The 140,051-nt window shown below is 53.8% G+C and overlaps 2 protein-coding genes, 1 long non-coding RNA gene and 1 pseudogene across 12 annotated transcripts; 2 read left to right on the top strand and 2 right to left on the bottom strand.

Annotated features, from left to right (window-relative positions):
• Window positions 1-7,853: 7,853 nt before the first annotated feature.
• On the bottom strand, window positions 7,854-8,340 carry LOC307111606 (ribonuclease H2 subunit C-like; annotated as a pseudogene). The gene has a single exon. The product of its transcript is annotated as a ribonuclease H2 subunit C-like (transcript).
• Window positions 8,341-20,498: 12,158 nt separating this feature from the next.
• PSD4 (pleckstrin and Sec7 domain containing 4) lies at window positions 20,499-53,514 on the top strand. 2 transcript variants are annotated; one of them, XM_079792210.1, is made up of 17 exons: window positions 20,499-20,673; window positions 39,556-40,572; window positions 41,601-41,711; window positions 41,965-42,043; window positions 42,474-42,861; window positions 45,248-45,424; window positions 45,889-45,969; window positions 46,077-46,189; window positions 46,379-46,437; window positions 46,587-46,676; window positions 47,712-47,755; window positions 47,992-48,152; window positions 49,149-49,219; window positions 49,337-49,500; window positions 49,987-50,131; window positions 50,390-50,533; window positions 52,006-53,514. In XM_079792210.1, the coding sequence occupies exons 2-17, from the start codon at window positions 39,664-39,666 to the stop codon at window positions 52,261-52,263; spliced, it is 2,994 nt and encodes a 997-aa protein (XP_079648336.1). In that variant the 5' UTR covers window positions 20,499-20,673; window positions 39,556-39,663; the 3' UTR covers window positions 52,264-53,514. The 2 variants fall into 2 exon arrangements, with proteins under 2 accessions (XP_079648336.1, XP_079648335.1); XM_079792209.1 differs by having other exon boundaries at window positions 41,601-41,723.
• Window positions 53,515-64,246: 10,732 nt separating this feature from the next.
• Window positions 64,247-113,912, bottom strand: PAX8 (paired box 8). 8 transcript variants are annotated; one of them, XM_079791736.1, is made up of 13 exons: window positions 113,782-113,806; window positions 113,346-113,448; window positions 91,582-91,844; window positions 86,381-86,546; window positions 84,933-85,133; window positions 83,565-83,653; window positions 83,202-83,327; window positions 82,758-82,933; window positions 79,077-79,197; window positions 78,494-78,700; window positions 72,058-72,159; window positions 66,907-66,993; window positions 64,249-65,375 (listed from the first exon to the last, which is right to left on the bottom strand). In XM_079791736.1, exons 3-13 carry the CDS (start codon window positions 91,811-91,813, stop codon window positions 65,299-65,301), a joined length of 1,584 nt encoding a protein of 527 aa, XP_079647862.1. In that variant the 5' UTR covers window positions 91,814-91,844; window positions 113,346-113,448; window positions 113,782-113,806; the 3' UTR covers window positions 64,249-65,298. The 8 variants fall into 8 exon arrangements, with proteins under 8 accessions (XP_079647867.1, XP_079647866.1, XP_079647862.1 ...); XM_079791737.1 differs by having other exon boundaries at window positions 64,250-65,375; window positions 84,933-85,130; XM_079791740.1 differs by lacking the exon at window positions 78,494-78,700 and having other exon boundaries at window positions 64,248-65,375.
• A 12,653-nt stretch (window positions 113,913-126,565) lies between these two features.
• On the top strand, window positions 126,566-137,703 carry LOC307112082. Its single transcript, XR_013814672.1, has 3 exons — window positions 126,566-126,815; window positions 127,465-127,541; window positions 137,617-137,703. It is a non-coding gene; the product is annotated as an uncharacterized lncRNA (long non-coding RNA).
• Window positions 137,704-140,051: the final 2,348 nt, after the last annotated feature.

Here is a 140,051-nt window from a genome sequence, read left to right as displayed (position 1 = left end):
GAAAACTGAAATCATTTCATGAATCTTCTCTAACCACAATGGTATGAAACTAGAAATCAATCACAAGAAAAAAAACCTGAAAAACACACAAACACATGCAAGCTAAATCACATGTTACTAAATAATCAATGGATTAACAATGAGATCAAAGAAGAAATCAAAGGCTACCTTGAGACAAATGAAAATGAAAACACAACAACCCCAAATCTATGGAACACAGCAAAAGCAGACCTACAAGGGAAATTCATAGCAATATAGGCCTACCTCAAGAAATTAAAAAAAGTCAAATTAACAATCTATCTTAAAGGAACTAGAAAAACAAACAAACAAACAAAACAAACAAAGCCCAAAGTGAATTGAAGGAAGGAAATAAGATCAGAGCAGAAAGAAAAGAAAGTGAATCTAATAAAACAAAACAAAACAAAAGAAATGAAACCAAGAGCTGGTTCTTTCAAAACAAAACAAAACAAAAAACAAAGCAAAAGATTGATAAACTTTTAATCAGACTAATCAAAAAAAGAGAGGACCAAATAAAATTAGAAGTGAAAGAGAAATAACCGACACCAAAGAAATACAAAGAATTATAAGAAAATTCAAGATGTCCAAGGAAGAGGTAAAACTGTCATTATTTGCTAATGACATGATCCTACATATAGGGAATCCTGAAGATTCCACCAAAAAACCACAACTAGAACTGACATCTGAATTCAGTAAAGTAGCAGGATACAAGATAAATATTCAGAAATCAGTTGGATTTTTATACACCAATAATGAACTATTGGAAAGAGAAACAATCCCATTTTCAATTACATAAAAAAACCTAGAAATAAATTTAATCAAGGAGGTAAAAGACCTGTACTCAAAAAATTACAACACATTGAAGAAAGAAATCAAAGAAGATACTAATAATTGGAAGCATTACTGTGCTCATAGATAGAAAGCATGAGAAAATGTCCATACTACTCAAAGCAATCTATAGATTTAACACAATTCCTATCAAAATACCAATAGAATTTTACATAGAACTAGACAAATAGTCCAAAAATTTATATCGAAACACAAAAGACCCAATAGCGACAGCAATCTTTAAAAAGAAGAAAGCAGGAGGTATCACACTACATGATAATAAACTATACTATAAGGCTACAGTAATCAAAACTGGTACTGGCATAAAAACAGACACATAGATCAATAGAACAGAATAGAAAGCCCAGCCTTAGCAGGTTTTGCTCAGTGGATAGAGCATTGGCCTGTGGACTGAAGGGTCCTGGGTTTGATTCCAGTCAAGGGCATATGTCTGGGGTTGCAGGCTCGATCCCCATTAGGGGGCATGTAGGAGACAGCCGATTAATGATTCTCTCTCATCATTGTTTTTATCTCTCTCTCCCTTTCCCTTCCTATTTAATATCAATGCAAATATATTTTTTAAAAAAGAATAGAAAGCTCTGTGAACGAAAGAAGCCACCTGCTAACCTGACAAGCTCAGGGGAGGCCTGTGTGGCGGTCTTGAAAACTCAGAGACCTAGGATAACCACAAAAGATGGTCTGAAAATTAAATATTTAACTACAAACAGGTTATGGTGGGCAGTCATTCCTAGGCTGCTATCTTCCCTGACAAAGATCAACTTGGATCTTCTTTACTGAGCCCATTTGCCTTTTTGCCTCTAAGATAACATATCTGTGAGATGTCTGGGTAACTTGTAACTTCCTTCTTTTGCTGGAGCCCCTGGGGCACAACCAAATGTGGTAGGCGCCAGGACAGATGCCTCAAATTCCTTCATTATCATGTTAATTGTTCCTGTACCCACCTAAGTATGTGTCCATCATTTTACTTTTTATCCAATCCCAGGGGTTTCCCACCGTTTGACTTTATCCCACCTCCTTAATCCGTCACCAATGAATTTCATGTAGCCCACCTATGTCCCTCCTTTGATGGCAATGTATAAATACAGATATAGCCCACCATTCTTCGGAGCATTATCTCAATTCATTGAGGTTCTGCTTCCCGGCATATGTCGACAGTTTGGCTCAAATAAACTCACTAAAATTCTTTACAGGTTTCAATGGTTTTTTTCGTTAACAGCTCAGAAGTAAACACACACCTATATGGTCAATTAAGCTATGACAAAGGAGGCAAGAACATACAATGGGGTTAAGATAGTCTATTCAAGAAATGGTGTCGGGAAAATTGGACAGATACATGCAAAGAAATGAAACTAGAACACCTTCTTACACCTTCTGCAAGAATAAACTCAAAATGGATTAAAGACTTAAATGTAAGAACCGAAACCATAAAACTTCTAGAAGAAAATATAGTCAGTAAAATCTCAGACATTTCTCATAGCAATATTTTTTCTAACATATCTCCTCAGTCAAGGAAAACAAAAGAAAAAATAAACTAATGGACTACATCAAATGAAAAAGTTTTTGCACAGCAAGGAAAACCATCAACAAAAGGAAAAGACAGCCTACTAAATGGGAGAACATATTCACCTATGATACATTGGATAGGGGATTAATATCTAAAATTGATAAAGAAATCTGAAAACTCAGCACCAGAGAAACAAATAATCCAATTAAAAAGTGGACAGAAGACCTGAATTGACACTTCTCCAAAGAGGACATACAGCTTGCCAGTGGACATATGAGAAGATTCTCACTAAGAGAAATGCTCACTAATCATAAGAGAAATGCTAATCAAAGTCACCATGAGATACCACCTCACACCTGTCAGAAAAACTATCACTAATAAATCAACACACAACAAGTATTGGTGAGGATGTGGAGAAAAGGGAATCCTGGTGCATTGTTGGTGGGAATGGTGACTGGTGCGGCCACTATGGAATAAAGTGTGGAGGTTCCTTAAAAAATTAAAAATAGAACTACCATAGAAATTTCTACTTCTGGGTATATATCTGAAAAAAACCTAAAACAGTAATTCAAAAGTATATATATATATATATCCCTCCGTGTTCATTTTAACCTTATTTACAATAGCCAAGACGTGGAGAGAGGAAGGGAGAGAGAAACATCAATAAGAGAGCAAAATACCAATTGGTTGCTCCAGCATGCCCCCACAGGGAATCAAGCCCACAACTCAGGCATGTGCCCCGAATGGGAATCGAACCAGCAACCTTTTGATGACCCAACCAACTGAGCCAAGATATGGAAGCAACCCAAGTGCCCATCAATAGAGGAGTGGATAAAGAAGATGTGGTACATATATACAATGGAATATTATTCATCATAAAAAAAAGAATGAAATCTTACCATTTGCAGCAGCATGAATGGCTAAGTGAAATAAGCCAGAGAAAGACAAATACAATATTATTTCACTTATATGTGGAATACAAAGAACAAAATAAATGGACAAACAAAATAGAAACAGACTTATAGATATAGAGAATAAACTGATAGGGCCAGAGGGGAGGCGCTTGGGGAAACAGGATAAAAAAACCCAAAACGGTGATAAGATTAAGAAGTACTAATTGGGATTGTAAATTAAAGCATAGGGAATACAGTTAACAATATTATAATAGCTATGTATGGTGCCAGGTGGGTACTTGAATTATCTGAGGAAACACTTTGTAACCTACACGATTGTTTACCTGCTGTATTGTACACCTCAAACTAATTCAAAAAAGTGTTGAATGCAAACCATAATCCAAACATAAAATTAAAAAATAATGTCCACCAGGGGTCAGCATTTTCTTTATGATAATCCACTTGCAGGCCTTTCCTCTCCTCTCCATGGAACCTCCTGCCTGGATGATTGAAATGTGGAATTACCACACACACACACCTGGGAGAATACATGCCCACCTCTCCCGAACTCAGCACAGGAACCCTGGGACCACGCCTGCACAGGAAACATGCACTTTGTCCTGCTGGCTGTTGGTGGATGGAGCTCACAAAAGACAAACAGATTCATTGGTTGATCTCTTCACACCCACCCTCCCCTGCCTTCCCTCTGAGGTTCAACAGTCTGTTCCACGCTTCTGTGTCTCTGGATCTATTTTGTTCGTCAGTTTATTTTGTTCATTAGATTCCACATATGAGTTAGATCATGTGATACTTGTCTTTCTCTGACTGGTTATATGCATAACCCATGGACGCAGACAATGGGATGGAGAGGTCCTGGGGTGGGGGCGGGCTGGAAGAAGTCAAAGGGGGGAAGGGGGATTTATGTAATACTTTCAACAGTAAAGATTAAAAAAAAAAAAAGTCAAATAAAAAGGCCAAGACACTCAACGCAGTGAGTACTGGATCTAAGGGAACAACCATGCCCGGCCTTTCCCGTGGAGTCGGAGCAGAGGACGACCTGGATGGCAGTGACCTCAAGCTGCCCCCGCCCCACTGCGGAGTGCGTGCTCTCCTCGGCACCACCTTTCCCTACTCAACCTTCAAACTCAGGCTCTTGGGAATCCTTTCCCTTGGAGACTCTGAGAAGGTCCCATCCCAGCCCTTAGCGCCCCCACCTGGAAACCTCCACCAGTACCGTAGCCCAGGCCCTGGTTTGCATGACACAGTGAGGCCTTACCAGGGCTTCATATTTGAACCCTTAAGGTAGGAACTAAGCCTTTTGCATTTTGCAATCTCCAGAGCAGCTGGCCACTTACATGAACCTGATTAAAACTCATTCCTGCACATTCTGAAGTATGTTAACTTCGTGTACATTTCCCATTCTCTTCCCTCTGCTTAGAATTCTCCACCTCCGGAGACCCGGGGGACTCACTTCCTCCCCTTCACGGAGTTGCTGCACATACGGGGCCTCATCAGGGATGCATCTTTTGACCACACCATCTAAGATAGCATCTACCCCCAAAGCCACCCGCACCTCCTTTACATGCTGTCTCTTTATCTTGCTTTATTTTTATCCCTCGCAATACTACCTCTGATATGTTATGTATTTGCTTGTTTGCTTATTGACGTCTATTACGGCAGGAACGCTCCCCCACATCAGTGCCCATCACTAATTCAGCAGCCTTCCTCATGGAGCACCAGCCCTGTGTCAGGTCCAGCAGTGGAGACAATACACAGAGAGCCCCTGAGCAGCTTAGCCAGGAGTGGAACCGGTTCAAATTCACAGCGTACTTTCTGTTTGTTTGTTTGTTTGTTTGTTTTTGGTCTTCTTTTGTGTGTGTTGTGGGTTGAATTGGGAAAACAATGATTTCTTCTCCAGGGGTGAACATGGGGGCCCAAGGGAACTAATGGAGTGTTTCTGTCTCCTTGTCCTGAAAGCCACACACATCTCGTAGAGGGGGTGTGGAGGACTGAGTGAAAAGGAAAGGAAAGGTTGGTCATGGCAAAAAACACCACGAGCTCCAATTAGAATGGAGTAGGAGACTCCATTGCCCTAAACATCGGCAGCCTTGCCACCCACAGGGCTGAGTCCCAAGGCCTGGCCTAGTTCCTCGTTCTCAGCCCCTGTTTCCCTGAAGACCAGCCGCTGCTCTCCAGCTGCCAGCCCCCAAAGCCCACATTTCTGTTGTGTCTCCAGGAAGGAGCTCCCTTCTCCGACTTTCCCCACCGGGCAGGTCCAGGCCCACCTCTGCAAATGCGAAGGGACAAGGGCCTGTGAGCTTCTGGAGGGAAGAGTTCTCAAGTTCACGGTCGTCCTTAACATCACATTCTTGGGCTCCCCCTGCAAACCAGACCAAACCCCCTGGAAAAAGTACATTTTTACCCCCATCAGAGGTGTGTGCTGCCCGAAGCAGGGATGACAGGAGTCAGCAGCAGAGAGCTGCTATCCAGATGGGCCAGCTTCAGGTAGAGGGGATGGCATAAAAAAACAAAACAAAAAACAAGTCTCTGGCCCTGACCAGTGTTGTACAGTGGTTAGAGCACTGGCCCACCCACCAAAGGGTCACGGGTTTGACTCCCAGCCAAAGGCAGGTACCTGGATTGCAGGTTCAATCCCTGTCCCCAGTTGGGGCACATGCGGGAGGCAACCAATCGATGTGTCTCTCTCACAGTGATGTTTCTCTCTCTCTCTCTCTCTCTCTCTCTCTCTCTCTCTCTCTCTTGCTTGTTCCCACCCTCCCTTCCACTCTCTCTAAAATCAATGGGAAAAATATCCTCAGATGAGGATTAACAACAACAAAAAAACCAAGTCTCTGATTTGAAATCAGAAAGGCCAGAAATAAGGGCCAGCTCCACCATTAGTAGTTGGATAATTTTGAATGAGGTGCTCAAACTTCCTGAAGCTCATTTGGAAAATCAAGATCATTGTACTTGTGGGTTGTTTTGACAGCTAACACATGAACGTGCTCTGTACACAAGCACTCTATAAAACTGTCTCCGCAATGTTTCCCCCAGCTGTCTTCAGGTGCCTCCGCCTTTGAAGCAAAGCTGATCACACCATTCCAGCGAGCCTCCTGGTCCTGACACGATGCCATCCCTACCTGGTATTTGGGGTGACCCGGTGACAGGCCCTTACTCATGTCTGTCAGAACCTTCACCCCAGACCTTCCACCACTTCCCTCCTTTCTTCATTGATCAGTATCTGTATCAAGGATGATCTCTTCAGATAATCCAGAGCCTCCAGTTCTCAAGGTGCCCAAGTGGGTTCCAAGAAAGGGGAAAATATCTCTCCAGCTCTGTACCACTAGGTGGCACTAGTATCCCCAAATAGCACTCCATGCTGCCCCCAGACCCTGATTTAGAGAAGAAGCTGTGTGTGGAGATCTGGCCCCTCGCCTCCTGTCCACACTGTCCAAACTGCACAGAGAACTACTCTCTGAAGCCTATTGTTTGGGATGATGGTTTTTGTTTTGCAAATGCATAATCAAAGGTCCCCATTCTGTGCCCAGAACTAGGGACCCACCTTCTTCAGATGCCTTTCCACACAGTATAACTTGCTGCTTTGAATTTTCCACTCAACCATCCACACAAGTTTATGATGAGATTAGGACCCAGGGTTAGTCCAGGCTCTGACTTCTAGCCTTGGAGCAGGGCCTTGTCCTCCCGGCCATCTCTGTGAGAAGGGAAGTTTCCCAGGTCCTTCCTAGCTGTCCAGGCTGAGGAGCTGTTTCACCTCCTCCATCCCCATCACACTTCTCAACCCTCTTTCCCCAGTTAACTCAGGAGCAAGAGAATAAAATTATATTTATGACCTTCCTGCTGTATGGTTTCAGATGCAGCCTGCAGCATTAAAATCAGGCGTAGTTCTTTTTTATTTCTTTTAACATAAACTCATTTAGTTATCACCATCAAGTTATCACCATCAAATCATGAATGGCCTCATCAGTATCAGAGGGAGTTAGGTTCTGAACCATCAAAAGCCTTTAAAGGATTTTAAGCTAAAAGATTTGATTAGCACTTTCAATTGAGGTATACACTGAGTGGCCAGATTATTATGATCTCTGAACGAATAATAATCTGGCCACTCAGTGTATATCCTATATAATAAAAGGCTAATATGCAAATTGTCCCCTCGACCAGGAGTTTGACCAGCAGGCAGGCTGGCCACCATCCATGTCCCCTTCCCCTGGCCAGGCTGGCCGGACCCCACCCATACACGAACTCATGCACCGGGCCTCTAATATATATATACTAGAGGCCCAGTGCATGATTGAATCATGCATGTGTAGGGTCCCCTACACGCTTTCACTTTTCACGGTGGAGCTGGGTGCCTGTCCGCTGGTGCACCAGGCCTTTCAGAAGCCTCCGGCTCGGCAGAGGCTTCTGAAAGGCCTGGTGCCGAGCAGACAGGCACCCAGGTCCCCCACTTTTGTTTTTTTTGTTTTTGTTTTTGCTGTGAAAGAGCTCATTTATTGGGGTGGTGGACTCAGTGGATCCAAAGTGGAGAGCTGGTGAAGGGATCGGTGGCTTTCAGTTTCAAGCGCTGGGTCTCAGTCCTGCGGCACCTGTTTATGGATCGCTTCGGCGAGGCTGGGCCAGGTCAGGGCCGCACGCACTTTGGCATCCGGGCCAGGGATGCTCTCCAGGCCCCACAGGGTGAAGCGGCTGAAACTGGCAGAGGCACGAATAAAGCGGTCGAAGTCCCACTCCAGCGCCTCCGGGGGTTCCACCAGCTCCTGCTCCTCCTTGTCGGATCCCGCTGAAAAGTCCTGCTTCCCCACCGACTGCTCTTCCATCACCATCACGTATCCCAGCAGGCCAGGCGGCACCTCCACCTCCTCGCCCCTCAGACTGCGGCCCCGAAACGACACTTGGAGTCCATCGGGACCCTGACGGATGGCCGGGGTGAAAAAGCGCCCCACAGGGGCGGGCGGTTAACCCGGACTTCACAGGGCAGGAGGTGCAGCGTGTGCGAAGAGTGACTGGGCGTAGGTGGATGCGGTGCTTCTCCATGTCTTCCTCGTGGCTGCTCTCCATCCTCTGCAGGGTTTCCATGGCTCGCTGACTGAGGCCAGAGCTCACTCCCCCACTTTTGATGGTCCGCGGCCACTGAGGGGGTCTCCCCTGCTGTTGAGAGGCGCAGAGGGTGGGACCCCTCAGCGGCCCGGATCTGGCCGTTGAGAGGCACAGGGGGCGGGAGTCCAGCCCCCTGTACCTCTCAACCGCAGGATAGCCCCGCTCAGTGGCAGCGGATCCGTGCCTCTCAATGGCCGGATAGGCCACCCTGAGTCCCGCCCCCCCAGCCTCCGCCGCCCAATCGTGGGCATAGCGGAGTGATGGTAATTTACATGGTACGCTATTATTAGATAGGATATATATATATATCTTACCTTATAATAGAGAAACATGCAAATTGACCGCACCTCCGTTATGCCCACGATTGGGCCGGCAGGAGGCTGGGGGCGGGACTCCGGGTGGCATATCCGCCCTTGAGAAGATCAAGATGGCGGTGCCCAGTGGCCGGGCCCATGCCGCCGCTCCCGGGGGTGCCTAGGGCGATCGGCACCCCGGGGGGGCGTGGCCGCTCCCTGGGGGTGCCTGGGGCGATTGGCACCCTGGGGGGCGTGGCCGGGCCCATGCCAACGCTCCCCGGGGTGCCTGGGGCGATCGGCACCCCGGGGGGCGTGGCCAGACCCATGCCGCTGCTCCGGGGGTGCCTGGGCCCATCGGCACACCAGGGGGCGTGGCCGCTCCGGGGGTGCCTGGGGCCATCGGCACCCCGGGGGGCGTGGCCGGGCCCATGCCGCCGCTCCCCGGGGTGCCTGGGGCGATCGGCACCCCGGGGGCGTGGCCGGGCCCATGCCGCTGCTCCCCCGGGTGCCTGGGGCGTGGCCGGCCCCTCCCGCCCCTCCCAGGGGTCCCGGGGGGCGTTCGGCCACCTGGGGGGGCGTGGCCGTGCCCATCCCGCCCCTCCCGCCGCTCCCCGGTGTCCCAGGGGCCGAGGCTTTCCGGGCCTTGGGCACCAGCGGGGAGCCTGCACTGATCGCAGGAAACCACTGGGGGTCGGCTCCTGCGATCCTTAGCAAGGATGTTGGGTGCCGCCACCGCCCGGGGCCAAGCCCCGACCCTGAAAAAGGCAGAAGGCGGTGGCCACAGCCAAGGCCTGGGTCCCTGGTGCCGGCAGAAAACTGGTGCAGGCAGCCAGGTGAATGAAGGTCTATTGCACGAATCTTCGTGCAAACGGGCTACTAGTATATATATATATATATACACTGAGTGGCCAGATTATTATGCATTCAGAGATCATAATAATCTGACCACTCAGTGTAATTCACAAAGAATACCATACATGACTTAAATATTCAGCCCATGAGTTTTGGCAAATACAGACATTTGTGTAGCTACTACCTCACCAAAAATTCGGAATGTTTCCATAACTCCCGAAAATCTGTTATGTCTCTTTCTAATCACGCCCCCTCCCCAGAGGTAACCACTGCTCTGATTTCTATCCCCACAGCTTGGCTGTGCCCACTCTACAACTTCCTGTAGGAGGACTCATTGAGCACATGCTCCTTTCATTTGGCTTCTTCCTCTCAATATAATGTTGGTGGGAGTCACGCATGTTGTTGTGGGAAGTCAGATTGCTTCTTTCTCTTGCTGAGCAGTGTTCCCGTTTCTGAATGCATCATAATCGTATCCGTGGACGTGCATGTTCTTTCCAGTTTTCGTACGTGATAAATAAAGCAGCTCTGAATACATATCCCTTAGGGCAGGCCTGCTCAGGGACATTTATTTCCAATTCTCCTGAGTAAATAGCAAGGAAAGGGACGTCTGAGCTAAATGGTAGATGTATGGTTAATGTTACAAGAAAGTGCCAAATTACTTTCCCAAGTGGTCACACAGCTTTACATCAGCAAAGTGTGAGAGTTACGGTTGTTCCATTTCCTTGTCAATGTTGGGTCTCCTCAGTGTTTGAATTTTAGCCTTCCTGTGGCATTGCACTGCTGTTTTATTTTGCACTGGTGACATTGAGCATCTGTCACATGCTTACCGGCCATTTGTTTATACGTTTTTGTAAAGGGTCTGTTCAGATCTTGGGGCCATTATTTTAACTGAATGATTTGTTCTTTATTTTGATTTCTAGTGGTTGCATACAATTCTGTCAGATACGTGTGCTGTGACTATTTTCTCCGGATCTGGGCTTGCCTATTCATTTCCTAATGGGATATTTTGATGGACATAATTAAAAGTTTTAAATAAAACCCAGTTTATCAGTTGTTTTTATCAAGTTGTATGAAATCTTTGCCTCCCTCAAAGCTGTAAAGATTTCGTTCTGTTTTCTTTTAGTTATTTTATAGTTTTCATTTATATTTAGGTCAATTTTTAAGTGTGACACAAGGCTTATTTTCTTTTGTAACAGCTTTGTTGAGATACCAGTGGCCTGGTGCACAAAATTCGTGCATATAAAAAGGGAATTAATTAGAGGAAATATTTTAATATTGCTATTTGCCATTTCTCCATAATAGAAGTGTCAGAGATGAAAGAAAATTAGTAAAATGTATATGAAAATCTTCCTCCTGTCAGAGTCTGGGGTGTACTGTGGGACTCAGAGTCAAGTCCCCACCCACTTGCACACTCCTCGAAATTGCACAAGACCCAGACCTGGCTGGCCCCACCCCCGTCAAGCCCCCCCAGGCTGGGTGGGGGCGGGAGGGAGGCACAGCTTCAGGTCTCCTGGCCCAGCGCCAGGCAGGCAGTGCAGCCTCAGGTCCCCTGGCCTGGCGCAGGGCTGGGGGCACAGCCTCAGGGCTGCCATTAAGCCCTGCTGGGTGGGGGCATGGCCTGAGGTTCCCTGGCCCAGTGCTGGGGTCCAGGGAGCTCCTTGAGGTCCCCTGTCAAGCTCCGCTGGGTGGGGGACATGGCTTGAGATTCCCTGTCAAGCCCCGCCTAGTGGGGGGCCCAGCCTCAGGTCCCTGCTGATTGCTCCTTAAGTCTCATTATGGGAACTCAGCCTCTGCTTGGGTGCAGCCATCTTGTGTTATGAAAACCCCGCCTCTGCTGTGGACGTCGCCATCTTTATGATGATCAATTTGCATATTCTCTCTTTATTAAATAAGATTAGTCTCATGCCACACAGATCACCCATTTAAAGTGTACCAGCACATGACTTTAGTATTGTGATGGTTAATTTCAAGTGTTAATCAACTGGGCTAAGGGACACCCAGAGAGCTGACAAACACTATTCTGGGTGTGTCTATGAGGGTGTTTCTGGAAGAGCTTACACTTGAGTCAGTGATTGAATAAAGCAAACCCCCTCCCCCAACGCAGGTGGGCATCATCCAATCCACAGAGGCTGGAATGGAACTAAAGGGGGAAGAAGGGTACATTTGCTTCTTTGCTGGAGTCATCAAAAGCCATGAAACATTCCCCTGCTGTTGGCCATCAGCTTCTCTGGTTCTCAGGCCTTTGGACTCCGTCTGGGACTTACACCACCAGCCCTTCTGGTTCTCCAGCATGAAGACAGCATATCGTGAACCTGTGCCTATAATAAATCTCCTTTTGTATATTTCTCCATATATCCTCTTGGTTCTAATCCTCTGGAGAACCCTGACCAACACAAGCATATTCATAGAGTTGTGCAACACTAACCACAATCAATTTCATAATTTTTATCACCCAAAAAAGAAACCCCATATCTTTTAGCCATCACTCTGTTTCCCCTTTGCCCCAGCCCTAGGCAACCATTTATCTACTTTCTGTCTCTATAGATTTGCCTATTCCAGACAGCCTATATAATAGAAGCCTAATATGCAAATTGTCCCCTTGACCAGGAGTTTGATCACTCACTATGATGTGCGCTGATCACCAGGGGCGGCGCGGAATCAGTGACCAGGCGCTGGCAGCGGGCGGCAGTGGAGGTGCTGCCAGCCCCAATGGGCTTCCAGGTGAGCCGGGCCACAGCCTTCAGAACCAAAGGGGCTGGTTGGGGTCCCCATGAGTTTGCACAGGAGCCAGTCTACAAGGCCAGCTGGGAGAGAGCGTGCTGCCCGCCGGCTTCAGTGTGGCGCTGCTGGGTGGCCCAGATGCCCACACTGCTCCCCGGCCTGTGGCTACATTCACCGCATCTCCGCATGGGGACTTGAGCACCATGACTCAGGAGGAGGGGTGTGCACGGGGGCTTGCGGTCCCAGGTGCTGCCCAGGGCCCAGAGGTCAGCTGGGACCTGCCCTTTCATGCCAGATGCTCGTGCTTCGGTCACCTGCCAGGCCTAGGGCCCGCACTTGTGCACAAATTTCGTGCACCCATCCTCTAGTTTTATATAAATGGACGCATACAATATGCGATCTTTTGTGACTGAGTCCTTTCTCTTAGCATAATGTTTTTGAAGTTAATCCATATTGTAATATCATCTTGGTATGGTGGAGTAACATTCCATTGTATGGATGTGCCACATGTTTATTCATTCACCAAGTAATGAACATTTGGGTTGTATCCATTTTGGACTATTATGAATAACGTTATGAAAATTCATGTACAAATTTTATGTGGATATGTATTTCTTAAAATATATTTTATTAATTATTTACAGAGAGGAATAGAGAGTTAGAAACATCGATGAGAGAGAAACATCGATTAGGTGCCTCCTGCACACTCCCTACTGGGTATGTGCCCGCAACCAAGGTATATACCCTTGACTGGAATCAAACCTGGGAACCTTGATTTCACAGGCCAATGCTCTATCCACTGAGCCAAACTGGCTAGGGCTGGGTATGTATTTTTATTTCTCTTAGGTACACATCAAAAAGTGGACTGCTGGGTCATATACTTTTATGCTTAACCCTTGAAGAACTGCCAAACTGTATTCCAAAGCTGCTAGATAATTTTATAATCCCACTGGCAATGTATGAGGGTTTCAATTTCTCCATACTCTTCCCAACACTTGCTATTAGCTTTTTATTATGGCCAGGCTAAGGCATTTCTCTGATGGCTAATGATGTTGAATATCTTTTCATATGTTTATTGGTCATTTGTGTCTCTTGTTTGGAGAAATATCTATTAAGATCCTTTGCCCATTTTTACTTGGGTTATCTTTTGTTATTGCATTGAAACATTTCTTTATATATCTAGATAAAAGTCCCAGATTCATTTTTTTACCATACAACTTTCTAGATGTTCCAGAACCATTCATGGAAAAACTTCCTTTTCTCCACTGAATTACCTTGACACCTTTATCAAAAGACACCAATTGACCATAGATATGTGACTCTACACTTGGACACTAATTCTGTTACATTGATCTGTTTACCTATCAGATTGAAATATTTCCTAATTTTCCCTGTGATTTTTTTTGACCCATGGGTTATTTAGAAATGTATTGCTTAATTTCCAAATATCTGTCATTTCTAGATAATATTCTATTGTTGACTTCTAATTTAATTTCATTATGTCAAGAAGATATGATCTACATGATTTCAACACTAACATTTACTGATTGTTTTCAGTCAGTCTGTATGGATGGTCTTGGTTAATGTTCCATGTGCACTTGAAAAGAATATATATTCTGATAATGAAAGAAGAGGGAGTACTTTCAGCTCATTCTATAAGATCAGCATTACCTTACTTGAAACCAGAAAAAAATGTTACAAAATAATTAAAAGTATAGATCCATCATAAATATAAATGCAAAAATTATAAACAAAATTTAACAACTTGAATCCAAAAACATATTGAAAGTATATTGTGTCATGACCAACTTGGTGGTGTTTATTCCAAAATGCAGTGTTGGCTTAATATTTGAATGTCAATCAATATAATTATTTATATTAACAAAGTAAATTATCTCAATAGGGGGAAATCATTTAACAAAATTCTAACATCCATTACTGATAAAAGCTCTCAACAAACTAAGAAAAGAAAGGAGATTTTTCAACCTTGTAATGGACATCTATGAAAAACCCCACAGGTAACATACTTGATGGTGAATGACACATTTCACTAAGAGCAGGAACAAGACAAGACAGAGATCTGCTCTCATTACTTATTAAACACTAGAGGCCCAGTGCATGACATTTGTGCACTGGTGGGGGATTGGCGGGGGGGGGGGGGGGGGTGGACGTCCCTCAGCCCGGCCTGCACCCTCTCGCAGTCTGGGACCCCTCAGGGGATGTCGCCTGCTGGCTGAGGCCTGGGAAGTGGGCCTAAGCCAGCAGGCAGACATCCCCTGAGGGGTCCTTAGCGCTGCCTCGGAGGCGGGAGAGGCTCCCGCCACTGCTGCTGTGTTCACAAGCTGTGAACCCACCAGCTGTGGTGAGGGCATGGGCGGTGGCGGGAGCCTCTCCTGCTTCTGAGGCAGTGCTAAAGAGCAGCAAGCCCAGCTTCTGGCTGAGTGTTGCTCCCCCTGTGGGAGTGCACAGACCACCAGGGGACAACTCCTGTGTTGAGCGTCTGCCCCCTGGTGGTAAGTGCATGTCATAGTGACTGGTCATTCCAATGTTCGGTCGATTTGCACATTACCCTTTTATTATATAGGATAGCACAGTACTTGAAACTCTGGTCATTGCACTTAGGCAAGAAAAAGCATTAGAAGGCAATCAGATTGAAAAAGAAGTGATGTATAGATGACACAATTGTCTATGTGGAAAATCCAATGGAACTCACTGAAAAAATACTAGAATTAGGGAATTTAGCAAGGTTAAAAGACACAATATCAATATGCAAATGGCATTTGTATGTCTATATGCTAGCAACTAACAATTGAAAATTTAAACTTAAGCCTGGCCTGAGTGGCTCAGTATTTGAGAGTTGACGTATGAACCAGGAGGTCATGGTTTGATTCCTGGTCAAGGCAAATGCCTGGGTTGCAGGCTCAGTCCCCAATGTGGGGTGTGCAGGAGGCAGCCGATCAATGATTCTCTCTCATCATTGATGTTTCTATCTCACTCTCCCTTTCTCTCTGAGATAAATAAAAATATATTTTTTTAAAAAATTAAACTTAAAAACAGTGCCATTGACAATTGCATAAAAATTTGACTGAAATATGTGAAAAACTCAAACATGATAGCAATAAACACTGTAAAGAGAGATTAAAGAATAAATGAGAGATATACCTTGTTTATGTTTTAAAAGACATAATATTGTCAAAATGTTATTTTTCTCTAAATTAATAAATTTAATCTATCTAAATCCCAGTACACTTTCTATAGAAACTGGAAAGTTGACTTTAAAATTCACATGGAAATTTGAAATACCTAGTATAGTCAAAACAACTTAGAAATATTCTAAAATTAGTATAAAACCAAACAAATAAATATAGTATGGTGTTGGTAAATTTATCAGTAGAACAGAATAAAGACTTAAGAAATAAACCCACACCTATATAAACCACTGATTTTTGACAGAGCTGTAAAGGCAAGAATAGCTTTCTCAACAAATGATGCTGAAAAAATTGGAGATATATAAATATATATCTGAAATTTGAGATGTTCTCCTTAATATATAAAAAGGAATGAGTTCTTTTCACTCACTAGGAAAGAAAGGTGTGGCCAGTGAAAGTATAAATTTTAATAAATACATAGATATGCAAATCTACTCTATAACTACTCTATAAAAGGTATTTATTGTTATTTTTTAACATGTCTTAATAAAATTATATATATATATATATATATATATATATATATATATATATATATTTGCTACTGGTGATGTAGTATTCTTTTTGGTAAAGATGAGTGACAATGTTTAAATCTTCTACACCCTTATTGATTTTGTATGCACTTGTCATTAATTATGGAGAGAAAGGTGTTAAAATATTCAGCTAAGATTGTGAATTTTAATTTCTCCCTTTGGTGCTTTTAATTTCTGCTTGATGTATTTGGAAGTTCTATTGTTAGATTTATACATATTTAGAAATTTTGTGTCTCTTTAAAAATTGATTTGAGAGAGAGAGAGAGAAAAATATATATAGAGAAACATTCACTTGTTGTTCCACTTATTTATGCATTTATTGGTTGATTCTTCTAAGTGATCCCTGACCAGGGATCAAACCCATAACCTTAATTTGCATACATACCTGGGTCCGGGGAACCTCCTCGGCACCCAGGTCACTCCCAACCAGCCATCAGGCAGAGGCTTTAGGCTTGGGAAGGGGCCGAGCCTGCGATTGGAGGTTCCAGGGGGGCGGGGAACCCCTTCCCAAGCCTAAAGCCTGGGGCGGTGGCTTTAGGCTTGGGAAGGGGCCTAGCCTGGGACCTGAGGTTCCGGGTGGGGTGGGGGGCGGGGACCCCTTCCCAAGCCTAAAGCCTGGGGCGGAGGCTTTTGGCTTGGGAAGGGGCTGAGCTTGGGACCGGAGGGAAGGGGAAAATATCAATGGAAACATATCCTCAGGTGAGAATAAAAAGAAAAATAAAGAAATGTCATATCCTATGAAAGACACATCTTGAAAATGCTTAAAGAAAGTTGTCATTTTTTTCATGGTGAAGAGACTGGAGTCCGTGTTGATGAAAATACCTTGGTGGCTGCAGTGACTGGCAGTGGCTGCAGCAGTGGGGTGATGGGGCTGGTGCCTTCCCCTAATCAGCCCGGTCGCCTCAAGCAAAGGGAGGCCAGACTTCGGCTTAGGTCTGCTCCCAATGGAGAGCGGGCTTAAGCCATCCATAGGACATCCCCTGAGGGCTCCCAGTATGTGAGAGGGGCAGGCTGGGCTGAGGGACCCCTCCCCAGTGCATGAATTTCGTTCACTGGATGGACCCCTGTTTATTTTATATAATGAAGCTTTTTATTTTGGGGAATACTTCTCATAATGAAGTCTACTTTGTCCAAAATTAATGTAACCACAAACAGGCTCACTGTTTACATGGTATATTTTTTCATCATTTTCATCCTGTCTGTCTTTTTATGTTTAAAGTGTATCTCTTCAAAACATATGGCTGGGTCTTCTTTTATTAGCCATTTTGAAAAGCTTTGCCTTCTAATTGGCATGTTAATTACTTACAATTTTTCAATTTTCCTATTTGTTCTAAATGTCTGCTTTTTTCTTACTTTCCTGATCTCCCCCCCCCCCACACACACACCCAGTAATTATTTTTATATCTCCCATTGGACAGTACTCTGAGCCTCACAGCAATGTGCTTTCATTTCCCTTCTCTTCCTGTGCTGTGTGCTTTTCTTATCATATACCTTCCTTACACATGTTATAAACCCCAGTACATTACTGTTTTTTATTTAAATTGTCAGTTGACTTTTAAATCATTTAACACAAGAATGAAGATAGTCCTTTGTTGAAAGTTATACAGATGTACCCTTCTCCCCCCCCCCCCCCACAATCTACCCTTTCTAGCCCGCCCCCTCCCTCTACCCCAGGCCTTCACCACACTATTGTCTGTGTCCATGGGTTATGCATATAAGTTCTTTGGTTAGTCTCTTCCCACCCACTCACCGCTGCCTTCCCTCAGAGATTCAACAGTCTGTTCCATGTTTCTATGCCTCTGGATCTATTTTTTCATCTGTTTATTTTGTTCTTTAGATTCCACATTTGAGTGAGATCATATGATACTTGTCTTTCTCTGACTGGCTTATTTTGCTTAGCATAATACTCTGTAGGTCCCTCCATGCTGTCTCAAAGGCTAAGAGATTCTTCTTTTTTACTGCTGCATAGTATTCCATGTTGTAATACTATGCAGCAGCCCCTTCCCAAGCCAAAAACTGTTGTACCACAGTTTTTTTATCCACTCATTTACCGATAAGCACTTGGGTTGTTTCCAGATCTTAGCTATTGTAAATAACACTGCTATGAACATAGGGGTGCATGCATTCTTTCTGATTGGTGCTCTGGATTTCTTAGGATATATTCCTAGAAGTGAGATCCCTGGGTCAAATGGCAGTTCCATATATAATTTTTTAAGGAAACTCCCTACTGTTGTCCACAGTGGCTGTACCACTCTGCATTCCCACCAGCAGTGCACTAGAATTCCCTTTTCTCCACATCCTCGCCAGCACTTGTCATTTGTTGATTTGTTGATGGTAGCCATTCTGACAAGTGTAAGGTGATTCAAGACAGTCTTTTATATCAACCCCTATAGTTATTATTTCCAGTTTTCTTTGTTCCTTTCTGTAGATTCTAATTTTTATCTTGTATTTTCCCTTCACTCTGAGACATTTCTTCACTTTTCTTGTAGTCTGGGTCTGCTGGTGGCAAAACTCAGGTTTTGTTTATTTGAAAATGTTCACATTTGGCTTTTCATTTAAAATATGTTTAAAACTGGATACAGAACTATATATAAATTGGTAGCTTTTTTTTCTTCCTGTCAGCACTTCACGTAGATGTTGCATTGTCCTCTGGCCTGTGTTGTTTGTGATGAGAAGTTAGCCATCATTCTTATCACTGGGTCCCTGTATGCAGTGTGCACTTTCTCCTCTGTTTTCTTGTAAGAGTTTTCTCTTTATCTCTGTTAAGTCAGGAACTGTGAAAGGACCTGAGATTTGATTTTCCTCTGCTAGGAAGTCAGCGAGTTGGCATGTCACTGTTTTTTGTTACTTGCAGAAGATGAGATAGTTTATGACTAATGGCAAAGCCGAGTAACATGCACATGGGTTCCTGACTCCAATCCCCACAGGGTAATATGACTGGGGCCAGATGATACCTGCACAGATAGTGAGCCATGTTACAACAGAGGAACCCCAATATTGGGAGGCCCTGATCTTACATAGGAAAATTTAAGAAACTCACCCATCTCCTGTCTGGCAGGAAAAGATTGAGGTATCTCTTCATAACAGAGTTGGGGATGGGGGAAGAGACAGGTGTGGGCTAGAAGGGGTCAATGGGGGAAAAAAGGGACATATGTAATACTTTCAACAATAAAGATTTAAAAATATATAAAAAATGAAGACAGATATTCGCCTCCCTGGAGCAAATTTGTCTATATTCCACTTGTTTGTTTATTTTTAAAATAATGGCAATCATATTTCTGCTGACATCCCCTATCTCTTCACCCCATTATGTTCATCTTTTGCTGTAGATTTTTTAACATCCTTATACCTTTCATTTTTAGTTCTTTATCCTCTGATTCCAATGTCTTGTCTACAGGTGTGATATTGTGATATAAGAAATATATATTTGGTATTTGCCCCGGGTCCTGACACAGAGCTCCTAAAAACCCTTGTAAGTTCCTGAGTGATGGGGTGATAGGAACATCTTTTGTCCTAATGTTTGGGTTTGGCCGTATAGTGGACGTAGTGAATAAATACACTGTAGATCTGCTGGGTTTTGTTATTTTCCTCTGGGGAGTGTCAATGTGTTCCAGCAGGAAGTTGAATGACTGGGAGCCCGACCTTGGCTTTGCAGAGGTATCGTTTTAGGTTTGGGATAGACTTCTTTTGGTTTTGTCCCTAAGTCTAGGGACAGCGCTTGTTCCTGAGATGTAGTCTTTACTCTTTAAGTGTGGCCATTCTGAAGTTTCAGCGGACAACCCAAAGAGTTTACCAAGCTCCTCTAAAACGACAGAATTTGAACCCCAATCTCCCCAGCAGGAGGCAATTCACTGCTCAAATGCCTGCTCAGCTACTGTTTTCCTTTGGGTTGTTTAGACTCTCATGGCTGTGTGTTCACTCAGGAAGGAGGTGAGGATCCGAGGTCAGTGTGGGTGCGGATGGAGGGCTCCCTCCGCCTGTGGCTCCCTCCTTCCCAGGGTTTTCCCTCAGGGAACCCCTTCACCCTTGGCATCCCACTGCTGCTCACCTCCCTGCCAGGATGCAATCTTTTGGAATATTTGACTCATCCTACCCCACAATGTCCCCTCAGTGCCTCACATGCATACAGTAGGTGCACAATCAATGCTTGTAGCGTGAACAAATGAATTGCTAATAAGGGTTTCTGACCTAGCATCTGGGCCCCATCTAACAAAGGTAGAGCAGCAGAGCTTCACGGTGACAGAGCAAGGCCTCTGAGTACTGACTGTCCGACTGCGCGCTTTGGGGGCCGCATGGTGGGGCGCGGGAGGTGTTAGGGAGCACGCAGGGCGGGGACAGGAGCCCGCCAGGACCAGCCCAGCCCAAGCCAGCCCCGTGCCGCTGCAGTCAGACCAGTCCGACGGCTACACCCCTGGCTGCCCTCCCCGCCCCGCGCCCCGCCCTATCTCAAGTCCTGCCTACCCCTCCGCTCCCCTCCCCGCCCCCGGCCACCCCCGCCGCCGCGCCGGGAACCAGTCCCTCCCTCGAGTGCACCCTTGGAGCTGGACCGCCCAGCCCACGAGGCCTCCGCCCGCAGCCCTCGCTGCCTCCGTACTTGGACACCTGGGCACCTGGGCACCTGGGCACCTAGCCATGGGACGCCCGGGCCGGCGGGCGGACGGAGCAGGAGCCCGGCGGGAGATGGTAAGGGCCTTGGGGAGGCAGGCTGGGGGTCCCGCCGTCCCCGATGTGGACTGTGTGCGCTGCGCAGAGCGCCAGTCGGGGGCATCTGTTGGGCGGGGCAGGACGCTGAGGGAGGGCATGGGGCCAGAGCAGGAAGAGCCGGAAGAGGCTACAGGAGTGTGAAAAGCGAGTGGGCACCTTCAGAATCTAACCTGGTCGAGTGGCAGGGACAGCAAGGGGACACGGCAGAGCGCCACTGGGAAAGCCTGCGGGCCTGGGTGCGGCCACCGGCTCCTCCAGCTGGGCCGGGTAGATCAGGCTGAGCAGCAGTCACCCTGGGCTGCTGTTAGAACTAGGAAACCCTGAGGGCTTTCCTCCATCTCCGTTTCCTCTATTGCCTCTATTCTGCTGTCCGGTGCCTCCATGGCCCCTGGCGCCCATGACCAGGCCAGCCCTCCCCTCTGAGGCCCCTGCCTGGTGGGGGCCTGTCCCTGCAGGCAGCTCCCAGGAGAGCGCTGGGTGGAGGATAAGCCAACTCTCCATTAGCCCTTCTGGGTGCTTCTGGCCAGAGACACTGGAGAGATTCCTGGGAAGGTAAACAGCATCTGCTTTGCTGATAAACTCACAACCCCTCCAGGGGCCCTTCCTGGCCCTAGAGCTGAGTCTAGCTGGTCTTTGCAGGAGGACCGCATGGCAGCGACTTGAGTTCCCTGCTGTTTCTCCAGGTGCAAGATGGATTTTGCTGCTCTAGTCAGTGAACTTACCCAGACCCCTGTGCCAGGACCTGCATGTCTAGGTCAAGAGGCTAGTGTCAGCTGCCCTTGAACCTCATTAGCCTGGCTCTTCCCCAGGCCCATAGCTGATTGAATGTAATTAGCAACTAATTGGGTGTCTGTTAGCCCCTCTACATAAGAAACACCAAGATCAAGTGTAGGCAGTGGAGGTGTTGATTCATTCTTTTCTTCCAGACATGGCATTTCTTCTGTGTGGAGGGTATGAAGAATAGCCATTCATTCATTCATTCATTCAACAAATATTGACTGCAAAAATGCAGCTGACCCATGATTTCAGAGTGATAAGTGCTGTAAAAACAAAACAGGGTGGTGGTGGGCAGAAAACTTGGCTCTCAGCTGGAAAAGGCAGCAGGCAGACCTGAGCGAGGAGGGAAAACGGCACCGTTTCAGGCCCAAAGCTCTGGGCACAGGGTGAGATGTCCTGGTTACTGTGAGCAGGACTTAGGGCAGTGATGGACAACCTTTTGAGCTTGGTGTGTCAAACTTCGCCAAAAAACTGAGCATAACTCGGGTGGTGTGTCACTTTGAGGAAAAAACATTATTTTGCAAATGTTTCATCCTCAGTAGCAGCAAATGTTTCATCCTCGGCATGTGGCCACCTCAGAATTGAACCTGGGACCTTTCAGTGCTGAAACGCGTGTCATAGGTTCGCCATCACTGACTTAGGGGCTTCGTAACGGGTCAGTGAGCGGTGGAAAGTAGATGAGTGGGGAGTTTTCCCTCTCTGAGCCCTGAGAGTGCATTTCTTGTTGGGAGGTTTAGTCTGAGATTTAAGCTTCCCCAGAAAACATGTCCTGTATCTCCTCATTCATTTGTTCATTCATTCATTCAACAAGTACTCCTGAAGGCCATATGTTCTAGGCACTGTTCCAGGTGTTAAGGATGCAGCAGTGAACCGCACAGTACTTTCCCTCACAGAGCTTATTTTCTGGTGGGAAAAATGGCAATAAATAAGAACAGCAATTTTAATGTCAACTCAGATGAATCCTATGAAGAAAAGCAGAGCAGCTTAAGGGTGGCGGGGCTGCTGTGTTTAGTAGAGACGCCAGGACAGGCAGTGCCGAGGGGATGAAATTTGAATGGAGACCTGAATGTAGACAAGACACAGTCATGTGATTCTCTGGGGGAAGAACATTCCAGGCAGAGAGAACGGCACATGCTAAGGCCCCTGAGGTGTGAAGGAGGTGTGAGCCTGCTGGCATGCTGACCGTGCTGAGGAACAGGACCGAGGCCAGCAGGCCTCTCAGAGCCTTTCCTTCAAGGTTGGGGTGTGGAGGGGTCAGCCTGATGACCAGAGGCGCCCAAGGAAGCAGATGTTGTTCCCAAACAAAACCAGGGTGAGGCTTGGGACAGGAGGTCACCGGCGATGGAGAGTGTGTATCTGGGCAGGAGGCCGATCACTTGCTTTTCCCACCCCCAGCTTTCACCCAAACATCACAGGCCACACGGATAGGTAAACTGGGGAGCAGACTGAGTTATTTAAATCAGTAAAGACTCTGGAAACTGGAAATTGGGGGTGGGGGTGGGAGTAGAGGTAGGGGTGAGGGTGGAGAACTGTTGCCTTCTAGGAAAATTCCAATAACCTTTCATTGTTGAACTAACTAGGTGATCTCAGTTGGCTTAAAAGGCAAACAGGAGAGTATATAACAATGGACATTATTGAGCATGCACTGTGTGCTAGGCTCTCCTCTGAGCGCCTTGCGTGTAGACACGCATCACCCTCACAGCGAGTCTGTGCAGGGTGTACTCCCACTGCCCTTGTTTCACAGATGAGAAAACTGAGGCCCAGAGAGTAAGACAGCTGCCCGTCTTGACACAGCTGGTGAGTGTGGAAGTCTGGGTTACAGTCGAGTGGTGCAGTTTTAGAGCCCCGTGCTTTGAGAGAGATGTTTGGCTGACCAGATGCTTGTCATAGTGGAGATGCTTGTCTTACCAGCAGGGTGGTTAGAGCAAGCATGTCAAACTCGTGGCCCAAGGTTCCGCATATGGGCCACACGAATATTTTTGTGGCCCAGCCAATATAACGGTGTGAGTCGTTACTTACAATTATGAAAGGAAATAAGTCTCTTGTCAGATCCAGAATTACTGACAGTCACCTTGGGTCAGTTTTGAAAGGAATCAGTGCGAACAGGAGTTCCCCTGAAGTAGGAAAGATAGTAGCAGAGAAGAGATGCCAAGTGTCGGGAAGAAAACTTAATTTTATCATTGCTCTTGTTCATTCTTTTTATACTATACTTTTCAAAATAAACCTACATTTCTATGAAAATTGAAGCTTTTGTTTTTTGTGGCCCACATAAACTTGAACCTTGTTTATTTGGGCCATGTTAGCCTTTGAGTTTGACATGCTTGGGTTACAGAGACAATATGGGCTATGAGCCCGCTCCACCTCTTTCCTTCTTTTTAAGGCAATGTTTGCATGGGTTAAATTTTCTTTAAAAAATATTTTTAAAGGTAATACTTGCATGTGTTGAAAATATTTTTACAAATGTTAATCCAAACAGCCCTTCAGGTAGCAGTGAAAGGCCTCCCTCCCTCCCTCTCCTGCCCTGATGCTGGTTCTCTTCAGTTTCTTGAGGATACGTCTGGAGAGAGATGTTCTGCTCATGAACAAGCATACGCAGTGTGTGCATACCTCCTCTTTGTCTTTTTTTTTACACAAATTGTAATAATCTCAGGTCTGTACTTTTTAAAACTTTAATATACTTACTATTCTGTGGCAGGACATACAAAGATCCTCCATTCTTGTTGACTATCTCTCGGAGGGGAGGTCCCACGTCTTTTCTGGGTTGTTTTACCTGTTTTTGTTTGTTAGTTTGCAGTGACAGACAGTCATGTATGAACATACTTGTGCCTACATATTTACTCACTTCTGTGTCCATTTCAGTAGAAGAAATTCCTAAACGTGGGCTCACTGGTTGAAAAGCCTGTGTGTTTAGATTTCAGCTGATGCTGCCAGCCTGTGAGGCTTAGCTCTGAGACTCTTTCTTCGCAGCTCCTTCAGTCGGTGTGTTAGCAACTTTCTATTCTTGCTAATTTTACAGGGGAAAAAAATGGCATCACATTGTGGTTTAATGGGGGTTTCCTTGTGAGTTGTGTTGTGTGTCTCTCATATGTTTTACGCTATTTGTCTTTCTCTTTCTGTGGGCTGTTCATGTCCTTGGCCTGTGGTCTAACTTGGATTGTTGTCTTGTTTTTTGTTATTGAGTTATAATTTCTCATCTCTAGTTCCACTGGCTGCCCTCACCACCTTCCCCTACCCTCGAGAGCAGCAGCCCCTGTGATGTATTTATGTTATGTTTATCCTTAGATCTGGGGTATTTTAGAGAAAAATACGATGTACATGTATTTTAAACTACATTTATTGCATTGTGCCACAAATCATGATCTTTTTACTTCTTAAACCTGATACTGTATTTTTAGAAAGATCTCTGACCACCATGTGAGTTTCATGATTGGAATTATTGTGGAATCATCATAAGCGCTGATTCTTCTTGGCTGCGTGTAGGAAGGTTGTTTGGAGAAATGGCATTTTGGGCGTGTGCCTTGGAGGATAAAGAGGAGTTGATAGATGAGCAGGAGGATGGGGAAGGAACAGAACTGAGCGAGAGGCAGCATAGGACACGCTGACATGTGAAAGTACTGGGAACATTCAGGGAAGCCCCAAAGGCTACTGGCGTGGAGTTCAGGGTGTGGGTGTGTGGCCCCAGGAGAGGCTGGGGGTTTCAAATGCCAGGGCTGGGCTTTCCCTAAAGGCTACAGGGTGAGGCAGTGGGGGTGGGAGTCAGTTGGTAAGATTTTCAAGAGCAGAAGTGATCTCTGGAACCAGAGTGGGCTGTGGACGTGGATGTGAGGGGCAGGAGGCTGCAGACAGGAGAGGATCGGGCTCTGTGTGAGGGTGGGGTAGCTGCGGAGGGAGAACCAGAAGCCTGGGCACCGGAGGACTGCTCACTTGGGAAGCCAGGAGGACATGGTGTCACAGGCAGGACCCAGGAGGCGTAGGCTGGGCCCAGGGTTCACTTCCGGGCACATGACCTTTTTGACAGCTGTCAGCCACACTGTCAAACTTAAAGGCCTGCTCACCCTGCCGGAGCCTCCCCGTTGGCAGTGAGAGCTCCTCCAAGCTGGGGAGGGGTTTGTGACAGCTCAGTGAGTAGGTGGGAGGTGAAGGTGTGGGAGTGGGTGAAGTTGCCAGGGAGAGTGAGAAAGGCAGGAGAGAGCCCGGGGCAGGCAGGAAGGCAGGGAGAAGCATGCAGGGAGAAGTGGACAGACAGGCCCAGCCAGCCAGGGAGCTGGGTGCACTTTCGAACTCTGTCCTTTGCTGGCCAGACAAGCTTGGGACAGTATCCTCTCAGGAGGGAGGGTGGGCAGGGGTTGGGGGTCGGGGAAGGTTATAAACAAGGAGCCCGAGAAAGGGGTCCCTGCTCTCCTGGCATCTCTCAGTGGGGCTTTGGAGGGTGCATAGGCGTGCGGAGGCATACAGGAGGGACTGGGCCCCCAAAGCACAGGTAAGTGTAAGAAGCTTTCTTCCCCGGGAGCTGGGCCTCCCCACCTGTTCAGCCTGTGGGTGACTATAGAGTATAGATATGGATGGGCTCCTGTGGCACAGAAGGACCCTGGGCCCAGGGCTTTGCTGCTACAGGCAGGGTACGGGTGGGCACCCCCCTCCCCCCAGGGGAATACACAACCCTTCAGGTGACCCAGGAAATGCCCTGCTCTGAGCCCTGTCTTCCTCCTGCACTGTCGCTGTGTTGGGCAGTGTCCCCGCTCTGTTTCCATAGCACCTGAGCCTCCCTCACCTGTGTAGTGTGAGCCTGACGTTCCCGCTCTGCACCTCCCAGCAGGTCACGGCTCATGAGCATTATTAGGAAGGCTCCGTTCATCCTCCAAAGGAACAAATGCTTGTCACTGATTTTGAATACTTTCTCACCCATACTACTTTATGTATTTATTTTTAGAAAAGCAAGCAAGAATTTATTGACCGCAGCAAAAATATACTTAGGAGAGTGACACAAGGAAGGGCATAGGAGAAGCAGCAGGAGAGCCCAGGCTGGGCTGCTTTGGCTCACTGGGAAGTCAGAGAAAAGGGGGCCTTGGAGACAGGTTCAGAGGGTTAGCCTGGGGTGAGCTGCCACTACCCACTGCTCCCTGGCTGTAACTCTCCTGGGGTCCCTTAGAGGTTAGGGGAGAGATGCCAAGGAGTGGGAGAGGGAATGGCACGGGTGTGCTCCTGGGAGGGAGAGCACCTATATTATTTGATTTAATATTTTTCCTTGAAGAGACAATGTAAAGTAGGTATTACCTACTTTAGACCTACTTTAGCATGATTCTAAGCAATAACATCTGTGAAATCATAGGTTTGCTGTATCAATTGTTTTGAATGCAATTCAGCTAAATGTTTAATGATTTAAAACGTTCATTCTATGTCCCGCTTATCCACCTATGCAAACCTCGTCTCAGATCTGAGGAGGCGGGAGGAGGTCCTCTGTACTATGTAGGAGAGGGAAAATACTTCCTCTGCCCTGTTTGATTCAGTGACGGGCCTGACAAGGACAGATGAACAGTAGAAAAGGTTTACTGGCATGCGTACGGGACCAATCAAAGACACAGCTGGCTTGTTAAAGTGAAAGGCTTCTACAAACCCTCATTTTGGAGATGATGATTTGATGGACTTCAGATTTAATGGACAGAATTCCCCGTCCATATATCATATGTGAAAATTAACACCCTGTTAATTTTAAATGCTTTTAACCAAGATTTGCTTATAATTCAATTAACAAGTTATTTTTGTTATTAATTCACTATTATTTTAAACTAATTTTAGAGAATAGGCCATATGTTGGAAAAGATACTGCAGTAATTTCACTGACATAAGTAATTATTACATATCCACAACTATAGCTACATATTTAAATCCCAGAGTCACTGCTCCTAAATAGTGTTTGGCGAATGATCAGCACGTGATCCCACTGAGTGTGTGTGACCTGCTGCAGCGGTTTCAACTGCGCAGGATGTTCCCACGTGCACTGAGCCACGCCCCAGCGCCCCAGTCGCCTGCGCGTGTGTATTCCGGGTGACCAGTGAATGCACGCATTTACTAGACCTGTTCAGTATAAATTTAAAACGACAATAATACATATAGAAAACTTCTCTGTGAAATTAAACTTTTCATTCATACTGAATTTTAACCACACAAACGTGTCTATGTAAGTAAAACACAGGCAAACTAATTTGATGACTTTTTAGCCTATGCCTTTGGCAAACCTACTTTATTGGGCTTTCGGCTTTAAGGGACACCCGTTGGCTGAATTAACCCATTACAATGAGGTTTTACTGTTTACTTAGTAGGGGAAATGGAGGGGAGAGAAGGCTCCTTTGGGAAGGCAAATAGGTTTCTGTAGGACACACAACTGGGTGTTAGAACAAATGAAAGGTGAGAAAGTCTGTGGTAAAGTTTGGGTTGAGGAGCTGAGTGGTCTGGCTGTCCTGGGGGCCGAGCTCCTGAAGGAGGAATTACGAAGCCACCGTTTCCATAGATAAGGGAAACTCTGAGAAGGCTGCTTGCTGCATCTGTCAACTCTCAGATGTCTTTACCTTAAACAATAATCTTCATACCAACTGTGGAGGCCCAGCGGGTCCCACACCAGCATGAAGGAGGCCCCATGGCAGCCACCTGAGAGGTGGTCAGCACAGGTGCAGGCCCTCCCCTGCCCCCGCCCCACGGAGCTCAGCCTTGTCACAGGCAAGGATAGAGGTCAGCAAAGAACCTTCCAGCCATTAAAGTTAACAGAAATATTCAATCGTTATGTCACTCAACAAATTTAATTTTCTAATACCTTTATTATTTCTGCTGATGATCAACAGGATACATATTTATTTTAAAAAATTAGATACACACCAAAAAGCATAAAGAACTTAACCATGTGCACCATACCACACACGGGCAGATAGCCACCATCAACCGATGTGTTGGCATTTTATTGTCTAAATACACGAACACGTTTTTAAATATTGAGATTATACTGAGTATATAAACAGTTTTCTTACTTGATGATATACTGTGAACATCTTTCCACTTCATTAAATACTCTACAGAAACGAGATAGTCACAGGCTGCTGAGGTTCACCATCTGGCCCGATGGCTTTGCCACCATCTACTTATCCAGGCCCCGATTGGGGATGTTGACGGGGGAGCGTTCTTGCCGTATAAGTAACTGCATGCACATGTGCTCCAGCAGATGTTTTGCAAGTGTCTTCTGGGTGCCCAGGGGGCTTGGGGACAGAGGTGAGTGACTGTAGAGTCCTAGTCACTGCTACATGAGGGTAGATCCATGACAAGTGGCCTGGGAGTGAGGCCGGGCCAGGGAGCCCTGGCCTGGGCGTCTGTCCGCGGCAGAGGAGGGATCGGTTACTGTGCCCACCAGGGATTGGGCAACCAGAAATCCAAGAAATTCAAGTGTGCCAGTCACTTCCACAATCACTCTTTGCCTGCTCCAGGAAACCCAGGCAACACCAGTGCCCGGCGTGTACTGGGAGGTGGGCGGTGGTGTTCCCGCTGGGTTAGCGCCCTTGCCTGACACGTCTCCCTCCCACTTGAAGACCACAGGCATCAGGGGTGCCTGTGACCCAGGCCATGGGCTCAGTCACTGACACCCTCACTTGGCCCTGCCTCCCAGCTCTGCTCCATCCCCAGGGAGCCCACAGTCCATCTGGGCAGTGGGACTGTCACCTCTGACCTGGTAGAGGAATGTTGGGAGGCAGGTGTCTGCCTGTCTGTTCTCCCCGAGGCCAGAGAGCTGGAAGGGATGGGCTTTTTCTGGAGGAAGCAGCGTGTGTCTGCCCTACTCCAAGGCCTCCCGCACATTCAGGGACACGGGAAGCCATCGAGGTGCTGCTGGCCTGGCTGTCACCCTGCCCGGGAGCAGGTGCCCTTGGAAGGATCGAAGTAATCGCTGTCAGCTTCGAGTGGGGAGAAGGGAGTTCAGGCTCCGCGGTCAGCAGCTCTGTTGGCTTGGCAAGGCCTGCTCCTCCTCACCTGTAGGCTCAGAGGGGAACTGAGTAGCAGAACATGTATCTGCTGGGTTCGGCAGCCCTGGGTTCCAGTCCAGCCTGCGTAACTGCTCAGACCTCATCTGTCTGTGGCATGGGGGTAGTGACACCCACCCCCACCCGGACTCACAGGGGTTGGAGATGCTGCCTGTAAAGGGTGTGGTGTGGGCCACTCAGCACCTAGGGCCCTCGGTGAAGGGCAGGTATAAGCCAGGTGCCCGTTCCTTTCCTTTGCTGCCTCTGGGAGGGCAGAGCTGGTGCTGAAATCCCCAGAGCTGCTCTCCTGGGGTAGGCTCTGCTCCCTGTGCTCTCACTTCAGAGTGCCACCTCCCCACCTGTGCTGAGTGGCTTCCTCTGTGGGCAAACAGGAAGTCGCTTACCTCGAGGGAGGCAGGAAGGGCTGGCGGGCAGGGCTGCCTGCCCACAGCTGTGGTCATGTCCGGAGATGGTGTGTCCTCTGGGCCCTGGGGGGCGAGAGGACGGGTAGGGAACCCAGGAGTGAGGGGATTGCAGGGGATGGAAGCTCCATGTTGGCAGGGGCTCTGGGGCACACGCCAGTTTCCCCTGCCATGCCCTCACTGGGGCCACACACCCTCCGTCCTTGCTGGCACCAGGGGTCCCCGCCCGAGTTGCCCCTTGCAGTCTTGGAAGGAGATAGAAGTCCTGGGACACGGAGCGGAGCTGGTGGCCAGGAGTCTGGGAGTCTCTTCTCGAAGTCTGCTGCACGCAGGAGCACCCGCCAGTCGTGCCCCAAGGCCCCAAACACACACCCTCACATATGAGACATGCAGCCTGGAGGAGAGGGAGAGCAAGGAGGAGGAGAGGAGAGTGGACTCACCGTGGGCTTGAGGCCCTACATAGCCGGGGTGAGCCAGTCAGCCCTCGCGCCTGGATGTTCACAGTGAAGGGGAGGAGCTGACCACTGGCCCCTCCTGCTCAGCCCCATTCCAGCTGCAGGGAGCTGAGGGCCACCAAGTTGGTGGAGAGGCTGGGGCTGGGGTGGGAGACTGGCCCTGTCCTCCCCTCATGGTCACCTGGCTCCTGTCTCATTGCCTGTACCCTCCTTCCCCACTGGTCTGTACCCTCCCTGTGGCCCCGTCCGGTGGTCACTTGACTGCATATCTCCCTAGACTTTGCAGCGGCATTCGCGAGAGCCGACCACTTCCTTTCCTAAAGTCCTCTCCTCCCTCGTCTTCTGTGACAGCACTCTCAAGCTTTCTCACCTCCTTAACAGTGCAGCCTTCCCGCGCGGCCCCGGCCCCCAGCACGGACCCACGTCCTGCTGGTCATACACGCTGCTCTCTCCACTCCTGTGTGTTTTTCGGTTGCCTGCTTGAGTTTCTAATAGATCCACAAACCTAATATTTAAAAAAGTCAAATTCTTGGTTTTCTCCCCTCAGCCTCACCATCCTGATTCTGTGCCTTTTCAGCAGATGCTATTACCACCCATCGAGTCGCTCTCGCTAGAAATTCGGGTTACCCTCGACTCCCCTGTCCTCTACGCCTCTCATCTGCTTAAGTGGCACGTCCTGCCAATCATCCAGGACATACCCCCAGGCCTCTGTGTCCCTTCCTCCTCCATAGCCTTGCCTTCCAAGCCACGGCCCCACCTCCCCTGGACGGCCACAGAGCCCCCACGGGCCCCTGGTTCTCATGGAGCCTCTGACTGTCTTTCCCATTCAGCCACCGCTGATCTTAAACACTGCACTGAAATGCTCCCTGCCCCGTCATTTCCCCGCTGACCCTGTGTCCTGCTTACCACTGGGGACCCTCAGGACCTGGCCCTGCCACTCTAGCCCCATCTCCCCCTCATCCCTGGCCAAACTGGCCTCTCTCTGGTCCCTTAACTCAGGGAGGCCTTTCTGGCTTCAGGTGAGGCAGTGGATGTGCAGTTCTCTTGGCCTAAAACTCTCTGCCTCACGCTCTTCACATGCCGGCTGCTCCCGGGATTTCCTGTCTCCCATCCCGGTGAGCCCACCGCTGCTCTCTCATTCCTCCCTGCTTCTTCCCTCCCTGGTTCTGGCATTGATTTATTCCTCCGCTGGTTTATTTTATTTTATTTTTCCCTTTATTGATTAAGGTATTACAAATGTGTCCTTATCCCCCCATTGTGCCCTCACCGCTCCCCCCTCCCCCAGTGTCTGTATCCATTGGTTATGCTTATATGCATGCATACAAGTCCTTTGGTTGATCTCTCCTCCTTAGCCCCGCCCTCCCCTGCCTTCCCTCTAATGTTTGAGCATCTGATCGACGCTTCTCTGTCTCTAGATCTATTTTTGTTCATCGGTTTATTTTGTCTCTGGCCTGGAAGCTCCCTGAGGGCAGGGATTGTGCTTGCTTCCTGGTGGGTCAGCAGCATCTCCTGGGTGAGCATGTGGAGGAGGTGCTGGCTGAGCAGTGGCCACAGTGCAGAGGCCCTGGAGGCTGCGGGCCGAGGGCAGGCCTGCATTCGGCCTGGGCCACGAGGCTTCTGGCTTCCACGTGCGCAGTGCTGTAAGAGCACAGGTGCAGGACGGGGAGCAGCTGGGGCGGGGTGGTCAGGAGCCAGGTTTGTGCCACTGAAGTTGAGGTGCCCCTAACATTTCCTTCCCAGAAAGAACCGTGGGGGCCCCACCTGACACAGGGATATGTCTGGGTTATAACTGCAGCTGACAAACTATCACCCAGTGCGTCCTGTCCTACTTCCCACCTTAACCATGGGTTAGGTCCTCAGCCTCCTGGGAATGTGGCTGCAGAAAGAGAGCCCCACCCATCTTTCGGCCCGCCACAGCCCCCTTCCCTTCCTGGCTCCCTCCTTGCCCACGGGCCCAGGTCCTGTCTGCGCCCCTCAGGTGCAGGGCTGCGTGGAGCAGCGAGGCAGTGCCCCACGGGAGGAAGAGGCCAGGCAGGCCTGGGAGGCGGAGAATCCGGGTCCTGGTGCCTGGAGTGTGCTGGAGAAGGTATGGGAGGCTCTCCCTGTGGACCCTCGCTGGGAGGTGGGGGGCGTGCAGAGGAGGAGGGCTGGAGCTGCCGCCCTGCCCCTGGCCTGTGGGCTGTGTGGCCTGGGCTGTGCGGCCTGCTGGTCTGAGGCAATATGCGAGTGGAGGAGTCTCCTGTGCAGTGAGATTTACAGGGACTAGATGGGGTGGCTCCGGTCTCAGGACCCTCCATTGACAAGTCGGTGGTGGTTGAGGCCGGAGAGGTAGACTGTGCAGGGAGAGACAGGAGCCGTACAGCAGTGCCCTCCCCACCCCCACCTGGCTCACTCGTGGACACCTGTGGCCTGTGTTCCACGAAAGGATGTCAGGAATCCAGGGTGGGAATGGACAAGAGCTGGTTCATGTGGTCGGAGGCTGTGAGCTCCCAGCCCAGCTATGTGATTTCCCAGCTGTGAAGCCTGGGCCGAGGCCTTGCCTCTCTGGGCCTGCCTCCCCATCTGTATAATGGGGGTAGTGAGTAGGTGAGCGGGGTGGCTGAGGCACTCATGGGGAACACTGACCATGAGACAATTATTATCAGGTGACAAAAATAGAAATGCCAATTGTTACAAGCAGAAACGAACAGTTGCCCAACCTGGGCCTCCTGTGTCGCCCCCCCCCCCCCCCAGGTGCCCTGCAGGTCACTGAGCTGGACAAGATGAGAAGCTGTGACAGAACCACTGGCAGGAAGGGGTGGGGCCTTTCACAGTGCAGGGCCTGCACCTTCCCCTTTCTCTCTCCCAAGCCTGGGGGCGGGTAAAGGGCGTGATTCTCTCTGGACTGAGGGCGGGCGGGGGGTGGGGGGGGGGGACGTGGGTAAGGGGCCGTGAGGCACTGGGCCTGTGAGTGAAGGCTCCTGTCTTGTGGGCAGGAAGTGAGAGGTGCAGAGCAGCTGGGGAGCCCTGGGGAGACTGGGGGTGGGGGGGGGGAGGCAGAGCGGGAGGGGTGAGAGTGTCTGGGGGTGAGGGGAGCGGAAGTCGGAAGCTCCAGCCACCACATTCGCCACTCGCAGGGCAGACACACGGCAGCGGGAACCGCTCGTTTGGAGGTGAGCGAGGTGGCCTGCTTGGGGTGGGCCTGGGCCGGAGCAGGCCATGGGTGCCCTGGGGCAGTGGCTGGGGCAGGTGGTCAGAAGGAGGGCCCTGTGGTCTCTACCGGGCACCTGCTGTGAGCCTGGCCCAGGCTGTACCCCCACCTTTCACTTCCTTCTCTCCATCCCCCTCCTCTCTCACCCTTCCCCTGCTCATTGGGCCCTTTCTCTGCTTCCTGCCCCAGCCCCGCCAGAGCCCTTTGGGGTCTGCAGCAGTGAATGTGGGGTCCGAGAAAGCCGCTGGGGCGTGGTGACTGCTGTGGCTGGGTGCCCAGTGGGTGCTCTTGGGGCCTGAGGCCTCAAGGAAGCCTGACCCTCGATCTTTGAGGGAGAAAGGCCAGATGGGCTGGGAGTAGTTTGGGGTGTGGTCATTGCAACTCAGACTCCGCTCTAAGGGGGCTCCCAACCCCATCCGGAGGAGCTGGTTACAGGCAGGGCCCCGACTTGCTGGTTTGCCAGGTCCCCTGATGGGCGGTAGAAGCCATGCCACTCAGTGTCCCTGTGCAGGCGCTCAGGCCTTCCAGGTGTGGCTGTGTCTTCACTGTGAAGCCAGCCACGGAGGGCCCGCCCCTCACAGGGCCTGGTTCTAGAGCCTGAGATGCTGAAAGCTGGGCAGGGCCACCTGCCATGGGCCAGGATTAGTCCCCTCAGGGCCTTGGCCAGGTTCGAAGGACGGGCCTGTTGCCCCAACCTCCTGGACATCTGTAAATAAGGAACCGCCCAGCCCAGGGCTCAGAGCCTGCTGAGTTGTTTGTGGAGTGAGGGGGTGAGTCCCAGAAGGGGTGAGGAGAGCAGCCTGGCCCGAGCCCTCCTGGTGCGCCTAGCCCTTCCCAGGCAGCAGCTGCTCTGGGATCTGTTGGTACTCTGCTCCATCATCCCTCCTCTCTACCTGAGACCTGGCTGACCCTGACCCTGACCCCAATACTGGGTCCTCAGCGCCCCCAGAGCCTCCCTCCTTCCCTCTCCCTCCCTCCTTCCCTCCCTGCACATTTGCATGAGGGCTCCTGGTGTGGCAGGAAGTGGGGCCTGCCCTGAACTTGGCATGCTCAGTCCCCAGGTTCAGGCAGGGACATCAGTCCTGCAGCTCCTGACAGAGGGCTCACCCTCGGCTCCCGCCATTTGGGACGACATTTCTGACCCGGCTCCTGCACAGGAACAGCACCCAGCACTTCCTCAATCCCTGGACAGGCCAGGAGCCTTTGCTTTTTCCATAGGAAGGAAAAAATTTCCACAGTAAAAAGAAGGCATGTTTGCTGAGTGGAAGCTTAAAAGGAGAGACACACAGAGTCCAAGGGGAGATGCGGGGCTGGCTGGCGCTGGAGGCCTTTGAGAGCGAGGTGCCCACCATGCTGCTGTGCTGGAAGGGAGGCTGTTTTTTGTTTCACTTCTCTGAGCGGACCCTCAAAGCAGCAGCGTTTAAGGGGCAGGCAGGGCACGGCGCTTTTGAGCACCATCAAGGCCCGGGCCCAGCACAGGCGCAGACCCGTGGAGCAGCTTACTCCTTCTCATCTGTGAGAATGGACAAGAGTTGGTTCATGTGGTCGGAGGCTGTGAGCTCCCAGTAGACCAGGAAGCAGGTGGAGTTTCTGACCAGAGTCGGTGGCTGGTCAGCTGCAGTTAGGATGTGAGTCCAGTCTGTAGGTGTGGGTGCGCAGGATGCCCAGGCTGTCACCTGTCCCAGGGCAGGCTGTCTGCAGCCTCTTGCAGGCAGAGCGTCGGCTGTGTGCCCAGCCAGGGGGAGAAAAGCAGACGCACTATCAGAAGCACAGTTCAGCTCCCAGACGGGGTTCCCTCCTGTCCCCTTGTCACAAAGGAGCCGCCCTGAAGCCAGGTGGAGTGGAACTGGCGGTAGACGCACTGTGTCCTGGTCCCCAGCTCAGCCCACCAGCTGGCACAGGCGCAGCCCCTGCGGACGTCTCCTCCAGAGACCCCTCGAGACGAGGATTGCCTGATGTGAATTTAGCTGATGAAGCCGGGGCCACCGTGGACCCGTGCCCTCCCCGCTGGTTGTCTTCTGGAGCATCAGCATTTTCTGGATACTTCTCCCAGAACTTCTCCTCAAATGTCTGAGCCCTCACGGAGCTTAGGAAATGAGGGGCCACTTTATCTTAGGGGTGGCAAACCCCCCTTGTGAGACGAGTGGCAGACTGTCTCCCTCCTTTGTTCTGAGGATACCTGAGAGGAGCTATTTCAAGAGAGCTCACTAAACGCCAAGAGCAGAGAAAAAAGTAAATCAAGAAGATTCTAGATGCAGGAGACCAGGCCCACCTCTGCCTGAGAGGTGCCATCCCTGCCCCCAGAACAGGCTGGTCGCCCCCCTTGACCCTTGCTCTTTAACCCTTGCTGGGTCAGGACGGGTGGGACTGCCTTGGTGGCCGTAAGTCACCTCTCTCCTTAGGTCCTTTCACCCCTCCAGGGGGGAGAAATTGAAAAAAGAAAAAAAAAAGGTGGGGTGGGAGGGAGATAGAGACTCAAACAGATAGAAAGATGATAGATAAGATGATAGATAGATAGATAGATAGATAGATAGATAGATAGATAGATAGATAATAGAGAGGTAGATAATAGAGAGATAGATAATAGGTAGATAGATTGATAGATAGATGATAAATAATAGAGAGATAATAGATAGATAGATAGATAGATAGATAGATAGATAGATAAGAGATAGATAATAGGTAGATGGATCGATAGTAATAGATAATAGGTAGATATTTCTTAACCCTCAATTGCCTGAATGGGTCCTCCAGTCTCCTCTCCATTTAGCTGCTCCTGGGAAAAAGGGACACACATGAGTGTTTTGGCTGCTGGCCCCGCAGTGACGCCCAGGGACAGCTCTGCCTCCTGGGCTTCCTGGGAGGAAGGTGTAGTTGGCTCAAGGGCAGCCTGGCCCTCAGGTCAGAAGGTCACGTGATGCTGAATCTCCTCTCAGCCCAGGCTCCCAGGGCCCCAGTGAGTTTAAGCATCTGTCATCCCTCCCTCCCCATTCTCACAAACACCGCCAAGTGGCACCTCAGCCCACAGCCTTGCTCTGGCAGTGGGAGCAGAGCATGAGTGACTGCTCACAGGGCTTGCGCCTGCAGGGTTTTGAAGAGAGCGATGGCAAGAGAGCCGCAGACCTGGGTTCAGAGCCCAGCCCCCTTCCCCGCTGAGCTCCCTGCACGTTTCTGGAACTCGGCAACTTAGCGTCTCCATTAGCAGAAGGAGACAGATATGGCTGCTGTCCAGTTCCTGTAGCTGCCAGGTGCTCGTGGTGAAGCAGGTGCGGTGGGTCCTGTTGTGGGGTCCACGCATTCCTTGCACCTCCCGGGGCGGGGGGGGGGGGGCGGGGGGAAGGGTTGCCGGATGAAACCCAGGATGCCCAGTTATGTTTGTGCTTCAGAGAAACAATGAATACTTTTTTGGTACAAGTATGTCCCAAATATTGGGAATGGGGGGGATGGGTGTCCTATATATTTATTTGCTAAATGTGGCAACCCTGCCACACACAGCTGTGGCCCCCAAGTGGAATTGCCAACTGGAGCCAAGACCCCTCCCACCAGGCTCTGTAACCCCAAGTCTCACAGGAGGTCCTGGACTTCTTAGTCAGCACTAAGGTTGTGTTTCTAACCTGCTTGAACTGAAGCACAACCACACCCTACACCCCGAGCTTTATAGGTGGGAGAGAGCCTAACATCAGCGATCACCGAAGTGATTCGGTCACCCAGCTCATCCCTAGTGGGACAGCCCTGGACCGGACCTGCCTTCATGGCACTTAGTCTGGGAAAGGGAGGAAACTAGACATTGCACGCTGGGGTAAGGGGGCTGGGAGGGGTCGGGCACAGCTGGCTGAGTTTCACTGGCTCAGAGTCATGGCCCCACCAAACTGCATACTTGTCCCCAGCCAACTGCTGTCAGTCTGTCTGTCGGTCTGTCTGTTTCTATGTCCCCCTCCCATGGTCGTGGGCTCCCCCATCCCCAGGCTCCTTCCACCCTCCCCCCCGCCCCCGGCCCTTCGGACGCCTCAGGCCCGAGCTCTCTCTTCCTTTTGGTTCGGGGAAAGTTGCCACAGCTTCTCAGACCTTTCCCCTTTGGCTCTCGGGGACACCTGGCTTCTTCGGGGGGGCCGAGCCAGCATCCAAGCGTAGAATTAACATTGACCTATGTGGCTGCTCTGTGTACACACGCATATTTACTTATAAGTACACAAGCTTTTCCATGTGGGCTCCAGAGTGGGGTGGCCAGGGTGTAAATCCTGGGGCTAACATAATTAATTTTGTGACCCTGAATAAGTTACTTAACCTCTCTAAGCCTCAAGTCTCCCTCTGCCAACTTTAGATAATAGCAGCATCTACCTCCAAGGATTGCTTTAACAATCAACTGAGATAATGCAAATCCCCTTGCACAGTGCCTGGCATGAAAAACTCAGAAAATGTTAGCTATTATAAATAGTACTAGTAGCCCGTTTGCACGAAGATTCGTGCAATAGACCTTCATTCACCTGGCTGCCTGCACCAGTTTTCTGCCGGCACCAGGGACCCAGGCCTTGGCTGTGGCCACCGCCTTCTGCCTTTTTCAGGGTCGGGGCTTGGCCCCGGGCGGTGGCCTTGGGCTCGGCGGCACCCAACATCCTTGCCGACCCCCAGTGGTTTCCTGCGATCTGTGCAGGCTGCCCACTGGTGCCCAAGGCCCGGAAAGCCTCGGCCCCTGGGACCCCCGGGAGGGGCGGGAGGGGCCGGGCCACGCCCCCCCCAGGTGGCCGATCAACCCCCGGACCCCCGGGAGGGGCGGGAGGGGCGGGAGGGGCCCGGACACGCCCTCCTAGGTGGCCGATCGCCCCAGGCACCCCCCGGGAGCGGCATGGGCCCGGCCACGCCCTCCCGGGGTGCCGATCGCCCCAGGCACCCCCGGGGAGCGGCGGCATGGGCCCGGCCACTTGGCACCGCCATCTTGAACTTCTCAACGGCGGATATGCCACCCGGAGTCCCGCCCCCAGCCTCCTGCCGGCCCAATCGTGGGCATAGCGGAGGTGCGGTCAATTTGCATGTTTCTCTATTATAAGGTAAGATGTTTGCAAAGGTGGCTGTGGGACTCCTTCTTGTAAAAACTTGCTGGACAGACATGCTTTCCCTCACCCTGCCTGCCATCTCTGTTCCATTGCTGGCATTTGAACTTTTCCTGTCAAGCGGGTTCTCTCGTGACAGCGGAGGTGTGGCGTCACTGGTGCCTCAGGAAGGCCCCTGAGGCTGGTCACATGCAGATGCAGGTGTGGGGTTTGGAGGAATGAGGACCTGCCCGAGAAGGGTCTGAGGCAAAGGAAAAATAAGAGATGCGATGGGGCCAGGGGTGCCTTTCATCCCGGAACGGCGTGTCATGGGGCCTGTGTTTGACCTCGCACTGCCTGAGAGCCAGTACGAGGCGGAGACAGTCCAGTGACGAGTTTCACAGTGGCCAGGGCATCCCCTGGCCAAGCTGTACGGCTGTAAACCAGGACCCGCTGGCCAGTCTTGCAAAGGACCAGGCTCCAGAGACAGGAGCCTCAGAGAGTGGGAGTAAGGCCGTGGCCTTCTTTCCTAGGCTCCTGCTTCTCCCACGAAGAGTTTTGTTCCATTTTCGTCGACTCTGGTCTGTGTCTCTCTGGCTGCCACCTGCTTTGGCTTACATGCTGTTTTGGCTCACATGCTGTTTTTGGCTCGCCACTGATTTCACATTGTTCTGAGGCACTTCCATCTCCTGCTGCTGGCTGCCTCTCCATTCTCCAGTTGAGATCCCTGAGAGGAGGATCTGATTCAGCCAGTCCATCTTTTTTCAGCTAAGCCCCCCAGGCCACTTCACCCACAGATGGGTGTCTTTGGAGCAGGCGGTTGAGATGGTGAGGTTAGAGGGCATGCATGGAGTACTGCTCCCCCACAGGGCTGTGGAGGACAGTGTACCCCAGCCGGGGCCATGCGCATGGCAAGGACCCCCAAGTACATCTGACACACTAGACAGGAGCTGGCAGCCCTTTGCTGACCTGCTGTGCTTTGGGCATTTCCAGGGCAGAGTGGATCTCCGTTGCCCCCCTGGCCAGCAGTCCCCCTAATCCACACAATGGGACTGTGACGGTGGACACTGCTGTGGATCCCTGCACACTTGCTCCCTGTGGATGATGGATGACAACACACTCTCTGAACACCCGGAACCCGTGGAATTCCTCAACATCTATTTGAGAGACAACCTGCAGCCCCATCCAGGAGTACAGCCGAGGGAAACGAGCAGCCGTCCTGACCCGCCCGGACCTTTGCAGGAACTGACCTGGGCGTCTGACCCTTCTGAGTCCCCAGGGAGGCGAGATGCTCCTGCCGGTGGCTCTAGGGCCGAGCCCGAGGGCCTGGGGAGCGGGTCTTCCCAGGGGGGCCCACGGCAGAACCCCAGCTCATCCACGCAGGTGGTGTTCTGGGCGGGCATCCTGCAGGCCCAGATGTGCGTCCTGGACCTGGAGGAGGAGCTGGAGAAGACTGAGGGACTGCGGGCCGAGCTGAGGTCCTGCATCCCTACGGCTCCTGTGGACCTCCCCCCGTTCCCCTCCAGCCCGGCGGGCCCCCTGGGCCCAGGCCCCCCTGCCAGCTCTCCCTCGGGAGAGGACAGCAGCAGGTCCAAGGGAGAGAGCCAGACCCAGGTGTCCCCCGGGGAGGGGACGCCAGACTCCTCCCCAGAGTGGGGTGCCGAGGAGGAGAGCCTGTTCTTTGACAACCCCCTCTTCCTGGAGAGCCCTTGCTCAGAGACCAGCACTCCGAGAGAGCGCTTCTCCTGGGGGCACTCCAACTCCTGTGCTGACAAGGACGACAATGGGAGGCCTGAGAGCCCGCAGACCCTGGAGCCTCCTCTCCTGCTGGGCAGGGTGCCATGGGGGCTGGGCGATGAGCCAGACTCGGGGGACAGCGTGGCTGATTCCAGCGGGCACACCACCCCTCCGTTCCCTGTGCCCACCTACAAACCACACTCCTTCTCCTGGGCCGAACCTGACACCGCCCAACAGGCTCCCGCAGCACCTCCCAGCTGGGTGGGGAGCAAGGTAAGCCGGGCCTTGGGAACCCACCCAGAGGGACAGGCCTTGCTCTGTGGTCGCCCAGCCCAGACACTCTTCAAATGCCAGGGCCTTTGGGGACCCTGGAGAAATACAACAGGAAGGCAGGACCAGTGAGGCCTTTAGAATTATGAGAAAATGGACAATGTCACTGAACGTGCGCACATGACATCCACGTCTCCGTCTTGCCAGCTCAGGGGCGTGTCTGGACACATGGGGTGGGTTAGGTGGGGGGGACTGGCGGCCCCTCTAGGTGCAGCCTGTTCCTGCCCATCCTCAGACTGTACCCTCCCGCCTCTAACACACCCCAACCCCAGCCGTAGCTGCAGGGGTCAGCGGCCAAGGCACCTTCTGTCCCTGGGGGGTTTCTGTCCGCATCCCTCCTCTCTTTCCTTAGAGACTGCAGCGTTTTGTTACTTTTAGCTCACCATCTCTCATTCCTCCTCCCGCCCAGTGTCAGCGGGTCAGGCCCACAGGACGATGGCAGACGAGCTTGCTATCAGCTAGGACAAGTTCTGGGGACAAGTGTGTGAGACAATAGGGGCACAGTTTTCCCAGGGCGGCCTCTGCTGAAGAGATAAGGAAGCTTCAGATGGTGGAGCGGGGCCGAGACTAATCTCAGAACCCAGAGAGCTGAGGAGGCCTGCTACCCGGAGGGGAGCCCATCCCCCCCCCAAGGCTGTGCCCCCTCCCCCGTGTGGGCTGGCCTCCTGGCTCTGGGGCCCGGGGGGTCACCCGAGGGGAGCCTGGGGCCCTGTCCTCATCCTTGAGCTTGCAGGGTGCTCCCACCGGGATGGCAGACCCTGCCCATGGCCTGGTGGCTGTCACCCTCCCTATCACACAGCCCCTCCTTGGGCTGGTGCTGCGGGAGGCAGGGCCCCCTGGGGGACCGTGGAGGGGAGAGGACAGGCTGAGCAAACAAGTCAGTGGACATGGCTCGGGGCTCGGAGGGTATGGGAATGCCCTGGGGATTGCTTCCCCAGGTCAAACGCTCTCCTCTCCATTTCTTCCCTAAGGCTTCTCTGGCAGGAGGTCTTGACCCTGCAGCATCCTCTGTGGACAAGGCACTGACCTGGGAAACAGGGCATGCCAGATCTGACCCCAGCCCTGCCACCCATCCTTATCCTGTGCATCCTCCGGCAAGTACCTTCCCCTCCCGGTGCCTCCCCTCCCCCCTCTGCGAAGGGCTCAGCACCAGCACTCCTAGGGCCCTCCCTCCAGGATCCTCCCCTGGACTCAGGGCCCCACTGGGCGAGGACAGCAGGGAGGGGTGTGTAACTGTTAGTCATTCTCCTTCCTCTCCCTCCCCTCTCCCTGCCTGGACTCCTGTTCACCCCTCAGGGCCTCCAGGGCTCATGGATACCCTGTGCCTCTCAACAGGCCCTGCCCAGTCCTGAGGGCTGGCAGACAGAGCAGGGTCCTTCCTGGCCCCAGCTGCCTTTTACCTCCCAGGACAGAGGTGAGACCCAGGGAGCCTGGGACATTGGGCGGTGGGAGGCTTTGCCATCTGGAGTGGGACAAAGGTCATTCTTGGATCCGTGGGTTTCATGAGGGCCCATGGTACCCTGTTAGATAGACCTATGACATCATCAGACCATGGGTTTAAGTACTCCCCTCACTGAGGAAATGTATGGGGACTCAGGTTTCGATGACTGGCTCCCAGTTTACCTGTCCTGAGCCTGCTGCCTTGGGGCTGGAGTCCCGGGAGCCCTGTGCCCCTGCACGTGGGAGGACGCTGCCCGAAGGAGGGACTGGACGTGCTGCCCAGCTGCAGGGAGGAGCCCAGGGAGGGTGCCCCGGGAGGAGGCCGAAGGCTGTCTGCTCTGCCAGGCCCCTGGGCCCCCAGCCTGCTGCTCGCCCCCCTGCCAGCTCACTCCGCTCTCCCTCAGGTGACAGAGATGCCGAGTGTCCCCAGGAGCCTGCTCCCTGCTCCCCTGCCCCGGGCCCCTGGTGGGGCCCAGCCTCTTCGCCAGAGCCCAGCAGCCCTGAGTCTGAGAGCAGAGGCCTCGGGCCCAGGCCCAGCCCCGTGTCCTCGTCCTCCTGGGAAGGCAGCCCGCAGCCCCAGGGCTGCCACCCCAGCAGCGCCTTCCCCACGTGGACACTAGACGCTTCCCGCCTGGCCCTCCTGGAGACAGATGGGGCACAGCCACGGTCCTCAGAGAGAGAGGAGGCCCCAGAGGCCCTGGACCCAGGGGAGGAGGTGAAGAGTGAGGGCCCTGCGGGCACTGCCGACGCCGGCACTGTCCAGCCCGATGCTCACCTGGCTTCCACTGGAGGGTAAGTGTGGGGCTGGCAGTGGTTCCTCTTTGGGTGCGTCGGGGAGTCCTGGTCTGAGAGCGGGAGCAGTGCACACAGGGATTTAACACTCCTGTCAGTTAAGCCAGGATTATGAGCCTGGAACCAACAGGGTTCTGAGGAAGACGGGGTAGGTTTGAAAGCATCAGAAACCAAACAGCAGACAGTCATAGACATGGGGTGGGATTTGAGTCAGAGCCTATCCAAGGCTGGACAGCAGGAGGGACAAGTGTCCAGGAAACCTAGCCAGGCCCATGTGCCCAGAGAGATGGAGTCATGCCACGTAGCTGTGGGGCGTGGGAGGTCAGAGCATGTGAGGTGGGGTTACACAGGCTTTGACTCTGAGGAGGTATCTGGGAGAAGCTCATGTGGAGCCTGGGCCCGGGAGCTGGCTCAGATCTCAGGGGAGCCGGAGCACCATGGCAGGCTTTCCTGGGACCAAGGGGAGGAGTCTGCGGGCCCAGAGCAGGCCCGAGTAACCCCAGAACTGAGGCCAGAGGTGGGAACAGGCCAGGTGGGAAGCCAGCTTCATTCTGCCCCTCTGGATGCTGGGTGAAGACACCAGCCCCTGGGGTCCCACTGGGAAAGGGCGTGTGCTCTGGCTGGCAAAGGAGAGGTCATGCTGAAGAGGCCAGTAGGAAGCAGTGGCGGTGCAGGTCCTGGACCTGAAGCTGCACTGGCTGCAGGGTCAACCCCACTCCCATCCCCGTGCCCCTGGGTGTGGCTCAGAGCCCATCCTATCAGGATCACGGAGCCCATCCTATCAGATCACAGAGCCCATCCTATCAGGATCACAGAGCCCATCCTATCAGATCACAGAGCCCATCCTATCAGGATCACGGAGCCCATCCTATCAGATCACAGAGCCCATCCTATCAGATCACAGAGCCCATCCTATCAGGATCACAGAGCCCATCCTATCAGATCACAGAGCCCATCCTATCAGATCACAGAGCCCATCCTATCAGGATCACAGAGCCCATCCTATCAGGATCACAGAGCCCATCCTATCAGATCACGGAGCCCATCCTATCAGATCACGGAGCCCTCCTCCTCAGGCACCTGGCCACTCCGCTGTCGGTGGAGATGCAGAGGCTGGGCCATCAGCAGGGTCTCAGAAGCTAGACAGAGAGGGGCACTCTACCAAAATTAAAGTTACTTCAGCCCAAAATAAAACAAGGAAATCCATCTCAAATGAGAATCATACTTCTGTGGTAAATAATGAAAGGTTTAATTGGTGCTTTTCTTGATAAGTGATACTAAAGATTCCATAAATAAGCGTATTGAGTCTTATATTTAACACAATATAAGAGGTTTAATTTTCTTGGCACAAGCTTGCTGGCCCAATAGCTATCTTTCATTCACACTTCACTTTCACAGTGAGATCATAGAGATTTATTTTATTTTATTAACAGCTCTGTTAAGATACAAGTCACTCGTTGAAAGTATACAGTCCATGACAGTGTATATTTGCAGAGTGGGTTTTCCCTCCAAAGTGTCTCTCCGTCCAGATATCATTTTAGGAAGACCACCAATTGACAAGGTCATTTTGGTAAAGTATTTTAGGGCTTCGTCAGCTGATCATCCATAGAGTTAGTTGTCTTTAGATGGGACAAGTGTGTCTGTTTTAGTTCCTGCTCTTCACTGTTCGCTGGACTAACTCTCCCGGCTTCTCTGTCAGTGGCTTTCCGTGTGGTTCCTGGCATCTTCCCGCATCACTTTCGCCAACTTCATGAAAGCCTAGTTTTGCCAGATTTGTAACTTTACTTTTCAGTTGGTTTGTATTCTGTTTGCCCTGCCCTGTTGGGTGTGTCTGAGCGTGAGGACCTTGTAAGAAGTTACCAGCAGACATGGAGCCCGTTACTTGGAGAGAGGGCCGTTTATCAGTGAAATTCTCACGTTATGATGAGTTCTGCTTCCCTGCACAATCCCTCACTGTGGCAACTTGGATAACGAGCATTCAGATAATCAAGATACCAGGATGGGGTTGTGCTGTTGCCAGGGAAACCGAAGCATCGGGAGGAGGTGGGACTGGTGACCTCTGAGGTGCGCTGCCGGTGGGGTGGCCGGCCTGCACTCACTCATGCCGGGCCGCCATCCTATCCCGTCCCCACGGGGAGGCCTTTCTGTACCACGGCACAAGGGAGAGACAGCGCAGGCCGACACCCCAGCCTTCACCATCCCGAAGCCAGTCTGGCTTCCTATTCTTGCCTCATTCAAGCACTTTCCTCGGTCGCAGGTCTAGCCGTGGAAGCTGGAGCTGGAGGGTGTGGGAGGAGCAGGCATTCTGAGGGTTCCTCCACGACCTGATCCAGAGCCCATTTGTACCCATCGACGTGAGAGTGAGGACACTGATGGCCTTTTGCAGGCTTCCTGAGAGCCCTATGCCCCAAGGGAAGTCCCCAGAGGAGGGCCAGGGGCCGCAGGCTGCAGACAAGCTGGCCAACGGCGTCAGGACGGACAAAAAGGCCTGGGACCTGGCCTCCCGCCTCTATCGCCTGGAGGGTTTCCGGAAGTCTGAGGTGGCTGTGCACCTGCGGAAGAAGTAAGGGGCTCAGCCTAAGAGAGGGGCCCTTGGGTGAGGCGGGCAGGCTCATTCCACCGGCCACCCCTCCCCAGCCCTCCAGCCCATTGCTGACCTCTCACCCCGTCGTCCTGTCCTGGTTGTACCCTTCCCCTGTCCAAGCCTTCCTCTTCCTGTCACACTGGTGTCACCCCTTCTCCACACCCTTGACCCAGCTTAGAGCCATTGGATTGGCCACTTTGCCTTCCTGCCCTGATCACATGTGGCCCTGCCATCCAGCATGAGGTGGGGGCCAGTACAGATCAGACCCTGGCTGTCCCTTGCCCTCTCAGGACCCAGGGTCCAGCTGGCTGGGCCTCTGCCTTGCTCAGGGCCCCCAGTCCCAATTCCCAGGCCCTGGGATGTGTGCAGGCCCGGGGTTCCCTCTGCGCCTGTGCCTCCTGCCCCCTCCTCCACCCAGACATGATCTCTACTTCCCTCCACAGCAATGACTTCAGCAGGGCTGTGGCTCAGGAGTACCTGTCCTTCTTCCAGTTCGGTGGCCAGAGCCTGGACCGGGCTCTTCGGTAACGCCTGGGCCCTCCCTGGGGAGGAGGGGTGGCCGGGCAGACCCTGCCCGAGCTCGGGGCCTGCTGTCCAGCAGGGGCCTGCCCTGATCCGGGCCTCCTCCCAGGAGCTTCCTCCAGGCACTGGTGCTCAGCGGGGAGACCCAGGAGCGGGAGCGAGTCCTGTTCCAGTTCTCCAGGCGCTTCCACCACTGCAACCCCGGGCTCTTCTCCTCAGTAGGTAGGAAGGCAGGGCTCCGGGTGCCGCGGGCGGAGGGATCCTGCGCGGGAGTTCCCTGGTGGCAGTTGGTGGGGTGTGCTTGGGAGCTGTGGAGAACCAGAAGTGTTTGGGGGTCCCCTGCCCATTGTGGGCAGAGGGAGAGCCGAGTCCGGTCCCAGCACTTTCTCTCCACTCACCTCTCCGGGACAGATTCCGTGCACACCTTGACCTGTGCCATCATGCTCCTGAACACGGACCTGCACGGCCAGGTGAGCACGTGGGGAGAGCGTCTGTGGGACCCGAGGCCTAGGAGGGGCCAGGAAAGACCGAGGGGAACTGGAGAAGGTTCCAGAGTGGCTGGCCGGGCGTTTCCTCCTGGTGGCGCGTGCCAGCTGTCCCACTTCTCTCCATGCCACAGAACATTGGGAAGAGCATGAGCTGCCAGGAATTCATAAGCAACCTGAACGGCCTGCAGGACGGCGGGAACTTCCCCAAGGAGCTGCTGAAGGTGCGCTGCCAGGGCTGCTCACAGAAGGCTCCCGCCCGGTGCCTGAGCCTGGCGCCCCGTCCCCAGGGGATGCTGCACTGGGGCCTGGCTCCCCCCAAATATCCTCCAAGGACAGGGCCGGCTTACTGACTGCAGTGTCACCACGGGATTTGTTAGCTTGTGCAAATGCCTAGCCCTTCCCTCGCCCTGGGCCTCCTGGACCAGACTTCTGGGGCTGGAGCCCTCGAAATGGTCACAAAGCTTGATTCTGAGGCCTGTGAAATCAGGGAAGCACTATGTTTTTTTTTTTTTTTCTTCTTTAAGTGAAAAAAGGCAAAACTTCTAAGAGAAAGTCTAGAGCCAGCGCTCCAGCGTTTGAGTTCTTGTCTTGGACAGTGTAACCCGTGGCCAACGCGGGTTCCTCCTGGGGTGGAACCACTTAAGTGTTGTTATCACGACGGCATCAAGTGAGTCAGGAGCTCACACAGTGCCTGGCACACAGTGTGCTCTTCATTAGCAATCACATCATTTGTTCCCACGTCCTTCAGTGAGCATTTATTGAGCACTTACTATGTGCCAGGCTCCTGTAGGCGTGCCCAGGACTACACAAAGCTGGCAGGATGCATCTATGTGAATACTCTGTTACATCATGTGGAAGCTCAGTACCTCACTCATTCATTCACTCATGCATTCATTCATTCATTCATTCACTGTGGTCATTGGCCCCATCAGTCAGCCGGCCCTGCTCTGCTCTGTCAGCCCCCTCCAGGCAGGATGGTATGTGGATGAGTCCTTTCCCTTGGAGAGAAGTTCAGGCCTCGCTGAGCTCAGGTGGAGACTAGGGCAGCACAATGTCTGACACATGGCAAATGCTCCATGAACGGCTGTGTGTGTGTGTGTGCGCGTGCACAGATGAGCTCCTTCCCATTCGCGGAAGGGGGGCAGCTGTATTGGGGTGGAAGAGGCAGGCTGTAGCACCCCCCACCCTACTTCTGCCAGACGGAGTTTGGGCCTCGAAGCCTGAGGCTCTCTGACCACCATGTTCCTCTGTTCCAGGCCCTGTACTGGTCTATCCGGAGTGAGAAGCTGGAGTGGGCTGTGTAAGTGACCTTCCCTCCCCACACTCCTCCCTTACCTCCGCCATCCTTCCCCTCCCCCCAGCCCACCTGAGGGCGGGTAACACCTGAGGAGCCAGAGGCAGGGGACTTGGGGAAGACAGGAACAGATGGGTTGGCTTTGAAAGATTTCTTCTGGGGTATCCTGAGATGTGGCTCCCCAGTGAGAGAGAAAGGGTGGCGCACCCTGTCAGCACCTCAGCCTGCTTCTCTCTGTTCAGGGACGAAGAAGACGCAGCCAGACCTGAGAAGGCCCGGTCCTCACCACTCGGCGGCAAGATGAGCAGCCCCTTCCTCCAGCTGGCCCCGGACCCCACGGGGCCCACCTACAAGCAGGGCATCCTGGCTCGGAAGATGCATCACGACGTGGACGGCAAGAAGAGTGGGTGTCTCCTTCCGTGTGGGGCCTCTGTCTGTGTGGGGGTGCGGAGGGCTCTGCTCAGGGATGCGTGCTGACGTGTGCACAGGGTGACAGGCAGCCCACGTAACTGCCTCGACGGTGACTGTGTAAGGCACCACCAGGAGGGTGGGGGGCAGACCCAGGAGGGACCGACATTCCTGCCCCTGAGCCTGTGCTGAGGCAGAAGCCAGACAAGCACGTCGGTGTGAGAGCCGTGTAGGAAGGGCCAGATCAAGGACGGGCTGTGGGGGGGGGCGAGGCTTGGGGTTTTGTTTGGGGTGGATGTGGGAGACAGGCGCATTAAGGCTCCTGGGAAATGATGAATCTGAGCCGAAGCTCGGAAGGTCTGGGTATCTGAAGGTGGGCAGAGGGTGAGCCCCATGAAGAAGGAGCAGACATAGTTTGTTCCAAACATGGGGTGTGTGAAAGAGAATGCTGGGGAACGCACTGGGGGCAGCATCACCCGGGTCTGCATTTGAGCCTTGTGCCCAGATGGCTGGAGCTTTAGAGCAGGGCAACAGCATGACCAGAGCAGGAATCCCAGCCAGGGCACCAGCATTCCACAGGCCCGTGCACGGCGGTGACCACAGGGAGCAGGCCCTCTCCTGCCCACGGGCTCCAGCCCCGTGCCTCTCTGGAAGGGCTCAGGGAGTCGAGGTCATCCACAGGGACTGAAGGATGTCCGAGCTGGGGCTGTGCTTGGGGTGGGTGTGTCTGGAGAGGGGATGGTCTGTCCAATTTGTTGTCTGTCAATAGTTCTCATCTGTTTTGGTTTCCACACGTGACTGCCTGTGTGTACGGCATGGTACATGCCTGTGTGTGACTTGTTTTGTGTGTCTGAATGATTCTATGTGCTTATGTGCATCTGGGACTGGGGGGCTGGAGCTGGTGTGAGGGGTGAAGAGTGGGGGCCTGGGTGTGTCTGAGGGTATCTGGGTGGGGTGCCCCCACTCACCTGTGCATTCTGCTCCTGGGCAGCGCCATGGGGCAAGCGTGGCTGGAAGATGCTCCACACCTTGCTCCGAGGGATGGTCCTCTACTTCCTGAAGGTGGGAAGGGCGCCCACATTCTGATGCGCAGGGGGGGAAACAGGGGAAGGCCCAGAACGGTGGGGGTGGGGGGCTGCTACTGAAAACCTCTTTCTGAGCCGCTGTGCCCTGTGGCAGGGAGAGGACCACGGCCCCGAGGGGGAGAGTTTGGTGGGGCAGATGGTGGACGAGCCCGTGGGGGTGCACCACTCACTGGCCACGCCGGCCACCCATTACACCAAGAAGCCACACGTCTTCCAGCTGCGGACTGCCGACTGGCGCCTCTACCTCTTCCAGGCACCGTGAGTCTGGGTGGGAGACCAGCCGAAGGGCCCCGCTTCCTGTCCCCTGAGCCCTGCTCCTCTGGGGCTGCCATCTGGACCAGCAGACCTCAGCAGCCCTGCTGCGGGGCTCTGACTGCACACTAATGCCGGGCTCCCGCAGCCCCGCCCCACCCACGGCCCACCTGGCCGGGGAGTGGCTCTGCCCTGTAAGCCCAGGTCAGCCTCCCACTTTTGAACAGAGGATTCCAGGGTAACGATGACATCACCATTTTGGTGGCATTTGATATAAAAGCTGTTGCCGTCCGGATTGTCCTCTTTGATGAAAGGGGAAATGCACCCGTGGAGGTCAGCCACAGGGCTTCTGGCTCCTTGAGGCTCCAGTCCTGAGATGCTGGACTGCTGTGAGAACACAGGAGCTGGGGGTGGGGGAGGGGGTGGGGTAAGCGACAGGACAGACTCTGAGGCCCTGGGACCCCTGGGGACCCACCGCCTCTCTGCCCTCAGCACTGCCAAGGAGATGAGTTCCTGGATCGCGCGCATCAACCTGGCCGCCGCCACGCACTCAGCGCCGCCCTTCCCCGCCGCGGTGGGCTCCCAGCGCAGATTCGTGCGGCCCATCCTGCCCGTGGGCCCTGCCCAGAGCTCCCTGGTACGGCCTCGGGGAGAGGCGGGTGGGGCAGGGCGGTGTGGGGGTGGTGCACGCACTGGGAGACTAGAGCAGAGACGGGAGCGCGGGGCTGCGCACCTGGCCCAGGAAGGAGGAGGGCTGCTGCACACCTGGACCCGCGAAGGGGGGATGAATCTGCACACCTGGCTCTGGGAACTGAGGGGGTGGGGTGGGCTGCGCACCTGGGCCCAGAAGGAGGGGGAGCTCGGGATTGCTTCTCCCAACACCTCCTGCAACTAGGAGGAGCAGCATCGGTCCCACGAGAACTGCCTGGATGCTGCCTCCGACGACCTGCTGGATCTGCAGAGGAACTTACCTGAGCGGCGGGGCCGCAGCCGGGAGCTGGAGGAATACCGCCTGCGGAAGGAGTACCTGGAGCACGAGGTGAGCCGCCGGCCCCCGTCCGCCCCCTCGTGGCCGCGTCCGGCCCTGCAGCCTTCGCTCCCCTGTGGCTCAGGGCAGGCGAGGTGCTGTCTGCTCCTCGTGCTTGCGCAGGGTGTGTCCCCGTTTTCTGGGATCGGACCAGCTGCTTATCCGAAACACTATTAGGGGACATTAATTTTATAACTGTTTTCTCCTAAGAGTATATTTGGCTTTTCCTAAGTTGAAGGAAAAAGTATTTTAGGTTATTTCCCCTAATACCTACCTAATAATAATAGGCTGTATTTGTGGCGCTTGTATTACTTGCTGGGATTATCTTATTAAATTATCTAACAACTCTGGGGTAGGGACTATGAACCTCATTTTATAGATGAGGAAACTGAGGCATGGAGAGAGCAAATAAGTCATCCAAACCTGATCAGTGTACATGCTACTCCAGTCCTTCACAGTCTTAACAAAGGAATGACCTTTATTAGCTCTATCATCGACCCGAAATGTTTTAGCCCCCAACCCCCCACCCCAAATTCTGCTTTGGCCTGACGTTGGTGCACATTCTAGAACCTAAGCAGCAAGTGTAGGTGAGGGGCAGTGTGACAACAGAGGGGTCAGAGGTGATCCAAAGGCAGAGACCAGAGACGCAATGGTCAGCGTCACCTGCTGGCTGTACCGCCCTCACCCTCCTGGTCGTCCCCTCTGGCTTTTTGTTGCACTCGTGGCTGTGAGCACACCATTTCCCAGAGGCCCTGGGTGTGGCCAACAGGACCCAGGTCTGCCTGCAGAACTCCAGCCCCTCCCACCACAGACCAGAGGGGTCTTTAGCAGCCGCTAGCCCTCTGGAGACCTCCTGTCCTTTATAAACAGGGTCATGATGGTGCCCCACCCAACCTCCCAGCCTGGGACAAGGAAACGACCTCATGGGGTGCCCCCCTACCCCCAGGGCTGGGATAATGGCCTCATGGGATGGGGGGTGAGAAAGTACAGACCAAACTGGAAACAGTATCTGGAGGTGCTAGTTACAGAGTCCTTAGGAGTGTGAGCAGATGAGGGCTGTTAGCATCATGCTCTCCAGATGCCAATTGTTAACATGCTGCTCAGACTCAGCCAGGTTTCAGCGTAGGCGTGAGCCGTCCTGTGCAGTGCTGCATGGGCCTCAGGCCTGCTGGGTCCTGGCCTTTCAGTGTCTGGGAGATGCTGGTAACAGCGCACACGGTGTTGGCCGTTAGAACAGGGCTGGCTGATCCGTGTGACTGTAATACTGTCCAAATCGTGGCAGGGCTCTAACACGCTACTGCTTTGTTCTGCAAAGCCTGGTTACAGGTGCAACACCGACGCTAGCTGTCAGTCCAGCCCTCTCTCTGCAGCAGTTTTTATTGCCACAGCTCATACACATCTTATCTGTCCATCCCGCATGATTCCAGCCTCCTCCCCACCTGGAGCCAGGTGGTGCTTAAGGTGGGGGTGCCTGTGTGTTGCAGAAAACCCGCTATGAGATGTATGTGCAGCTGCTGGTGACCCGTCTGCACTGCCCCTCGGATGACCTGGACCTGTGGGAGGAGCAGCTGGGGAGGGAAGCTGCAGGCCCCCAGGAGCCCAAACCCAGCCTGAAGAAGTCCCACTCCAGCCCCTCCCTGCACCAGGACGAGGCCCCCACCACCGCCAAGGTGAAGCGCAACATCTCAGAGCGCAGAACCTACCGGAAGATTATCCCCAAGCGGAACCGCCATCAGCTGTGAAGCGTCACTCACAGACCTTGGCCCCTGCGCTGGGGCGGACCTGGGATGAAACCCTGTGGGATGGAGGAGAGGCCTCTGCTCTGCTGAAGCACAGCCGTCTCTGAGCTTGCCCGAGTACTGCTCTGCCCTGCCCTGCCCTGTGGCAGGTCCTCAGCCAGGGTCCCCGGCCACTCCCGAGGAAGGTGGGAGGCCAAAGATTTGGCTCCTGTCCCAGAGTTTGTCCCATGTCACTCTTCACTCCTCCAAAATCCAGAATGGCCCCTTTTTCTGGGCCTGGGGCAGCTCAGCACTTGTTGGAGAAGCAGAGCAGATGGTTCCTGCGCTTCCAGGAGAGAGCCTGGGGCAGCCGAGGCCTCTGGGCCCTCAGGCCCCGGGGATAGTCTTGCTCTGGGAATCAGGTGACCTGCTGGGAGAGACCCGGGAAGACCTCAGCGAGCCTCCTGTCTCCAGGCCCTGCTCAGGGTGGGGCTGCTGTCAGGGGCAGGGCCCTGTGAGGCTGGCTCTGGGACTGCACCTTTGTCTCCTCATCCCTACAGTGGGCCCTGAAGGGCCAATGAGAGCGCCCCACCTCCCATGCCCAATTGCTAATCAGCAGAGCAGAGCCAATGGCCCCAAAGTGGTGGAGGCTCCAGGGCTCTGGGGAGCCCTGAACAACGGGCCTTTGTGTCCCCAGTGCCAGGAAAGAGGCTCAGATCCCTGGGGAGGCTGAAGAGGAGGTGGTGACACAGCCCCTGGGGCTCTCCTGGCCGGAGCTGCCGCTGTGGAAAGGTTGAGAGTCGTGGTGGAGGCCTGGACCCCCTCCCCACATCCCAGCCCTCACAGCTCCATTCCCCAGGGGCACCAGGCCCCTCTGAGCCCCTGCCCTCCCTGTGTGTCCCCTGGAGCTGCCCTCTGGCTACTTTCAGGGTGGGGCGGGGGGTGGTTCTGGACACCCACAGATCTGAGGCTGTGCCAGTGGGAAGGAGGCTGGGCTGGGGGAGCAGCCACCATTGTCTCTGTTCAGCCAAGTGTGCCCACGGGCTGCCCGCCAAGAGGGGCCTCTGCTGCCTGCCTGCCGCCTGCTGGCTGACGCACGGCCTCTCCACCTTCCTGCCGGGCCTCCCCCTCCCGTCCATGCTTGTAACCAGCCCTGTGGCCTGGAACTCCCCCAAGCTGGGCTGGCCCTTAGGGGCCACGAGAGGTTTCTGACCAGAGCCAGGGGCTGAGCCATGCACCCAATGGGTGTGCAATAAATACAGGCCAGTGAAGAAAGGTGTGCACGAGTGTGTGAGGGGCGAGGGTTGGGCAGCTGGGCCACCTGTTCTTTGTCAGGCTGTATCCCCTCTGCCCTGTGGGCATAAGCACGTCTATGAGTATGTATGTGTCTGCATGTGTATGTGTGTTTATGTGTGTCTCTGTCTGCATGTGTATATTCGTGTATGCATGTCTGTGCATGTATGTCTATATGTCTGCATGTCCCGTGTTATGGAGGTGGAAGCTGTCTTCAGGTGTGTTTGTGTGTCTGTGTGGATGCATGTCTGTGTATGTGTGTCTCTGTCTGTTCATGTGTGTAGAGCATTGTGTGTCTGTGTGCAGGAGTCACACATTTACTATCAAACTGGAGGGGACCTCAGAATCATTTTTTCATGCACTCGTTCATTTATTCATTTCACAAACAATATTGACACTTTTCATGGGCCAGTGCTAAGGAGCTAAAAATGGACGGACCATGTACCTGACCTCCTGGAGGTGACAGTGCTGCTCTGGTTCCCAGCTGTTGGCATGGAAACACTCATCTCTCGGTGGGTGCGGGGAGCGGAATACACCATCCCACCTGCGCCCAGGGTTTGGGTCCAGTAGGGTTCGTTCCAGGGAGTGGAACTAGCAACCCTTAGGCCCTGGGTCGCTCTGATGTACAACACAGGTAACAGCACGCAGAGTCCGATCGTCCTGTGTTATGGAGGTGGAAGCCTGGTTTCAGGTGGACATTGATTCGGCCCAGAACTGACACTTAAGCCCGATGGCCTTGGATGAGATATTTGACCTCACTGGACGAGTATCCTTATTGTAAAACAAGAATGAAAGGAGAGGTTTGTCTGCCTGTGCGCATGTGTATAACACTTGATGCTTCTTTGCTCACGAAGAGCTGGCACCTCCTTTCACTTGGGCACGTGAGGCCTGTGGAGCCAGGGGCTGGTGCCCAGGTCCTGGCCAGTGTTGCCAAGCTACTCATGCCAGAGGCCTGGAGGGTGGAGACTAGGCTGCTGGGCTGCAGTTATGGTGGGTGGCCACTAGGGGGCGGGCTTGCATCTTCCTGGCTTCTGGGCCCAGGTGCTTGCTGCAGCGCTGGGCTCACGGATGGCAGGAAGCCAGCCTGTCCTGCCATCTACAGAACCAGGAGTGGCTCAGGCCAGGCCTCCCACATCCAAACACGTCTCCACCACACAAAGGGTAGGGACTTTGACATCGTCCTGCAGATGAGAGGAAAAATCTTTCTGGAGCCTTATGGGGACAGCCTAGAGCAGCGGTCGCCCACTGGTGGTCCGAGAGGTCCGAAAGGCTGGCGGCCGCTGGCCTAGAGCTCCCCACAGAATTGTCCCAGGTGACCTAGGAAAGGGAAAACAAGCCCAGTCCTGGGTGTGGGGCTGGTCAGACCCTCCAGCCTACATTTGACCTCCTCGCCCTCCTCTCCCCCCCGAGACGAGTGGAGTTCTGCAAGCTGGCAGAGTGTGTCTGCGTCCTCCTTCCCCTCCGGGGGAGCTCAGGCTCCAGGGCCCTGAGCTGTCCTGACCGGGTGGGACTGGACTCTTCCTGCCTCTCAGCATCGGCGAGGTCTGGCTTTCTGCTGATGACATCCTCCGTCTGTGGTTTGCCAGGCACCATGGAAGAATGAAAGGTCACAAGGCCTCAGCCTGGGTTTTCCTCTGGGGGCTCAGAGTCAGAGGGAGACAGATGGGGTGCATCGGGGTTGGAAGGAGCTGGGCTGGAGGGTAGGGGAGGCAGGTTGAGGAAGGCACAATGTAAGAGGGCCCCAAGGCCAGATCCCCAAGAATCTCACGTGAAGCCCAGGAGTGTGGATTTCCAGCGGAAGAGGGACGTGCAGGGCTTGGAAACAGCCTAGGAGCCTTGCTTTCAGGGGACAAAACGACTTGAGTGAGTAAGGCCAACTGGCAGGGTCCGAACATGGCCTGGAGATGGTCTTGCTATTAGTGCAACTCTTCTGTAAGCCAAAATAAAAATAAAAAAGGAGTGGGGGAGGGGGGAACAGCGGCCTGGAACCTGGGACAAGGTGGAGATCCCACATCTGGCCTTCCTCCTCCCTTGTCCTCCCCGCCCCAGGTGCTCCCAGGGACTTACAGGTGTCCGAATTCCTGCTTTCTCTCATGGCTCCTCCCACCGCCCCTCTGCCAGCACCTGTGCCTCCCGCTCTTCTGGATGCCTCGTCCCTCACCATCGACTGTGGCTCACACCTTTACCTGTCCCTTCTTCCTCTGTCTCTGGAGGGAGAGGTGCTGTCTGCGTTCCTGAGTGGACCCCTCCCCTGAGCCCACACACAGCCCACCAGCTCCTCCCATCACCATGAAATGGGGTCCTGGCTGCTCCTTGGGCCTAATCTCCAACCGCTTCACCATCTTGCCTTGCAAACACCTTCAAATCTCCCCTTCATGAAGAAAAAGATGGTCTTTCTAGCCATTTCACTCCCTCACCTGGCTCCTAGCTTCCTCCCAGCCACAACTCACTAATAGGCTTCCACCTGCCCCTCCCTCAAACACCACCACCCAAGAGAGCACACGGAGGACCCTCAGTCATCAAGTCCAGGGTCTTCTCTACCTTCCTCCTTCTTCCCTCTCAGTGACCTTTGGCCCCCTCGGCCATATGATGTGTGACCTGGACAAGGCCATCGTGATGTGGCCTTGGCAGCAGGCTCTGGAGCCGACTGCCTGGGAGTGGGTCCTAGCTGTCCCGCATGTCCGACCAGGGCCCAGTGACTTAGCCTCCTGCGCTCCACCTGCTTCCCTATAAAGCGGGATAATAACACCGCTTACCTCATGGGTCCTTGGGGGATTAAGTGAGGGATGCTTGTCAGCATCTGAGAACAATGCCTGGCACAAAAGGACATGGGGCAGGTTAGCTATTAGTGCCCAGCCTCGCTGCCTCACTCACGCACCTGCCCCTCCTCTGGGTTCAGGCTCAGGCTCTGCCCTCAGACATGTGAGTCCTCGAGGCTAGGCCTTTGCACACGGCTCTTCCTGCCTGGATGCTGCAAATCACGCATTTCAACTCAGAGGCACTTTAGCGGGAAAGGGCATGGACTGTCTTCAATAACTGGATGACCTGTGCTCAGGGCAGGTGAGGCTGACTCCATCTTCCTGGCTCCAGCTCCCAGGCGGGGGAGGCAGGAGAAGCCTCCTGGCACCGAAATGGCTCAGCAGCATCCCTCTTCTGTGCACATCTAGCACAGACAAGAGCTGCTCCTTGGAGAGTTCCTTTGAGCCGCCTACCCTGGGCCATGGCTCATCTCTGAGCCAATCACTAGAGTCAGGTGCTTCGGGTAATCAGAACCCATCTTCTGAGATGGGAGTGGGGCAGGGTGGAGGCAAACTCCCCAAAGGATGGGACTGGGACCAGCTGTGGAGAAACTGTGAGTTTATTAGGAGTGGGAAGAGGAGAAGCCACTGTCGCCAGCGTCACCTCCTGCAGGAAGCCTCCTTGAGCCCTCCTCCCAGCTATTCTCTGTCATACCGCTCTACAACCCTCGTTCCCCGCTCTGCTCCCAGGAGAGCATGAGCTCCTTGGGTGGGTGGGGGGGGGGGGGGCACAGGCAGCCTGGCATCCCCTGGGCCCCATTGAAGGTGGAAAATGTGAGCCTCAAGTTTGTCCTCCCTCAGGTCTGGCACCCCAGTGCTCCTGGTTCTACCTGCCTGCTTGTCTCTGTCTCTCCTCCTCCTGTTCCTCCCACGCTGAAGTCAGCCTTTCCACAAGCCTGGCTGGGGAACTTCTGGGACTCTCCTAATCTCAGCCTTTTGCCCCGTCTTTGCTCTGAATGTCAGAGCTGGAGTTCTAACGCCTGCAGAATGTGGCACCTCCACAAAATCCTCCCGGAAATGGTCCATTTCTGTACAGACGTTACTTATCAGACCCAAGTCTGAACTTGGCATTGTCTGCTCCTGACCCCTGTGTATATGATGATTCTGTGGTGGTTTGCCCGCTGCTTTGAAAGACAGCACACCAGGATGGCGAGGAGACTGGGCCAGACCAGCCTCTCCTCACCTCGGTGTTGGGCAGAAGCTGCTGGTCTCTGGTCTCTCTGTCCCTTTTTGGTGTGATGGAACAGGGCCGGGAGGGACAGGCACAGAGAAGCAATGACTCCCGCGTCCAGCAGATGAACTGCGTAAGTGACCGGCAGCCCCTTCACCCGGCCACCGAGAGACTGGAGGCCCAGGTCCAGCTCCGCCGGGCCGCGCCGGCCTCCTGACCACTCCCTGCACGGTTCCGGAGGTCCCCATGCTGTGCTTCTCCTTCGTACTTGACTCACGGCATGCATTTCCTGTGAGCTGTCTCACCCTCTCTGGAACAAGGTGGGGAATACATTAATATTTAAAATAAGACAAACAAAATGGCAGTGTGTGTGTGTCTTAGGCTGGAAATTCCTTAAGGGCAAGGACCATGTCTCTTTATATAGCACCTGGCACAGTGTCAAATTGGGGCTTAACAAATGAATTTTGATGAAGATGAGAAAGGAGCTGCCTGCATGAAGATGCAGAGGTCTGGGCACCCCCATCCAGCTAAGCCTCATCCACCCCCTTAGCCAGGGGCACCCTTTCTCCTGCCACCCCAAACCCTCACCCTGTTCCTGAGCCTCCAGGCTGCTTTCCATCCTCCCTGGCCTGTCCACACTGCCCACAACCAACCCTGTCCTCACCCACACTCTGCTCTCTCAGAGATGTGCCCCTTCCTCACACAAACACACTCACTGGGGGTCCACCCAGCCCACCTCCCACCTGCTGCCCAGCCCCGCAGGCTTGTCCGGGGCCTGGCAGTATGTCCTGGAAGCAGGAGATGCCAGCAGCCGAGCCGTTGGAGGTGCTGTCCCCAAGCGTGCCTTGGCCCCGTGGGGGCCTCCAGCCAGGCGGGGACCTGGCAGAGGGAGGGAGAGGATAAGCTGCTTCGAAACTCCAGATGCAGCAGTTAAAAAGAGGACAGAGGCAATGATCCTTCAAATTGCCACATCTGTATAATCTGCCTTTTATTTTCTGCTTCATGAAGTTTTATTTCCTATTATTTATTCACCTCCCCGCCCTCCCCTCCCCCAGCTCAGCTCCTCCTTAGCGGGCGACATGCTCAGATAGGCCCTGAGCCTTAGCTGGGATCTGGCCCACCCCCAGCTCCCCCTCTGGGCCGGCTGCCGGGGAGGCACCTGCTCCCCTCCGTGTTGCAGCCCCAGGCCCTCCCTCCATCCTCCATGTAGAGCTAGAGGAAATGTAGATGGAGGACGGGATCTGGGAGGTGAGGCCTGTCCCCAAGGCCTGCGTCCTGTCCCCACCCTGAGCCAGAGCTTATGGGGAGGGAGAGACAAGACCTGAAGCTCACAGCCATTGGAACCTCAGCCTCCATGTAGGTCTCCCCTCCTGGCCTCTCCCCATTGTCCACCCAGGACCCTCCTCCTCCTCTCTTCCCTCCAGCTCCTTGCATCTGAGGTCAAATGGCTGGGCTGGTGGGAGAAGGGGCACCAGCCATGATCACACAGGGAAGGGCAGCTGCTGGTCGGTGTCAAGGCCCTGGACACCATCACTCCTCTCCGCCGGCCTTTGGAGCAGAGAAGCTCTGAGCAAAGCCCAGGCCCTCCGTGCAGGCCCCTGTCTGGGTGCCCGGCCGGGCCGGCCTCCCCGGGAGCAGTGGGGGACAGGGTGCTGGGAAAGGTCACGCACATTTTGTGTCTATCCAGCCGCCCTCCCGGCGACACAGAAACACAGGGACAGAAGTCTTCCCCAGGGAGAGTGCCTGACTGCAGACTCAGGTGTAGGTCTGCGTTGGTTCCTGGTGGCTGCTGTTTGGAGGGGACAGGAGGGGCAGAGGGGCTTTGTGAGTATCACCTGAGCAGGCAGCACTTTATGTCGCTCCTCTGATGCCTGCCACTGCCTCCCCACCTCGCTCTCTAGGTGACTTTCACGAAAGTCTCATGTCTCAGCTCCTCGGGGGTTTGTGTTGTTTTGGTTTGCTTTTTTGTGGGGGGTGTCATGCAACTGGACTCATCTTGTTTCCTCCCGAGTGCCCATCACAGGGTCTGGCACACAGTGGGTGGCTTACGGAAAGAATTCCGAGTTGTGAAGGTGACTTCTCGTGCCAGCCCGCATGGCTGTGGCCCGTGAGCTCGGTGTCTGCCTGGTGTGGCTCAGCCGGCTGAGGCGGGACCCTAGGCCCTCCCCCCACCCAGAGACCGGATTCCAAATGTGGGAATGTGGTTCCCGCCTCCGGTTTAGCGGAAAGTTACCTGGGGAATTTGGGAGAAAGAGGGCTTCATGCCTGAACCAGTCAGATGAGGCTGCACTGCCTCTTGCTGACCCAGGCGACATCCTGGCCTGAGCCTGGCATTTCACAGCTGAGGAATCAGCTCCCCCCCTCAACCCCCCGCCACCCCGGGGCGTCAGTGAGGAGGGTGACAGGTCCTGGCCCTGGCTCTTTAGCAGGGGGACCTGGAACAATGTGATGACGTATGGCCGGGCTAGTTATGATGACAGTAACTAACAGCCCCAATGGTCCCCACAGCCCAGCCCCTGGATTGGCAGGAGGCCTGCTCCCTTCTTCGCCTTTCCCTTCCCTTGGGTGGGGGGACGAGTTCCCATTCAGACCAAATTCATCCCTCCTGGACACTGTCTGCTCTGCACAGGGAGGCCCCTGGGACCAGGTGGGTAGGTGGGGCATCTCAACCCTCCAGGGGTACGTGTGGGGGAACCAATGTGACCTGGGAGGCAGGGGCAAGGCGTGGAAAGGCAGCTGGAGGGCGGAGGAACGATGAGTTGGCCGGAAGGTGAGCTCCGAGTTCAGGCTCTAGCAAGGCCTGTGTTGTCAGTGAAGCTTGCTACCAATGAAGCCCCATCTCCCCCACCCCCCAAAATGCAAACAAACAGGAAACAAACAAACATTTATTTGTAAGTGCACAGGTCTCTCCTCCAGGCTGGCTCCTGGATTTCAGGGCCTGTGTCTGACTATGATGCGTGGCCGGCTCTCCGACCCGGGAGGTACTTGGCTGGGGAGGAGGAGGGGCAGTGGGGGTCTGGGGCACCATGGCGGGGGTTGGTGTTGGCTCCATGCTGGTGCTGCTTTGATTTATCCCTAATGAGTTCTCAGCACATGGCTGCTCCCAGCGCACCCCAGGGGCCAGCGCGGCTTCCCGCGGCCCAGCTCACAGACTCCGCCACAGCCGCTCGCTCAGAAAAGAGCCAATTTCCACACTGCACAGTCCGCTTCACTCGGGGAAATCACATTTCCCTGGGAGAGCCGCAGGCGGCACCTCCCTGCCCAGCCTGGCCGGCTGCCACAGGCACAGATGGAGGCACCGCCCCCGCCCCCTCAGCGCCCCACTTCCCACCCCCGGGAGACCCCAAATCTCCAAGAGGCCTCTCCTCAGCTGCGGCCTGGCATCACTGCCTGGCAAGAGTCGTAGAAAGGGTGCTGTCTTTGGAGCATGCTGGTCCGAGGGACCAGCCTCCAGGGAGAGGCACTGGCTCTGCCCTAGGGGCTTGGAGAAGGAGGGGGGGTGGTAGTGTGGGTCTGTTCAGGAGAGAGAGAGGGGTCTCCGCCACCAGCAGGAAACGGCTGTGGGGTGTCCCAGTCCCAGGAGCCAGAGGAAGAGAAGAAGGCCAGGAGGAGCGTAAGAAGCCAGCGAGAGGGTACAGAGGCTTTCCTGACCAGGCTTGGGCCTCTGAGCCCTTCCCACACCCTCGACACAGAGGTCTCTCAACAGGATGCGAAAGGAGTCATTGCTGAGACCCGGCAGAAGAGGGACCGGAGTAGGAAACTGAGAGGGGAAAGGAAAGAGAAGGGGAGTGGGAGGTCAGTCGCCTCTGTGGGACGGGGGCCCTTGCTTTCACCAACACCACAGCCACGGCCGGCTCAGCTGGTCATGCCTGTTGGAGGTGACACAGGAGCTGGGGCCTAGGAGCATCACACGTCGTCCTTCAGATGGCGGTGCACATGGCCCTGAAGGCTGGGGAGGGGAAGGGGCCAAGGATGCAGGGGAAATGGATTCACCTGCCACTTCTCCTTGGCCTGAAGGATGACTGCTGGGAGCCTGCAACTCTGTCCCTCCCCATACAGCAAAGTGCCGGAGGCCACATCCAGACATTGGATGCCTCCGAGGAGGGTGCAGATTCAGCTGTGATCCCAGCTCCTCCAAATGACCTTGAAAAGGTCATCTCTTGCTCTCAGTTTCCCCAAGTGCAAAATGGGGCCAATGTCCCGAATCAGAGAGAAATGGATGAGGACAAGTTTTACAAACAGAAAGACACTACAGCTACGTGAAGGGTTGTTATAACCTCTGAGGGTGAGGGAGGGCGGGGTGAGGGGGCAGTGAAGTGGCAGGTGAAGGAGGGCCAGGAGGGAGCCCCCAAGCCCCTGGAGGTCAGCCCCCTACTCCTGAGCCTACCCCAGGACAGGGACACCAGGAATCACCTCAGGAAGACGGGTGGGTGTGGGGGAAAGGTGCATGTGTGTGTGTGTGTGGGGGGGGGGGGGCGTGGAGCAGGAGGAGAGGAAGCCTCGGCGGCCCATCTGGGCTGCGGCACCAACTCCCCTGCCTGAGGCTGTCTGAGGGTTGAGTGTGGCCCTGGTAAGGAGGGGCAGGGAATTCGTGTTCTTTAGTAACAACTTTCAGCAGGAATGTTGGAGAAGTGAAGTTTGGACCCAGCCCAGGGCCTGGCCACGGAGGCAGGACTCCCAGCTGCCCAGGCCCCAGCCTGCAGGACAGAGGGTCTCAGCAGCTCCAGCCACCATGGGAAGATGGGTTCTGTCCCTCCTCGTGGGCCCAGGGAGGGTTCGAGCTGCTCTGTCTCCCACCGAGCAGGGGCTGCCTTCCCCACCCGGAGCCTCTGTGGGCTTCAGGCCAGCCTGGCCCAGCGGGTGCAGGGAGGATGGGGCCCTAAGGAGGAAATGGGGACCATGAGGGATCAGGGCGAGTGGCCTCAGAGCAGAGGAGCCTGTCCACAGCAGAGAGGGGCTGCTCCAGTGTGCAGGTGCAGGCGAGGTGGGCCCCACTGCCGTGGGCATGCCTCGGGCCCATGCTGTTCCCCGAATTCTCCTGCCAACACGCTGCTCTGAAAGACCTTTGGAGAACCAGGGCCCGACCGTGCCACAGTCAGCCAGCCGCTCCCTCAGGCCACTGTGATGCGTCCTGCCCTCCACACACAGGCCTGATCAGGTGGCTTCCAGCTCCGCCCTGCGTCCCCCTGCCCTCATCACCTTCTCCTCGCACCCTTCTCTACTGCCCTCACGTTCCAGCTTCTCCCAGTGGCACCTCGTCTTTCTTCCCCAGGACATTGCTGGCTGTATGGTTTGACCACGGAGGGAATATCTGGCCTGCACACTTGGCCCGGCCACACTCACCGGCACCTCAGAGCAGTGTCCTGGGCGCCCAGGTGGCCTCAGAAAGAGGAAGTGTGGCTCTGAACCTCAGTCACCATGGCACAAGCACAGCCAAGCCCCTTTGCCACTCGGGGTTGGAGAGGGCTGGCCAGGACACCAGTGTTTGGATCGCTCTGCAGGCTCCCTGGGTGCCATTCATCCCACAGTGATTCCTGGGTGGGGGTTCACTGTGGCCCCAGAACCAGGCGGGGGCTGCCTTAGGGCCTAGGAGCCCAGCGTTTCAGGATCACGAGGAGTCTCAGGGATACCGGGCTGGGTTCCCCCACTAGGCTCCTGGCCAGAGGGAAGCCCTGATATTGAGAATGAGCCTCATCGAAATCCTCTGGGAAGAGACAGGGACCAGTTATCCCCGTGGGAACGTCCCGCAGCCCGTGGCTTCCTGCTGTCCTCGTCCTCGGTGAGCATCCTGGCCTCTCCTGTCTCCCAGCCCTTGGCCTCCCAACCCGGAGTCCCTGAATGCTGGGTGTGTGTACAGGGGGCTGGGAGCGGGGTGGGGAGAAGGGTGGTTGAAATCCTCTTCCATCTGACTCAGCCTCAAGTGCTGTCTTTGCAGCCGTCAAATTCACCACACAGCCCTGCCTCTCGTTCCAGGGTCAATTGGAGAGGGTCCCTGTGGACAGCAGACAGCCCCTGGGGGGCCAAGCACCCTGCTGGGGACAGAGCCCTTACAGCCACCATGGTATGTGGCTCCTTGTTCTCTAACATATCTTAGAAAGAGGTTGTCCCTGCGGGCTCCCTCCCTACTTGTTGGCCCTGCCAGCCCGTGCCTCTCCATGCTGCCTGGCATCTAGGTCCCTCCAGCACCAGACAGGGCTCTATGGTGTTGGGTGAAAATGCTGGACTTACAGTAAGAGAACTTGACTGAACCCACTGCCTCCACACTTGGATTTCATTTTTTCTGAGGCTCAGTTTGCCCACATGTAAAATGGGGCTAACCCCCTCTTCACCTTCACTTGATGTGAGGCCTCCACTCGGTGGCTGGCACAGCAGAGCCCAGTAGATATCTGCTCACTCCCCACCCCCCATAGCACAGGGTCACAGGCTGCTTCTGTGAGCAGCCATTCCCGGGGCAGCCGCCAGCCTCCCGTGACACTGGCTTCTGCTAACAACAGCAACCACTACGGGGAGCCTGCCACTGGCCTGGGACGGCCAAGTGCTTATTTTATTCTCGTGGGTACTCGGACCTGGGGAAGTCAAAGCATGGGATGGGTGGTGTGCCTGGGGTGAAACATGTTAGGGCAGAGGGAGAACCTAGGTCAGGCCTCCTGGGCACCCCAGACCCCAAAGTGAGTGTCCACTGGGCCTGAGGTTCTCTGGATAAAGCCCCCCCCCCCCCCCCCCCCCCCCGCCGCGCTCCACCGCCCATGCCTCCCAGTCAGCCCCGAAGCTTGGAACGGAGTAATGGTTTATTGAGTCGAGTGGCAATAGTGGCGTCTTTAAAAAAGAAAGAAGCATCGGGGAGAGAAGCCCAACATGGCAGGGAGACACTTCAGAGAGGCCACAGTCTGGGTGGACAGAGGGAGCGGCGCCCATCAGAGCTGCATTTACAGTATTTACAGTCAGGCCTTGGGCGGGAGCGGCAGGTGCAGAGGGAGCCTGCGTGGCTGGCTGGGGTGGCAGCAGCCTCCTCGGGTGTGGGGGGCGTGGGCCGAGGCGGGGCCGATGGGAGGGACACGGGTCCCCAGCAGCTCTGCCTGCCCTGCGCTCGGCCCTTGGGAAAGTCTGTCTGCAGCTGTCAGAGGCTGGTCTCTGGGACGAGCTGCAGGAGGAGAAGCTGGGGCGCTGGGGCATCACAGAGCAGGCAGAGGAGGGCCCCTTGCTGCCCACCAGTGGATGGAGCTTTTGGTTGACCGGCCCCAGCTCTCAGGCTCTCAGCCAGTGGCCAAGGGGAGGTGCAGGCGGAGCCAAGCCGGCTGGGTCGGGGAGGTGGACGGCAGGAGCCTCAACTCTGGGGCAGCTCAGTGAGTGACCCCCAGGGTGGCTGGGGGACAGCTTTCCTACGGCTGCAAATCGTGGGCTGGACGGAACTGCTAGCAGCCCAGGACCGACCGACCGCTAGCACGTGTTGATGGCGGAGACTCAGAGGCGCCCTGGGCCCCTCAGCCCCCTGTGGGCTGCCTGCCATCCCCTCAAGCTCCTCTGCTCCCCGCATCCCTCCAGTTTTGCGTGTTTCGGGGTGCGGCTTCCCTCCCTGGGACTCCACCTCACTGAGGAATCCCGGAGGACAGTCTGGCCTTCTGCAAAGTCATCCTGTCTTTCACGGTTCATTAAGTCAGCCACACAGGAGTGCGACCTGCGCGCCGGACTTGTGATTATTTTCGTGTAATAAATAAAGATTCCTTTCTGTGACTCTCTGCGGGCGTCCCAGACCCGGGTCCTCCTGCTGCTCCGTCGCTCCCACTGTCCCCATGGCGACTACAGGTGGTCAAAGGCCGTGGCGGTGGTGGGCGGCGCGCTCGGCCTCGATGTGGAACTGTAATAATATGGGGAACCTGGACACGTCAGAAAAATAACAACACCGCTGGTCAGAGGGGGAAATTGCACCACAGCCTCCCTGGCATCTGCTAACCTTTAAGACAGCACAGGTTAATCATTCACCCCCTGGCCTATCTGATCATCAAAGATTAACTCCTCTCCGGCCTGTTTCCTCCTTCTCTGACCTCACCTTTGAGTTTCTGGCCAGAAGGAGAAGGTAGCTCCTTGTCCCCTCCCCCCATGATTACTGTGACCTTCAACGCCCTTGTTTCAGGGAGAGAGAGCAACAGAGAGCAGGTACGCACACGGGGGGATCATCAGGGTCTCCCCAGCTTTGCCCAAACTCTGCGAGGTCATAGAATCTTCCTCTTCCAAATCAGAGGGATTAAACATTTGACTGGTTGTCCTGGCCAATGTTTCTCAGTGGTTAGAGTGTCGGGTCATGCACCAAAGGGCCATGGGTTCATTTCCTGGGCAAGGGCACGTGCCTGGGTTGCAGGTTCGATTCCCTGCCCCAGTCACATCAAATTGTCTCTCTCACATCAAAAATCAATGGAGAGAAGATCCTCAATGAGGATTAACAACAACACAACTTCTGACAGGTAATGGGGGCTGTGCGTTTTTTGGGGACCTCCACGGGGAGGCTCTGTGGGAAGGTGACTGACCCTTAGCCCCTCTGGCTAAACTGAGCAGCGAGGTAGCATGGAGTTGAGTCATCTGGTACCCCGCCCCCCAGTCCCTTCTGGAATGCCAGGAGGTAACGGGAGGAGAGGGAGGTCTTGAGAACGGTCGCCCTGCCAGGCCTGCGATGACGCCATGGGGTCAGCCACGCTCACACCACTCCTCTCTCTGACCCAGGTTGGTCCGAGGTCATCACTCAGGGAGACTGAGTGAGTTTCCTCAAGTTCCCACTTATGGGGCGTGATTTCCTGAAAAGCTTCTCCACGCAGCCCAGGCCCGAGGGAGAGAGGGGTGCCGAGCAGCCCGCAGGTCACTCTCTGGACCTGAATTCTAAGGTTCCACATCTCCAGCCAACTTCCGGGACCGGGTGGAACAGAGGACTCCTGTGCAGGGCCTGCTGAGCACTGTGAGCCTCCTCGATGCCTAATGTGGGCAACAGGACAGCACTCAGTGCCACCGGCGTGCTCCCAGGCAGGGGCAGCAGGTACTCTGCGTCGCAGCCCACCAGGGTTAGTGCTGCTGGACTGTGAGCCCCCGAAGGCGGGGCATCCACTCTGCGGCTTCTTAATCCACCCTGGCCCTCCCTGAGCCCTGGATCAAAAAAAAGATCTCAGAGACATGGCCTTGGGCAGCAGGAGAGAGGTGGGCAGGGAAGTCTTCTCCTCCCCCCCCCCCCCCGCCCCCGCTTCTTCCCCCAACGACCTGGCCATAGCCTGGCACACTGCCTTCCTGCTCGAGTTATGAGTAACACCTGTCTCCCCAGGCCCTGGTCTAACCTGGGCCTCCCAGGTTTGAGACGACTTTGGCCCAGCCTTGTACCCCACCTGCCCTGCACGCAGAGGGCCTGGGCAGCCCCTGGGGACTTACTCAGCAAGCTGGAGTTGGGGAAGCGCCAGGCCTCGCTGTAGGAGGAGTAGGGGGTGTGGCCATAGGCATTGCCGGAGTATTCACTTCCTGTTGGAGACACACACAGTGAGAGGTGGGGTGGAGCACCCACATGGGGCTGGGGTTGGGGAGAAGGGTGTGCAGGGCTGGCACTGGGTGAGCCTTGGGATGTGGAGCCAGGGCAGGACAGTGGCAGTTCAGCAGGCCCCTCCCTTGGGGGCCCTCACTCAGTGTCATTTGGAGCCATGTCCTTTCCCCAGACACTGGGGCCCCACCCTGACAAGCTGTCCCTCACAGGAACTGCACAGGCGGTTGTTCTTATTTTGCCCATTTTCCAGGTGAAGAACCAAGGCCTAGGGATTTGCATATGCTCACACAGCCAGAGGGTTTGGGAGCTGTGGATGGAGTTTGGGAGCTGTGACTCCTAGGCCCAGCTTCCAACCACTTCTACTACTGCCCAGACCTTCTCCAGGCAGGTCAATGGGGAGAGGGAGGGAGGGAGGGAGGGAGGGAGGGAGGGAGGGAGGGAGGAAGGGAGGGAGGGAGGGAAGGAAACATGGAGGTTGGGAAAAGCAAAGAAAAAAAAAAAGGAAAACTAAGAAAGTATCTAATCCAACCATCATTTCCCCAATGAAAAAACTGCTACGCAGAGAGGGAAATACATTAGCCCTTGGCCACATGTGCAATGAAGGCCTGCACCAGAACCAGCCCCAGCGCCTGCTCCAGCTCTTTCTTACACCCCACAATGTGAACTCTCTGTTTACTGCTGCTGTAGCCGAGACCCCCCTGGGTTCACTGCACCCAGCGAGGAAGCTGATTCAACCCTGGCTACACAGCAAGGGCCCCATGCCTCTGCCCCACCCCACCCAGTGCCAACACTGCTGGCGCGAAGGGACCAGGAAGAGAAGTGGAAAATGCAATGTGCTTGCCCTCTCTTCTTGTCACTTACTCATGCATTCACACTCACACACGCATGCACTCACTGAACTCATGTCTGCCGAGCACCCATCTGCTTCAGTCCCTGCTGCAGTACGGACGGGCCTTGGAAGGTGGTGCAGCATCCTCCCTCTGCCAGGTCTGTCAATGTCCCTGCACCCACGAAAGGCCATCCATCCTCTTTGCTCTGCATCCCACCCCACTCATCATTGCAAGGACTTGATCCCTACAATGTATCCCTTCTCCTTTCTGCTTCATCGGTTCTCCCTTTCTAATTCATCACCCCCTGCAGCCAGCAAACATGCTCTGTTATCTTTTCTTTAAAAATCCTCTTCCTACTCCACATCCCTCTCCAGCTCCTAGCCCCTCCCCTGCTCCCTGGTCTTTGCCTTCACTGCGGTATTCCCCTCCAATCAGGCTGACTCCTCATATCCTCACTGCCTCTACCCGATCATCCCAGTGGTCACTTCTGTCTATCACTCCTTAACTCTCAGCCAACTTGGACTCATCCACCAACCCCTCTCTCGGGGGGTGTGTCATGACCCACTGGCCTCTCCATCACAGTCTCCTTCTGGTTCCTTCTCTGTGAGAACTCTAAATATTAAAGAGCTCCAGGGCATGACATGTGAACCTTATGTGAATTTCTATCCACCTTCTCTTTCCCGTGATCTTGTCTTATCCTTGTCATTAATTTACAGCTCTGAGCAATGGCGGAAATGTATGCCCTCGTCAGGATGGTTTGCTGACTTCAGACATACATTGCACCTACTGACTTACTAAACTGGTACCTAGGCGGTGTCTCAATCCTAATCTGGCCCAACAGAACTCTTGATTTCCACCTGCCACATGCTCTACCTCTTCCTCTCCTAGTCTCCGCCATGCATACGTGCCACCACCATCCATGAAGTTTCCCAAGCCCCAAGCCTAGGGGCGTTTGAACCCCTCCAACTAATTCACCAGCAAGTGTTGCTGGCTCTGCCACAGCATATGTCTTGAGTATCTCTATTCTCTTCCTTCACTGCTGTCTCCTCAATCCAAGGCCGCTGCATGAACTACAATTGCCCCTGGTCTCTGTGCTGCCTTTTTTGAATGCCCACACCAGTTTCCCAGCAGCCTGAGTACTTTTAAAATTTGACCTAAGCCACTGCCAACATCTCATGGTGGAGTCCTTTCCCGCTCACTCACACCCTCTATCTGTGTGCAACCACAGTTCCTGCCTTGGGCCTCTGCACTTTGAACACCTCAGAGAGGCTTTCCTGATCTCCCCATCTAAAGTAGTATATCCTTTCCTTGTGGCTTTGTATCACACCATCCTATTTTTCCCCTTTACAGCACTTACTGTCTATTCACTTGTTGGCTTGTTTTCCATGCTTTTTTCTTCACTATTACGTTGTAAACTCCATAAATAGAGAGAATGGTCTTATTCACTGCTATATCCCCAGCATCCTATGCCATAGATCCTCAACCAGTATTTGTTCAGTGAAAAAGTAGTGGATGGATGTATGGTTGAAAGGGTGGATGATAGAAGAATAGTAGATAATGGAAAGATGGATAGATAAAAGGATGAATGTATGGAAGAATGACTGGAAGAATGGAAGGATGAATGTATGGAAGAATGACTGGAAGAATGGAAGGATGGAGGGATGAAAGCATGGATGAATGGATAGATGGATGGATGAATGGATGAATAAATATATGGAAAGATGAAAGGGTAGATGGATAGAAGAATGAAAGAATAGATGGATGAATAGATGGATGGATGGATGGAAGGAAGAATGGATAGGAAGATAGAAGAATGAATGAGAAGATGCGTGTATGTATAGGAAAATGTGTGTAAAGGTGAATGGAAGGAAAGATGGATGGATGGATGGATGGATGGATGGATGGATGGATGGATGATGGATGGATGGATGATGGATGGATGCATGGATCAAACTATCTCTGGAGCTGTTGGTTCAGCTCCAGAACTGGCATGAGCATCATTAACTGTGTTAATGGGGCAGGGTCAACAACAACAATTAGGTGGCAAAATAAGAGAAAGCTGAGTCCTGTCCTGTTCCAATGTTGCTCTCTGATATGGTGTCATGATTTCTAGGATGGTGGGAGGCAGTGTGGTGTGGCTGACAGAGCCCTAGTTTTGAAATCAAAATACGTTTTTGAACAACTCAGCCACATAGTATGGTTATAACCCTGAGCACACCACTTTGCTTTTTTAAGCTTGTTTCTTATCTTTATAAAACTAGGACAATACCAGCTTCCCAGGCTTATGGTAAGGATAAATGAGAAATAAAGATATCTATGAATGGCCAGGCACACAGAAGTACAGAATAAGTGATCTCTTCCTTTCTTCCACAACTGATTGAAGACTGTCATTAACATGCCTTGCTTGAAGCATTTACTGTTTACCAAGCACATAGTAGGTGCTTAATGAAGGTTTATTGATTTTAATGGAAGGAATCCTCATTGTCCCTGGGAGATTGTGGCCTCTGGTAAGAGATGAACAAGTATTTTTCCTACAAAAGAATTCACCACGGAGTTCCTAGGAACCAGGTGAAACAATTAAATAGCACTGCATTTTCTGAAAATTAGATTTGCATGTAACTTATTGGGAGCCAATCCACCGTCCACTGCACAAGGCAAGGCCCCTCCCTTCCAGTTCACTTGCAGTGGATGCTGTGGTGGTGCTATTTTTTTTTTTTTTGTCCACAACACCCACGCGGGATGAGGTCTTTCTGGAAACAACCTGGAGCCTTTGATGAGAGGCCCAAGCTTTCCAACTACCTCCCAGGTCAGACTCTAGGCCCCAGGAGCCCCTTGCCCTGGGCATGCCCCCGGGATGATTCATAATTAAGAGAAAAGCCTGGGCTTTATGTTTCTTCCTCTAAGCAGGCGGCCGGAGAAGGTGGAGAGGTTGGATGGGGGTTGGGGGAGCTGACTGGAGCCTGGGATTTTGATTGAGAGGCCCCATTATCCACACTCTTAAAAAAATAACCGAATCTTTTCCTTTTTTATCTTGACCAATCTCATTTCACGCTCCAGAAGAGGAAGGGAGGGAGGGAGGGAGTCCGGGGCCAGGAGGGAGAGAGGAGTGAGTATTCTGTATTTTCAACGCTGCATTAAGCACATCGCCACGGTAACCAGGCAGCAACAAGTGCCAGCTCAGCAGGTTCCCAGGGAGCATAGAGCCTGCTTCCCTCCCTCACTTCTCCCTCTGTTCCCTCTGCCCAGGAGAGCCCAGCCCCCTGCCTCAGACAGGGCACCAGAGTGGGTGCTGGCAAAGACAACTCTGCCAGGGGGCAGGAAAGCAGGCCTGGGTGAAGGCACTATCTCTGGGGTCAGGCCAGGGCATCTGGCCCAGGGGTGGCATGGGGGTCACAGAGACCCTGATTCAGCCCCTTCCTGAAGCTCCAGGTCCTCAGGCCTCTGGGCAGTGGAAACGTTCTATTCTCTCCTTCCCATCCTTCCTTTATGGTCCCTAAGAGAGATGCCTGCCAAAAGAGACTCTCCTTGTCCTCTTCAGGTGTCCTGGCCTTGACACCCTGGGTCACCATTGGGTGACAACCGTGCTGGTAGACAAAGAAACCAAATGACTGGCAGGCAGGATTCCAGGACCATTCAAATAAAGATGGAGAAATGCTCCCAGCTCATCTCACACTCTGCAGTACCTTCCGAATATCTAGAACTCGGGTCCTGCCCATACAGGGTTGAGTGGGTCTGGTGTATGAAGATGGCTATATTTCAACCATCATCACCATCATCATCACCTACACCACTCATATTCAGATGTTACAGAATGGTAAACTGAGGTTCACCAGTTAAATCACTGGGAGACCAGGGGTTACTTGAAGGCTAGGCTTATGTTTAGCTGCCAATGGTTTGCAGCCCCACCTGGGCTCCTTGAATGGAAAGACCAAGTGGTAGAGCTCTGATTGGAGCACCAGCCTGCCTCAGCCCCTCCCTTTTCATCACCATGGGTGATGTAGGAGCATCTGGGAAGAAGGAGGCAGAGTTGGGGACCCATAAGAAGCCAGGACTGCACTGAAGTCTCTCCTCCAGACTTTCAAGAGATGCACCCTTCGGTCCCTCCTCCAGTGCCCTTCGAGGAGTCTATGCATGGGACACACCCTTCCTCTTGCTCCATCTTTGGCCAACACTTCCTCTAGGCAATGCTCCCCCTCCTGTGCCGTGTCCCCTTACCTGCCACCATGCCTGCGATGGCAGAGGAGGCATAGCTGCCCTGTCCACTGGTGGGGATGTGGGGTGGGTATCCGGGCAGCGTGGGCCCCACCATCTCTCGCCCTGGAAAAACACAGGAAGGAGTCCTCAGTTGAGCCACAGGAGGCCGCTGTACTTACCATCTTGCTTCCTGGAGGATCAGCGAGGCTTTCCTCCTGCCACGCCCACTTGCTGTCAGGCCATTCTCCAATCCACTTCCTCCCTCCTATATCCTCTGCAAACCCCAGGCTCCACCAGGAAGGGTGCACTGCTATGGCTGTCCTGCATCATTCCCTGCTCTCCAGGGATTTTGTTTCAGTGAATCTCATTCATCGCTGTCATGTATTGGAGGGAGGCTGGGGCTTTGTCTTCTGGGCCCTGGTTTCCCCTACTGCATCCAGCACAGCTGGCCTAAATGAATGTGTTAGAGATCACTGGACTTAGAGCTCACACCCTGTCAGCCCCAGTTCTGAGCACAATCAAGAACAAGGCCATACCTAGGGTGGCATAAGTGTGGCCTGCTGGCCCATTACTATCCTTTTTTGGACCCATACAGACATTACTAATCAATCACTGCAATCTTTTTCCATTGGGCCAGAGGGAGGTCCTCCTCCTCTTCCTGCCTGACAGATGGACAAAGCCTATCAGAGTTACAAGGGACAGGAAACCTACTGGCTATCCCCAACCCACAAAGGGGACGTGGGCTGAGATGTATTAAACATTTACACATGACCACCAACCCCACATCTGTGAATCCCATTCCTGAAAAAACATTTTCAGCAAAACAGACACCCATCTCTTTGTTAGTCTATATTTGTGGGTAGTGCCCCTGCCCTGGTGACACCGAGACAGCTCAGCCCTGATTTCCCTGGCTCCCCCTGTCCTGTGCATCAGGAAGTCAAACCTCCCCTTTTGGGGGACCCCGCATGACCTCTGAGTTTCTTTCCATCTGCACCTGTGCCCACAGTTGCACGCCCCTTCACCCATCGCCCCTTTTTATGACCTGCAGGCCCAGATCAGACCCCATCAGGGATTCCTGGCAAGGTGACGATACATGCTGGCTTGCCCAGTTAGGACTACTGTCCCAGCATACTTATTAGTAATGCCCATCTTACTTTCAAAATGCCCAGCTTGAAAGATGAATTACTTGGTCATCAGGGCTCTTGCTGATGCTTCGGGCTTCTTCAGCCTCAGCACTGCTGACATCTAGGATTGGTTAATCTTTGTGTGGGGCCGTCCTCTGCCTTATAGGATATTCGGGACCATCCCAGGCCTTTACCCACTGGATGCCAGTAGCAGTTCCCTCCCAGTGTGACAACCAGAAATGTCTCCAAACATTGCCATATATCCCCTGGTTGCAAAATTGCCTCTGGCTGAGAGCCACTGTGTTAGACTGTGACCATTTTACCCAATGCCTCTGCCTCTTCACACGGAGGCGGATTTTTCTCCTAGGACTTATGTGGCGCCTGTGAGGCCCTGTCAACCAACTTACTAAGTCATACCCTCTATGACACTGCCCGTCCAACTTCCCTCCCATCAGTCCCTGTAGGACCTTCATACCTCAGCCCTTCAGGGGGTGCCTGGTAGTGATGGAAGAAAGGTACATCCACGGAACTCTACAAATTGTCAAAACCACAGTGACTAACTCCTCCTCACCTCTCTTTCTGGAGAGTCCCTGAAGGCAAGTTTTTCATTCAAAAAATACTTATGGATGAGTCTGATGGGCTAGGCAGCTTTCTGACTACTCGAGGATATAGCAGAAAACAAGAATGCTCAATTAGCAAGGCCAAGATGGGTCATGGACTAGGATGGGCACCGGGAGCCAAACCTAAGGGGTCAACAAACAGTACCAGGCCTACTGGATGTCAGGAGTCCAAGGACCTCGCTTCTTATCCTGCTTCAGTGGCTCATATTCCAAGTGATCTTAGACCAGTCACCTATGTGCCCCAAGCCTCAGTTCCTTCACATGCAAAACGGGAGGGAAAGAAGAGAAGCTTTATGTACCTCATCACTATCACCATCTTATCACTATTGCTATGTTATCCGTATAATTCAGAGCCAGGGTCTCGTGCAATAGGCAGACACTGGTTAGTGCAATGAACACATTCTACAAATTGTTACATGTCAAAGGAACCTGAATAGAATAAATCCCATTTGAAATGAGTTATCGGTGAGACCGTGAATGTGTTGATAAAAATAAGCACTGCCCCTAATTTGTTTGACCTTTAGTACAATGTCTGGCTGTGATTGGTGCTGGGCCAAACAGAGTGGAACCCACTGGGATTCCACAGATGGGTCCAGTGCACTTGACTCAGGGTCTGAACAAATGAGGGGTTGGAAATGTTGGTGAGGAAAAAGGAATTTTAGCATATTTACAGGTAGCAGGAGAAGGATGCAGAAGCTATATGGAGGTATAGTCTTATCTTTCTTCAAAGACTGCAATATGGTCAGACTCAGGCATCAGCCCTGGGACCAAGTGCCTGGCCAGGAACCCAGGAGAGAGAAGGAGAGATGTGCCGTCTGTAAGGGCAGGAGGAGTACAGTGGGTGGGCAGGTGGTCTGAGTGAGAGAGTGATGGAAGAGTGGTGGCTGGTTCAGACCTGATGCCTTCTCTCTTCCTATTTCCCTTACTTCCTCCTGTCAAGGGGGGCAGGGACGGGGTCTAGGTCTAGGCCAGGTGTGGCTGAGGAGCACATTACTTAATTTCTCTGAATTGTATCTTCTCGTCTTTCTCATGAGGAGCTGTGTTGGATGAGAGATGGTGAAGTGGATTCGCCTCACTTCTTGATTGACTGCCTGGGGCTTCCTGGTGCACTGTGTTGAGAAGGATTCTGAGGATTCTCAGTCTTGGCTCTCAGGCCATCTATTTGCAGAGCTGGCCTATGATCTCTCCAGGGATGCTCCTTCCTCCTGCCCTTGTCCTGTCCCTTCTATCTCTCAACCCTGCAGAGCACCAGGGCACATACTCCTCTTAAGCCACAACTTAATTCACTCATAATTGCTCCCTGCATCCCATCCCATGAGAACTAGCCCCCAAATTGCTCTTGGAAACTGAATTCATAAGTTTCGAGATTTTAATCTTTGTTGCTCCTTAGTCGCCTAATTTCCTCCCAGCGGGGCAGAGATTTCTGCACCAAATGTTGGAGCAGACCTCGATGGCCTCCTCCCATGCCCTTGGCCTCCTGGACAGACCAGTAAGACTCTTTGGAGTAGCCCTCTCCCAGACTGTGATCCCATAAACTTTTCTAGCAGTCCCACAAAACTCTTTGCTTTAATTCCTTAAACTCATGGTTTCTTCCCCCAAAGCCAAGAACCTTGCAACCTTCTTAGAGATGAAACCGGGGAAGCCTTGAGGTGAGGCCCTCCATCACAACCTCACCACACCCTTTCATCCACTATTTACTTTTAAGGCTCTTCACCATAAGTTTATCTTTGGTTTGTAATTTTATCTCCTCTGCACTCACACATCCTTCCAATGTGGTCTTATTTTTAAGAAGTTGGCTTAGGCATGTGCCCACATTGACTTGCTGTGAAGTGGGGTTCGATAAGAAAACACCAGCACCCCAGATATATTGGTGAATATTGTAAATATGGGTAGGATCAGGATCAGAACCATGGTGTGGAGGAATTCAGAGGGCAGAGGCAGTTTCAGACAATTTTATTTGCCCCTTTGATGTCTGCCCTCGATGTGACCCTTTTAGTTCCTTATCTTGTTCTGATAGCAAGGAGAATTTATGGCCATCCAGAAATCTCTCTGGCAGGACTAAATATAATTTTGTACAAAAGGATGGAGGCGGGTAATGGACTCTTTGATGATAAAACCAAACTCAAAGCCTTCTGACCAGCGGAGCTGGAGTGAGCGAGCCCTCGAGCAGCCAGGACCAGGCGCCTCCACACCGGTCCTGGCGAGTGTGCCGGGACCCCAGCTGGGACACCTGAGGGCACTGGGGGAGTAAGGGGCAATCCTACGTCCCCCGAACCCTGATGCTGCTTCATTCTTGACTGGGTTAGGGAGAAGCTGAGAGCTAGAAGGACAGCGAGAGCCTCTGGGCTGGGTAGGGAGTGACCTGGGGAGACTGTAAAGCAGGCAAAGGCTGCAGGAGGCAGCAGGGAGTCCTCAGGAAGCCTCAGAGGGGGAGGGCCCATGTGGGTGGGGACTGAGCCTCTGTCCTGGCCCCTTGGTCCTGCCTCCTTTTCTTCCTTTCAAATCCACCTCTTCTCCCCTTGAATAGGTTTTTAGTCTCCCCACCCTCAAGATCCTTCTGCTAACCTCCTACCCTACCTCTCTCGGAGTGGCCTTCTAGTCTGTTTGCCATGGTTTAGCCACATGGTAGATGTTTAGGTCCAATCTGGACCAGGGGCCACATGTGGACATTCTCTCAGGAGCTCCAAAACCCTGGGTCCGGCATGGACACCAGCCATCAAAGGCCTTGTGCCCTGGCGACAGGGCTGGCCCAGCTCTGTAAGCTCCCTACTCTTGACAGCCTGCCTGGACCCAGTCCTTTGAGCTTGGGCACTGCCTGCTCTTCTCCAAGCTCCCTGACGGGTGGGCTGGGCCTTTCAGTCAGCCATCAGCCTTCCCAGGGATCACACCCTGCATCCCAGCATTACCTGGCCCTGGCCCGGGGCCACCAGCTTGAAGGATACATCGAAGCTGTGCATTGGCTGCCTGAATGGACCCAGGTCTCTGCCACTAGCTGCTCCACCTCGGGTGCATGTCCCGCAGCTGGTCTGGGAGTGGGCATATCACTAAACTAAGAGCTGAAAGAAGTTGGAAGGTCCCTGATCTGATTGTGTGTTGACAGGGGTGTTTGAAGCCCCGACAGGGTGACAGGGAAGGGAGAAAGTGTGGGGCTTTGGGACACGGAGTTTCCCTGGGCTGTCCAGCTACACTCTGTACCAACATCCGCTGTGCCCTGAGACATCTGTCCTTCCCTCGCTTGCTGGTCCTGCTCCCCATCCTCACAGGCCTCGTCCACACCCTCATCCCTCACCTGCCTCACTGGCTTCTAGCCCTGGCCTGCTGTTCACATGAGACGGGCAGGCTGGAAAGGGAGCCTCTTCTACTCCCCCTCTCTTCTCCCTCCCACCTCATTTTCTCCGGCTGACATCATTCCACCCAGCTCCCGATTTTTCTCCTTTCATCACTTTGGTCAAAACAAATGACCCATCTCCGCTGACTTCACCCTCTTTTGAAATTCTGAAGTCTGAGTCAACATTTTCTCCCTTGCTTCCCACACACTGGCTTCCTTTATTAACCCTTCACCTCTGTGCCCACCTCCTCTGAGATGACCTCCCACCGCAGAGGTGCTGGGGGAAAACTCCCCGTGCCCCACGCAGAGGGGAGAGTCCTTAGAAGGGAGGGGGGAGGCCCGCTCTTCTCCTCCGGAGCAGAGGTTCCCAAGTCCAAGGGCGCTCTGGGGCAGAGCGGGGCTGCAAGCAGGGCCACTCCGCAGGGATCTGGCTGGGACCTGACTTCCGGAGAAGCTTTCATTTCCAGAGAGAGTTGTGAGGCCCCCAGCGTGTTTGGAAACCGCTGGTCAGAAGGGCTGCCCCAGTCTGCTCCGCCATGTGCTCTGGTTCAACGCCTGGGCCCACACCTAGGCCAGCCCTTGGCTGCGGTCGCCCTTCGGTGTCTGAGCACTGCTACCGGATCTGCCATCTTCACTCCACCACAGGCCTCCTCTGCTCAAGCCAACTGCTTTGCTCTCCCTGCGCCTTGGCCGGCCGTGGCCTTCTGCCAGGAAGACCCCGCCCTGCGGGGGTCTGAGCAGGGGCACACGGGGCGGGGCGAGCCCTCACCTGCCAGCACCACGCTCCTATTCAGGGCCCCCACCGGCCTTCTCTGGGCCTGCCTCCCTCAGTGTCAGGACCGCTCCAGCCGCCCGGCCCCGGGGCTCTGGCTTCGAGGAGAGGAGACTCGGGTGTGAGTCATCCGATGGCGACACTGTGAGGCACGCAGGACAGGAGCTCCACTGTGGAGGACTGTGCCTGGTCCTTTGTCTTTAGAAATTTGAGCTGGAAATTGGCTCCAAAATCCAATGACTTTTTTCCTCCAAAGTTTTATCAATTTTTTCCTTTTTTTTTTTTTTTTTAACCCCGACCAAGTGTTCAGCAGAGCACCTGGTTCCTAGCCTCGGGGTCCCTGCTCTTCCACGGGGCCTCAGGGCGAGGTTCTGGAAAGCTGCCAAGCACCCCCTTCCAGGCACCCGCAGAGTGCCCGCCCCCCATGGCCGGACTGCTGTGTGGAGACCCACATACTGGTACCTCCAGCAGCTGCCAGAGGAATTCGGAAAGAGGTTGATGGAGGACAGGACTGAGGACCAGAGAGGGGACTGGACCCCTTGGAACCAGGGGACTGGCCCTGGGACCCCTCCCGCCCCCACGAAGGCTGCAGGCCCGGCCCTCCCTGTCGTACCTGAGAGGAGGGCCTGGCCCGCGAGCTGCCCGTACACTGAGGCAGCGTGGGGAAAGGCATTGAAGGGCGGGACCGAGGCTCCCGCGGGGACCCCAGAGCCGACTTGCTGCAGGTCCAAAAAGGCGGAGCTAGATAAAGAGGAAGGGGTGGAGCTAGAACTGGACACCTCGGGGCTTTCCTGCTTTATGGCGAAGGGTGAGTGAGGATCTGCCGGGGAGGGAGACAAGGAGAGAGGGTGAGATGATGGTGGGAGCATGCACAACAAGCCATGAAATGGGGGTGCGGGCTCGGGGCGGCTGGGCTGGTGCTCCTGGGGCTGAGATGCGGGAGCAGCTCTGCTCTGCTGTGCCCCGCCAGTGTGCAGAGGGCTGGAGTGCCCACCTCTCCACAGTGCGCCGCAGGCAGAGGAGGGGCTGAGCAGAGACTGACCCACCAGGAGGCCCAGCCAGCAGAGCCCCTCTCCTCTCTACGTCTAGGGCCCTAACACCTTCCTCCTCACACCAGCCTTGCCCTGCTTTCGCCTGCCCTCCAGCCCAACCTGGCAGCCAGGGCCACATGGCTCAGGAGATTCTGGGCATCCTACCTGTCACCACGGGGTAGGTCTGGTGAGTCGAGAGGTTGCGCCCCAAGGGTGTGTTGGAAGGGGTCAGGGTGGCCTTCCCGTCGTCCAGGGCGCTGTTGAGCAGGGGCAGCGGGTAGAGGCCCTGGGGAACAAAGAAGAGTCTGCATAGAGGCCCCTGGGGCAAGCCTTACCTGCAGCTGTCTCTGCTCCTTGCCTCCACGGAGCATGTTTAACGGCTTCTTATTCCTGACGCACAGTCCTGCTGTTCTCTTACTCTCAGGCTCCCGGCTCCCCCTCGGCAGTGGCTCGTGGCCTGTGAGCAGGCACAGGATGGAGCGTCTCCTTCCCAGGACCTCCCCCAGGCCGGCGGGTCCCTCTCCTTGCCCGCTCACAGGATGTGAACCCACCAAGGACAAGATGCGGGGTGGAGCTTCAACCCACAGGACCGTGTAGGACCATTTATTCCTCCCAGAGAGGAAATGTGGGAGCAAAAGGTCAGGAAGCCTGTCACTCTCCCTCAGGGGGCTGAGCCAGGATTAAACCCAAGGGGCCGGGCTGCCGTGCCATGCCCCCGGCTGCTGCCCTGAACTGGTTAACAGCATCGCCACATCTGGATCCATTCCCCTGGCAGCCCTGTGACGTGGGCAAGCAACACTGGGCCTGCTTTCTATGTGGAGGGCCTGCCCGGAGGCCCTTAGGAAACAGGGACCACACTGGGGACACGGCCCTGACCCAGGTGCTCTCTCCTGCAGTCACTGGGCAGCCGTGGTCCCCACCAGAACAGGTGTGTCTCCTTTCTCCTCTCCATATCCAGGCAAATAGAAATGTTCAGGTTCAGCCTGAAGATGATACTGGGGTTCATTTTGTTTAAAAAACTCTTTATCGGTACCTGGGGTTTTCTTTAGTAAGAGCTCAGGTTAGACTCCCCCCAGACTCCACCTACACAAGCAGGGCCATCTCCTAAGGCACTCCCTCCAGAAAGAAGTTGTTCACTTCAAGGCTGCACACGCCGCCCCCAGTGTGGCCCCTCTCACTAGAGGCCGAGGCAGCACCCACAGTGCACACCTGTTCCCCACACACATCACAAGCACGCTATGCAAAGCTGAGCTCAAGCTCTGGCTGGTGTGGCTGTTGGTTGGGTGTTGCCCCATGCACCAAAGGGTTGCTGGTTTGATTCCAGGTCTGGGCACATGCCCAGGTTGCAGGCTTGACCCCTAATAGGGAGCGTGTGGGAGGCAGCTGATCCATGTTCGGCTCTCACATCTATGTTTCTCTCTCACCCTCTCCTTTTTTCTCTCTCACTTCCTCTCTCTGTTAAAAAAAAAAAAATCCATTTAAAAATCTTTATTAAAAAAAAAAAAGATAATCTTAAAAAAACGGAACTCAAGGATTACTTCCTGCTTACATACTAGTCCACTGAGGCAGTCACTTCCAGTGACTTCCATGGAGCTGGCACGTGCTCTGTGCAGACTTGTCACAGGCAGTGTTATTCCGGTTATCTGAGCGTAGGAGCTGCCAAGTTCTCGGTCCCTGTCATCCCACCATTCCCTTCTGTTGATCGGTTCTCAGTGCACTTGGAAAACAGAGGAACAAGGGCCACAGAGACTCCTAACCAGGCCTGGCACCGAAGCACGATGCTTCTGCCCAACACTCTCCCCCATTTTGCTTTTACGGAAAAGACAGGGTGTTCGCCCCACCCTGAGGCCAGGTGTGAGGACCTGCACTTCTATTGGCTGCCCAGACCGTGCCAGGTGAGAGAGCACCGCTGTTCCTCTGGCAGCACCGTCAGTCACCAGGAAAGGCCCCTCACCAGGCTGGGCTCGCCCTGCCCCAGCAGAACTGGGTGAATGAGAACCAGCCGGCAACTGGCTGGGGGAGGGAGGGGTCACTGGTGAACATGCTGGGCCTCAGCCTCCTTGTATGGAGGATGAGGCGTTGGAGCAGCTCCATAGCTTTTCAACTCGCTTGTCCAGTCTTCAAATAAGAGACTACCTAGAAGCAGGGCTTCTAAGTAGGTTCTTATTTGGGCCAATCTGAGTGGCACCAGGGCCTCAGTCCCGGGCTCCACAGCTGCTTGCCCCCCAGGCCCTCTCTACCGTCCCTGGCTGTGGCTCGTCTCCACCCAAATGAAGACACTGGGCTCTGTGGTCCCAAGGGCCCTCTGGCTTAGCCTCTCCCAGCCCACGATTCCCTATGCAGATGCCAGCCTGGTACAGAGACTTGGACTCCTTGTGACTGAGCAGGGTTCCTTGGGGGCTCAGGAATGGGGCTTGGTGGGCGGCAGTTCTGCAGCCCAGCGACAGGGCTCTTTCCCTCTGCCGGGATGGCTGGTGCTTGCACGCTGGGCTGTGCAGGCTCCTGTGAGCAGGGCAAGCTCCCACTGCTGCACCCCACTCCCTCAAGAGCTGTGTGCTGGCTCGATGAGTCCCCAGGTCTGCTGACAGCCAGCTTTCTCTACACCCCTCGTGGCTACCATGGCCCAGGCTGATAAAATCGCTGACGCAGATTGCCTGCCCAGCTGCAGGTACTGGCACGGGCCCAGCTGCCCAGACAGCCACTGGCAATGGTTCAGCTGATGGGTGGCATCCTCACCATTGTCCTGCTCAGATCTTAAAGGTATAAGCATTTGCTTTACTCCTAGACAATGATAGCGTGAGCAAAGAGGGGGAGCAGACATTACCCTGAAACCCCTCAGCTCGCTAACTACCTGGGTGGCAGGGAGACATGGACTGTTGACAGACAGAAGCGGTCAGAGGCAGCACCTGGCAGCTGTGGCAGAGTGTGGAACGTTGCTGGCCCCGGGAGACTGGGCTGTGGCTGCCACCCTCACAGAAGCCAGCCCCTATAAACTGTCCCCTTCCTGAGTGCTGGAAATGAGATGCCATTGGCGCTTGCAGTCAGTTGCCTGCATTTCTCAACTCGTTCACTCAACCCGTCTTTACTGAGCATCTATTATAACAAGGGCACACGCTCGGTGTGGAGATTTTATAAGGTGCTCCAAGATGCTGCGCACTGTATCCCTTACTCTTCTGTTCACTGGACAACTCTGACCCTGCGTGAGAAGTGACAAGGAGTGGCAGGTGAGGTGCAGAAGCCCAGGAGGGAGAGAGGACACATACTGTGGAGAGGGGAGGACTCATGGGTAAAGTGATGCTTGAGCTGAGTCCTAATGGCGGGCAGTATTTTTCCAGGCAGAGACGTGGGAGGAAAGGCATTCACAGGGAGGCACAGGGTGTGCCAGAGCAGAGAGGTGTGAACGAGAGTGCATGCTTGGGGGCGTGAGTAATGTAGGGTCATGGGGTGTGCAGGTGTGAGTGGCCGGAGGTGGCACTGGAAGTGCTGGTTGAGGTCATAGTGGGAAGGCTTCAGGCTGCAGCTCTAGAGCTGTGGGACCCGACCCTGAGGTCTGGGGGGCACTGCGGGCAGGGGGGTGGCACGGCCTGGCCGTGGCTCCCTGGGAGAGGGCTGAGCTCAGTGTGGATGAGGGAAGAAGGCAAGAGGGCTGGGAGGAGGAGGAGAAAGTGCCAGCATTGGTGAAACAGCAGATGTTTTGGGCTCGGAGCTGCATGAAGCTCCTGCCCCAAGCAATCAAAGCAACTTCTGGCTGCTCTGGTGGCAGGACTGCAGGCAGATCACGGGTCTGCAGAGACGCACCCTGCTGGGCCCCAGCCCACCCCAGGCCCTTCCATGTCCCCATCTCACCTGCTCGCCTTTGGTGTGGCCGGGGGAGGCGTAGGCCTCGGGGTAGTGCTGCCGCTCGAAGGGGCACTCAAGGGGCTCGAGGTGGTGCTGGCTGAAGGCGTCCGTGCGGAGGTGCTTGCGGGGCCCGCTGCTGCTGCTCTGGGAGTCGATGCTCAGCCGGCAGCTGTCTTGGTCACCTGGAGTCCCCGGGCAGGAAGAAAGCTCTCAGGGGACCCATCTATCCGTCTCCAGGCCAGAGTGGAGGAGCAGACTGAGCTGCAGAGGGGGGAAGGACCCAGGTCCCCGGCCTCCAGGCCTTAGTACTGTGGCCGCTCAGAGACAGGCCACGTGCTACAGGGCAGTAGTTGCCAAGACAACACATTCCTGGGCCCAAGGGGACTTCTGGCCCATCGGAGCCTGAGCCCTCCTGCACTCTGACCAGCCCTCCATGTCCCCCACACTCACTGTCATCCATCTTCCTCTTGCTGTCGCTGCCAGGCTGGGCGATCCCCAGCAGCCCATTGATGGAGTAGGTGGAGCCCAGAGAGTCAGACTGGGGTGACTCCGGGGGCGTCACGGCCGAGCTGGGGACTACAGGGCATGAAAGAGACAGGGTCAGGATGGGGGAAGGACACCCCGGAGAGCCCCTGCCCCACCACGGAGTCAGGCCTCATGCTGTGCTTCCTAAATATCTCCTGGTTGGTTCTTGGGAGCCCACAAGGCTTTGTCCCCTGGAAGGGCTGGGTCCACACGGAGCAGGTGAGCCGTGTGTACGCAGATGGGCACATGTGTGCAGAGGAGTGTGCCTGCCGGCCCCTCCACACTCACTCAGCGTGTGTCCTGGGCTCAGGGACTTGGTGGCCACGCAGCTGTCCATGGGGAGGTTGAATGGTTGCTGCACTTTGGTCCGGATGATTCTGTAAGGAAGAGAAGAAAGACCGGTAGAGAGAAGAGGAGAAACATGACCGGCGGCTGCCCCAGGTCCAGTTGCCTTTCTGAAATCCCACTTGGTGACTTAAAAAGCACCTCACACGCAACCTGTCCACATCGAACCCACAACCGTACTCCTCACACTTGGCCCTTCCCAGTGTCCCCATTTCATGGGTAGTGCTCAGGCACTCAATAAGTACAGGTGGGGTATAGCCCTGCCTCCCCCCCTCCCTCTGCTATCACGCTGTCCTCAGGTCTGTGGTCTGACCTGGGAACTGCCCCTGACTTGATCCCTCTCTGCATCTCCCAGCCAATGTCTCAGTGTGCACCGTGCCCACGCGCCCCTCCACCCATTCCCTGGACACCCATCCTCTCTTGATCTTTCTAGTCTCTTCTCCCTATTGCAGGCAGGCTGGACTTTCTGAAATGCAAGTCCGCCTGCTGCTTAGCACTGCCGAGGGCTCCTCGTTGCTCAAGGGTCAGAGGCAAGACCTCGGAGCCTGGCCCCTACCCTCTAAAGGGCAGCCTTTGCTGACAGCTCCCCCTCAGCCTGCTTCCTGCTCCCCTCCTATTTACTGGCTTTCTTTCAGCTTCTTGTATGAGATCCTGCTAGCCACAGGGCCTTTGCATGTGCTGTTGCAGAGCTCTGCTCACACCATTTCTTAGCTAGTTAACTCGTATTCATTGCTTCTTACTCAGGGGCATCTTCTCATAACCTTCCTAAACCAAGTCACCCCCGCGATAGCTCACAGACCCCCATGTTAGAGCTGCACTTGTACAATTGTTCCTGTGGGTACTTGAATAGTGGGTGTCTTCCCACTAGACTATAAGCTCTACCAGGACAAGGATTTTGTGCCTCCAGGGCCTAGCACATAACAATAAGTTATGTGTGTATGAATGAATCAATGAGTGAGTGAGCCAATGATTGATTAAGGTAGTGAGTGAATAACTAACTGAATGGCTAAACAAATGAGTGAATATCTGAATGAGGGCCAAGTTAGGGTTCCTGTGGCTTAAGAAAGGATCAATTCAAGAAGAAGATTGTCTTATTCAATGAAAAATGATGTGGTGTGTTAGGAAGGAAACTGCAGGAAGTACAGCCAGGGATGCCTGTGGCCCTGAGGAGGTGAGGAGGTGAGATGCCAGCCTGTGCATGGGGCTTCCTGTCTGGCTCCAGGCCCCCTCCCAGCTCTGCTCCATGAGCCAGGGCCTTCCTCAGGTCTCTCGTATGACCTCTGAGACCCCCGGCTGCTGTCCGCCTCTCACCTGTTGATGGAGCTGACACTGGGCACAGTGTCGTTGTCACAGACGCCTTCAGCCAGCAGCCGATCTCGGATTTCCCAGGCAAACATGGTGGGGTTCTGTCGCTTGTAGTCCCCGATCTTCTCCACCACCTTGGGGGTAGCCACCTTGGGCTTGGAGCCACCTATCACCCCAGGCCGGATGCTGCCAGTCTCGTAGTACCTACTCCAATAGACAACCCAAAGATTACCCAGTAGGCAGGTGAGTCTCTGGGCGTGGACTTAACCAGAGACCCTTGTCCCCTCTGAGGCTTCTGGGGAGGGGCCCAGGGTTGCACGTACCCCCAAGGCTGGCCTCAAATGCTGGCCCCCCCAGTGCTGTTTCCCCTGCTGGCTCATCTTTGCTCCTCATCCCACCCCCCACCCTACCCCCCTTTGGGCACTGTTTTCTACCAGGTTTCAGGGGTAAGGTAGAAGCCGCTCCTCACAATCTCTAGAATTCCATTCTTGCCTGGATGTCTGGCCATGTCCCCTCCTTACACTGAGCCTGCGCCCCTCTCCTCCTTTCCCTTCACCCACAACCAGCTGCTTTGGCAGGTCAATGACCCACGTCAGGATACCGCTGCCTCCTTGTTCTGGAAACTCTCTGGTCTCCTCTGCCATGAAATAACACCTGCCCTTTAAACTCTGTCTGTTGCCACCATCCAGGCACCACCTCCTCTCTGGGGTGCTTGACCCATCCTGGGGTCCCCTCTCCTGACCCTGAAGGGGCCACCCTCTTCCCTGACAACTTCAGCTGGGAGGCCAGAGCTTCCCACCGTTTGGTGACAGGTCCTTTGCTTCTAAACCAGAACTCCTCCTGAGTCTACTTGTGGGTCAGGGAAGGGAGGCAGCTCACTGCTGACTGGAAGCTCCACCCTCTGCCTCAGGCACTTGGACAGGAGTGGCCCTCCAGGCAGAATCAGCCTGGATCAGAGCTTTGCTGTCCTGGCTCCACCTGAACCTCTGGGCAGTGATTTCAACTCTGGCTTTAGAATCACGTGAAGGCCCGGAATAATTCCAAACCTGGGCCCTACCCCTAAAATTCTGCCCTAACAGGCGTGGGCTGGGCCTAGGCCTTGAATACTTTTTAAATTAAAGGTTCCCCAGGCAGGTCACCTGGCCATCTTATAAAGCTCACAGCATCCAGGCCTGGCTGCCAGAGAGGGTGGAGGCCCAGGGGTTTGACCGTGGAAGGCACCTCTGAGGGCATGCCCCTTCCCTCGCGGCTCCATCTCCCTGGGTCTCAGCAGGCAAGGCCCTTTGGGGAAGAGTCTCCTGCTGTAGGAGTGAGAAGCCTTTGGAAAATGAGACACACAGCAAGGAGAAAAGGGGAGCGTGCAGCCCTGGTCCCTGGGAGGGAGGTGGCTGCGAGCCTGGCGGGTGCAGAGGCCGCCCTGCCGGAGGGTGGTGGGTGGTGAATTTCGTGCTTACCTGCCAAGAATCTTGCTGACACAACCATGGCTGACACGAAGCTGGCGGGAGATGTCACAGGGCCTCACGCCCTGATGGGCCAGGTCCACTATGCGCTGACGCACCACTTCGGGCAGGGGTCTGCCATTCACAAAGGCCCCTCCCAGCTGGTTCAGCCCTCCGTGGCCTGGGAAGACAATAAATAGTCCCAACACAGTTGTCAGGGCCAAGAGGCAGCCTGGTTCACTCTGAGCCTACCTCCCCCCCCCCCCCCCCATTCAAACACACATGGACTGCGTGCCCACGATGTGGCGGGCACTGTACCAGGACCTGGGATGCTAGGGGGAATGAGGCAGATGTGGCCTCTGCTCTTGCCTCACGAGGCTTATTAAAGTGGGGCCGAGGCTGCCCACGCTCGTCAACATACCTCATGACCACTGCTGGGGCCAGGGACATGCAGAAGGTATGGGGGGACCAACCTCAGGCTCAGGGCACCAAGAAGGGCTCCCAGAGAAGTCTAAGCTGTGCGTGGAGGTGCAAAGAGAGAAAGGAGAAAGCCATTCCGGGCGGTGGGACTCCAGGCGAAGCTGAGAGGCGAGAAGGGGCTCGTCCTTGGACTGATCAGCTGCCTAGAGCTGGGCAGGCTAATTTCAGGGCTGAGAACTCCCTTATTCTGATGAGGACACGGGGGCTCGGGGAGTTCTAGTGGCTTGACTCACAGGACATTTGTGACTCAGCTTCTATGAGAGGGAGTCAAGACACGACCCAGGGTAAGGTTCCACGCAGCGTCCTGCGTGGGCCCTGCTTTTCCTTCCACGGCCCAGAACTGACCCCAGGAGCCGGGCATTGGCCCTGAGTCCTGTGCTGAGGGGCCACGGCCTGGGCGTGAGGCATCTTTTCTCACGGAGCAGGGTATGCTGACCAGCTGTTTTGGTGGAGTTTGGGGGAGGGAGGGAGGGAGGGGGTTTTCGGGGGACCAGGCAGCGAGGAGGAAGAGCAGAGCCAGGCTTCTGAGTGAGCCCATGAAGGACTATTTATGGCCGAGGTGGGAAGTGCCTCTGCGGGGCACATCGTGCCCATTCCTGCCCACCGACTTAGCACATTCAGAACTGCTGTGTCTCCTCGGGGCCCAAGCTGTCTTCAGCATAACCATCAATTTCTCTTAAAAAAAAGAAGAAGAAGAAGAAGAAGAAGAAGAAGAAGAAGAAGAAGAAGAAGAAGACCAAAAGCCTCAGGCCAGGGCACTAAGTCAGGAGGAAAAGCCCACTGGCCAAACACCCGCAGGAGGGACACAGTGACCCATCTTCCGGTTCTCGGCAGCCTGTCCCTCGAGTGCTTTTCCACCAGGGCTGGGAAGAAGCCTGGAGGGCATCAGGGCCACTAGAAGGGGAGGAGTGGCCTGTTCCCACTCCTGGGCCCATTCCATTGGCTCCTCATGGGCCACACAGCCTTTCCCAGCAGAATGGCTGCAGCCATTGGACCCTCATTCCCTCCTGGCTGCCTTTTGGCTCTTTGAGGTCCAGATACTGAACACCAGGGGGCGCCAGACAGCCACTCAAACCCAGGCAAGCCCTGGGGGAGGGGGCGGTCCAGCTTTGTCCCCATTTCCCAGAACTTGGGCTCCAGGTCAACCTCCTCCCTTCCCCCTTCCCCCCCCCCCCCCCCCAGGCTTAGATGTTGGCACCAAGACCTCTGTATCTGGCAGCCAGGCTTCCTAAGGGTGGGGTTGTTCATCCCTGCCAGGCAGAAGATTTAAAACACCAAACGCCATTTTTGGGTGGCACGAATTGGGTACTTTGACTAAAAAAAAAAATCTACCCTGTTTCCCCATCGAAGCTGTGTGGGTAATTGTCCTCAGTCGTCCTGAAGGGCTGACCTTGGAGACCCGAGGCCCCCAGGACCCTCGTGAAGGTTCATGCTCTATCAGCCAGTTATGGTTGCAAAGGGGAAGATAAGTTCAACCTCCGAATCTGAATTCTCTGGTGCTTAATTTTATTGTACTGGCTTCTGAGTGACTGTGTGTTGCTATGCAGAGGGTTGGCTCAGATTCCTGCACTGACTTTGCCTGCTTTAATTTTATCATTTGAGAAAGTTGGGTTTTGTTTCAACCTTAGTGTTTTCATCCATCAAATGGAGCTAAATAGCACCTCTTACTGTGTCTGCTGCTGACCTGTAACATCTACTGTAAGAAGATGGGGGGGGGGGGTGGTGGTGAGAGTGGAGAAGTGTTTGGCTAGTTGAAAATCTTTATTTTAAGTGTCAAGTTTTTCTGATTTTTAATATTTACATGTTCTGGTCCAAGTGTGGCCCTAAGACTGAGGCAGTGGTTCTCAAGCTTGAGGTGCATCAGAAACACTTTGGGGGTTTGTTAAAACACAGGCTCCTAAAAAATGAAAAAAATAAAAGAGAAAAGAAACAAAACCCCCCCAAAAAAACCCAACAAAACAAAACAAAACAAAAAAAACAAACCCCAAAACACAGGCTTCTGAGCCCAGGGCCCCAAATTTCTGCATCAGCAGGTCAGGGATGGAACCAAGAACCCAAGTTTCTAAGAAGTTCCCAGGTGGGGGTGCTTGCTGGCCTGGGGCTACATGTTGAGAGCCATTGAGCAATGGCTGGTAAAGAAAATGTAAGAGATTAACTACTTGTGCACCTCCTACCCCTCCCCACCTTATTCTAGAATTGTATTTCCTATTGTTTGTATATTACAGTTCTCATTTATTTTTTTTCTCAACACATACATACAGAGAGCCCACCAGGAATCAGGTACAATGCCCTGGGGGTGCCGCCTTGAACAAGATGAGAAGCCAGGCCCTTGAAGACCTGAAAATCTTTGGGGGGATGCAATTGTTTAGGAAGAAGTGTTTTGAGAGAGGTAAGCCCAGATGCTAGGGGGCCCATAAGTGGTCGGAAGGAAGTTGTAGGGAGGGATGACCAGGAGGTCACCAGGTGAAGAAGTTTCCATGGGAAAGAAGTCCACGCACAAGGTCTTGGTGCTCTCAAGACATGAAAGACTTGTGGCAACTGTGGGACGGCAGGAAGGAGGCCAGGAGAGGCCTGCTGGCTGCAGAGGGAGATGGCCCCTCTGGTTTGAGGTTTGGAGCTGAGTCCCTGTAATGGAAGGACGTTTGTCCTTCCTGTGTCCGGTGTGGGGGAGTGGACTCCTTTGGGTGAGTCACACCAAATGCCCAGAGGTGGGTGCAGCCTTCCTGCTCTGAGGGCCGACACCTACTGTGCTGACCACCTTTCCATGTGGCTGTGGACGGGAGGACTCTGAGGCTGGAAGCCAGAAACGAGTAGGAGCCCCTGATTGGACCGGGGGGAAGGTGTGGACCAGGAAGAGGCTTAGAGCTTCCAAAACAAAGGCCCTTTGCATGGTCTGGAGGGTCGTGGGTGCAGAATGGCGGGTGTGGAGGAGGAAAACAAGATGCCTGGCCGGACACAGCAGGTTCTGGGTGCTAACTTTCCGGGGCCAGAGAGGATTTACCCTACAAGGGAGAGCATTTGCAAGTCTGCAAAGCCCTAGGGCAGTGGTCTGCAAACTGCGGCTCGCAAGCCACATGCTGCTTGCCAGCCACAGTTTGCCGCTCTGTTGACTAATGAGTTTGTTGACCACTGCCCTAGGGGAAGCCTGCAGTTCAGAAATGTAAACTTTGGAAAAGTGACCATCTGGGCGGGTCTTAGGACTTCCTTCTTTTTTTATTTTTCTTTCTTTTTTTATCTTTATTGTTGAAAGTATTACAGATGTCCCCTTTTTCCCATTGACCCCTTTTAGTCTCCCCTACCCCCTTAGGCCTTCACCCCACTATTGTCTGTGTCTATGGGTTATGCACACAAGTTCTTTGGTTAATCTCTTCCCACCCATCCCCGCCTTCCGGCCGAGATTTGACAGCCTGTTCCATGATTCTGTCTTTTTAAAAAATTTTCAGTGACAATTTATATTCATTATTATTCTGTATTAGTTTCAGGTGTACAGCATAGTACCTTACATAATGGCCCCTGATATTTTAAGTACCCATTTGGACCCATACATAGTTATTACAATATTACTAACTATATTCTTTATGCTGTAGTTTACATTTCTGTGACTATTCTGTAACCACCGATTTGGAGATTAAGAAGTACACCTTGGGACTCTCTTTGATAATTTCCTCACCCCTTACAAGCTCTGAGGTCTAGGGATGGTAGAAGGACCAGAGAGGCTCATTGCCCCAAATTCGTGTACAGTCACCAACACCCAAACTCTGAAGATGTGGGGATGGTTTCCTGGGCTCCACAGTTCTTTGCACACATCCCTGTCATGGCAACAATAGCACCGTGCCTGTTCACATTGCTTTATGTGTCTCCTCTTACATACCTACACCTCTCACAAAAGTTTAGCTAATACTCCAGTAAAATACATGTGATAGACAAATGCTTTGCAGATGCGTGGGGTGCTGGGATGGTTGTCGAGTCGATTCTCCACCCTGGATCCCTGAGTCCCAAACTCAGGTACTTTCCTCTTGTACCTGCTGGTTTCTCACATCTCTGCCTAGTCCTGAAACGACAATGGTATAATATCTTGTTCTGTGGCAATTTCCGTTTAACTACCTTGGGATTTTTGCTTTTGGCCCCCAAAGAGTTTTATGGCAAGAGTTTGAGGCTTGGCAGGACTATAATGGGAGGTGGGATGTTCTTTCTTTCTTTTCTTTTTTTTTTTAATAAATATGTTTTTCTTTATTTTAGACAGAGAGGAAGGGAGAGGGAGAGAGATAGAAATATCTATGATGAGAGAGAAACATCGATTGGCTGCCTCCTGCATACCACCGACTGGGGATCGAGCCCACAACCTGGGCATGTGCCCTGACCAAGGAACGAACCAGCACATGGGTTGATGCTCAACCACCGAGCCACACCGGCCAGGCGGGGTGTTCTTTAAATCATGCTGTGCCCACACCCCTCCACAAAGGTTCGGTCATGTCAGTCTGACCCGGCTCTGGAGTCTTAGCCTGGTGGTGGTGGTGGTGGTCTCTCCAGCATACTCACTGGCAGGCTGCGATCTGCAACTGTGGCCTGCCAGCTGCTCCCCTTGGCCTGGTGCCTGTCTGGAACACACCCAGTGTTCCAACCTCTTGTTCCACCTTCCGTCCCGAGTCTGCACCCTGGATCACTCCCACATCCCTGAGGTGTGGGCTACCAGGGCACACAGGCCTGGGGTGGACCAGGACCCAGGGGCTGGGCACCTGCATCTGGCTTCATCCCCAGCTGGCCAGGTGGCCCTCGGCATCTCTGTGCTTGTCCTCCTCCGAAGGGGACCGACAGGAGACAGCAGCCATTTCCCGCTGAGGCTTCTGAACAGGTGTTCTTGGAGTGCCCACTACCGTTCTTGAGTGGCATCATTCGCATTCTCATTTTATGTTTGTTTGCATGATCGTAGTACGGGTACCTCTTCTCCCACCACACCAAACGCTCCATGAGGGCAGGACCTCGTCTGCTTTGTTCATCACTAAATAGATTAGGTGTTCAGTAAGTATCTGCCACATGAATTAACTGCCTTTAGCCTCCATCCTCCCCATGCGGTGTACTCCCCAAACCATGACGTTTTTACCTCCTAAACAGCTACCTAACCAGCGCTGTCCAGCCATCCCCAGCAGCATGCGTTCGCTTACCCACTTGATACACGGTTACTGCATATCTACCACTTGCCAAGCTCTTTACTAGAACCGATGACATGGAGCTGATGCTGCCTCGTGAAGCTTCCAGGGTAGGAATTGTGAAACACACAAGTAGATGTACAATTATTGCTTGGAGAGGTGCTAAGACACACATGGCAGAGTGCAGTGTTAAAGCATGAGGGGGGAGGGCAAGGCATGGAGTTTGTTCCAGGCGACCAAAGAAAATCGAAGTGATGTGGGACAGAGGTGAGTAGGTTTACCCAGTCACCTGGACTCACTGGTCTCTGCGCCCAGCCTTGCACATGCCACCCTTAGCTGGGGAGTGGGACATCTAAAACCCAAGCCTGACCATGTCACACCCACGTTTAAGAAAACTTGTGGGGCCCGGCTCCACCACCCGCATGGTGAAGTCTAGGCTACGAATCTGGAGGACTGTGCCTGAGGAGGGACCCTGGCTTACCTCGTTTCCTACCTGTCTGAGAACTGAATCTGATGCCCTAGCCACAGGCTGACTCGCTGCTCTTCTTGCGTAGCATCAGAAGTCTCCCGGTCCTTGTCTATGCTGTCCTCTGCCGGAGGGCCCCGTCCTTACCTTCTGCTGATCGATTCACACTCAGACCTGAAGTAGTTACCTACAGGTAACTACCGCCTGCTTTTTGATCTGGTCCTTTCTTTTATTTTTTAATTAAAAAAAATGTTTTTATTGATTTTAGAGTGAGATGAAGGGAGAGGGAGATAGAGGAACATTGATGTGAGAGAGAAACATCAATCAGTTGCTTCCTGTACGCACCCCAACCGGGGATCAAACCTGCAACCTGGATATGTGTCCTGACTGGGAATTCAACTGGTGACCACACGGTGCATGGGACAACACATAACCAACTGAGCCACACTGGCCAGGGCTCTGGTCCTTTCTTTTAAACATGCCAGGGCATCATCTCTATCACTACACGTACAGAATATAAGTGTGCATTTATGCTGGCCATGTTCTGCTGCGTACACTGTGTGCCCATTGAGGGGTGACATGGCTGCTTTATCTGTGAAACCCTAATGTGCTGTATAACGCACAGTAGGTACCCAGGAATGCTGACTGAGTTCATTATTGGAGTGACAGAAAGAGGGAGGGAGAACGGAGGGAAGAAAGCATGGCCATACAAGCTCAGTGAGCCCACACATTACTTGCCCCGAGCAGAGCTGTCTTCCAGAGGCGTGAGTTGTACAGAGAGCGGGTGCAGATGTCACCCAGGGGCAGAGAGGGTTGCCCTCTGCAGGAGCCTGGGGACGACTTGGAGGTCTTCCTGCTGGCTCCTCCATCAAGCCTCAACCACGTCAACATTAGAGGAGCCAGGCTCAGGCCGTTGTGAGGAGCCTCCCAGTTCACGTCTACCCGGCTGGTTCCTCGGGCAGGGCCTCTGTGCACTTCAATGCCGCCCCAGAGGTCCCCGGTGGTGAGGCCAGGAGGACCAGCTCTGGCTCACAGCCACCCACACTCTGCCGTCCTGGCCTATGGTAGAGTCCCCCATCCCCCTGGCCCTGGGAACAATAGGATAAGAAGTCTGGCTCCTTGGATGCTCTTCCTTAGACCCACCCAGAGGGTGGGCGGTTAGCACTGCCCTCCCCCAGCAGGAGAGAGAGCTGGAGGGGGGCAGAAGCAGGCAGACACAGGTGCACAGAGACGCTCCCTGGATTAGCCTCTAGCTGGGAAAGAACCAAACTCTGCCGGCATTTTACCAGCCTTGGGCTTAAAAGAAGAGGAAAGAGGGGAAGGAGGAAGGAGCAAGGCGATTGTCAGTATTCAGCCCCCTTTCCCATGAGTCAGTGCTTAGTGTAACACCTGTAGCCAGGTGGCAGGAGGAGCTGACTCTGCAGCCCCGTGAGCACCATAAACACATCTTTCCGTCTACTTCGCATAACAGCCTTTAAAGAAGCAGCGCGTTATCCCACTTTGCAGATGAGGAGATGAGAAGCAGAGACGGTCCATAACCTGCCGAAGGCTGCTTCAAGACCAAGGGGCAGAGCAGACTGTGGCTGCGGCCAGGCCGCCCCCTGCAGGCTCCCGGGGCTCTGGCTAGTCCAGGACAGCCCGCCCCTCTATGAGCACATGTGACTTCCTATCACCCCCAAGTTTGGGGTGCTTTCCAAAACCCACTGCAAAATCCCCGCCAGGTTTTCATTTCGTGGGGGCCTAATTTTCCCTTTTTACGTTTTTCTTTAGTCAGAGAACAAACCTAATTCTGTTATATTTCTCCCCCTATTCCATGTCTGTTTATTCCCCTCCACTCTTTATTTCCATCCACGGCCCCCAACCCTCCCCCCCCCCCCACCAACACACACAGCTTATGCTCTGGGTTTTATTCCTCTGCCCTCAGTCTCCTCCAGTTGCTTTGCTTTTATTTCCATCCCTGCTGATCCTGCTCCTCCCTCTCATCATCCCCTCCCAGCCGCTTCCCTGCCCCAGTCCTATCTGGTCAAACAGGGCACCCCCCTCCACCATGTCTCCCACCCTTTCACTCCGAGATTTCCCTTCTCTCTGCCAGGGCTCCTTTGGCCGGCCCCCTCCCTGCATCGTCTTCATTGCCTGCATGACTGCTCAGGTTCCTTATCCCATCTTCCCCTCAAAGGCATTCACAGCTCGCTGTTATTCTTGTATTAGCATCGAACCCATTAAAGCTAATTTGTTTGCCCTAATCTCCATTTATTTTTCCCTAGTTGATATTAGATTTCCCTTTCTATTGCTCCAGCATGATTTTCTCTTTGTCTTCCTAATGGTCTACCCCCTCTCTCTTCCTCTATTAATCTGGTTGGCTTCACTACATGGTTTCAAGGCCTTTCCTGCCTCCCCCAGCCCTTAGATTAACCCTGTCACCTCCCTCTCAGGATGCCCCATGCCCAGTGGATTTCTGGGGATGGAGCTGCTGCAAATGGCAATAGACCTGTAAGTTCCCTAGAATAAAGCGACTGGGGGAGAGGCCCTGCCTTGTGCGGGGCCTCGGGAACACAGGGCTGGGCAGCTCGACGCAAATGGGGCACACACGGGCCGCTCTGAGCCCTGAGGTCACCGAGGTCAAGGGTCCCTTGAGTAGGTTCCCACTGGAGGCTGTCCCAAGGCTTCTGGAGACCCGGCCAGCTTTTCCAGGTCCTATACATTGTGTCAGTAGGCCCAGCGGAGATGGGTACTTTCTCCCTATGACTAAGATTAGACACCATTTCTTCTGTTTCCCAAACTGAAGACACACTCCCTCCCCTTCCTGAAAAGGACAGGTGTCCCCTCTGGATGTGGCTTTGGGGGTGGCTACTCTGCACCCTGCACTCTGGCCTGCATGTTCACAAAACAGAAGCAGGGGCCCTGCATTTGTGAGAGCCGAGATGTGCACGAGGCAGGTGGGCCAGCCCCGCTGCAAATGCACTAGGAGCCAGGAGCCTGCGAACTCCCTGCCTCTGGGGTCAGGGGCCTGTGGCTAGTAACACTGTTTCCTCAAAAAACATTAAAGCAATTTTCAGTTCATTAGATTTCAATTCCTGAAATCTAATATTCCAGGCTGTGCAGGGAGGTGGCTCTGAGCAGAAGACACAGTCCTTGCCCTTGAGAAACATACATGTTAATAAACCTGACGGACATGTCGTAGAACCTGAGTGTCTAATCCACTCACGAGCCCTCTCCGGCAGTTTTTCCACAACCTGGGGGTACCTGCCGTGTGCGTGTATGAGTGTGTGACTTTCTGTATGTGCCTATGTGCACATGTCTGTGAGTGTGTGTCTCTGTGAGTGTCTGTGTGTGTCTGTGAGTGCATGTGTCTGGGTGTCTGTGTGTATCTGTGCATGTCTGTGTGTGTCTGAGTATGTGTCTGTGTGCATGTGGATGTCTGTGTGGGTGTGTGTCTGTGTATATCTATTTTTGTGTGTTTGTGTCTATGAGTGTGTGTATCTATCTGTGTGTGTTGGTGTGTATCTGTGTGTGTGTGTGCATATCTGTGTGCGTGTGAATGTCTGTGAGTGTGTGTGTCTGTGTGTGTCTGTGTGGGTGTGTGGGGTGCAGAGCCCTAGGACAGGGGTGGGGCGGGCTGTCTTAGGAGTGGAACCACGAGGGACAAATGAAGAAGAACCGCTGTTTCAAGCCTGACATACTGAGCAAAATCTGTGACAAAACTGCATATCTGTGCTTTCCACACCTGTCGACAGAATCCCCGAGCCGCAGCAAAGTGGATTATCCTCTCTGCAGCCGCTCGCCTCGCCTCGCCTCAGGAAACCGGAGGGCCGGGGAACAGACAGCCTCGGGTTGTGGTCCCAGGAGAGGAAACTGGGGTTGAGAGCCAGGAGGCAGGTCCTGCCCACGCTGACTTCCCCCGTCTGTGTGTCAGTTTCCGCATCTGGCTTACGGGGGCACCTGATCGTGACTGTCCTCCAGTTCTAACATCTGCAACACCAGGATGGCCTTTGGGCTTGAACAGAGGGGGTGCAGAGAACTCTGTTAGGGGGGATCTCAGCAATTCTCCACACAGACACCTGACAGAAGTGGCCGTAGAAGACGAGGGAGAGCAGCACATAGTGGGCCCGTGGGCAGCGTGTGAGATGCTCTGGTTAGCACAATGCGGAGGCAGACATGCACCAGCGTGGTGGGCACATCTGGGGGCGTCTGTGGCCAGGGAGGCAGACAGCCCTTCTAATGTCACAGATTACGTCATGGCAGAGCCAGGACAGCACTCATGCTCTCTGACCTAAGTCCCTGTTCACTCCACGCCCCAGGCACCCTTTAGGTCCCTAGCGCCCTCTCCGCTGGGACCACCTGGGCAGATAGTGAAAGAGGAAGGTGCTGGGGGTTGGGCAGGATGGGTTTGAGACCACAGCACGCCCTGCATTTTCTGGCCCGCTTATCGACTTGTTTGCTTGCCATTTTTCTGTTCTTCGGTGGTAAATCCAGACATGAGGCTCTCCTCTTGTGCGTCCTGGGTTCCTCTGTGGGAGCCCTGGGGTGGGTGCAGCAGGAAAGGCTCCAGAGAATGGGTGTCAGCTTCTCCTCTCTCGGTTCCAAACCCAGGCTTCTGTAGCTTAGTGTCACTTAGACCCAACCGCGCTCACTGAGTCTGGCTCAGGGCTGGGTGGTGGGCAGAGCCAGACCCAGAACATGCAACACTCAGACTTCTGTAGGTTGAACTTTGTCCCCCAAATCTCTCGTGTTGAAATCCTAGCCCCCAGGACATCAGAACGGGACCTCGTTTGAAAATAGGGTCCTTGCAAAAATGATCAGGTTAAGCTGAGGTTACTGGGGTGGGCCCTAATCCCATGTGACTGTGGCCTTCTAAAAAGGTGACCTTGGGATGAAAGAGAGAGAGAGAGGATGTAAAGTGAAGGTTGGAGTTATGCTGCCATGAGTCGAGGGTCACCAGCGATGCCAGCAAACCACCAGATGCCACGGAAGCGGGCAAGAGATTCTCCCTGCGGCCACGGAGGAACCATCCCTGCCTCACTTCCGTCTCAGACTTCCAGCCTCCAGAACGCTGAGATAATACATTTCTGGTGTTTCCACCCTCAATGTGTGTTGTTTTGTATGGCAGCCCTAGGACACGAAAGTGCAGATAAGCAGGGTCTAACTCTGACCTGGGCACAGCAGGCATGGGGAGCCCTGGGGCCCTCTCCTGGGGTGTCTGGCTGCTCCTCCGAGTGACTTTTCAGCATAAGGCAGGCTCAGGCAATCAGGCCGAGCGCAAATCTTTCTAACCTATGACCCTCTGTAGGTGCCTGCGTCTCTTCGCCACCGCCCACCTGGTCTCCGCTCGGGCCCCTCCATCCCTTGCAGGGGCAAGAGCATCAACCTATCAGCACAGCGTGGCCTTCCACCCGCCCGGCTCCCCCCCACCAGGCTTCTCCTGCCTCCAGGAGGTTTTCGGAAGCCCAGCCTAAAGTTGTCCCTGAACTCCTCTTGTATCTCCAGAACCCCTTCAAAGTGCTGCCAGGTAAGTGGTTCCTAAATTTAACTCAATTCAACAAATATCGACTGGGCCTTGGCTTTCACACTGTGTACGACATGGGGCTGGCGCTTTAAGCCCCAATTTATTTGTGAAGACGGCAATTTGATGGTTAAATGGCCAGTTTGGAGCAGACCTGAGGCTGGGTCTGAGTCTGATCCACTCCTGGAAATCCCCAAGAGGCGGGCGCCCTGCAGGGAGAAGGCTCTCTCTTCAGCGGGCGGCCTGAGAGCGCCACACAGGAAACATCTCTGCTCGGTCTGGAGGGTCCGACTTAGGTCTGCGGTTCTCAAGTGCTGGCCCACAGCAGGCTCGCCGGGAGCTTGTGCAGGTGCGGATTCCAGGCCCCCGTTTGCTAACAGGGCACCAGGAGGGTCTGACGCTGGTCTAGAGACCACCCTGAGAAACACCAGGCTGAACAAATATTTAGTTAGCACCTGCTATCTGTCTACTCTGTGCCAGATATGACTTGGGAAGTTTTATTCCCAACCTGCTGGTCCTCACAGATGCTCTGCCCTAAATCTGACTGGCCACCCTGTCAAGCCGGTGCCCAATGTCCCCCAGGAAGGTCTCATGTTGGCTCAGACCTGCCCAGGCCTGCCCATGTCAGAGGTCACTGCTGCCCGGCCTCACCACCCTGCACCTGAGCCCAGCCAGCACGATGTCCATCCCCAGGACCAGGAGGGGCTCTGGGGGCAGCTTGGACCTCGATGGTGGCAGCAAGTTCCCCTAAAGGGAACTTGGCTTCCTCAGTCCCATAGTAGCCACTTAGGGAGAAAACAGAGGAGTCATGATAGCCACATCGTGTGAAAGAACCAGTGCGCCTCATGTTAGGACACTTCATGAGCAAAACTTGAACGTATAAGGTAGGGCAACTAGCGAAACAATCCAACATGCTACTGTAGAATTGTGTGAAAACTACCAGCGCAGACATCTGGGGAAACCTCACTGCATTAGGATCTGTGTAAAGTGCTGAGGACAGAGCTAGAACCGTCGTTCCTACTCTGCCTGCCTCCCAGGTGGGCTCCGTGGTGTGAGAAGGTAAGCCACGCCGGTGGGTCCCTGGACCTGAGTGCCCGGTGAGGGGCAGAGAGGTGCAGAGGGAAGTCGGATGACAGCCATGGCAGGTGAGGGTACCAGAGAGGGCTCTGGTTAAGGAGGTGGCACTTGGCCGAGCATTGCCTGGGTGGGGGTGCGGATGGTATTCCGGGCAGCTGCCATTGAATGGGCAAAGGTCGGAGGTGGGAGTGTACACGGTGCTTTTAGGAAACAAAGACTAGTTGGCTGGACCAGTTTGCATGCAGAAATAATGGGAAATAGAGTCAGAAAGTAGGAAGGGATCTTCTCGGATTATACACCAGGGGTTTGCCCACAAGTGCCAGTTAATGATTGGATTGACAGGCAGTGCAAACAGGACTCCAAGATAATTTTGGAAAGGTACCAGGCTGAGAGTCTCTGGAATGGGGCTGGAAAAGGAAAGAAGCAAGAACATGTTTGTAATGCCAGCCCTCCACTCCCACAGATTGCTCTCCGCTGGCCCACTTAATACAGAGGACAGGGCCCAAGGACAGAGGAGACTGGTGTGTGGCCCTGGCACGAGAGCTGAAAGGGGTATGGAAATGAACGCCTCGAGTGTGCAGCAGGCCCAGGCGAGGACGGCAGTTCAGGCACCAGTGCACGTGACCCAGGCTTCTCCATGGCAGGTCAGAATTAACACCTGCACCCTCTCTCATCAGAGCCCATGGTTTGCCTGAACCACACCTGTCTTTCCACTGCTGTCCCCTGCACCTGAGCTGATTCAGGTCCCTAAACTGCATACTCTCTCAGGTCTCCACGTCCCTGCTCTTGCTGGTCCCTCCTTAGGGCACCTGATGGAGACCTGCCCCTGACTCAGGAGGCTCCCTCCCTGATCCCAGCCCAGCGCACGCCCTCTCCCGCTCACTCAGCATCCATGTCCGTCTGCACCGAAGCCTCCCCGCTCTCTCTAGAACGTCAGTGCGAAGGCCGAGGCACGCCTAACTCCATGCCTGCCATTCCCAAAGACTTGGTAGATATTTACATACTGAACTCAGTATTACTGTAATAATGCTTTCTGAAGTGACTTGAAGTTAGAATCCAAGGCCTGTGTGGCCAGGGGTGCCTGGCTGGATGAGAACATGTCCTAAGACCTGGGCACCTGAGAGCTGGTGCCGTGAGCGATGGCACAGAGCCCTGGGGCAGTGCAGGTGTGCTGGGACTTAGAGGCAGAGATGGGGACACCAGGTGCCTCTTTAGGAGCTGCAGTGAAGCCCGAGGCGGTCCAGGTGTAGGTGCACACTGAGCACCCCTCAGGGAGAAACAGGCAGGAGGAGGGGAGAGGGGGTTGCCATACCACATAGAGGACTGGGAATACAAGGGTCTCTGGATAGTGGGCCAAGAAGAATAAAAATAAGTGATTATTTCTGTGGGTGGTGCTATGGACTGAATGTGCGTGTCCCCCCAAATTCACATGTTAAAGCCCTTAACCTCCAACATAAATGGTGTTTGAAGGTGGAGCCTTTGGGAGTTAATTAGAGTTAGGTGGGGTCATGAGGGTTAGATGCGGTCACGAGGGTGCAGCCCCGTGATGGGATTAGTGCCCTTATAAGAGAAGGAAGAGACAGCAATGCTCTCTCTCTCTCTGCTCACATGCACTGAGGAAATACCCAGTGAGGAGGTGACTGTCTGTGAATCAGAATCACACTGGTACCCTGATCTTGGACTTCCAGCTTCCAGAACTGTGAGAAGCAAATGTCTGTGAGTAAGCCGCCCAGTATGTGGTGTTCTGTAGTGACATACCGAGCTGACTAAGATAGGTGGCTGGAAAGGGGACATCAGGGTGACAGGATCCCCGGAGGAAATCTTGGAGGTGTCATGCTCCAGGTTGGTACCAGGAAAGCTGAAACTGGGACAGAGGAGTGACTCACATGAGGTGTGATGGGCAAGGGACACTGGATAACAGGAGACCCGGGTCCAGCAGCCCACCCTTCCTGTGTGTCCTTTTAACACCACAAAGCCACTGGACTCCTTAAGGGACCCACGCACGCGCTATGTACCTGAAAAGGAGGGTTTTTCAGTAAAAGGACAGGTGAGAGGAGGGTCCAGGGACAGGACTCTCCTCCTTGGATGGTGGCGTGTCAATTCTCCACGATGGAAATGCTCGGCTGCCTCTGGTGCAGGCATGTGGACCTAATCATTTTACAGCGCTGGGCTCTGCGGCCCCTACGTGGACTTCAGCAATGCCAGCCTCACTTTAGCACCAGCTGCCGGACCCTGGGCAGGAGACGGGGCACCTGGCAGGTGACGCTCAGTGCTGCAGAGAGCACCAAGAACAGCAGCTCACCACAGCGGGCACGACCCCGTGCTGCTCCTTCAGATCTGAGGCCCTGAGGAATAGATGAGGCTGTGGCCATTAGCGATACAGAATTATACTTTAGCGTGAAAGTGTTTTATCCACAAATGTTCTTTTTCCTGCCCCCATTGTTCAGAGTCGTTACTTCGGCCAGCACCTGTGCCCCTTCTGCAGGAAGCGCTATTTGATAGTCGCTGACGAACGCAACGTATACAAACACTTGTTGATCAAATATCCGAAGCATCATGATGATGCCATGGTGTGGAATAATCAATTCATTTTGGCGCTGCAACCGCATGGCCCGTGCGTCCCTGAGACAGGCTCACTCTCGCCCTTCCGGAGGGACTTAGGAACAGAGCACATTCACAGGGTGCCGGCGGGGCTGGGGCTCGGGGCAGAGATCCGGGAACCCCGTGAGGACAGCATGCTGGGGAAACATTCTCAGGATCCGAGCAGAGGAGCTGGCCGGCGACAGCCCCCACCACCTGCCCTCAGTGTTGCCGTTCTTAGAGGAACAGGAGGCCAGACTCTAGAACAGGCAAGTCCTGCTGCTGCCCACCCGCCTGATGATAGACTGTCCCCATCTGGGCAGAGCCACCATGAACCCCTGAGACCAGCACTGCTAACTGACCTGACACTGGCAGATGAGTGACCTGTGCACATGACTGTCCCAGGGTCTCACCTGGGGCCCCAGAACCACCCATGTCCTGAAAGTCAAGAGGGAGGTGGGGTACAAGGGGGGAGGTGTGGCTGCCAGCTACAGTTCCTCTGCTCAGGCTTCAAACCCAAGGTCGCAAGAACGGGGAGGTCACAGGTCAGTGACCTCATGCCTAAACTGACCAGAGTTGGTCCACTGACCAGAGCTGATTCCCCGATGTCTTCGACCCCACTTTCCCTACCATGTCCGCTGTGGGAGCCTTCTCAGCAGCGCAGACTCAACCTGGACTCATCCACTGCTCCGTGACTTCACGGCCTCGCCTCTCAGGGTCTCTGAGAGCAGGGGCTTGTCCAGCCTTCGTTTTCTTCACCCACAGACCTAGGACAGCAGTCTGCAATTCCTATTTTTGTCAAAGCTTCTTCATCCTGTGTTCCTGCATGAGGGGTGAGTACTGCGTGTGTGTGAGTGTGCGTATGTCATACCCAGGGGCCTAGGAGGAGGACAGCAGACACCCAGGGCACAAAATGTAAGGAGGCTTCGCTCTCAGGCCAGCCCTGCCCTTGCATGAGCTGTTGAGTGAGAGTCTCCTCCATTTTGAAGCGTGGGTTCCCTCGTGCCTCACTCTAGCCCCAGCCTTGGCTGTGTGTGTGTGTGTGTCTGTACAGTTGTGTGTATGAGAATGTGTTGTGTCTATGTGTGCATACATGAGTATGTGTGTGTCTTTGTGTGTTTTGTGTACATGTTATGCATACGTATATGTCTGCTGTCCTCCCCCTAGGCCACTGTGTGCGTGTGCGTGTGCATGTGCGTGTGTACAGCTCACCAGTCCACATCATCAGAGGCCCCTTTCCATTCCCCTGGGTGGGTGCCCACTAGGAACAGGTTGCCCTCAGTACTCAGGCTCGGGTCAGCCCTCACTCCGCCCTGTGCACGCTCTGAAAGGCAGCGCTGCTCAGGAAAAGCCCTGGCTGTCAGCGTGGAGGCTCTGCTCTGCCTCGACACTTGTTGGGTCTGGGCAGGCACGCCTCTCTGGGCCTCTGTTTCCTTGTCTTGGATCCCCTTCTAGCTTGGACCAACTGTGGGTCCAGGTGGACCATGGAGGTAACCAGAGTCCATGAAACTCCTGGGAGGTGTGAGGTACATCCTCTCAGGCACTCAGGTAGCTCAAGTGCACAAGGTGAGAGCCACAGAGGTAAACATCGCTACACCAGCAGAGGGCAAAACGGGCCATAACAGTGAAGGGCTGGGGCCTTGGGGAGTGGGAGGAGGAAAGGGTTTGCGGAGGCCCAGCTCTGAGGATGTGGGGAGCCCGTGACTCAGCGTTTTATAAACATGAGCTGTTAGTCCTTGGCAGTCGCAGAGGCTGGAGCCACGAGTCTCCTTTCCTGGCGAGGTCACGCAGGTGGAAGGGGTGGAAGGGGAAGCAAAACCAGGTGTGTCCAACTCCCCAATCCGAAGGCCCAGCCAACAAGGAGACAAACAGGCTCCCTCCCCCAAGACGGGCACCATTGGTGTGGGGACATGGTGGACACGCACACACAATAGGAGGCTGTACACAATTGTATCTACACTGAGGTACAGACAGTGACTTCCAGGAGGCGGGACGGACAGCGGTGTGGGCAGGGGCACGGTGTGCTCCTGGCCTCAGGTCTCTCAGTGAGATGGACTCCTTCCAACCAACAGGCCCTGAGGACAGCGAACAAGCTGCTGTCAGCAGGTCTCCTGAGAGCCAGGCCCACTGCTAAAGGGTGTGCCTGAGGCCCAGGTAGGGACACCTGTCCAGATGGCTCTGTGGCAGCAGAGGGGGGCCATGGGATCCTCCTGGTATATATTATTACATATAATATATATTCTGGATTATTATTACACAGTGTCATGTCATCACAGAAGATGAGGACTGAAAGGTCCCAGGCCTTGTCACACTGTCAAGGAGCTGGGAGGCCCAAGGGGCGTCCTGCCATCTGCAAACCTCCGAAGGCACCGGGGTTCGGCATCGGAGTGTCCAGCAAGCGTTTGATTTGGCAGAAGTGGGCCTGTCTCCACGGCAAGAGCCGGGGAGACCGTGGCAGAGCCTACTGATCCTACAGGCTCGCGCCTGCCTTCCTGCAACAGGGAGCACCAGGATCAGCAGGCTCCAGGCCGGATGAGGTTTAGCTGGTGTGGGCAATGGTGTGGTTGTACCGGCTGATCATTCAGACAAATGACTTTGGTGTGCCCACCAACCAGGCTCTTAGTTTTCAGCCTTTGTTCCCCCACTGACTTGTTTGGTCTGATTCCTCCCCTCCTGCTGGTGGTCTGTCCACGTGAGGGAATCACAAGCCTCCAGCTCCCTGCCTGAGGAGCTGCTCACCCTCCCTTGGCACCTGCTCACAGCGGCAGCCTGTTACACTGAGTTGAGCCCCCGGCCCTCAGATCCCAGTGGCTACCAGCTTGAGTCTGTACCTCTCCTGCTCAGACACTCTCCCTCACAGCCTCCTTCCTCCTCCTGGTTCCCGCCTCAAAGCCACAGCCAGACACCTAGGAGCCGTCTGGTGGTCACCCCATTCCTGCCACCTCCATGTTGACAGCTATCTCGGTGCTGGAGAGCAACACGGAGCGGGGGCCAGTGACCTGGTGCTCAGCTAGTCACAGCTTTGAAATGTCACCCAGAGTTTGCTGTAGTGCCAAAGCTGGGTTATTATTACACAAAGCAGAGAAATATTAGACGGCGGCAGAGGAGGTGGCGGGGAGAGAAGGACAGAAGATTAGTAAATGCTCATTTAAAAAGAAACGTATGGCTCTGTGTCAGTGAAGAACCGGTCTTCCTGTGGTCCTGTCTCAGCTGCACAGAGAGCTGCACATACCCCTCCCCCAACCCCCCTCAGCTCATCCTTCCTCCAAGACCAATGCTACTAAAGCCCTAGAATACTCTGGATTCCAACGTAAAGTCCATGAACAGCTCGTTCTATCACCAGCCCGGAGCTTCCCCTACAACTGTGTCTTCTGCTAAAATGAAACAAGAAGTGCTTTTCTAGACTGGGCTGCGCAGCCGCTGATCATGGCCACAGCTCCGAACCAGCCCTTCCCACATACATAGCCTTTCATTCAGTCCAAAACCCCTGGGTAGGGAGCCTTTCATTTTGACTACGTGCAATATGAGAAGGTCTGTCCTGCCCTGGCTGGTTTGGCTCAGTGGATGGAGCGTCGGCCTGCGGACTGGGGGGGGTGGGGTCCCAGGTTCGATTCCAGTCAAGGGCACATGCTCAGGTTGTGGGCTCAATCCTCAGTGGGGGGTGTGCAGGAGGCAGCCCAGCCGATCAATGATTCTCTCTCATCATTGATGTTTCTATCTCTCTCTCCCTTCTCCCTTCCTCTCTGAAATCAATAAAAATGTATTTATAAAAAAAAAAAAGAGAGAGAGAGAGAAGGTCTGTCCTAAAATTGAACTGCAATGAAGTTGCAGTGGGTCGACACTGGGTTTCAAGTTATTCAGGGAGTTTCACAGAAAATATTCAGAAAATGTAGGGTTTGGGCATCTGCCCTGGAGGGTTGCTGGAGACTCCTCCCTGGTGACCGCTGTACAGAGGAGGGAAGGTGTATGAGTAGCTGCTGTGTGCCAGGTGAGGATCTGGTCTACCTTTCACTACTTCCTGGAAGCCCGAACCATCCTCCTAATTTATACAGATGAGGAAATTCAAGGCCAGAGAGACAGTTGACTTGCCTCAGGTAACACAGGGAGAAAGCAGCAAGGGCAGGTCAAGGTCAAAGCCTCCCAGGCCAGCCCCTGCAGAGATGGGGAGGCTACCACAGGGCCTGCTCCACAGTGACTTCCAAAGTCTACTCGTGACACCTCACACCCAGTATTTACTCTGGAATAATGGTTCTGCTGTCCTCCCAGAGAAGCCAAAATTCAAAACACACAGAAGGCCCTGGGTTTGTGCAAATGCACAGTTCCCATGATGACAGCAGATTAAGCTGTTTCTCTCTGGGACCCGTCACCCAGCCAGCTCCCTGACCTCTCTGCTGTGCTGGTCTGACAGCGACAATATGTCCCAGGGGACTAATCAGCACTAAGCACTCAGGTCGCTCCAAGGCCACTTAGGAGAACCGTGCGGAAGACAACGCTGATGCGCTTGTAGCTGAGGGTGGGAGAAAGAACAGAGTGAAAATAAGGGAGGAAAGGAATTGTTTGAACTACAGAAGGGTTTTCATTGGAGAAACGCCCCCAGCCCACTCCACATAGCAAAAAATTGAACATTAAAATGAAACTTCTTTCCTGTCAGTGTTCCACGAGGCTCCACAGGAGCTCAGGCCTGGGTTTTGGACCCACATGGAGGGACCCTGAGGAAGCCGCAGAGGGGCTGAGCCTGAACTTGGAGAACTGGGATCCAGCACCTCGAGTGCCACCACTCGCTGCCTGGGGGCCTGGTGGTGAGCCGGGACTTCACGGATGGGTCTCTCAGTAACTCTGAAGCTGATTTCATCACACCCACTGGACCATTAATTTGTGAAATGGACCCAAAAGGCAGCCTAAGTGTGGCTTGAAGACGCCCCGGGAGTATGGCCTGTGATTTATTAAGGTGCTTGTAGGTAGTTTTTTTTTTTTTTTTTTTTTTTTTCTGGTGCAGGTGGGAACATAGCACCCTGGGAGGATGTATTCAAAGAAAGCCCCTCTCACCCTAGTCAGTTTGGCTCAGTGACTAGTGCGTCGACCTATGGACTGAAGGGTCCCGGGTTCGATTCTGGTCAAGGGCACATGCTTGGGTTGTGAGCTCAATCCTCAGTAGGGGGCATGCAGGAGGATTCTCATCATTGATGTTTCCATCTCTCTCTCCCTCCCCCTTTCTCTCTGAAATCAATAAAAATATATTTTAAAAGAAAGAAAGCCCCTCTCTCTGCCTTTCCTGCTGGTTGAGCCTCGCCTTCCTTCTCATAGGGACCTCTAGGAGCGATGCCCAGATAGAGATCACTTCTCCCATTTTGCAGATAGGAAGACTGAGAACGACACTGAAAAGGGGGCTATTTTAGTTGAGCTGGAGAGTTGGGGACATTGACGAGGAAAACAAGCTGAGAGACCAAAGGCCCTGCCTGTCACCACTGCTGCCATACAGGCCCTCGTGCCGTCTCACCAAGGGCTGTGGCCAGAGTTCCCAGTGGAGTTGCAGGTGCAAACCATCTGGTACCACAGGCAGTTGTGACAAGCTGGGCTTTGGGAGGGGGCAATGAGCAGCAACTGCCTCCTCTCCTGTACAAGCGACAATAACACCTCCTGCCTGGGAGAGTCTGGAGAATGAGAGGAGCCCTAGTCACGCCTCTCCAGCAGAATCCCATACCCACTGCCATATGCTGAGGGCTCACTGGTGCCTGGGCACACTGAGCTCTTAGGTATACAAGTGGTGCTGGCAGAGCTGGAGCGGTGGGGGTTGGCTGTGCTGAGCCCTCGCCATTCTTGGCATCCTATGTGGGGTTCCTGGCAATGGGAGGATGCTCAGGAATCGACACAGACACGGGACCCAAATATGCCTGGGGGACCACCTCAGGAAGGAGATGCCTGGAGAGGGGCCCGCGGACACTGTGAAGCCAGACTCAGAGACGCGAGATGTGCATGTAAAACAGAAACTGCCCCAGGAAGGCTGCTCTGGTGTGTGGCCTGTGTAAGAGACAGTTGCTCATCATGTCCCCCGCTGGCTGGGGAAGGAGCTTTCAGAAATCCAAACAGGCTTGCGGGCCCCCAGTGTGGCCGTGAGGAAATAATTACAAACCCTCAATGATCTCCTTAAAGGTGCCCTGGCTGCAGACACATAAGGAAGGGTGCTGCCTCTGCCCAACCCTGACCAGATACGCCACCCAGTCACTGTGCATGGGCTGCATGAGCAGGAACTGGCCCGGGAGAGTGTTCAGGAACGGAAACCATTGGATTTCGGTTCTCTGTACCCCTTCCCGCAAAGAGAATCTCAGCCCCTCTGCTGAAAAGAGTCACTGCCCATCCCCAGGCAGAATGTCCTTAGCTCCCTGTCCTGTGAACCTGGGCTGCGTGTGGGTGCATTCTCCTCTCTTTAGAGGGTGTTTTGCATCCTCAAGTTCTGTCTCTGAAGGGAGTGGAGGCTGGACGACTCAGCCTTTCCCCAAGTCTCAACAAAAGCAGAGTGCAGTCTTGAATGAGGGCGCATTCCCCTGCCACCTCCTTTTTAAATCACCTTTTTCTCCGTAAACGAAATTGTTTCTTTTATCCTTTGGCTCCTTGTGTATTCAGAAGCACGGAGCTCAAAGCTTCCTCTGCGCTACTGGGAGCTCGGTACCTCTTGGACCGATAAATACAGCAGCTTTAAATGCTTAGAACTGAAGACAGGCCAACTGTGGCGAGAGGAAACACATCCCTCACAGTCAAGCCCCGCAAGCTCCTCCTGAGATTACAAAGGGCACTTGCTGCCTGAGCTGGGAGGAGGCCGGTGCAGGCTGGGGGAGGGGCGCCTGCGGAGCAGCCCTCTGCCTCAGGTAGGTGTGCCCCAGAGCAGATAAGCCCCCTAGGACAAGTCTGGATGTCTCTAAGCATAGTAGACTCTACCAGTGTGTCCCCCACTGGTGCCACTCGGAAATGTCCCAAGATAAGAGGGGTGGCTTTATTCTTCTCCTCTAAAGGGGACTCCTCTCCTTACCCCTACATTCCTTGTGTGCAGGTGAAAGTCACCAGTGAGAGAACCGGGACATTTTGCAAAATAGAATGTGATCACTACATAATTTGATATGAACATCTGAAAAACTTTTCCTATGAAAAATTGATACTTTAAACACACCTGCAACCACACACACATACATTGTTTTTATGAGAATCAATTAATAAATGCTAATTCATTCAGGCATATCTACACTGAATTACTGTTTCATTTAATTGCAGGGGAATTTTCCATTACTAGACTCTCCCTTGCTGATTTTTTTTTGTGGGCATTATTTATATATTTTTCAGTTTCACTAATAGTGAGGTTGGTATGTGATATTATCTGCTGTTTGTATGTTTTAAATTTCTTTTTCATCTAAAATGTTTCCTCATTCTTGCAGCTCCACGTAATCCAGGAGAAATGGCATTAAAAGCAGACAAGACTTTACACATAAATGATTGAAAAAGGCATGGGCTGCAATTAGCCTGATGGGGTGGCGGCGGGGCGGGGGGGGGGGGGGGGACCTTTTCTGATTGTACCGTTCTCAATCCAGGCGTGCGCTCTGGGCTAATGTGGAAATACCCTCCTATGTCAGCGAGTCACAAGCCTATCCACGAAAAGATTGTGGGTACACAACTAGGAAAGAAGACCGAAGGGGCTTTAATAATAAAATAAACACGCAGATCTGTTTATAAGGCCTCCCCCCCCCCCCCCGCCCCAGCTCAATACACAGCTCCTGCTCCCTTTTCACGGACACAAATCAGGATTCTGACATCTAGACACCAGAGATCCAGACCAGCTGGCTCCCAAAGATGCCGCCTCTTTTTATGCCCAGAAGGTGGGGGAGTCCTGTAGTGGTTGGGGGTTACTTAGGGGCAGCAGTAGGAATTTTATTCAAAAGGATGTGCTCTGAGGTAGCATTTCGATTTTCTTATATTGGAATGGCCAAGGTTCCTCGCACCTGGCTACCTTTGCTTCTCAAATAAGTTCTTTCATTTTTATTTCCAGCCACCTTCTCCCGCGCCCCCTCCCCCTTTCAGCGGCTTTCTTTCTTTTTCTAATTCTTTCCCTTTCGAAGTAACATATTCTGGAGGATGTGAATGATTAAGCTGTTTGCTCCGAGGTTTGGATATGAAAAGGCATGTCACACCGTAAGTAAAGTTTCACCTTTATACTCAACTCTATCAATAATTACAGAACAAGAAGGACTATTGGTAAATCCGTTTTACAATTTGCTCTTACAAAAATAATGCCATTTATTCAAAGCATCCTGAGTTCTGTTGATTTTACTTTTTATAAAAATTAGTTACAAAGCAGAGTAACTGCCACCATGAAGTCAGCATATAAAGGGATCGTGAGGACTGCATATCCACGGGAAACATAACCCCGTAAAACGTGCACCCATTAAAACTGGAGATCGGAGACCCTAATACAAAGTTCTGACACACCATTATATTAGCAGATGCTCTCCTTTGAACAGAAATATCTCTTCATAATTAAAATTCCATGAGATTGACTTTTGTGCTGTGTTCCTTCCCTTCCTTTGTCCTCTTTAGCAAAATCGGGCAGAGTCCTTTTGGGTACAGACCGATAAAATTAATTAACTTTCCTCCCACCCCCAAAAAGGTCCCAAATAAATGCTTCCAATAGACATCAAAAAGTGTCAATTAGAAATAATTACTTCTTATCAATCAGTGGGGCAATTAAAGTGACAAAGCTTGAAAAGATACTTATCTTAAAACTAATTCACAAGGTAGCTAAATTATCTCCTAATTAACTTACATTCAGGAGGGTGGGAGGATGGACCGCCTTGAAACAAAGATGAATTGGGGAACCCCAATACCTCTTTATGCTCTTCCAGACAGCGTCCATCCCCGGAAGGCCTTATTTTCATCCCAGGCTAGAAACCTGGGAAGAAAACAGACCCTCCCCAAATGCATTTCACTCCTTTCCTCCTTTCTAAAACCCCGGTCTCCCATCTCAGATCTGGGGGGTTAGAGGCGTGCTCCCCCACCATCTGAAGTCCCAGTTCATTGCTTGAATATTCCATTTTCAGGAGCCCGGGACACAAGGTTGCGGGAGTTGTTCCACTTAACTTTTAATGACGGCCTGCTTGCTAAACTCTCTTCTTCAAAGATACAGTATTGTTTGCCTTTTAATATTTATGTGGCATTTATCATTTCCCACGCGTCTTGAATATTTAAAAAATATTTTTGCTTGAGAGGATCTTTGGTCCCCGATGCTACAAAATCCCCACCGGGTTTTAGTGAAGGTTCAGCCCATTGCTAACCAGTGCACACCAGAATAATTCGCTATCGCTCTCCACATCCCTTCAGAATAAAGCTGCAGAAAACATGTACATATATATATATAGTAACACAAAGTAAGACCAGTCCAGAGGAAGCCGAGGGTGGGCTGGTGGCCCAGCACAGAGGTGCGCAGGACACTCGGGAACCAGCGCGCGCGCCTGCCGGCTCCAGGGGCGGCCGGACGGCCTGAGCTCGGTCGGTCTTCCCCTGAGGAAACTTAGGTGGGAGTCTCCAGGTGAAGCCCCTCAGAAATGGAAGTGCAGGGAGAAAGAAGCCGCTAACAACGAAGCGAGAAATGGGCGTACAAAACCAGGAAGGTCAGAGTATGAATTGAGTGAGCTTCACAGACAGGGCAACAGCGTCAAGTAAACTGATCGGAAAGACAGGATCCTCGATGCTAAACCGACAGAGGATTTAGAAGAGAAGCAGGGGTAGCCCGGACCCTCTGACCCGCATTTTAGGCAGTTCTCTTCTGTTGTGTTACTATGGCATTAAACGGAAGGGGAAAGTCTCTTTCTCCCTTCCGCTCAGCTTTATTTCTTTGTTTTTGGTGTTTGTGTGTGTGTGTGGGGGGGGGGGGGGAGGGAGAAGTCCCTCTCGCCCACCCCTAGACGGAAAACGCCTGACCCTCCCCCGCCGGTGCTCCGCTCCCTCCCCAGACCAAGGGCGAGTTGCTTCTAAGCTCTGGGGAATCCGCCCAGCATCTGGGCTCCTTGATTTACAATGAAAACAAATTGTGTCCTTTTTCTTTCTTTTATTCCCATTTACTCTAATGAGTGCTTCTAGAATGGAAATAAGTAGCGAAAACAAAATCAAGCCAGCCCAGGGAACTGCAACGTTGCCTTATTTCCCAAAGGGTCTGATCTGGCGCAGTAAATTCGGGGTCCGAGAGCACCCAGTCCTCCCGCCTCCAGAAAGGTCGGGACAAAGTGGGGTGGGTTGGGTTCGGATTGGAGACCGACTCTCGGAGCCGAGCGGAAACAGCTGGACCAGCCTGGTGCGAGATCCCGCACCCTGCGCGCTGGGCCTGGGAGACGGTCTTGCTCCAGCGGGGCGACGCCCGGTATTGTACCCGTTTTGGCTAAAGACGAAAGGGCCAAACACCTCTCTGGCCTCCGAAAGTGGTCCAGGAGCGCGCGTGGCGCCCGGGAGCCGCTGGGCAAGCAGTGCTGGGTAGACCCTCTCGGACCCGGGCTCCCGGAAGGGTCGGGAGGTTTGGGACCTGCGCCCCAGGACTGACGGCGGTGTGGGGGTGGGATCCTGCTGACTCGGTCTCCGCCAGGCAGCCAACCAGAATAAGCAACCTGCCGCCCCCACCCCCGGGTCTCCCCGCGCCCCACACCGTGGAGCCTGGGCCGGCGGATCCGAGGCTGCGCGCGGAGCTGGACCGCCGCGCTCTGGCTAAATAGAGATCTCAGCCGCGCGCCGCGCGGATCCGACCTCCTTATTATAACAAATGTCCCGTTTGCCGAGCGGACTTCATATTCGCCAAGAATTCATCTGAAATATTGATTTCCTCTCACTTCGCCGGCCCAAATCGATAGCGCTGCGCCCTGGCCCCATAAATCGCCTTCCCAGGGGGCCAACCCGGCTCCATCCATCACCGCGGCCGGACCAGGCTGCTGCCCACACTTGCTGCGCGCCCGGCGGCCGTGCCCAGTGAGCCCACCAGCCTGATTCTAGGGCACCTTCCCAACAGAGACCCTAATCCCCCACTCCGCCCCGGCCTAGCTTGGCCCAGGAGGAGGAGAGAGCAGGTGCGGAGGCTCGGGACCCCGAGCGCGTTTGAAGGCCCTAGGCCCGGCGCTGGCGGGGAAGAGGTTCCGCTCCGCGGGAGCTCAGTCCTAGCAGCTCAGACTCCCCGCGCGCCCGCTGCTCTCCTCCTGCCCCGTGCTCGGCCAGGAGTCGTCCGAACCCCCAACTCACTCAGGGCTCGCAGGCCCCGAAACACGGGCTCCTTTCCCAAGGGCTGGAGAGGTGCGCGGGCTCACAGTGGCGCCCGGGGATCCAGGAGAGCTGAGCGCATCCAGACAAGCGCTTGGTGGTCGGGGCAAGGGAACTGCAAGTCCAGCAGCGCGCGGCCCACCCTCACCCGCCATGCCAGCCAGGGTGGGTGCGAGGGACACCTCTCTGACCCAGCGGAGAGCTCTTTACCCCTCCGTGTGGTCCGCAGAAACCCAGGCCTGCATTGGCAGCCCCGCTGGGCGAGGGAACCTCAGAGCTGGAGCGAGCGGCGAGGCGGCCGCAGCGGAGAGCCAGGCCCCAAGGCACCCCTTCCGCGTCCTCACGAAGGGGGGTCCCGCGAGTCCGGCGCGCGCCCCCCCAACCCCCCTGCCCCGAGCGCACACTGGGACGCACGGCGACTCAGGGCTGGGGTCCGGCCACGCGCGTCCTTACCGGATCTGATGGAGTTGTGAGGCATCCTGAGGATCACTCGTGGCCCGCGCGAGGCTCAGGGAGTCCTCACGCAGGTCCCTGCCGCATCCGCCGCGCCGCTGCCCTGCAGGCCCAAGGGAAAGGGCATGAGAGCGCGTCTGCTGCCTTAGTTCTTCTCCCAGGCCCTGTCCCCCTGGCTTTCGCTTCGTGGCAGGAGTCGGAGGGTTTAGGCAAAGTGTGGCCAACCTCAGTCTGGCCTAGCAAGCTCCTGTGGGACGGGAGGGTCCGGGATTCGGGGTCTGCCAACCAAGTCCCAACTCCAGCCCGGGTGCCCTCTTCCTCTGCCGCCCCAACCTCATCCAGTTTAACTTGGGAGGAAAAACGCTTCTTGGGACCCTCTCCCTTCTCCAATCATCCTTCTCCCCCAGGAAGCTTTCGGTCAGGCTGTGCAGCTTACCTGGCCTGCGGCCTCGGGCCCTCAGTGCCCGGGTCAGCTGCGAGGGTGCCCTGGGCCCTTGTCTCTCCTTGGTCCCAAGTTTGTTCCCATCCACCAGGCATCGCTACCGGTTTTATCCCGCCAGGGCCCTGAGACAAGGGTCTGGAGAGGCTCGCAGCCCGCGGATTGGCTGGCTGGGTGCAGGGGGGTGCGGGAAGGGGAGGATTTTGCAAGGGGGACATGGCTGAGTGGACTCAGGAGTTAGAAACATTCTCTGGAGCTTCTGTTTCCAGCAGAGAGGAGAGGGAGGCAGCTGAGCCCTAACTCAGCAGGCCTGGAGACATTCAAGGAGTGCGATGGAGACCTCAGGCCTGGAGATGAGGGTCTCTGGGTCCTCCCAGGTCACTGGCCACCAGAAGTGAGAGACACAGCTGCTGGGAAATACCCTCTCGCTCCAGGTCTGCTCACAGGCAAGCAGCCTTTTCCTGTGTAGGAGGAACTTTTGTTTATACGCTGGCTTCTTTGGGTAGAGGCTGCGCACCTTCTCAGCACTGGTGTGGGCCTCTTCCAGGACAGAACCCTGAATAGCCCCTGAGCCCACGGCCCCCTCACCACCAGACAGGGTCCACACCCTCACACTACTAGGTTAATGACAATGGTCACAAAACCCATTTCACAGGCTCCCTCTCTCCCTCAACACACACACACACACACACACACACACACACACACACAGCGCCAGCCCTCTTTCTTGCTCCTGGAGGATTTTGAACTTGGGAGAAGAGTCCACAGGCCTGGCGGTGAGAGCCTAGATCTCACCTCACCGTGGGAGGGTGTTAGAAAGGGACAGGACAGAGCCGACCTCTGCTCTTGTCTGCAGAGGTCAGCAGCCTTGGGGAGTGAGGGCCTGGGTGTGGATAAGATCCCATGTGGGACTGAGGAGCCTTCGTGTGGCAAAAGTGGGGTACAGGCAACACTGTGGGGGGTGGGGCAAGGCCTGGATGCTCCTTCAATCTCAGGCCAGGCTCTGGGACTCAGGGTTACAGCCCAGAGGACAGCGTGCTCCCTGGGGCTGTGCTGCCTGGGGCGGCTCTGGAACAGAGGGTGGAGCTGCTGGGTGAGAGAGCAGCGAAGGGGCAGAGGAGACAGCGTATTCAGGGTGTATGTGTGTGAGGGGCAGAAAGGGAGAGAGAGAATTCACAATATTTTTCTTAATTAAAAAGAAGTTCTGTCCTTCAGGCTAATCCACTTCCTCTTCCCTTCTCAGTTCTCAGTTTATAAAAAATTAATCATTTTGTGAAAGAAGAAAGAATATGTACAACCCCAAACGGATCCTCCGCATTTCTTAATGTCTCTAAACAAAAACAATAGGTGCTTTATGGTTTTAAAAGTTCCTCTAAAATTGTAGTTCACAGCTGCTCTGTGGTTTCCCGATGTCTGGACACTCCATTTCTCTGCTCAGAGCCCAGAGAGATGCTCCAAGGCTGTTGAGATGGAAGAGGGCCTCAGCATAGGTCCCACCACCACTGGCAACTGCCCCCCTCACCCCCTCCCACTTCTAGGGGAGCCTGAAAGCCACCAAGAGGCTCCTCTCTCACCCATGAGGCTGTGCTCCAGCGTGAGCTTGACAAGCCCTCATCCCAACAGCTGTGCAGACCTCAGAGGGGCCCCCCAACTTCGGGGCTGAGAGGTACCAGCGGCCATGGAAATCAGGCACCCGCCTATGCTGTTCTCTGGCTCAACAAAACAAGCCCCGCCCCGCACCCCCCACTTCTGACAAAAGTTGTCAAAGGACAAAAACCACTGGTAAGTCATCAAAACGTCCCTGTCTCATCTGTGAGGGGACAGGGGGCCACTCTGCAGAGAAGTTCTGGAGCCAACAGGCCGCAGGCAGGAGGGACTGAGCCTGCCCCCTGCTCTGGCCCTGCTTTCTGGTACCCGTGGGAAGCAGGCCAGGGGCCTTGCCATTTCCCACTTCTCTTCAGCCAAAGCCAAGGAAATGGTTTAATAGCATCCCGACTCCTTGAGGCTGGGCTCGTCCTCTGCAAAATGAAGAGGTTGAAATACATACATATTTTTAAAATGCCTTTTATCACAGTTTTTTTCTCAGACTTTTAAAAATCCATGATTCTCTTAGTTAAGAATGAAAATCCCAAACTTTCCTTCGATGGTACTTCAAATGTCTAACTAATTTTAGCATCATGAGTGAGAGACTCTCGGATCAATGGGAAATTCAGAACCAACACCTTCTTCCCCAGCGCTTCTTTTCAGATTCGATGCCCGCGGCAACCTGGCAACCTGTGGTTTAAGCCTCGTTACAAATTTTTTTTTTAACCCAGTGTTTTTCCCAAGAAAGATGATTTAGTTGCCAATCTGAAAATAAATAGAGGAGAGAAAGTAACTCTGGCTTGTCTTTACAGTTTTGACAGATCTGGCCACAGGCCTGAGTGTTTCATTGTGGAAATGAAGATTCTTTCAGGTTTAACATTCAAAGAGTTTACTGTCCACCCCAGGCAACTGCCTACGTCCAGGTCCAGTGAGTATTCTGTGGTTTTTAAAGTTTAGGTTGATCCGCTGAGCCTTCCCAAGACGGTCTTTTTTTCCGCGGGACCCAGCTGAAATCCACTGAGCTGGTGGCATGGCTTGGCAGGGGGCTTGTTCCCTGGATGTGGGATTTGGGTGCTAAACCACTGTCCCAGGCAAACCAGGGTGAGGTGGCCATCTAGCTGATGGAGCCGGGAAGCGGGTGGTTTGGGGGCCGGTTCATTGTGCAGCTGGAATCCTACCTCCTGGTTCAGGCTGCATGGCCCTGGAACTCCCCGTGGTCCATGGGCCTCTCCCTCTGCCCCATGTACCTGGGGAAAGGCCAGCCTTGGGGGAAGGTTTTTGCCCCCCAAGAACCCTCCTTGGTTACCTGCCCTCCACGATGTGATAAACACCTCCTGGGACTAATGTACACCCTTTGTTTCGACTTAGGAGGTGAGTGGTTCTGCCCTGGCTCCCTGGGATGGGCCCTTTCCTTTCTCTGAGCCTCGGTTTCCTCTTCTTTGGGGTGTGGGTGCAGGTGGGGAGCTGGGCGGGAGGCCCTGTCCTGGCTTTGTTGTGAGGTGAATAGAGTTATGGATGTGAATGCCCTTTGAAAGCCGCAGCTCTGCACAGAGTTAATTATTATTAGACAACAAAGGCAGGCAGCACTTCCAGAGGGCAGAGGGAAAACTGGTCTAAAATTTTGCTGTAGAAGTCGGTTCCTTTAATCCTTTCCCCAAAGCACTGTGAGTTTCAAACAGCCACCTGAGCCCGGAGGTGATGGACAGGTGATTTCCTGTTGGCAGGAAAGGGCCAGGGAGTGCGCTGTGGGTGGAGGTGGCTGTGGGCTGCATGGGGGCTGGGGTGTCCCTGAGGGGACCCGGAAGGAGGGAGCACAGCCAAAGGCAGAGGGGGCCCCAGGTGGGCAGAGCCTCCAGCCTGGATGACTCCACGTTTGCAGAGGGCAGCAGTGCTCAGGGTCCCTTCTCCCCTCAGACTTGCCCAGGGGGTGCCACGGCCACACAGGAGGGCTACCCTGTCCCCACACCTCGGGAAATGGCCACGGCAGGCCCTGAGGCCTCCCGGTGGTTGTGCCAGACAATCAATCATTAATTGTCTTGTGCTCCTCCCCTCCTCCCCTCCGGCTTTCAAAAGCCAGAAATAGAAATACAGGTCCTGGCAGGAGAAAGGAAAGGGCCACCGGTTGTGGAAAGCACTTTGGAAAAAGCCACTGGTGGCAGAGGTCCAGTGGGTTTCAGGTTGGAAAGGTGTTCTGGGCACATCTCTCCGGGGCTCCTTGCCCACGGGCAGCCCCCGGGTGGCTGCCACCTGGGCTGCGGGGGGAGATTGCTGTCTGCAGGCTGTGCAGGAGCCTCACTAGGGAGCAGAGAGGAAAGGGCCCATGTAGAGAGGGGATAACAAGGGTCAGTTTTTTCTGGTAATAGTCGTTTTTTAAAAAGGTAAAAATACCCAGCCTTGTGTCTAAGTTGGTTGGAGCCAACAAATGGTTGCGGGTTTAATTTCTGGTCAGGGCACAAACCTAAGCTGTGGGTTCGATCCCCAGTCCAGGTTCACAGAGGAGGCAACCCACTTAATGTTTCCCTCTCTCTTCCTCTCTCTCTAAAAACCAATGAACATATCCTCAGATGAGGATCTTTAAAAATTATAAACCATGAGCGAGGCCCTTTTTCGACCTGTTTTGCAGATGGGAAGACAAAGCCCCAGGAAAGTAAGCACTGTGTCCCAGGTTCTTAGCCTTGCGTGGATGACGCAAGGTCCAGGGAGCACAGGTGGCCCAGGCCTTCCCTTAAATGATGGGAATCCGGCTCTCCCAGCCTAATTACTCTCCCCTCCCCCACAGCACCCACACTCCTCCCTTCAGGAGAAAAGTTCTGGAACCCAGGGAGTGGCCGGGGTGAGGTGAGGTCTGACCCCGTGGCTAGAAAACTTTCCTGTGCCAGGAGAGGGTGCAGCTCACTCTGCAGGAATGCCCTCTCCTCAGCCAGGCCCCTGCCTCCAGCCAGAGCAGTCCGAGTCAGGCCACAGGAATCCTCCCAGGCCAACGCTGGGCACCTGAGTGGGGGCCTTCCTGGCACTGTTCACGGGGAGGTGCAATGGAAAAAACCCAGGCACGGGCCTTCATCAGACTCATGGCTGGCTTTGTTCTCCATGGCCTTGGAATGCCAGAGGCCCCTGCTCTTGGCACCAACCACAGAATAGAGCCTGCTCTCGCCTGGCCTTCGGCAGTGCCTAGGGGCCTGAGGAAAGGACCAGGCCTCTGGTGGCTGGGAGGTGGATGGCTCCTGCCCCGGAAGGAAGGAAGGAAGGAAGGAAGGAAGGAAGGAAGGAAGGAAGGAAGAAAGAAAGGGAGGGAGGGAGGAAGAGAGGGCGAAAGGGGGGAGGAAGGGAGGGAGGGAGGGAGGGAGGGAGGGAGGGAGGGAGGAAGGGAGGGAGGGAGAGAGGGAGGGAGGAAGGGAGGAAGAAAGGAAGGAAGGAAGGAAGGAAGGAAGGAAGGAAGGAAGGAAGGAAGGAAGACAGGCGCACAAGGGAACTCAGTGATCCTGGACCTGGGCTCTCCTCCCAGTCAGGCGGCTTGCATTCTGCTGCAGACCCAGGGCCCTATGTCTCAGCAGCCCTGAGGAGTTAGGGCTTTGCGCCCGCTTTGGTCTCCAGGCCCAGTGCCCAGCGAGAGGGCCATCCTTGGCGTTGCATGGCCCACATATGAGGATGGACACACCCTCATCTTGAGGGAACTCAGGGCATGGTGCTGGCTTCCTTCTATAACAGCAGCCACCTCTACTATTACTTACTGGTATCACTAAATGCCGAGTACTGTGGCATGCCTTACGTACAACCCATTTATTTTCCACGACACCCAGTGAAGCTGAGTTTGGAGACAACTGGGACGTAGAGGTTGCTCTGGGTCATTCCAGTGCCGCAGAACCAGGATCTGAACTCAGGCTCATCTGAACCCCAAGTCAGCATTCTCTCTACCACCCAGGCTTCCAGGGCATAGACACAATAAATGCTCCAAGAAAACCATCGGAACAAACTGGAAAGCAAACTAGAAAAAGTCTTCTCTGTTAGTTTCAGGGGTCGCCTTGGCCTGTTGGAGGAAGCTTGATCCTTGGTGAGGAGACTTAAGTTTCCCAGGCCATCAGAGAGGACAGACCAATGGAAGGACGGAAGAAAACTGAGGCCACTTACCCCAACTGAATTCCCACGCACTTGGCAAAGCTTAGACACTGGGCACCCTGGTGGCAAGAATGAGTGAATTGTATACCTGTACATTTCCTTTTTCCTTTCTTCCTCCTCCTCCTCCTCTTTCTCTCCTCCTCCTCCTCCTCTTTCTCTCCTCCTCCTCCTCCTCTTCGTCCTCCTCCTCTTCTTCTTCTTCTTGCTTTCCAGCTTTATTGAGATAAAATAGATAAAATTGTAGGGTATTTAAAGTGATTTGAGATGTGTACACTGAGGAAGGGTTCCCCTCTAGTTCATTGACACCTCTGTCACCTCATTTTTTATCATTTTTAAATGGTGAGAATATTTAAGTTTTAATTTCCTAGCAAATTTCAATGATATAAAACAATGTTATCAATGGTGGACACCATGTTTTACAACAGCTCCTCAAACCTTAAACCCGGAGTGGGGCCCGCAAAATCATTTGGTCTGGCCCTGCCAAAGCATGAGGGGTGAGTTAATCGAATGTTTGACCCAATATAGCAGGCTACTTTTAAGTTGATAATTTTGTATAGCCCGCAAATGATGTTATAAATATCTGAATGGCCCTTGGCAGTATGCCCGAGACTACACTGTGGAGCAGAACCTGCTCTCTGCTCAGAGGGACCACCAAGGTCTTCAGGCTCAGATCTCTCCTCCTGGACAATGTTCCTATGGTTCCAGAGGTGGGGTCAGAACGCAACATCCTTCCAGGGAGGTCAGGGTAGGCAGGCTCCTGGTGGCAGATGTCTGACCTTACTGCCTACCCCTGCCTATACATTTTTCTAAACTTTGTTTTAGAACTCTTCATCTTTAGGCATATCGTCTGTGCAGGAGAATTTTCTTATTTTGGTCCTAAATTTACCTCCCTGAGCCTCTTAAGTGTGCTGTGCCCTAATGGCTTCTGTTTGCTTCATCCATGTTCTCAGTCACTTGGTGGACTTTGATCCCATGGGCTCCATGACTTCTGTTTCCATGCAGAGTCACTTCCCTTGGGCTCACTCCTGTGGAGAGTGGAGGGGCCCAGAGTGCAGGAGAGGGGTCTTTTCCCACCTGAGTCCTGGCACATCTGTCCTTCCATAACGCAGAGACAGTGCAGGAGTCACAAGTGATAACTACTGAGTGAGGGGCTGGGAATCTGGCACCAAAGCTGGAATCCTGGCACAGTCCCGCCCTGCTGTGTGACCTTGTACAATCGCCTGCCTTGTCTGAAACCGAGCAGTGAGACTAACTGGGATGACTAATCAGACAAAATGTTTGGAGCACATGGGTGCTCAGTAAATGTTAGTGACTGACAGCTAAACTAACCCTGATAAAGAGGATGGAGTGTTGCTCACAGACCTAAGGTGGTGTCACTGTCACCATACTCAGGACACTAGGAGACAAGGGGCAAAGAAGGAGGAGAACTGAACTTGCAGGTTGCTCCAAAAGCAGAGCACAGGGTCCCAGGCCTGGGAGCTGAGTCCTCACTCCACCCTCAGCTCTGGGTGTGCAATCCCCTGTCCCAGCTCTGGGTGTGCACTCCCCCGTGCCCAGGTCTGGGTGTGCACTCCCCTGGCCCAGCTCTGGGTGTGCACTCCCCTGTCCCAGCTCTGGGTGTGCACTCCCCTGTGCCCAGCTCTGGGTGTGCACTCCCCTGGCCCAGCTCTGGGTGTGCACTCCCCTGTGCCCAGCTCTGGGTGTGCACTCCCCTGGCCCAGCTCTGGGTGTGCACTCCCCTGGCCCAGCTCTGGGTGTGCACTCCCCTAGCCCAGCTCTGGGTGTGCACTCCCCCGTCCCAGCTCTGGGTGTGCACTCCCCTGACCCAGCTCTGGGTGTGCACTCCACTGGCCCAGCTCTGGGTGTACACTTCTCTGGTCTCAGCTCTTGGTGTGCACTCCCCTGTCCCAGCTCTGGGTGTGCACTCCCCTGACCCAGCTCTGGGTGTGCACTCCCCTGACCCAGCTCTGGCTGTGCAATCCCCTGTCCCAGCTCTGGGTGTGAACTTCTCTGCTCTCAGCTCTGGGTGTGCACTCCCCTGGCCCAGCTCTGGGTGTGCACTCCCCTGGTCTCAGCTCTGGGTGTGCACTCCCCTGTCCCAGCTCTGGGTGTGCACTCCCCTGGCCCAGCTCTGGGTGTGCACTCCTCTGTGTCCAGCTCTGGGTGTGCACTCCCCTATGTCCAGCTCTGGGTGTGTACTCCCCTGGCCCAGCTCTGGGTGTGCACTCCCCTGTGTCCAGCTCTGGGTGTGCACTCCCCTGGTCTCAGCTCTGGGTGTGCACTCCCCTGGCCCAGCTCTGGGTGTGCACTTCTCTGGTCTCAGCTCTGGGTGTGCACTCCCCTGGCCCAGCTCTGGGTGTGCACTCCCCTGGCCCAGCTCTGGGTGTGCACTTCTCTGGTCTCAGCTCTGGGTGTGTACTCCCCTGACCCAGCTCTGGGTGTGCACTCCCCTGTGTCCAGCTCTGGGTGTGTACTCCCGTGTGCCCAGCTCTGGGTGTGCACTCCCCTGGCCCAGCTCTGGGTGTGCACTCCCCTGGTCTCAGCTCTGGGTGTGCACTCCCCTGGCCCAGCTCTGGCTGTGTACTCCCCTGGCCCAGCTCTGGGTGTGCACTCCCCTGGCCCAGCTCTGGGTGTGCACTCCCCTGACCCAGCTCTGGCTGTGTACTTCCCTGGCCCACCTCTGGGTGTGCACTCCCCTGACCCAGCTCTGGCTGTGTACTCCCCTGGCCCAGCTCTGGGTGTGCACTCCCCTGACCCAGCTCTGGGTGTGCACTCCCCTGGCCCAGCTCTGGGTGTGCACTCACCCAGTGGTCCTCTATATGCCCAAGACTACACCATGGAGCAGAACCTGCTCTCTGCTCAGAGGGACCACCAAGGTCTTCAGGCTCAGATCTCTCCTCCTGAGAGTGTTTCTGTGGCTCCAGAGGTGGGGTCAGAAAGCAACATCCTTCCTGGGAGGGCAGGGATGGGTGGGCAGGCTCCTGGTGGCAGATGTCTGACCTTACTGCCACCTTCTGATTCAATGAGAAACCAGTCTTCTCCAGTTTTCTTCCTCTTTTTATTTCTTTATTGTTAGCTTATGCACATAATATATCATAAATAATTCACACAGTGGTGATAAATGCCTCCCTTCCCCAGCCTTAGCCTGAGGTAGCCCTGTTATTGTTTTTATTTGTCCTTGCAGACCTCTCCCGTTCATATCTTATGTCTGTGCCCCTGGAAATGAGGACTTTGTTTTCGGGGTGTGCGTTTCGCATGCACAGTAGCAAACTGCATGGAAGTCTGGCTCCGCGGGTGCTTTTACTCCCTTAGCCAATGTCCTGAACATCTTTCCACATCACAACATACAGCTGCCTTGTTCTTTCCAGCTTCTCCATCAGAGTACCAAACATGGATATAATGTGTTTTCAGTAACTGTCCCCCTTCCCATGGGTATTTCTCTCATCTTTTTTCTTTAAAAATATTCTGCAATGAGCTCTTTGTGCACATGCATGAGTATTTTCCTGGAGAACTTGGAAATGAGAAAGAAATGGGATTGTGGGAGCACAGGGTGGGAGCCTTTAAAATAGGATGAAGCCTCGTTTGCCTTCCCTTTCCATTGCTCTGGAATATTCCTTTGGAGATTGAAGGTGAGCAGGCTGGGCTGGTAAGAAGAGGGAGCTGGTGAGGTTCCCTACTCCTCCAGGCAGTGACCTGGTGCACATGCTGAGGGCAGGTGACCTGGCAGGGAAAGCCCTTCCCTCCAGATCAGCCTTGACTGCCCTGAGCTAGCCAGGTAATGAGGGGTGACCTCAGCCTCTGGGATCCCAAAACAAAGCCACCCCCACAGGTCAATTTGGGTGACTGAGTTTAGCATTATAGTCTCTCCTTGAAGATCCAGGAAAGAGAGCCAGAACCCCATGCTTGGGGATCAGTCTCTCTATTCCAGAACCTGAGAAGCCATGAACTCAAAGTCAGAGAGACCAGGCTGTGGCACAGCCCTGTCCTGCCCCAAGCTGTGGGTCCTGGGGAAAGTCACTCACCTGCTCTGATTCCCAGGTTTCTCAGGTTTTAAAGAAGGGCATATATTATTCACATCCTCTCAGCAGGGTGGTGTGAATGTGATTTGTAAACTGGTAAAAAATGTGAGAGATGATGAATTTGGAGCCATTATGACTATGAATATAATGCCAGAGGAGTCCTTCCTCTTTCCTCTCTCCTTCCTCCTCACTCCCTCCCTCCTTCCCTTCCTTCTTTTCCATGAATGTCATTGTACAAATATTTATTGAACATTTGTAGGACCTCATCCTTCAATACCAGACCCAGGGGGACAGTGAAGGCCATCGTTGGACCTTGGAACACGGTGACCAAAACAAGAGTCATGTCGTCAAGGAACAAACAGACAAGTACTTGCAGGGGGTGTGCTGCATGCGGTGATGGGGTGGAAGTGGACAGCGGGAGTGTTCCCCACCTCAAAGAGCAGGCACCTCACACAGGGCTGTTCATATAGATTCAAAGCAGAGACCAGAAGGGAGAGGTGGAACCCACTGGGCAAGTAGAGGCTGGGAGGGAGTGAAGATAGAACATTGTGGTATGGAAAGAAAACAAAGCACGTGTGAGGGTCCAGTGGCCAGGGGCATCAGGCACATTTAGGGAATGAATTCACTTTAGTGCAGTTACAGGGTGTGTGTGTGAGTATATGTTTGTGTGTGTGTGTGCGCGCACACACATAATATACATATATTATACATATATTATAATATACATATATTATATGGTGTATTAAATTATTCCATGTAATAAGGTATGGTGAGCTTGGAGAGATGGACCAGGTAAGTATGCAGGGTTAGCTCCTGAGTCCTTGTAGGTAAGTTAAGGAATGTGGACTTTACCCTGAAAAGCAAAGGGGAGTGTGTAAAGGGTTTTTATCAGAGGGGAAGGAATGGGGCAGCCTTATGTTTTAGACAGTTTTCCTGGCTACAGTGTGGGAGGCCGTGTTCCCATAATCCCCTGAGGGCCTATGGGAGCGCTGGGGGTGGGAGAGCCATGATGGCGATGGGGTGGTGGTAACGTCAGAGTCAACGATGGCCTTCACTGTCCCCCTGGGTCTGGTATTGAAGGATACCTGTGAAGACCAGGCTCAGTTTAAGCGCTGGCCCTACCTGGCTTCCTGTCCTCTGGAGACAGAGCTCGGTCCCCCAAAGTGGTAGCCACTGCGGGTGGGCGATCTGGCTTTCCCCCCGGTGGCCACGAAAGCTTCTGTCTGATTGCAGTCCGTTCAGGCGAAAGAGGAGGCAGGTGTTGGCCCAGGACTGAGTGCACAGGTGGGCTGACAGGATGGGGAGGAGGTTGGGCCTAACCTTGCCCCGGGTTTGGATTTCAAATCCCACCCCATCTAAGCCCTGACAGAGCAAGGCTGGCAGGAGGAAGGAGGGTGGAAAGTCACACAGGACATGTCTGCCCCTGTGTCTGTACAGGGCCCTTACAGAGTCTTGGCCGGGAGTCAGGAGGTTAGGGTAGAGGCGCAGGGCCCTGAGGAGGTCACTCACCTGCCTGGGCCTGGGTGTCTTGTCTCTATGAGGGGGTGGGAGGTGGACGGTGTTCTGGATCTCAGGTCACAGTGCGGAGGAGCAGTTCCCAGAGCTGTGCCCTGAGCAGAACCGAAGCTCTCCACACGTGTTTTCTCATTTTCCATACAAAGTGCTCAGGAAGGCGTCCTCCTCATCCCCTGGAGCGGGCTCTCGTGAACTCCTGTGTGCAGAAGCACTTGGAAAGCCCACAGGTTGTGCTAATGCTGCGGACCGATACACCTCGCTTTTCCCAGCGAACACATCCCATCAAATCCATTATCTCGTGAATGCACTTGCCATGCTGGTGTGTGTTCCTATGTATTGCTATTGTGTCTTCTATATAATAATGTAGGATACTGTATGGAAGACATTACCGCATATATTAGAGCAGGCATGACATTCTAATATACTCTATTATCTTCCAGGGCCCATCCAGGCTTCCTGGCACTCAGGCAGCATGACAAGTTCTTGCACTGCCTTCAAGTCCTGCTCCACCACACAACCCGCTCAGTGCCCTCATAGTCTCCTCCCCTCTCCCCTCTTATTCTGCTCCCGCCATGCTGGCCTCTGCTGTCCTCACATCCAGACCTTCATGCTGCAGCTTCTCCCTGTTAGCTTGGCGCTAGTTCCTCATCTCCAAGTGTTGCTCATCTCACCTTTTCAGTGACCCTCCAGTCCCACTGAGGCAACCCTCTCTCCACCTATTTCTCCTGACCATCTGGCATGTCATATATGTCACTTCCTGTGCATCCCTGTCTCCCCCAGGTAGGTGAGGGGTGTGCTCACTTCTGTCCTCAGTGCCTAGAGCAGCGCCTGGCACACAGGAGGTGCTCCGTAAACCTTTGTGCTGGCCTGATTGATGTCTCATGGAAGGAATGTGAGCGGCGGGGACAACTCGATGACCTCACTGTGGCAGTGTACACCCAGGTGCCAGGCACACAGCAGTTCACAAGACAAACACTGGGCCAAAGTCTCACCCAGGCATGCCCGCATTGGTTGTTGGCAGCTGGTGGTTGAAGCAGAAACTCAGTAGCCTTAACATTTACCCGAGGATGGTGTCTGCCTGTCTCTTCTTCGCTCTGGGCAGCTGAGGGTCCCCTGAGTAGACTCTGGGTGGGAGGTGGGCTCAGACCCTGACCAGGGCCAGGAAGAGGTACAGAGGGAGGGGCTCCCCAGATCCCCGGGCAGTGGGAGACAGCCAGACCACCCTCCTCCTCGCTGGCACTCAGTCCTGCACCGAAGGCTCCAGAACTCTGGGCAAAGGTCACAGCACCTGCTGCCAGGGGAGCATGTGACCATCTGAGCACTGCTGAGTTGGAACAAGCCACACAATCAGGTCATTGTGCTAAACATGCAGGTCCCCTGGCCAAGCCACGCCCCATTCCATCACTGCCAGACCTTCCTGGAACCCTGATGTACAGGGGCCCCAAACTGGGGAGGGTGTTGTCTCATGGACCTGGGGGAGGGGTCTGCCCTGAGGCCCTGGGGGAGGTAGATGGGAGCAGGAGGCCAGAGCCGGGTTGGCTTCAGGCCCATGAAGAGTGGCAGACACTGATGAGACCACCATGTTGGACTCTGGTGACATGCGGACACGAAGCACTGTCCCCCAGAACGTGCCTGGGGTGGTGAAGACTGTGGGTCGCTGATTTTTTTGGAAATCCAAAGTTTTCCTCCTTCATGACTGGGTCCAGGAATTCGCACTCAGTCCACTCTGGGAGGGAGATGTTCTTCCGCAGCACGGAGCCTCCACAGCCACTGGGCAAGGATTTGGCCGCTGGACTCCGGGTGAGCCTTCCCATCTCAGAGAGCACGGAAATGGGGGTGGGGGTCAGACTGAGCTCCCAGGGAGAGGGCCCCGCCTTTTCACCTTATCTCCCTGTGCCTTTGTGTCCTCATCTATAAAATGGGGATGACGATGTGTGTCACACCTGATGGCAGATGGTGGCACACGAAATAGGGTCCTGTACGGCATGAGTGTGCTTGTCACTGTCCTTTCAGGAATGAAGAGTCACCCAGGGCTTTGCACTCTGCAGACCCTCAGGCAAAGCTCCCTGGGGGTCTCACTCCATAGGCCACTCGCAGAGACCGCCCTGCTTGGGTTGCTTAGTTTTGTCATCACACACAGGTGTCTCTAATGGAGATGCACAAAGAGGTGGCATTCTGCTTGCTGGACACAGCAATCTTGACCCCAACAGGCAGGTGAGGAAGGACTCGTCCTTTGATGGGTACTGCAAGGTTCTCGAGTGCCTGATGTGTGGTGAATGCAAAAAAGAGGAGCACCTGAATCACGGAGTTTGAGGCCAAACAGGACCCCGGGGCCCTGGGGACACATGAGGACTCAGAGACCCTGGTTCTGCTTTGACATCAACCTGTTACCTTTCCACCTAGAGAGGGACACAGCAAGAAGCACTCACCCTTCTCACCTCCCCTGCAGGAAGGAAGTTGATCCAGATGCCAGGACCAGACACCAACATGCTCTTGCCTGTGAGCCTGGCCCTCAGGGCCTAACAGGTGATTTCTGTGCCCCATGTTTTGTCTTTCCAGAGTTATCCTCCAGGGGGACCCCCTACCACCACCCTGTGAAGAGTGGGAGAGAGGGGGGCATGACAGTTATTGGGCACCAGTAACACATGCTGTCCAAGGACTAGGTGATTGCCATTTCCACCACGCGCCTTCCCAGGTGCCCTTATCCCTAAAGAAAGGCCCTGCCTGAGACCTTGAACTTTGGAGTTGGATGGCCTTGGAAGCTCCGCTCTGCTCTTCCTGTGGGCCCTGCACAAGGACTGGGCCTGGGAGTCTCAGTTGCCTCACCTGTAAGATGGGGATAATTTCATGGGCTGCACGAGGACTAAATGAGATGAGGTAATTAAATCAAAGGGACCAGGGCTTGTTACAGGCTCTGCGAATTTTAGGGATGATGATAAGATGAAGTAGCTTGGGCTCTAAAAGCCTCCCTAGATGTTACGCTGGGCCTCACTGCTGCTTGGGACTCAGGTGGCTTCTGGACCAACTTCCTCCCTGCAGGTGAAGTGGAGAAAGGTGAGCCTGCCTCTATTTATCACTTGTCCCGCCACTTTGGGGTCCGATCTCTTCCACCAAACAGTTTCGATTCTGGGGTCTGAGAATTCGGTCCCTGGGGTGCTGGGCCAGTCTGCCACGTCAGAGCTATTCCAAAGCACAGAGGGCCCTCCCTTTTCTTGGTGCCATCTTCGCCCCCAACACCATGGGTGGGCCGCCCCCTCCTCTGTGTGGGCTGGAGGGGTGGTGTCCAAGCAGGGCCCAGAAGAAAGGGGGAACCCTGTGGCCCAGCGGCTTCCCCTCCACCCCACCCCACAAGGCAGTGCGGTTCGACCTGCTCCAGTTCCCCCCTCTCACTGCTCATCTCCCGACCCCACCCTTTAATTAGAAGCATTAGCCTTCATTTGCAGGTACCTTTTTCTTTATGCAGCCTCAGCTCTTTGAGCTTCCACCCTGACTCTAGGCCTGGCACTGAGGTGTCATTATTGGTATTTTAGATGAGACCGTGATCCATTCTCAGAGGGGATCCTCCCAGCGGCTGGTCTGGGGACAACAGGGATGTCCCCCCGAGTCCAGCCGATGCTTCCTTCTGCTGTGGCTGACATTCAGCAGAGATGAGGGTCACCCTGGGGACGAGGTCACTGGGCCTTTCTGGAGACAAGCCAGGCAGAATGGTGGTGGTAGCACAGCCTCTGAGGTCAGTGAGACTAACCTTTCAAACTTTAAGGAAAAGACAATCCCTGAATTTCATACCTGTGTGTGCAGGGGGTGGTCCTTCCATTCAGTCTTCAAAGAAGTGGAGACCAGAACTAGTGCTGGTCAAGTTTCACAGGTTTTACTTGTTACTTTTTTACAGGAAAGGGGCCTAGAGGGTGGGAGGAAGGGAGGAAGCAACAAACATCCCTTATCCCTGAGGACTGAGTCAAAAAAAAAAAAATAAGTCCTGAGAAGTGGGTCTGGGCCTATGAAGAAGGAGGTGTGGGACCCCTGGCAGTGTCCCTGGTTTCTATGTATTGGCTGGACTCTGCCTGTAATTCAGGTAGGTGCCACCAGGGGGGGACATGTCTGCTGCCTTGCACTCATGCCGATTTCCATGGGTGTGGGTAACTGAGAAGATAGGATTTCACCTTCAGGTTTACACTGTTCCTAAACTCTCTCTGACACACACACACACACACACACACACACACACACACACACACACACACCACAAAATACTGATTACCCAGAAAGGACTCCTCCACTAGCCAGCATTGTAAATTTATGGAAGTTGCTCATCCCCAATTCCTCAGCAGGCCTCTGTTGCCTCATCTTTATAGTGAAGGGGTGGAGACAGTGACTTCCAGGATCCAGCTCTGAAATTATTGGATTAAAGGCCCATCCCAATGACTGCATCCTAACCATAACCTCTATTTGTAAATACCCTATTTCCAAACAAGGTCACATTCACGCGTAGCAGGGATTAGGACTTCATCATGCCTTTTGGGGGGTTATAATTTAGCCATACTGCCACCTAAATGTTCTTACCACCAGCTCCTTCCTTGGTTTCTTGTCATCTGGTCTCTTTCCACACCGCCCTGCTCACATGGTTCCCTGAAGGTCACCAATGCCACATTCAGTGGCTTTTCTCAGTCCCTGTCCTGTGACTGCCCTGCAGGATTTGTCTTGGTCACCTCTTCCCTCCTTCTAGCCCTTTGTCACACCGCAGCTGTGTCTTCCAGGTGTGCCTTCTCCTCTAACTTCCCTTCCCTCCCCATTGCCAATTTAAGGTGCATTTGAATCCTGGGGACTTGCTCATGTTCTCATCTTTCAACACTCTCTCCTCTGGCCAGCTCCCAACCTCCATGCTTCAGCGCTCTCTCTGAGAAGATAACAAATATCTCTTTCTGGCCTGACTGTCTCCCCAGCTCAAAGCAAGTGTTGCTGCTGGAAATCACTGAAGAGCCTCGAAGGTAACACATCCCAAGCGTGACATATCCTCTACACACACACACACACACACACACACACACACACACACCCTGATCAAAGAAACAACTCAAGTCTCCTCCTGGCTTCCCTATTACCAGCACAAACACCACCACCCTCCCTTTCTTGATTTTTCAGGCATCTATGTAAGGCTTTGTGACATTGTTCTGAAAAGCCCAGAAATACGGTGGCACTTGGAATGTGGACAGGAACCCACAAGAGTGGGTAGAGACAATCAGCAGCCATTATTGTGACCCCACCTTTAGACACAGGCTGCGGGGCCAAGGAAGTCTGGGCTCCTCCTGCCTCTGTGGCTGAGACTCAGAGCAACAACACAAAGGCGTAGGTAGCAGACCATTTAGTTTCAGACCCAATGAGGCCCAGGGCTCCTCTCTCACATGCCGTTTGATTTGCAATATAAGATTTCCACTGTAATTCTGCATTTCTTTCTGAGCCTCTGGTAGTGTGCTTGCACAGAGCTGGCTTCCTACAAATGTGGGGTCTGATGCAATTTGCCGGGTGCTTATCTCAGTCATAAAGCCCAGCACACTTGCACTCAGGTATCTGTAAATAAGCAGAAATGCCGCTGCTCTGCACTTCGCTCCCAGAGCCTCAGCTCTGCACAGCCAGAGACATAATCATGGCGATGCTTACGATGCAGGCTTGGGTGGATGTAGATGACCCACTTCCACCAACCAGAAGGCAGCCATTGAGACATCAGGAGACTTCATCAACCAGGAGGCAGCCATTGAGACATCAGGAGACTTCCCCAGGGCCCCCTGTGTGGTCCCCTTACATGCCATCAGCCTTTACTTACATTCTCTTTAGAAAGGATAGCCTCGGGCTCAGGTGGCCATTCCTGGGACAGCAGAGGGGGCCTCTAGGAGCTCACAGCCTCAGTATGTCGGGGGTGCAGTCCCGTCGCATATTTCATCCTGTGACATCCACCCACAGTCCCGACACCCACCCCCAATCCCGACATCCACCCCCCAGTCCCGACATCCACCCATAGCCCCATGGAAATGCTGCCTGGCAGCAAAGCATCTTGGGGAACCTCTAGGGCAGTGGTCAGCAAACTGTGGCTCATGAGCCATATGCAGCTCTTTGGCCCCTTGAATGTGGCTCTTCCACAAAATATCACGGCCTGGGCAAGTCTATTTTGAAGAAGTGGCGTTAGAAGAAGTTTAAGTTTAAAAAATTTGGCTCTCAAAAGAAATTTCAATCATTGTACTGTTGATATTTGGCCCTGTTGACTAATGAGTTTGCTGACCATTGCTCTAGGGATATTGCCCTGGGTGGACCCCTGGGTCTGGAGGGCTCAGCAATGGGAGGAGGGAAGACAAGAAGCATTTAGAGTTGCCAAGTATATGTTCTGTTCTCAAGCACTCTGCTGGGATCTTATGGCCTCTGCCAGTGAAGGAAGCCATGTTGGGCAGGAAGTCAGTGTGTCACATACAGAGATGGGCAAAAGTGGGTTTACAGTTTACAAATAACTAATACAATAATTAATAAATAATAATACAAAAATAAACTTTAACGTACTCATAACTGTAAACCACTTTTGCCCACCCTTGTATTTATGCGACTCTTTATCAGGGCCTGTACTCTGCATTGTCTTGATGGTTACGTCAGTTTATAGGCAGCAAGCCAGACCAGGATCACAGGTTTTATTTTATCTTACATTTAATCTAACTTATTTTATTCCTCTGTGCGTGTGTGTGTGTGTGTGTGTGTGTGTGTGTGTGTGTGATGGGTGCCCGGGGCCCAAGGACCAGGCACAGGGACATGACAGCTTTCGGAGATGCCACCCGCATGCCTTTGGAATCTGTGCTGTTTGCTCATGGAGCCCACAAGCAGGGGTCCAGGCTGCAGGTGGGGTCAGGGCAAGTGAGAGGCAGGTGGCAGGCATCGAAAAGGGATGGGGTCCCCATCTGCCTAATGTTCAGGCTCCCCTGTTACATGACATCTCTGGGCCCAGTGCCTTGTTCTCTGACACTGGATACTCACTGCATCTGGTCTCATTGGGCCATTGTCACATAGGCTCTGGCATCAGAAGGACGTAAGGGTACATAGGAGGAAACAAGGGTTTGGCAAGATGGACTCATGAAAACAAAGTCCTATGTGAGCCTGGAACACTTACTGGACTGAGCCCTGTCCCCATGGGCACGTCACCCTGAGACTTTGGTACCCATGGGTCAGGGGCTGAAGGGATGGAACACCTGTCCCTGCTCACAGTGCAGCAGGAGGCACACCAGGCTCCCCATGTCCACGTCCGCCTGTGGCTGTCTTGGCATTGCCCTTTGCCTGCTCCCCATCTTCTTCCTGTCAAGGCTGCGGGGCCCAGCTCTGGAGAGGAAGGAAGCCGTGTAGCATTGGTGTGCGCCTCTTAGGAGCAGGCATTTGTAGGAACTCCTCTGGTCCTCTCAGAAGCCTTAGGAGTCAGGCGGTGATGTGATTTCTTAGTGTGGAGTTCAGGAGTTTTCACTCAGAGAATTACAAAGTGCCCTTGAGTCACCCAGACCCTCACTGCACTGCTGGGGAAACTGAGACTGGGACTCTCGCCCTCCCCCGTCCCCCGGGCCTCCTCGGCAGCTCCTCCACCCAGCGCTTACCTGGCCAGGACAGGAGACTGCAGCTGGAGAGTGAGGCGTGCAGAGCCTCGCCACCTGCCTGACAGGCAGAAGATAAACAGCTTCCCGTTAAATCTCGCTTAATGCTGATATTTATAAATTTATTCAGCTGTGTTTACTGAGTCGCGAGAATGCCTAATAGCATAGTGTGCTTCGTCTCACATGCTCCTACTAATGAGAATGCAAGTGTTGCTTAATTTTTTTTTAACATTTCATTTGCTTTCCTCTCCATTCCACTCCTCCCGTTTTGTTGGCTTAAATTTTAATCTGTTAACAAATTCTGGAAACTTTGGCCTTTTTTTTTTGGCATTAATAAAGAGAGGGCCAAAGCAGGCCTGCAGCACTCACTGGACTGAGCCCGTCCCCACAAGCACTTCACTCTGTGACTCTGGTACCCATGGGGTCCAGGTGCTGAACAGACAGAGCACGCTGTTGGAGAACAAAGGCCTCTTCTTTTTTCTGCTGCAGTTTGGGGAAGCTGCAGGTTTGGGTCAGAATTGTAGTATTGTGGGGTTCTAGGAACAGGGAATCTAGGCCAGAGGGTAGGGAGCTGGTTTCCTTGGCTTTGGAGAGACAAGGAGGATGGTGTGTGTGTGTGTGTGTGTGTGTGTGTGTGTGTGTGTGTGTGAATATATTTGTCTGTGATAGAGATAGAGATAGATAGAGACAGATAGAGATAAACAGATGGAGAGAGGGAGGGAGAGTGAGAGGGTAGACTTCACTTTTACCTTAGTTTGATCTGCTTTGCTATGAGTTTGTTAAGATAAAGGTCTTGCAGGGAACAGACTGACATATCTTAGAGGGGAAGGGGGTGGAGGGAGTGGGAAGAGATTAACCAAAGAACATACATGTATACATGCATAGCCCATGGACACAGACAACAGTGTTATGAAGGCCTGGGGTGGGGTGCAGGTTGGGTGGAGAGGAGCAAAGGGGGCGGGGGATGAGGGACATCTGTAATACTGTCAACAATAAAAAAGAAGAAACAGTTTTTACAAACAGGTCTTTCCCTGGCTATTTATCCCACTAAGGTCAACTGTGCTGACCGCTAACTCATGGGCAGCCTTCAGCTGGCCCGGAGGGGCCCAGGACCAGGCAGGGAGAGATTGCAAAGATCAGCAGAGCTCAGGAGGTGACTAGGAAGGCATTGAGGGATGAGGATAGGGAGGGTTGGGGTGGTCTGGGTTGGGCTTCCGTGGGTGAGGCGGGCGGGAGCTGGTGGCAAGCTGCCAGGCCTCAGGAGCACACCAGACAGAAATCTGGAATCAGGAGCTGGGGAGGAGGAGGGCTAGAGAGACATGCCCGGTGGGCAGGACCAGGAGGGGCGGTGGTGGGGCACATAGTCAGGAGCACCGAGGGAAGGGGGGAACAGGATGTGGGATGAGGACCGGGGAAAGGAGGTGGGACAGTGCAGGCCTTCTAGGCCCTTCCTCCCCAGCCCCAAAGGGTTGCTCTCTGCTCTCCTCCAGCTCCCTTGGAATCCTCACACTTAGGCGTTTTCTATTTCTTCTCTCCTCCAAGCAACCTGTCATGGAACTGAAACGTCTTTTTAAATTTTAAAAGATGTATAACCTTAAATGTAAGAGTCAAGTGGAATAATTTATACCTCCCTGTCAAACCCCCCACGTATGCAAACATATAGGGAGCTGTAAGCATTTTCTTATCACTCGGTGGTTGCCCTGTCTGTCCCTGGGTTGGCCAGAGGAGAGGCCTTGAGAAGGAGACCAGCGTCTGGCTCTGACCCCTCTGACCTTGGACGAGCCACGGCCTCTTTGGGTCTCATGACCCAGAGTTCTCCACCTTCCGGTTCGTGTAAGTTCTGGCCCGGATAACTTTTGCTAGGCGGGCAGAGCTGGAGGCCTGTCTGGCCAGGTGGCGGCTGCCCTGGGAACGGCACTTGCTTTTCTCTTCTTTGAGAGGCAGGGCAAGGCTATCTCCCTGGTCTGGCACCTCATGGGGCCTTGCCTTTTGGCATTATTCAGGAAGCCAGACCCCCTGGGGAACCCCGGAGACTGGAGAAGCCTGGGCAAGGGTGGAGACTCCGGCTGAATGTCAGAGGCCCAGTGTCTGCTCAGGGCAGGGAGTGGACAACCAGCAGGTTCCAGGTCTGCCCATCCCTGGACTGTGCCCTGTGCTGAGTCCTCTCCCTGTCTGGGCACCAGTGTCCCTGCCCAAATTAAAGGTAGGTTGTCATTAGATGACCAATGAAACTTCTCCAGCCCTGGTGTCCTCACCTGTACTACCCAGACCTGTGGATAACCTGGGCAGTGCAGGGAGGGAGCAGCCTTCCCCACCAGGGCCAGCACATCCTGAGGGACAGGGGACAGGCAGGTGGCATGGATACCAGGGGTCTTGGTTAGCAAGATGCTATTTGAGGGATTTGAGGAGTGAACAGAGAAGCCTCAGGCCTAGCCTGTGCCACCTCCACCTGCTTTCTCCCCGAAACTCAGTCCTCTCCATATGCAGCCAGGGTCCTGTCGCTGTGCACACCTCTGAGCCTGTCGGATGGTCAGCCATCCCTGCTCCTCTCTGTTCTGCAGCAGCAGCAGGAACTTCCTCCTGACACCCCCTCTGGGCCCAGCTCTGTTTGGGGTTCCCCCGGGGGGAGGGAGAGGGCACAGGGGCTCATCCCTCTCCTTTGTGCTGCCTCTCCCTCCCACTTCCGCTGCCTGCACTGCTCCGGGTGACCTTTCACCCCTCCCTTGGATGTCCTTCAAAGGCAGCTCCTGGGGTTAATAACTTTGGCTGGCAGCCCCACACAAAGCCAGGGCCGGAAACTATTGTCCAGAGGACAATGGCTGTGCAGCCCAATAATGAGGCCTCCGCAGTGTTGTCTGACGTCCTAGGTTGCCCTGGCGAAGAAGGAGGGGCACGGGGCTGCCCTGCCCTCGCCTCCCGGAGATGAATTATTCCCAGGGGCCCACGGTGGGTCCCCTGACGAGGTACCAGGCTCCTGCACCCTCCAATCAGCACATTTTCATGCAGGTGGACGTCACCCGGGGGGGACACCCGCTGTGCACACCCCCCTCTCCAGCTCATTGTTCTGCTCCCCTGTTCTGGGTTGGAGCACCTCACAGTTTAGCACCTGGTTGCTTCTGGAAAAGCAACAAGGTTGGGGAGATCTCAGTCTGCCACCTGATGCCAGCCAAGCATGTGGCACTTTCTGGAAGCCTGGCCTCCCTCCCCCCTCCTCACTGTGCGACCTGGGGGAGCTGGGTAACCTCCCTGAGTCTCTGCTTACGCAGGGGCGGGTGGGAACCAAGAGGAGGCTCTCCCCTGGCCACTCAGTGGGGGATGAGGAGTCCTCCAGCTGTGGGGGTAGCCCATCCTCAATTATATTTTAACTTCTTTGTTTTTAAAAAATATTTTATTGATTTTTATTTTTACAGAGAGGAAGGGAGAGAGATAGTTAGAAACATCGATGAGACAGAAAGATCGATCAGCTGCCTCCTGAACACTCCCTACTGGGGATGTGCCCGCAACCAAGGTACATGCCCTTGGCCAGAATCGAATCTGGGACCCTTGAGTCCGCAGGTCAACACTCTATCCACTGAGCCAAACCAGCTAGGGCAATTTAACTTCCTTTTATGCAAGCTCCTGCCTTGTGTCCTAAATCTGACTGTAAGTTACTCAGGACATACTGTGCCACATGCTGTTCCTCCCCTCTGCCCTCTGCCCTCTGCCCTCTGCCCTCTGCATGTGCTAGGCACCCGGATCCTGATGGAGCCATAGGAAGTGGTTGCTGAGGCACTAGAGTGCCCTCAGCCCTGCTGTCTGCTGGAGAGGCTGAAAAATCCCAGAAATGGTGACTAATTGGTATGGACTGTGGCGTTGGGACTGTGTGGGAGACAGGGAATATTTTAACACTCAGGGAAAGAAACCCTGATTTGCACCCAGAGAACACATGCCGCCTCTCATTTATGCCTGAGCACAGCCTTTCTCCGGGGCCAGCCATGGACTAGGATATAAGACATTCCTGATGCCCTTGAATTGTGTTCTTCTTTCCTACAGCTTTACTCGAAGGAATGGTTTAGGGTTGGGGTAATTTTTGTTTTAAATCAACTTTATTGAGGTAAATATAGACATACTATAATACATGAGTTTTGACAGATATCTCCACCTCTATAACTACTGTTCCAAACGAGGTACAGACTCAGCTGTTACCCCAGAAAGGCCCTGTGAACAACAGAGTTCCAAGTCTCCAGGGTTTGTGACCCCTCTGGCTCACAGTCTCAGTGCTGGAGTCACAGGCAGGCTGTCCAGGACTAGCCCCTCACTCGTCCGCATGCGCAGCACTACCTGGGGACCTGCTGAAAGCTGGTTCAGCCCCAGGGGCCTGGGGCTCTGCATTTCTAACCAACTCGGCCACGCTTTGAGGCTCTGAGTCTCTCAGGTGCAGATGAGGGGACTGAGGCTCAGAGCTTGGATGTGCGCAGCTTGCAAACGCTGGTCCTGAGCGCCTGGCCAAACGACCATTGTGCCCCCCTGCCCTCCAATCCTTCTTTTTTTGATCTCTGCCCAAACTCTAAACCCCACAAGAGGTAGGAGCATGTTAACCTCTCGCCTCTTACCCTCTGAGTGTTGTCTATCCCTTCCTGCCCACTCCACCTGTCCTGTACCCACATAAGCCACTTTCCTGGAGATGTCTGGATTAGGGAAGAGAAGGTGTTTGCTCCTCTGCCTGCTTCTGAATGAGCTGCCCTTCCCATCAGCATGCACTTTTGTGGTCCACCTGGTCCTCACTGTGCTCCCATTCGACCGGATGGCCAAGGGCTTATTAAACAAGCGCTTGGCGGGGTGGATCTCATCATCCAGGAGCAAGGTAAAGCAGAAGCTGTGATGAAGTTAATCAGATGCAATTACATAATAGGATATGAGGGCAGGGGCTGCCCAGTTCAGACCCCTTGTTTTACAGATAGTGTTGAAGATCAGCCTCCCCCCTCACCTCTCTTTCTTTATCTCTATCACAGCAGGGGTTTGTGAAGGGCTCTGAGAAAACTGTAGGACAGGCAGAAGATAGCAGGTGGAGTGGCCGAAGACAAAGAGAAGACACTGCCAGTGGAAACTGAGTCCTTTTCATAGAAGAATTGGGAGGAGGTCCTGGGGAACTGGCTGGCACAACCTTCCTGCCGGGACACCCTCACCGCAGGCACACCCTCACAGCCGGCACATCCTCACTGCCGGGACACTCACTGCTGGGACACCCTCACTGTTGGGACACCTTCACTGCCGGGACACTCTCACTGTTGGGACACCTTCACTGCCGAGACACCCTCACTGCTGGGACACCCTCACTGCAGGCACACCCTCACTGCAGGCACACCCTCACTGCAGGCACACCCTCATTGCCAGGACAACCTCTCTGCTGGGACACCCTCACTGCAGGCACACCCTCATTGCCAGGACAACCTCTCTGCTGGCACACCCTCACTGCTGGGACAACCTTTCTGCCGGCACAACCTTTCTGCTGGGCCAGGGGGAGACAACAGTGTGGTTCTCCTCTGTCTGGGACCCTCTCAGCACAGTGCGTGGGGTTCTATCTCTGGGAGCCCCAGGGTGTGTGTCTGAGGATCAGGCTTCACGAGTCCTGGGCCCTGGAGATGCCTGGATTAGGGAAGAGAAGGTGTTTGTTCTGGGGGCCTGGGGCCATGTTTGGAGTCGGTTAGTACTATGGAATTTAAGGAGAAGCAGCTTTTACTTCACCCTTGGGAAGAACGGTTCTAACACCCCTCCTGCGACTGAGCCACCTGAGGAGGAAGGGTGTTCAGTCCCTGGATGTGGATAGCTGAGACCAGATGAGGACAAAGATGTCAGCTGTCCAAGCCTCCTGCCCACTCCTCAAGAGTCCTCCAGGGGAGGGTGTCCCGGCCTCGGGTCCATCCTCATGTCTGGGGTGCAGCCAGAGCAGCTTCCCCTGTGGCTATGTGTCTGGGCCAGGCCATAGATCCTCACCAGGAACCTCATGGCCAGAGGTAAGTACAAGGTGACAGTGTAGCATTAGGAGAGAGGACGGCAATGGGTCCATCAGGCTGCATCTGAAATCTTCACGCATCTGAAAAAATAGGCCTGGACTTTAAATAAGAGGCCGGTGCTAATGATACAGAAATAAAATAGCGAGCGAGGCCTGTCTATAATAAGAAGGTCATGAGGCTCCAGATTGCTGTGGGTTGAATGTCTTCTAGGGTTAAGGGGAGGATCAGATGTGAGTGGAGTTTGGCCATGACCAGCCCTGGGAGTCGGCTCAGCCCTGCCCCGGCCAGCTGTGTGTCCTTGGGTATACCAAGGCTGTTTCCTCTTTCCCAAATTGGTGAGATTGTCCTCAAGATATTTAAGTTATGCTAGAATTTAGTGGTGTTAGGGACTCCATCCAAATTTCTGTCCAGCAGTAGACTCAGCTGAGCTGGACCACCCTGGGGTGGTGGAGTCAGTGTCCAGCAGGCTGGTGTGGCTCTCTTGCAGAGGCCCTGAGCAAAGGCCCAGAGCACCCGCGAGAGGTGGGCGATAAGGATGATGTGGGGGGTGGGGGTGGGGGAGGGACATTGGATTGTCCTCAGTTCTTTTAGTCAAGCATTGAGGAAGCTTTGCCTGCCTGCCAGCCGCCTGCCACTCAGACCAGGAACGCCCCCACGGGACCTCGCTGGGGTTGCCTGGCCCGTGTTCTGCAGAGCAGGAACAACTGCTGGGCCATGGTGCAGATGTGAGGTGAGGCGCACAGCTGTCTTTGGAGCAAACTCATAAGGAGCCGCAAGTCTGCAATCTGTTCCTGGCCAATTGAGGGGATGGGTTTCAAGTCTCCGTGGAATGGCCCACAGTTCTTCCTGAACCCATAGCATCACTTTGAAAACCTTTGTCAAGAGACAGGCTCCCTCTATTGATTGCAACATGCTGTCCGTGAGGTTTTACCATGGAAACATTTCCATCCCTGCACACCAAGCCACTCACCCTCTCTTTCTGGGGAGCGCATCTCTCAGAATAACCTTTGCAAAAAAGGGGCACCAAACTCCCACGAGGTGGGAGCCATAGCTGTTCCAGTTGTGGAGATACACGGGGGAGGGGCGGGGGGGTGGGATGGGGTGGGGAATGTGTTGAGGTGGGCGACCTGCCGAGGGCAGAGCATGTTGGTCAGTAATTTTGTAAACTGACTTTCTGAACCACTGTGGTCTGTGTAGCCTTGGTGTGCATTCACTCAACTCTTTTCTGGTCCTTTCTCTTTCCTAATTATGTCAGCTTTGACTCACTGCAATATCAGGGTGCAACTCCTGAGATGCTCTGGAGGGTGAAGCAGGAGCATGTTGTGAGGCTCGATATAAATGAAGCCCCGGCCAGCACAGCAGCCACCTGCATGGGGCACACGCAGGCCCACCTGGTAAAGGCTGGACATGACAATGAGAGCCACCTGCGTTGG

The sequence above is a fragment of the Cnephaeus nilssonii genome (assembly GCF_951640355.1).
Source record: "Cnephaeus nilssonii genome assembly, chromosome: 15".
Taxonomy (NCBI): Eukaryota; Metazoa; Chordata; class Mammalia; order Chiroptera; family Vespertilionidae; genus Cnephaeus; species Cnephaeus nilssonii.
This window is presented reverse-complemented; position numbering and strand designations above follow the sequence as displayed.

What these genes read in the sequence shown, in the direction of transcription:
- PAX8 (XM_079791734.1), bottom strand. Translation starts at nt 91,813, where the DNA reads ATGGAGCGTTTGGTGTGGTGGGAGAAGAGGTACCCGTACTACGATCAT. An exon ending in GAGCCCAGGACACACGCTGA is followed by an intron (nt 83,328 to 83,564) that starts GTGAGTGTGGAG and finishes CATGCCCTGTAG; the next exon opens with TCCCCAGCTCGGCCGTGACG. An exon ending in GACCTACCCCGTGGTGACAG is followed by an intron (nt 78,701 to 79,076) that starts GTAGGATGCCCA and finishes CCTCCCCGGCAG; the next exon opens with ATCCTCACTCACCCTTCGCC.
- PSD4 (XM_079792209.1), top strand. Translation starts at nt 39,664, where the DNA reads ATGATGGATGACAACACACTCTCTGAACACCCGGAACCCGTGGAATTC. An exon ending in GCTGTGCACCTGCGGAAGAA is followed by an intron (nt 45,425 to 45,888) that starts GTAAGGGGCTCA and finishes TTCCCTCCACAG; the next exon opens with CAATGACTTCAGCAGGGCTG. An exon ending in CGGGCTCTTCTCCTCAGTAG is followed by an intron (nt 46,190 to 46,378) that starts GTAGGAAGGCAG and finishes TCTCCGGGACAG; the next exon opens with ATTCCGTGCACACCTTGACC.